The 144179-nt window shown below is 44.3% G+C and overlaps 3 protein-coding genes across 5 annotated transcripts; all 3 read right to left on the bottom strand.

Moving 5' to 3' along the window:
- Positions 1-35860: 35860 nt before the first annotated feature.
- stxbp6 (syntaxin binding protein 6 (amisyn)) lies at positions 35861-77577 on the bottom strand. 2 transcript variants are annotated; one of them, XM_040199905.2, is made up of 7 exons: positions 77206-77542; positions 70225-70440; positions 44451-44581; positions 44136-44301; positions 42413-42511; positions 38473-38630; positions 35861-37098 (listed from the first exon to the last, which is right to left on the bottom strand). In XM_040199905.2, exons 2-7 carry the CDS (start codon positions 70376-70378, stop codon positions 37075-37077), a joined length of 732 nt encoding a protein of 243 aa, XP_040055839.1. In that variant the 5' UTR covers positions 70379-70440; positions 77206-77542; the 3' UTR covers positions 35861-37074. The 2 variants fall into 2 exon arrangements, with proteins under 2 accessions (XP_040055839.1, XP_040055840.1); XM_040199906.2 differs by lacking the exon at positions 42413-42511 and having other exon boundaries at positions 77206-77577.
- Positions 77578-85699: 8122 nt separating this feature from the next.
- On the bottom strand, positions 85700-119438 carry fermt2 (FERM domain containing kindlin 2). The gene is given in 18 exon segments (XM_040199641.2): positions 85700-87897; positions 88453-88594; positions 88708-88832; positions 89900-89920; positions 92013-92231; positions 92323-92429; positions 92542-92666; positions 93204-93253; positions 93825-93959; positions 96072-96179; positions 96592-96694; positions 96847-97072; positions 101071-101199; positions 106382-106493; positions 106495-106544; positions 106547-106615; positions 117584-117741; positions 119093-119438. Coding segments are annotated over 17 exon segments (2052 nt in total). The 5' UTR covers position 117741; positions 119093-119438; the 3' UTR covers positions 85700-87723.
- Positions 119439-121600: 2162 nt separating this feature from the next.
- On the bottom strand, positions 121601-141573 carry ddhd1a (DDHD domain containing 1a). Of its 2 annotated transcripts, XM_040199509.2 has the most exons (14): positions 139363-141573; positions 137960-138136; positions 134367-134468; positions 131222-131350; positions 129972-130119; positions 127621-127730; positions 127247-127353; positions 126886-127148; positions 126572-126647; positions 126128-126277; positions 125779-125843; positions 125508-125680; positions 124830-125027; positions 121601-124736 (listed from the first exon to the last, which is right to left on the bottom strand). In XM_040199509.2, exons 1-14 carry the CDS (start codon positions 140126-140128, stop codon positions 124546-124548), a joined length of 2655 nt encoding a protein of 884 aa, XP_040055443.2. In that variant the 5' UTR covers positions 140129-141573; the 3' UTR covers positions 121601-124545. The 2 variants fall into 2 exon arrangements, with proteins under 2 accessions (XP_040055443.2, XP_040055444.2); XM_040199510.2 differs by lacking the exon at positions 134367-134468.
- Between the last annotated feature and the right edge of the window lie 2606 nt (positions 141574-144179).

Below are 144179 nucleotides of genomic sequence, written 5' to 3'. Positions count from 1 at the left end.
TGTAATTAATTAGTTGCTTCTGGAGATTGTCACAAATATATTATGTGAAATTAATCGTTTGCAGTTTTTTCTCTTTCCTCAAGGAGAAAGCAGAACTCTCTCGGGTATTTCCCCTCCCTCGACCTTTTGTTACAGCGGCTAATACAACTCAAGTTCACTTCCTTAGCCATGGGACAATTTCTGCATCAGCTCTCAGTAACACTCTCCACCACTATCACATATATCTGAAAGCTCAGGAATCTCTATCCTAATGTGGAGAGAAAGGCCTCAGAACGACATCATGCTCTTCACTTCAAAGAAAAAGAGTAAATGGTTTTTCTGAAGGCTTCTAACTTTGCAAAGGGAGGAGAAGAGGCTGATGAAGCCTGGCAGAACTGCATCGCAGGCACTGAGATGGAGATATCGACCTAATAATGTACAAAGCAGCCCTTGATGTTTAATCTCACCCGGTCTACCCTTATCTCGTACGTTTTTGTCCCTCTCTTCAATTCCCACTCCCGCTGTTTTTCTTGTCAATTTTTAAGGGCCTGATTCTGTACCGCCCAGGAGGCCGGCGAAACCTCTGATAGTACATCTCATTTATCCCAATGACTGCTCATTCTTCAGGGACCGACACTGTCCTAGAGTCCAAGGAGGAGAAGGAAAGAGGGAGACAGATAGGTTGTTGATTGGTTGAAAGAAAGAGAGCTAAGAGGGAGTGATGGGAGCCCAAGGTGTGTGACTCCTAGGGCTCAGCAGGAAAGCAGAGGAAGGACAAGTAGGGGATAAGTACAGAACAAGGTCACCCTAGCGCCCATGAAAGCTTTCCTTATGCATTTGACCTCATTTCTGCAGAGCTCCACCCCATGGAGACAATACAATGGCCCAGTGGAGCAAAAGCAAATTCACAACAAACCTCAACTTGACCCATTGTGCAACATTTTATTTAAACATTTTAAAAAGTATTTTACTTGACCCCGAGTGTGTGCCCTATAGGTGTGCATCTCACTACTGTACTCTGAATCAGATTTGTTAGGCAAATCCTTAAACCCTTATTGCGAAGGCCAGAATTGGGGTTCTGAATATGTTAAACGTATTGATGTAATTTTGGCAAACCTTTAAACGATGTTTAATCTCAGCAAAAAACAGTGACAATGACAATGAAGGTGTTATGGGTTATGGGCAATGGTAGCACACCTCTGATTCACAGGTGTTAGCGTCTTTTTATCGATTTTGGTTAAGGCAATTTAAACTTATATAATTAAAACAGTATTTGGCTCAAAAGGTAAGGAGCTAACGTTTAACACTGTTAAATCACCTGGAAACATTACATGTTTTTTTATCAATAATTTACTAGATCATTAGCTAAAAACAACTGACCTTGGACCCAGTGCAGTTAACTACTCATCAAAAGTCATTCCAAGTTTACAGAAAACATGTTTCAACTAACGGTCACGCAAAATCTACCTGTTATTTTGAGTGCGCACAGATATGGAACAATTTAAACAGGTGCACACTACCTTATGGCTCCATACAGTACACCCCGTGACTCACTCACAACCAATCAGAATGCTGTATTTCATCCACCCGTATTATTATAGTTAACAAGGTAAATGAGACAAATAATTGAGATTTGGATTTTAGGTTTGGTCAGTGAACCCTGGGATCACAATGCAGGCTCTATCTTGATTATTCCCATCAACTAGCTCTGTATATATCCAACTTAATTTAACTTAGGAATAGGTTTATGAAAGCATGCAAATCTCACCAACAGAAAAGAAAATGGCAGCCATGTGTGACTTAATTAGGGATTGGTTATTCCCACTGCCTGCTACAGGCAGGCAAGAAGGTACAGCTAATGAGCTTCCCACCAAAGATCAAAGCTGTCTCACGGAGAGACCACGGGACAGATGTGCAGACTTGACAAGAAGCTGTGTGAGAAAACAGGTGGCCATCTGAAAACCCCTGCTCAGAATCAATATTATAATTAAGTAGTAAGTATACTACAACATGAAGCTGGTGTATGCGCTCACGACCAAAGATGGATACATTCCTGGTAGCTTGGGAAAATGACCATAATTCTGAATATCTGTCCGATAAAGCATACGACCAGTGAATAATAGCCAATCAGAGAGCCAATCCAAATAAACCCCAGGATAATAAGTCAAAATCAAAAATGACGTTGAGCGACCATCAACAGCCTAGAGAGACGTGATGTGCAAACAATTAACGAGCACCTCTCCGTTCTGTATTATTTGATTTAATTCACCATGACCATTAGAGCTACAGCCATTAGTCCAATTTCTTGTTTTACATTTCACCACCATTTTTTTCAGTGAATGTTGCCAAATAAACTTGCATTTCTGCCAAGTCCCTTACTCAACAGCCCTTGAAAACACGTTGAATTTGCATGGATTTTGCATATACTGGAGGGATTATGCAAACGCACTCTGAGACAGCACTTTGGGTCACAGAACCCTGTTTTTAAGTTATCAGCACAAAACCTAATCTGGAGGTGGCACAGTTCGGAAGGAAATTAATTATGCATGTTGTTTTCATGGGATAATAAGTCTCTTTTGGTGTCCTGCTGGATTCGGATGCTGGGTTTTGTTGACCGCGTCCCGCTCTAGAATGCTCAGGCCAGGTCGGTGGCTGCCAACGCGGGATGACACGTCGCCCTGCTGATGTCTGCCTTTTTTAGAGGTTACAGCGCGACAGGACTGGAAATATTTTCTGCATCCGCACGTTGACATGAAATATCTGCCGTGACAACCCGTTGAGACGGGGGAGTTTCCATAAAAAATTCCGCTGACACCTACTGTACATCCGTCAACTTCTATAACTCAGCAGACATGAGCAAAGTAAGTTCCCGCTCATCCCGTGTCACCTGTTTAGTCCGCTCAACTTGGCTCCTAACTTTCAACTTCTGTCTTATTGAGTTTAAAAGTGTAACACAATGCACAACATGATCTCACAGCAAAAGGAGGAAAGGCCACTGACTCTTCATACACATGGAAACCTTGCACAAAAAAATATGGGTTGGAATCATGAGAACAACTAAGCCCCACGTATGCAGTGTAACGTGTGTAGACAACATAACTGCACTAGCATGTTTGGTGCAACAAAAAAAAGTAATCAAAATGTCATGAACAAGTCACTACACAAAAACCCTTTTGGACATGAACACTGGTCCCAAGCACACTGAGACCAGTGTTGGTTTTACACATCTATCAGTTTAATTGCGTCTCTTACAACAAAAAGATGAATCTGCACAGTGTGCTTGTGCCCCTCTTTCTCTAACCGATCAGCTTCAAATGAAAAGATGTATTTGCTCTGCTGGCAAAATAACTACTTAAAGTCACCAACGTTAGAATACTGTGTGAGAAGGTTAAAGGGTACAAGGTTTGTTAGGGATGAAAAATGCTGTATTACTGTAACAGACAGCCACAGCTAAAGGTCAGTGGACGCCATTTCATTTGTCTCAAGCGCCATCTGCTTTTCCCCTATAGGCGCTGGTTTACACTTTTTTTTGAATGGGCACAAATGTTTGTGGGAGAATCCATCAGTCTGCCTTGGTAGTCAGCAGCTTGAACCACCCTAAACACACTTTATAGTGCTCATTGGTTTGAATATCACTTTTCTCTTTTGCTCGAAGCTCCATTTTAATCATGCCCTGTCACAAAATATGAGGATTATGAGATTTGCATTGTTTTCCCCATGGAGTCTATTTTTTTTAGACGTGTCGAAGTGATTGCTTTGTTCAAAACAAAATGAGCACGCGTGCGTGTGCATACTCAAATCCAGTTCCGACGTGCGCACACCACATACACATGTTAATGTGGCTGCACAGAATTAGGGGTTTTATGGCCCACACTGGGATTTGAGCGGGGAAGATCCCTGCAGCAGGCTCTTTGCTTTGTCGAGCTCAGCTCTCCACATCGCACATCATTAATAACCTCATAGAAGAGCAGAAAAGAGCAACTGTTAGTCCTTTTGATTTATGAGAGTCTCTGTAGTGGATCAGGAGTTTCAAGACACACGCCCAAACCAGCAGTAAGTAATACCACAGTCTCCGGAGTGCAAGGCCAAGGTTTGTTTTCAGAGAGGTCATCTTGTTTTGGATCAGGAGGTGGAGTGAGACCCCAACAGAGAGAGAGAGAGAGAGCGGCAAAAAGGGGTGTGAGATTTTCTGACTGGCACACCTTTCCACGCTGCTATTCATTCGACTCCGGGAAGGTATTTGTCCCTGCAACGGCTCTCTGTGCCTCTGCTGATGCTATTTCAAGAGCAGCGGGCCTGCGTTTAGAATCAATACGTACCCAGAGCAAACAGCGACTACTGGGCATACGCTCTCCGTGCTGCAATGCAGAGGGGAGGATGAAAGGTGTGCTAACTCCACAGTGTTCTGGGACATGCTGTTCAAAGCTGTTCTACCTGCCAGAAAGGTTTCCAGGTTTGGAAAAGACCGCGGTGGAAAAGTTAGGTGGAAGCTTTCATGTTTGTCCTCTCCCTCCAAACTTTATTCAGTCTCAGAGAATGAAGGTTATAGACAAGTTGTCTGCCACAAGTTGTTCTCAACAACTTGTATTGTCTCCGGGTCAGCATCAACGTGCACACAGAAGTGAGGATGGAGAATGTCAGTCATACTCTCACTGACAGGGTCCGTCAGCTATTTTTCCATATAGGCTTCATGGGCTTAGTTAAGGAAAATTAAAGGGGGGATGAGAGGGTCAGAGAGGGCAAGGGAGAGACAATTAAAACATAGAGTGTAAGTCAAAAACAGTGACTGTAGGCGTATGACCATGAAATAATCCAGAAATCCCTCAGATGTGCGAGAGTGGGCAGACAAATCCAGCAAATGCATAAGCATCAGCACAAGTGGGAAGTTAAGAATTAATAAGCATTATCTCTTTGGGATGCTAGGAGGAAAAGATAAATCCTGATGGTGTCAAGTTTTTGGTGGTTCTGATTTTACAATTCAAGAAAGGATCAGATTGAATATTCTGATTAATCCTTGTTATTCATTCACATATATAGCCAAGGTTTGTCCTTTGTTATCTCAGTGTATTATGAACGTGCATCAAATCTGGCTTGGCCATCCCGCTTTCCATCTCCAGCGGTTACACGTTTCTTCATTGCATCCTGGGAGTAGGAGCTTGTGTTTAATTAGATGGTTCGGTGTTATCCCGGCTCCTTTAGGGGAAACACCTCTGTGCTAGATTCATGTTAATAATGCAGCTTAAGAGATAAACCGATAAAATGGAGAATTAACAAAACGGGCTGAAAATTACGCTACCAAGTTACAGGTAGTCGCTGGTAAACAACACAGGATATATTGGAGCAGCATTCCTACAATGTTACACATATTCACTATTGCTGTTATTTCATATTTGATTGACTGTAATGTTAAAAAATGCTTCTGAAGTTTTAAACTCTGGGTGTATAAATAAATGTATTTGATCTGACTAGTTAATCCATCATGTAAAATTGCACTTGAAAGTTTGCTGCTCGCTTAAAGTAGCTAATTTAAGTGTGTCCTTGGATCTTAATCTGAAAAAGAATATTCCTTACGTTTAAGAAATAGCACGGTTGAGGCCTGATTTAACAATTGTTCCTCCTGATTTTAAAACGTAATCCAATCAGAACCGCAGGAATTGATTTAAAGCTTCCAATAGACCCTTCCCGCACAACCTGTAACAAATTTGACATTAACAAAGATAAAGATGCTACATATTCCGTTTCACTGTGTTAGATTCATGCATTGTACTGTAACGACTGAAACAGCTCAAGGGGATAGAACAGGTCGTCAATCCTCTGCTCCTTTTGCCCTCATTTTAAAGTGTCATGGAGAAACTGAACGCTAAGTTGCTTTTATGCTTCACAGCAGTTCACTTTTTCTAATGGCCTTGAATGGGTTCATTGCACTAGTCAAATGTCATTGATGTACCTGTGTACCGGTGTTTTTTCACCCTTTTTATAGGATTAAGGGTCCCGACTCTAAAGTCATATGTAATTCTAATAACACAAAAAAGCCAAGGAGGATTTGGGATGAAACAACGATGACCTTCTACCAGGTCTTCTCAGAGGCCACGCTGCTAAATGTCTCGCTGGTTCAAGGAAACATCCCAAACCAGAACACGTAATCCTCGTATCCCCCAGCTGTAAACAGACACTTTGTCATCACCTTTATCACATCATGCTCTATTACAAGGTTATCTGAAATGTGGGCAGCTATTGCTGTAGCGGCATTCATTTTTATGGCTACATTTTGGCTTGAACAGAAACCCCCAGAAATTGTACTGAACTCAGTATCTCATCTACATGCATTCAGGAGAAGAGGGATAGCTTCACACAGCAGTACCCTTCCTGCAGATATCATATCAACAACAAAAGGATTACATCTTTTACACCTCATTTATGTCCATCGCAAATAATATAAATCAACTAAAGGGCAAAGATTTCCAGGGTTGGTCTAATGTTATCAAGTTAGACAATTAAAGTGTCACTCTCCCACCCATGAAACATGCCACTAAGTTATTTTCTTAAAAACCTGTTTTCTAATCAAAGCATTGATAAAAAGCAAAGAACTGGAACTTGAGTGAAAATCGAGGTTTTGTTTTACAAACGACATGCTGTCTCAGAAAACCACAACTGCCCTGTAATTGGTGGTTAATATATGAGGCTGTGCAGTGTAGCAGCCTTTAAGCTCCATTAACCGTGTAGATAGATCCCCGGCTCACTTTATGGGTCTTGTTGGCAGAATGCTTTCTATGAGGGGGATATTTCAAGGGCCCTATCAATATCCAATGGCAGCATAAGCTCTGAGGGCATAGCACTGAGTGATGAGTGCAGCACTGTCGTCATGCAGGGAAGGCTAATGGGAAAACAGTTCCTGAATTGCACAAATGATTACCTATGTGCCGTTTAAAGGGAGAAGTCGTGTTAAGTGACTGTTGATAACAAGAATAGGAATTCTCAGACTCAAAAGCATCAGCAACATACTGTAATCTGCAGCCTGGTAGATTTTCATGGAGCTGTAAAAGACGAGATTGAGTTACAGTGACCTCCCTGACGTGGCCTGCAGTGTGCGGGTGGATGTTGTGGTGGGTGAGACAAGTGTGCATGAGGTTGAAGGAGTCAAGGTTCCCCAGATGGGAGGTTGGATGGTAATGTGGAAACAGGCGTAATTAATCTCCAGACGGGTTAGGGGGTGCTGGGCAGCAGAGTGTGCTTTGCTTTTCTATGCTGGGGTGTTCCGCGATGGCCCCCACATCCTCCTCATTCTGGGCCCTAGGGCCATCCTTCATTCTTATTTATGAGCTTCCACACGGCCACTCCGCTCTGTTGTACCACCTCTGCATTGATCTCTCAAGGTCGACAAGGAGCTAAGCTGCTGTCTGTGAGCTGTGTGCAGGAGGCTGGAGTGAGTGTGTGTGTGTGTCCTGTTCAGGAGGGGGTATACCTCTGAGCTGCCATGCAGCAAAACCTCATGGTGCCACACCCATCCTGCTGCAGAAATACATCAAGGCACGGTTTCCTTGTAAACAGAGACACGCCCAAGTAAACAGTCCACAGGATTCTCTGAAGCCTCCTGTAGAGGAACCACTGTTAAATTAAATAAGGAAGTGATTCTTAGCAAAGAAGATAAATAAAAGCAATCCCACATTTGCTTTGGATCACTTGTATTTTGCGATACACTTCACTAAGAATAAAGATCCAAGTGCAACAACACCCCAGTAGGAACGATATATTTGGTATTAAAAGCAATATCTCCGTTGCATAGAACTGACTGAAACATACTTCAGTCAGAGGATGGTACACTGACAGACAATCACTGTCTGAACGGGCCTGTTCACCAGCTCAAGCCTTTCCCTTACAAGTCGTACAAGCTCCTGTAGCCTTGAGCCTGTTATATCCTTCTGTTACTCAAGTGACTAATCTTCTAAAACTCTGCACGCCTTAGCGTGTGCCCCACATGTCCGCCTGGTGACCTAGGCTTCGACTTTTTCAGTCAAGCTGTGAGGAAAAAGTCTGCAGCGTCATCCCTCTTCTAATAGAACTTTGTGGCCTCTGTGCATAAGTGAGCAACTCAAGGCCAGAGGTTTTTCAAGTCGGGGGACAATGTCATCGCTGTATCCAGGCAGGAAATTGCGGGTAAGGAGCTTCCTGTGCGTCCCTCAGGGGCGGACAGGCACGGGGAGAGTGAGTGACGCAGAGCTCATATAAACCCCCTGCGAGCCGAGGCGGTACGTCTCATGACCTTACTCATGTAGCTCTGGAGCATCCCCTGTAATTGTCAAGCTGTGAGTCACACCCAAGTCAGTGGTGTTTCTGCCTACTTGTCTCCCATTTTCACTTTCACGAGGAGAGATGATCATCTGTACTTTCTGAGCAGACCTTGGCGTAAATGGGGGGAGGTCATCACGACAATAACCATATGGGTTGCTCTCAATAAAATGAGCAGCAGTGACGACGTAGGAAAGACATGTGGAGGCAATGAGAAACTATCTCTCATCACACACACACACACATGTAACAAACTGCACACTTTGCACTCAAGTTCTTCATATGTAGCGTTGTGCTTTCTTTATTGCGCAGCACTGTGGCCATTTGCTGTGATTTCATTATGCTGCCCACCCTTTTGATTCATGACACATCTCAACTGATATTGATGTTCGATAGAGAACCCCACATTTGGTGATTAATCTTCTGGCTTATGTGAACATTGCTGTGAGGAACTGAATAATATTGCGTGTTGTAGAGAATCGGTACAGTTTCTAATATTGTAATGCTTTTTGATGCACTTGCCTGCCAGTGGGATCAGTTGTGGAAACATGTATTTCAGGTTAACGCTTAGATGTTGAGAGGTTTATCTAAAAAACAGCATTTGGGATGTTTCAGAATAGGGTTCAGCTTTGTCTCTTGTCTTCCTTTGGAGAGCTAAAAACAGATTGTATCCTCAATCTTGCATTCCATTTCTTTTCTTAGGGTTTTGTAAATGACATTCATCAATACTCATTAACTGGCATGGAATCCAATAACCTACATAAGAAGAGACACAGAAAATGGAAGATGTTTAAAACATTCATCATATCATGTGCATTTTTCTTATCATAAACTGGGTTAGGGTTACGGTTAAAATTGGATAATTGTCAAATCTATTGATGTATTACTCCATAAAGGCAGAAGAAAAATGCATGACGAAAACACATGAGGGAAATCATCAACCTTGATACCGCCTTCATTCTTTTCCTATTCGCTACAGCGCCAATGGGCCTTGAAAATGTTTTACCATCTCTTATTAATTTCAATAGCATACTAATGATGGCCATTGCGTTTGTCCCATTTTCATCAGAAAAAACGATCAAACAGCGAACAAGCACAGAGTCCATTAGGTCCATGAGAAATAAGCATGAGCCGTAATTCACTGTGGAATGAGTTCTGGCAAATGACAGGTATGAGGTGGAAAGAGATACAAATTCTGAATAGAAAACTGCACAGTGTAATGTTTTTGTTCAATGATATTGACATCTCTGCGCCTCATTTTGGCAACAGAACCGTTGTAGAATACATAAAAATGCCACTTAATGAAAGGCGAGATAGTTTGACAGAAAGACTGTAGACCGAATACACTGGATAAAATACATCACCAACATCATTTCATGCAATTGGGGAAACTAATTAACAACAGCAAAACAACTATTAAACATTTTGAATTAGAAATCGTTTTTGTTTAACAATATATTAGAACATAATAGTTGCGTTTTAATATTTTACCACTAAGCTCATAAGGTTAATTATCCTTTTCATTAATTGCCTCCTATATGTTCAAGTGCATCTTGCACCTTGACGGGACACATTGTGAAATACATGACCGTCCGACCACTCATACATAATGAATGACCTCTCTATTCATAAACAATACTGTCCATGTAGGCATGGATTCAGTTACACCAACGTCTCCTCTCAGCACCATTTGACCAGATCAAAATATGCCAGCAACCTAAATTGAACGTGGCCTGTGCTTTGAATAGTGAAGAGGAGCATAGCTTGAAAAGAGCTTTGTGGGGGAAATTGAATAATGCTGAGAATAAATGTTGGCTCCATAGGATGTAGTGGCCAGGGTGTGCTGTGTTGGTGAATAAATGATGAAAAGGAAGAGAGCCCTGTCCTGCTGAGCTTGTCAGCTTTGGACAGCGTTGTGTGTGTGTGTTTGTGTGTGCATGTGTATGCATGTGCGTAAGTGCAGAACGGACAGGATAGCTAACTCAGACTTTCACGCGGGTAAATTTCAATGTCAACAAATAATGTTTAAAAAAATAAATAATTAGTTACTATTCAGTAATAAGATCAAAACAGGGAACCAATTCCCTTTGCCTTGCATTTAGTGTGACAAAATATTGTCAACTAGTCGGTATTTAAATGTGCACCTTCAAAGAAATCAATCATTCAAGGACAGGGGTGGGAGAGGCCTTTTCTGGCTTGGTGTAAATCTGATCATTAAAACAACAACTCAATAACTGTCATTCTCTCTTTTTGGAGGCTGCCATAGACGCTGTCCTGCTGAGCGATTTTGTGTGCACATGTAAGCACAGCATCAAATGAGCCTGAATTGATTGTTAGCTAAGCAGCATCACTACTGCAACACGGAAATAGAAGAACTTCTCAGGAGCCTGTCAGGAGATTTGTCTTCATAGGCGCTTGAGGACGACCGTTTATACGCAGAGTCCCTGGAAGCTCTGTACGTTCCATATTCATACGACAGAAGTACTCTAAGCAACGATGCCTCAGACAGTCACAGCAGACACATGGCGGTATGTCACTAATCCATCAGGGATTTAATCTGTTGCTGGCGAGTCAAGGACAACCTCGCTGGACAAAGAGAGGATGCTGATGTAATTTTCTTATGACATCGGAAAAATGAAGTCACAGATGCAAAGCTGACATGCACCAGCTCACAAATGAGGTTTGAACTCCACGGGAACAAAAACAGGCGGATCTTCAAGGACATGTTATGATGCTGCAAGTCATGTGTGTGATGTAACTTGATTTTTGAAGACGCCTGAGACCTTCAATCAGACTTACAAGCACACAAACTCTGTCCTATGTGTGTGTGTGTGTGTGTGTGTGTGTGTGTGTGTGTGGTTGCATACGTGCAGTACTGTGATGCGCCGTGGAGGTGTCACCTGCTACTGCGTGGGGCTGCTTTCCTCAGTGCGGTGTTGACGGGGGGGGGGGGGTTATAAAATTGGAGCGGCGACAGCGGTCTTTCAGATTACAGCAGGTCCTGTCAACCGAATGTTTACCCATTGTCTAACCCTTCATCTTCCCCCTTGTCTTCCACCAAACTCCCTCTTACGATGTTAGTCTCCATATGTGTCTTCACATGTGTGAAGAGAAACTATGTATATTTCAGATATATATATATATATATAGCAGATTGAAAACTAGACGGACCACATGTAACACGTTTATTTTCATGAGATAGATGAACAAACGTACCTGATTATTGCGCCCTGTCACGCATTGCAGTAAACACAGCATACAGGATGCATTATCAGTAGTACACTGTATAGTAAATTTGCAAAAGTGTTATGGTAAAACAACTGTACAGTACTGCCAGTAAACTGACAGCTGTCAGTTAGTTTTAATAGTCTACAAAGAATTAGTCTCTGCATTGCCAAACACCTAATTACCCTGAACTGCTTTTAATTCAGAATCTATGAATATTTAATGGCTCAGAGGAATGAAATCGTGTAACACTGGCCTGCAACAATGCAGAATAAAACTGTGGTTATTAAACAGAGCTGGCTATTGCAGCATAATGCCTTTTTATGCGAAAGTTATTAAAACTTAGGGGAAAAATTAGGGACGACAACAACAACAACAACAATGCAATAACACTCACACACTGTTGGGGGTTTAATAATGATTTACATGCAGTTATCATAAATGTGTTTCTTAATTGCATATCTAAACCATGGCGTAAACACCAACAAAGACTGAAACAATATTATCATTTATATGCTAAACCATGCGTTAGTCGACGGAGCAGTGTAGCAGGTTAGAAACCTTGGTAACGGAAAATCTTTACATTGAAAACAGTGAAGCTCACGCTGGTCAATGTGCTCCGTGTGAGTTACCAATTAGTACCGTTTATTTTTTTCTGTCGGAAACCCATGAAAAAAAACATATAAGACGACTTGTATCCCGACTTCAGCTGCATGTTCACGTACATTGACCAGGACAGCTATTGATCCACTGAGAAATGAAGAGGAAGAAAATCAATAGCTTTCACATGAATGCACATCAAGCAGTTTTAGTGTGTGTGTGTGTGTGTGTGTGTGTGGGTTCAGGGCCAAAAGGGTAAAACTCACAATATCACTGCAAATATCGACACGCCTAATCACATACTATAAATCTACATGTCCAGACGCTAACTTTACCACAAGATCCACGAGTAGCCAACAGCATTCACGAAACACTTCATGCATAGAAAACAGCAGCAGTAATGGTTGTTAGGGTCAGAACCTGCAACCCACTCGTGCATCCATTACCTCTGTAAAGCAAAAAAAGATGAGCCAAGCTGGCCACAGTCCACTGGAGTGATTGTATAGGTCTTTGGATCAATGCCAGGGATATTATTTCTCTGCAGCATGAAGTCTGACGGTGGCTTTGGCTCATCGTGATGCACACATTAAAACCATCAAAATGCATATCTCAGTTTCTGTCTCACACACTACTCCCCCTTGTCCCTTCCTTCCTTTCTTTCTCATTAGCTTTCTCTCTCTCTCTTTTAGGGAATTGACAGAAAGGCCGAGCATTAATCTGCCTGTGACAAATTAGGTCTAAATTACCTGTCGTTATATTTGACCAATGGCCAATGGGGCTATATAGAGAAACAGACAGACAGGCAGGCGCTTTTGTGGATCTAAATCTAAGAGCCAATGTGCCGCCATGGCAGAAGAAACAGATCATCCCACCCACAGTATCAACATCAGCTGCAGGTCTTAATGGAGTCGTTTAGGTAGCGGTTTTAAGTCTTACAGCAAAGACGACCAGCAACATTTTTTTAAATGAAATTATATTTGTGCTATTTTAATTCATTTCAAAATGGCACAAGTATTGTGAAATTAACGCATTCAAATAGCTGCAATTAGCAAATCTGTTGTCACCTCTTTTTTTACACCTTTATTGGGTCTTTGGTGTACTTTGACTCCCAAATTTGCGGTGCCGACACACAGAAAGCTGTCTTTACAATGCTAACCTTGAACGTAAACTGAGAGATTTCTGTTGCGTTGCATCATCCGCGTTTATCTAAAAGTAACCCTCCTCTTTCAGTGTATAAATCGTTCCACGAAACAGGAAACGTCTTCAACCAGTTATGAGACGGATGGCGAAAATGATTTCTCTTGGATCAACGATGTGAACCCTTTTGCTCTGTTTGTACTCGAGTTTACTAAGCTTGTTAGGCTTGAGAGTTTGTTATCTGTGGTTTCCGCCCTCCAGTAACAGTTTTTTAATGATGTACACTCTCAAAAAAAAAAAAAGGCCAGGAGGAAGTAAACAGCCAGAGTGGAGGAGTGAGTGAGTCAGTCAGTAAGTGTTTACCTCCATGTTGTCCGTGGCAAATCTTGCATTCTGCTACGGAAAACTGCATCATTACCCGAGTGGCCAGTTAAGGCTGCACGCCCAAGGACCTGCTGTAGTTGCGGTGACTCACGGTTTCTCAAAACACATTTGATTAGCTGCTGCCATTGACTGCCTGCTGATTCCTAACTCACCACTCTTAACCCGCCCTTGGTTGGTAGGGGCCTTCAAGTGATAAGTCATAAGTGCATAATCGACCCCCGGCCGCTGCTCTGTGTCCAGTCGCTGCAGAGACACATGGCGGAGATCCGCACTGTGACTGAATCCTTCGAGGTGTCTGGGGCGGCAGAGCACAAACTTGTGGTGCACAGCCAATAAAGTGACACATCAAAAGCTCCTCCGAGTTTCAGTAATCAGGCCAGAGCCTCAGTTCGGCCAGAGTGTGAGCCAGTGAGTAATTAAGCTGTGCTGGCACCGCAAATGGGTGGACGAACGTTTGATTTCACTAATTCCTTCTGTCTTTGTCAGTGCAAAGTCCTCAACATGAACGGTGTGTTATGTGTGCGTCCGCGTGTCTTTTACCTTCTGGCTTCATACTATCTCTAGCAGTACATGTAGCGGTATGAAAGTGTAATCATTCCGTAGTACGTTTTGAGTATATTGGGTTAGTCATTCCAGTCGTATTCAACACACACGCAGCCACGCTCACACACGCAAACGTACACACACAGCTGTCAGTGTAGGGTGTCTTGCAACTGGAGCAGTGGCTGTCATAGGGAGCCAATGTCAAAGCAGAGCTGAAGTCACAGTTGACCCTGAAGGCATAAACCGAAGTCCATATCAATTCTCTTTCGGTTTTCCATCCCCTCATTCTCTCCATTTCTTTTATCGTGAGAAAATAAAGATTTTCTACTTTCCCATAACAGATCACAACGGATTGGTGTAAGTGGCCCTTTCAGATTTTAAGAAGCAATTCATCTGGTGAGGGATGTGACAGGAGGGACCAGCGGTAGATGTTTGTAGGGGGGGTTGGAGTCTTCTCCTTGTATGACACGTGCCTGCAAACCCGTGACCCCCACAGCTCAGTGCTTACAGGCTCATTAGTCACTACGGGCACACAAAGGCTGTCTTGCCTCTGCTTTGTCAGCTTGGGGAGATGGATTACATCACATCTGAATCAGATTATTCTTCTCTGACCTTTTTCAACAAAATGTAAACGAACAAGAGCAGCTTAAATACTGTACGTACGTCTTGAAGAAAAAGCAACTTAGTGATACCTGCATTTCTTTATTTCTTTATAACTGCTTTTGATCCATTTTTTATTACTAAACACAAATATATATATTGTGCATGTACGCGAATGTCATTTGTTATTCTCCCATTGTCACAACAATGCTTGTTCTTTCTATTCACAAATGCTAACTTCCTCTGAGATTTGGCTCAGTTTGCAATTTTGAAGATCCTTTCTTCCCCTTTAACACCAGCACATCAAATGAGAGGAGCATATGGAAAAACAATCCCCCTGACTTTGACCTTGTCAATTCATCGCCTATTACGTGTTGTTTGTAGAAATGAATTGATGAGTAGCTTATTGTGACCCTAAAAACCGGTTTTACATATTGTCATGTAGAGCAGTGGTTTAGGCGTCCCAAGTGGTTTGTGGGATTTAAAGAATTAAAACATGTTTTCTAATTAGCATCCATTAAAAAATCCTTTGAAACAGTTTTTTACTAAACATTCAATAAAATGTGTACATTAATGTATTGCATTATGTATTCAGGAACTTTCCTATTTATCCTCTCTACTCCGGAGTAGAGAGGAGACAGGGTGCGCCGGGAACTGCAAGGTTGGCAGTTCGAACCCCGGCTGCTCCATGTCAAAATGTCCCTTAGCAAGCGCCCAACCCCTAACTGCTCCCCGGGCAGCCCTTATGGCTGCACACTACCCCCACTGTGTGGGATGGGTTATATGGGTTAAAAATGCAATGTAAGTCGCTTTGGATAAAAGCGTCAGCTAAATGACATGTAATGTGATCCTGTCTCCCCAGGATGGTTTGACCCAACCTGGCACAAGCCACCGGTCATCCCCTGTCAATCACTACCACCTTGAAAACTCAAACAATGGAGTTGAGGTTGAAGCATCGCAGCAACGCTGCTGAAAACACAGAGGGACAAGTGCAAAAAGAAGGCAAAACCAGACTCCCCAAAATTTCAGTATTCAGAAGAATGTGTTTGAATGTGATTTACATCCAGTAGCTGCAACCAAGCCAGAGCTTTGTGTTGTTTCAGTGTAAGCAGTTAAATAAATAAGACATTGATGGCGCAGCCCTGTGTATTACATATTTCTTTTCCAACAAAAATGCTATGCGCTGGATTCGGGGTTCCTGAAAAATAATTTGACTGGGTATAAATCATAGAAAATAGGTTGAGAACCACAGATGGAGACGATTGATTTCACATGTTATTCTATGCATTGGTCTCTACTACCCGAAAGCCGTGTAAAGCAATCCTCCGGCAGTGAGAAATGAAACTATATTGGTTTCGCTCTAATAAATAGATGCATTTACCTCCAGCTCTTCAGCACACACGTAGACAAGAAAACAGCTTGCTTTGGTACTGAAATATGAGCGAGGAGTTCAGGCCACATGCATCCATTTCACAGAAAAAAGAACATATGATGTGCACATTGTAATAGACTGTTATGGGGTTAATGATAACACACCCTAAGTACACTGTAAGAAATGCAATACTTTTGTCTCCTCTTTGAAAGGCCCCAACCAGCCCTCTTTGTCTTTGACGGCTCTCTAATAATGATGATTAACTTCTTTCACAAATCCATTCATACACATACATACAACTATAGGACGTGTTGTAGCTGCAGATGTGGAATTATCTCATGAAAATGAGGTAAAAAAATTAACAATTTTAAATTTTAAAACTCAAAACTCTATTTTCTGTGTATTCATTTGAGAGGAAATCATGCAGCAAAATCAGGTAATAAATTGATTTCGCACACAAGCAATGTTTTTATCTCTACTATTTAATTCATAGCCTTTGTACCAGACAGAAGCGTTTTCACTGAATCAGTGTTGGGCTCTGACATCATTCCTGCCACACTCTCCCACTCAAATAGATAAAGAGGTTTAAGAGGGGAAAGGCAGCGAATGTTCAGAGGGGTGAGTGAACCACCAACTGTTTTAGCACTACATTTTTAAGTATACCTCCACTTATTTGGATATACTCCACAGGCAAGCATTCAAGGCCTGGACCAATTGAAAGCAAACAAGCATGCAATTAAAGCAAAAAATTCAAAAGTTATTATCATTTTTTCATAGATAGGGACATTTTGAAACTAGAAAATAACAACCAAAAATGTAATAAGTGGGTACTCTCACTGAAGCTACGATGCCTGTGAGTTTCATACTGGATTGTACTTACATAAACAACACGTCTCAGAACCAGAATCACAATCAGAAGCCGTTTATTGCCACACATGTTTCACACAGAGGAATTTGACTTGATGAATTGGTGCAATATAACAAAAAATAAAATAAGATAAAGTAAAATAAAATGAAAATATGTACAAGCAAAAATGAAAACAATATTAACAAGTAAGATAAGATAAGTACGACAAAACACGTATGTACTGTATGTGTATGTGTTTCCATGGTGAGAGAAACCACAGTGCAAAATGTTTCCGGGACGGAGTATTCGGTCAACGGGGGACTCGGACTTGGTTCTCGAGACCAACTGCTGACGGGGAAAAACTGTTTCCGTGGCGAGAGGTCTTGGTCCTGATGGACAGCAGCCTCCTGCCAGAGGGAAGAGTTTGTGTCCGGGGTGAGAGGGGCGGCTCCAATCTTTCTTTCCCGCCTCAGAGTCCTGGAGGCAAACAAGTCCTGGAGGGACGGCAGATTGCAGCCGATCGCCCTCTCTGCTGCAATCTGCCGGCTCGCGCATTGATAAAAAGAGTTGCTGAATAAAACACAAGATAATGTAACATTTAAGCATGGAGCATAGCAATTGCAAGCCAAGGTAAAAGCCGTGTTGGTGTTGGTAACAGATATAGTGCACGAACGTTGGTGTAGTGACATTTTTCACTCAAAACTAAATGGTACTATGACAAGCTGCATATTTGTTGACCTGCTAGATAGTCTTTTAAATTGTTGGACATCTTACTTCTACATATTTGTTACATATTGTAAGGAGTCCATATTTTTAAAGGACGATTGCAGGATACTCCATTCTTTCAGGACCGCTGCTCTCCAGGAGAGAATGTGGATGCTCCCCAGCAGACAGGAGGGAATGGAGCTGGTTTCAGTGCTTCTCAGCAGAGGACAACCTCCTCTGCATTCTCTGATTACTGTATCCCTTGCAATATGATAACCAGGGTCTTAACCAAAGAAACCTCATTACTATCCTTCCCCTTGGTCCCTTCCCCTCTGCACAACAGTTTGTGCCCCCGGCCACCATCAAATCAATCTTCGACTCCCTAGCAGTGTGAAGTCTCTCATGTCGCTGCACCTGCATTTGTGACTGGACAGACTTGGGACTCTCTTGCTGGACCCGTGCATGTCTCACACTGTAAAGGGTGATGGGTTGACGGCATTAGAGGGCGGTGAGCTGATGTTTGCTTGTTCATTTGCAAATAACATTTGTTGAGGTTTCCTGTTTTCTCCTGAGGCTTTTTGGATGTAAGTCAAAACTGGCGAGTTTTCTTACACATCATTGTTGGCCAGCTTAAAAAAGCTAAGATGTTGGATCAGCTTTCATAATTACAGTACGGGTCGTTGTTCATGGTCTGGATGCTTCATGAGCTTTAAATGAAGATGGTTCTTTCTGCGTTCTCTTTAACAACTAAATAGATTTAGTAATGACACATGTTTTACAAAGCATGAACGTACAAGTAATGAAGAAAGTTTAAAGTTTCATTTAAATGAAATGGGGTTACACTGTGTAAATTGGGAGGCAATAAATATGCAATGTTCCACTTGCCTCCCTGCTGTGTTCACCTCTCTACCTTGTTATATTTCAGAAAGTTTTCTGTCCCCTCTATCTGTCTTGGGTTCTTTCTTTTTTTTTTATCCCTTTGCCTCGTTCACCTTGAAAGATCTCTTTCACCTCACCTGCTCCCCGCACCTCCCTCTGTGTGAGAGACTATCTGTTTCAGAGCCAGGAACTCATAAATGCTGCTGGTGGACAGAACAGAAACGGTACCACCACCACCCAACTCACCCGCTTCTCCCTCCACTCCTCCTCCAGGGCAACACTTTCTCATTATTTGATCCTCAGTAAGTAACACACACCGATGCATGCAAAGCGTTCAAACGGCTTATATGTAAAAACAAGTTAGCAAATAACTGCAGAATGTACTGATCATAGGGGGAAATGAATCTATACAATATCAGAATCAGTGCAGCACAGCGCTTACGTTTGATCCCCTAAACATAATGTACAATGCTTCTATTTATATTTTCTATTCATAAATCTTACGCTTGTGTTCTCTTTCCCCTGTTGGACTCTGCCTTGTCTTGTAAGACATAAAATGAACAGGACAAATTGTCCATAATGACAAACTCTGCTAACGAAGAAAATGAGCCCTCAATCTGTCAACAAGGCAGTTCTCATTTCATCCTCTCCCGCCACAATGCTTAAGTGCTGTATTGTAATAGAGAACCTCTGGGACGACTTTGATACGAGTAGATATATTGCCTCCTGTATGTGTTCATTCCCTTTCATAATCCCTCTCAGATTTGATACAACTCCACGGAGCATCAAATAATGCAAGTATACTGTGTGTAGCACGTACGGTCAATCTTGTCTTCTTCTCCCAAAGGCCGGTACGAGTACAGGTTTTCTATTTTAATATGAACACGGCAACGTGGAAATGGGATATAACAGATATCACAGACACTGTATGTCCTTTTCCTTTCTTGGTTTCTTGGTTCTTAAAAAACATCAAATTATCCTACACGAGCACTTAACCTAAACATAAAGGTTTAGGCATCACAAGGGCTTGATGACTCAAGGGGTCATTAATTACATCACGTGATGATACAAAAGGTTGTGTATTGATGTGCATTTTGGCAACAAGGTCATGTATCGATCTGCCTTTGATTATCATTAGGGTCATTTATTGATGACCTCAAACCGAGATCCATCGCCCTTTAGACGGTTCAATAATACGCTGCTTCTGACTCAACCCGCTGCCCCTCTTCATCTTAGTTGCCGTACCTAACAATAAAAGGTGTATTGGGGGCCTTAATTGGTCTGATTGTACCAAAACTATACGTTTTAAGTATTGACAATCAAAAGAACAAAACTCTATTGGAAAAATTGTTTGATTCTTGACAGTAAAACGCATTTTTGCCAAAGGAGAGTTGTTAACCATTCCGCACAGTTAATGTAAAGAAATGATAGTTCTGCAGAAACCAGAAGACAATAAGTTTGAGGACGTGCGTGCAAGTAATACGTCTGCAATGCAGCCTCAGCAAGGGATGAAGTGTCCCTAATAAGATCCCTGTGGGATTCCTCAGCAGTGCTTCACAGTGAACCTGCGCACTGTCAGCAGTCAGAACTGACAGAGCCGGGGTCCAAAACTAAAGATGGGACATACAACTCTCTCTCTCTCTCTCTCTCTCTCTCTCTCCCCACACACACTCTTACATTCAGAATACACACAACCATCAGTCATCAAAATGCATCTGTCAGCTTCCAGTGGAGTGTTTTGGAGTGTTGAGATGAGTCAGGCAGTCATAATTGTTCGGCAAAATTTACACCCTCTTCAACCTTCCAGAATAATTGGATGTGTCCTCCTTCCCTTGTTCCTCCCCTCGACATGCTCCAGTTGTTGTCTTGTTTTCCCTCTGACACAAACATGGAAACGGACAGGTATTAACAAGCTCTCTAATGCAGAGCGGTTTGTGTGTGATTCATGACAGGTAAGACACGGTCAGAAGAACAAAGCTGCTAATTGAGTAGCCATGACTAAAATGGATCTACTCTGGTGGCTTATTATTCTACTTTTATGTATGTATAATGATACCATTTAATCATGTACTTCCAACCCATTCAAATTTCTAGTCGACCATGAAGAGAAATAAAAATCGGTCCTGACAGAGATGTTTTTTTCTGGGTTCAGAGGATGTGGGAATATATAATAATGATATATTTCTGCAAAGCCCGAAGGATTGGCTGGTGAATATTATGAGAAGTGATTAACCTTTTCTTTTCCTTAGCTAATTGGAGATTGAAAGTGTGATAGTCATTCCCATTTTTTGTTCCCGGCTGCACAGCACCAAATCAAGGGAAAGGGTGAAAGCATATGCAATTCAATTGACCATTTCTGGAAGCTAACAGGACGTGAATATAAAAAGACAAATTAACAACACATAATACTGTATGAATGCCAGTGTCCTATTGAGTTCTAGCCAGAGATTGCTGTCTCTGCCAGCTGGCTTTAATCATTGCTTTATTGCACAAACGGTCTTGTCAAGACATCCTGGATAACAGGAAGTGGAACAGTGGAAAGACAATCTCTCCAAAAGCGGAATACACATCATCACGTCTAACAAAGCAGGAACTATTTAGAAGGCTTTTCAGCCCTCCGGCGAGTATCAGTGTATCAAAACACAAGACAGCACATTGAATCAACATCTCCAAATAGTGCAGATAAAGGACACAAAAAATAACTTTCTGAAATAAGCTAAGCTGCAACCATGCCAACGGTGCTTTCAATACGGTGCAAATGTTCTACTTATGTAAGGCCAGCTAGCGAGTAGAGTTACTCTTCAACACCTTCCATATTCTTTGGGTGACAATCCAAGTCCTTCACTTCTTCTGACTTATGCTGCAACAACTTGTCACATGCCCCGAGTTGACTTAATCATGTCCTCCCAGCATCAGACACATGTTCTCAAGGTCAAAAACCAGAGCAGGTAGCCAGCAGGAAAGGACGCAAAAGAAGAGACACCTTCGATTTCCACTTAATGACAAAAGCCACAACGATCTTTGCAATAATCAATCAGGGATTTCGGCAGAAATTAGAGCGTTTTGAGACTCCTAAACCTTTCTGTGTCACATCCTAAAAGGATGGGGGTGAAGGAGAGGATATTACGAGAAAAGGAGGAAGTTTAAAGGGAGAAGGAGACATTAAACCCCCACTAGCCCACCCTGACAGATGCTAGCTGGGGCGGCATGCCAGGGAGGCGCAGTCTTAAGGTGACAGGTTCTGCCATAGTGAACAAAATTGATAATGCCATATGGCTAGAGGAGAGAGAATGTCCATTCCCGTCACGAAGCCATGAACCAGGAATAATCCTCCTGCCCCTCTTGTGAGACATGGTTTTACTGCCCTGCAAGACTTGAAGCAGGGAAGACAATAAGATGAACAGGGAGAGAGGGAGGAGTTGGTAGGAGGAGGGGAATGCCGCAGGACGCCATGACGACCCCCCTCTCCTCCCTCCTGCTCCTCCTCCCCCTCCACAGACAATGTGCAGAGCAGCGACTGTGCAACGCCACCGGTTACACCGACGCTTTATAGACATGGGAATTGTGTGAAATGCAGCCTCACAGTTATCTTTTCCCCCGGGTACACAGAGGGGCCGGGGAGGGAGTTGGTGGGACTATTCTGTGGTAAGAAGCAATTAATTTGGAATGTGCAGCACCCGGAGCTGTGAGGTTAGACCTAAGTGGCGCACAGCCGGCTACAGCGACCAGGCTTAATTATTTGATTGATTGGCTGCGACTGCAAGGCATATTTCTGAGGGCCCTCGGCGCCGATCAATGAGTCAATAAGCACATCGCCAAACCTCGCAGCTTCCCAGCCTCGCAATTCAATTAACGTGCAGGCCTTGGTGGCCGTTGCCTGCGATCGCGTCGCAGCCCTGGAGACCAGCCATGGCCGCTTCCCCTCTTTCTTTCTCATTGAACTGGGAGCTCATTGCGGGAGATACGGAATAGGGGGGCAGGGTGTGCGGATCAGGGGAGGGGCTGGGAGGCAGAAGCAGAAGGCGGCAGGGAGGTTGGCTTTATTAGATTGGTAACAGACACTACATACTGTATCGGACACAAATCGAGTTACCCGTGTAATCTGTCATTTAAATAAATTATCTCGGGTGGTGATGCATCAGCAGTATCGCTTCTCTCCAGAGGGGTTAAAGTAAGGGGGAGGGACGGAGGGACGGAGGAATGGAGAGGGCGAGAGGGGGAGAGGCAGTGGTGGAGAACGTGGCTAATAGAGACACAGGAGAGCCTGGCACTTTGTCAGGAGAGCAACGGAGGGAGGAAGAGCAGGTCGAAGGATGACTGGGGCATCAGTTTAGTATTCACAATACAAGCTGCAGTCCTTTGGAGACTCCTGTTTACTTTCACTTCAGTTCTGACGACCAAACATCCTAAAGAGTGCGAAACGGTGCAGTATGTACTGTTTGTATGCTGCTCTATATCTGGTAATGCAGAGAATACCCCATTGCTTGTGCTTGGTGAGAGAGAGAAGTGCACAGCAAGCACGATTATGAACAAGAGAGAAGATTCATGAAAATATGTTGTCTGGAAAAGGTGAATATGTTTATTTTATGCTAAGAAGGACAGAGACATCCAAGCTGGCCTGGAGGCAATATGTGCTGGCTTTTAAAATGGAAGATAGCTCTGACATGATGTTTGGTCCAGGTCAGGGTCAATGCAGACGCCACTGTTACTGAAGATTGACAGGTTCATTGATGGGAAGACACATAAATAAAACAGACCAACGGAAGAGCATTGTGTTCAATATGTTGCAGTGCAACACAACTAAATGAGTTTTAGTTGTGGTGCTGTGGTGATTTAGAACACATTGGATACAGCTGTAATGTAAAACGCTAGAAAGAACACTAATGAGATCCTTAAAAACATGCATTTCTACGCTAAATTCCCAGGTCACAACTGAATATCTATTGAATCCCTCATCTAATTAACGCAGCAACTCCTGTTGCTTATGACAATTCCAGACCTAGGAAGCTCAAGGGGGGCAGGGGGTCTGAGTGCTGTGGGAGTAGATGCATGGGGTGTAAATTGAAGGGAGTTGTGCACAGTTACATCATTTCCTACTTGTGGTTAATCATAAATTGCCTAATGACGTTTAAATGGCATTGAAATAACCAATGCAAACTGTGTCTGCCACACTGGTTTATACGTTAGAGAAAAGAACCACGTGGATTATGATCTTGGGAATACACACAAATTTCTTTATGATTAACACTGGTTCAATATACAACTTTTCAAATTCACACAGGGATAATTAATGGAGCTTGCTTCCAGGGCCTTAAGGAACATTTTCTTTAATCCGAAATAATACTTTAGCAGGTACAAGGAATAGGAAGGCTTTCGTTATTGTGCCAGCTCTCGTAATTCGCCCTTCTTATGTTTTTTGGTAACAGTGTTTATAACAGGCTTTACAGGTTGTGGTTAAAATGTAGCAAGTAAAATAACATACTGCAGGGGTGTGTGTGAGATGTACTGACTTGTGCATATCTGTATGCAAAAGGTGAACAGTCATAAACAATTGGAGTCACATGGGATGAGGTGATCATCTGACAAGAATATGATGGGCAAGTTGCCCACTTCATTTTTTTAAATGCTTGTTTTACAATCCTCTCTATTGTCTTTCAAGTGATATATTTGGCATGGCGGTGTTGTGGTGCACAAGCACACGCATCACAAAGTGAGGCGGTGAGAAAGCATTGACCAGGAGATCAAGTCTGATCTCAAAGGCCCACTGCCTCCCTTTGACCCCGATAACCTCTGAAGCTCCACTTCAGAGTACCAACTCCTCCTGCTGTACATCTTCTGCCTCCTCTGCTCCCTCTGTGCCCAGCAGCCGGATGCTGAGTGCACACTATCTAATTCTGCCGACTCAGAGAAGCAAAGGTTCTAGGTGCAAAGGTCAGCTTTAAATCTACGACCCCTGCCATTTACGCATGGCACCCGTGTCCTCTGCAGAGCTTTGCTCCCTGTTGGTGTCGCTAGTTTTAAGTATGCAGTGCTCGTGCTGCAACCTTATCTGCCTCTGCTGTAGTGCCTCCCAGGCTGTGTTTTATTTTTGCATAACATAGACATTCATGCAGTAAATGTATGCTTGCACTGACAGTTGTTTACATAAGTTATAGATTAAAATCAGATATGTAAAGTAAAAACAACATACAAATGTACCATCAGGGTATCTTAAGAATGTCCTCTTCAGGAATTCTACATTAACTATTTATATATTTGAAAAGAATGTGATTCCCATACAAAGAAATTCAATATTGAGAAATGTGCTTTGTCTTAGTGAGATTTTTATGCTTTTTGTTTCAAATGCGTTCACATCCACGCCTGTTTAAAAATGTATATATGAAGCTACACTTCGCAGAGCCATCCTCATCACGGCACACACCTACACGCAACACACATCATTCAACCGCCCACACACTTTCATACGAACAAACACGCAGCAATCGCAATATGTTCACTGGCCATTTTTCAGGTTCCTCTGAATCCCGACAGTGTTGGCGGGCTCCTCTGGAAGTCCACTGTCATCTCCACAAGTTTTGAGCTTGTTCAGCTCCAGGTTGTTCCGACCACACCAGAGGAGCAGCTGTAAAACCTCCCGTCAGGCTGATGACCGCTGTGTCGTCTGCAAACTTGACAGTCAGGTCCTCTGAGGTGCAGTCGTTGATGTAGAGGGTGAAAAGCAGTGGAGGGAGCCAGTGCTGATAGTCCGGGTGATGGAGGGGATTCCCAGGCTCACCTGACAACACAACTATGAATGAATAAAGTTACTGTTATATATGTTATGTATACATGTTTCTATAACAGAGGCTTCCTAGCTACATAGGTTACAATTTCTTCCACTGATAAAGTGTCGATATAAACTGGAGACTACAATGTCAATGCTTTAAATACATGTGGCTTAAATTATTAGCCTGTCTAATATATATTTGATTTAACCTATTACTATTATTTACCTTAGTTTCATTTACACTTAATCACTGATGTTTAAACTATACACACAAATGGTTTATACTAATTATAATGCTGACTTTTGGATATATTAAATAAAAACAAATAAAGAGACAATTTTTGATGAAAGTAAAAGACTGAACATGTTACGTCAATCACAATGATGATAATCCACGCTACATGCTTACTGTGGAAAATTTTAACCAGCAACTCTTTTTAGCCACCAATACATTAACATGACAATAAATGGGGGGAAAGCGATTATTTCGCAGAAGACTTTGGATTCTTGGAAATCAGCATGTTCAAGTATTCCGCTCCACAGACAGAGCGATAAACATCAGCTGTGCACAGGAATGCGGAGATTTAACTTTATGCTAATTGCTTCTGTGCATTGAACAAGAGAGTACTTCAGGCTCAATCACATTTGGCTTCTTTTGTCTCTTTCTTCGTCAACTGGATAGAAAAAACAAAAAATCTCCTCAGCATGACAACATGAAAGCAGAGTGAAGAGTGTGTGTTAAATGCAGCAGGTCCCACTTTCTTAGTGTTACGGTTAGCCTTTAATGTGCATGTGCATGAGAGTGCCCAAGTGGCTGTTGAAATATATATGCATGGTGTAACTTCCCTGCTCTCCCACTTGCAGTGCTTCTACAGTCGCTGTCTTATTGCAACGAGCTGTGACAAGGGAATTCAGGGTGAATGGGTCTGCTTTAAAACCCATTTCTACTGCCACCTAATTGTCTGTCATCCCAAGCTGATGGGCAGCAAGACACTGACAGACAGCACTGATCACTGAGATGGGACACAATTGGATGCTGCAAGAAGGAGCCTAAATGCCCAAATTAAGTGGAAGCTCGAGTTTCACAAAAATATATTTTTGTATGTCTATGGAAGGAAAGTTATTGGCAAGTATTTATACATTTTATTTACGTAAAAGTGCAAGGACAACAACAGAAAACTGGTCTATTGCTGCTTCAAAGCCTTGCTTCAATATAATCACCAAAAGTACTAATGCAGAAAAAGGGCCCCTGCGACTTATTTTTACCTATATAACAAGAATGTTGATACAGATTCACCAATGTGTGCTGTTACTTACACTCAAAAGTGTACCCAAGTACTTGAATAAATGTAGACACGCCTGGTAATCAGACTAACAAATAGCGCTCAGCCTGTTTACTGATTACGGTGTCATTTGATTTATGCACACATTGTCTAACAATTGCTTTTTATACTCAATATTCCATTCAAGGTACGGAGAACAGAACGCTTTCTATGGTATATAAAAGAACTCCCAGGCCCCAGGGTGAACGTTACGTGTGCGTTGCTGACGCATGGTGCGCATCGGGTGACACGGATTCACCCGTTGTGCTGGTGCGGGGCCTGGCTGATGCTAGAGAGCCATTCTAAACAAAAGGTTGACGCAGAAGGGAAAACGCATGCGATGTTGGTGCATGCGCATTGCGCAGTCAATAATTCTCTAAATGAATTTGCAGTCTACCTTTAGAGTGGATAGATTTTCATTTCTTTCATCCGCTGTTTTATCTCGGTCTCTCTGCACCGGTGCTGAGACTAAAGCAACGTGTTTCTCTTCCCCACATCGTTGAGGATTGGACGGTGAGGCACAGACAGCCCAGCCGAGTCCAATACAGATTCAGAAAGCAATGGACGGGGTGTGGGAGGAGGGGGGAATGAGGGAGGGGGGGGGGGGGGGGGGGGGGTGATGGCCCGGCTATCCTCCCTTCCTCTGACCTGGGAGTAAGACAGTCGCTGTTAGTTTCACAGCTGCATTGCAGTCATCCCAAACGCAGGCAAAGAAGATAGATGGATGAAGAAAAGGCAGTTGAGGACAGCGCCGATGCAAGAGATGGAATTACTTTAAAGAGAAAGCAAAAAGTAAGAAGAAAGAGAAAAGTAATTCTCACACCTAATCATTAATTAATAATTCCTCTTTTTATTCATGATTGCAAATGCAGTCCATCAGTTCAGCAGACAACAGGCAGTAACTGACTGTATTTCTGAGAACTGAGCAGCAGGTCACTGATTTTCCTGACACCCGTGGAGGGAATTTTAAAAAGATGGATCTGAAATCGACAGTTGACCTACAAACCCACAATGGGTCAGGGGTGGCGAGGGGAAGGTACAAGGAGAAAAGGCTTAACGATGAGGAGGATGAGAGGGTAGGATCGAAGGACAGGTTAAAAGAAGGGGAGGGAGAAAAAAGAGAGACAATTAAGAATACGATGTGCTTTCCACGTCCACGCGGTGAGATACAGCACACGGGTGTGTCCGACTCAGCCCACTTTCCCCCAGCGTTTCCTGTGAGTGTCTCGATGGCTTGGCCCTAATCTTCTCCACAAGACCATTCCCGACCTTCTCTGCTCAGAGGGGAATTTATTTCCCTCTCTCCTTTTTTACAAAAGGCTCTGAAGAGATGATGATATTCCTTGTAGATGAAATACTATCCTTCTTTTGACAATCACTGCAGAGCTCTGCCGCAGTGAGGAAACGCAGATAGGTGAGGGAAAGAGAGCGAAAGAAGAGGAAAAATTAGAGAGTGGCAACTGTGACGCTTTGAGCCATTGATGCAAATAACACTGAGCTCATCTGTGAATGTGATTAAAAAGCCATTGTTGGGACACAACATGTTGTAGCCCACACACCCCATCTCAAGCGATTTCCACAGAGAAAGTCCCTCTTATCTGCTAATAGACTTCGGTAATCCCTCAAACACACGTGTACTGCACACCAGCGTCTTCTGATGAACACTGATGAAAGACGAGTCAGCTAGAAACCAACAGATAGCTCAAATTACTGTTTGTGCAGCCTGCTGTTTTCCAGGTGTGTTGACGTCAGTCAGGACCCACTAGGGAACCACGTGGTTTATCAACGACTCTTGGCCATTGATAACATTGACAACCCAGAAATAGATCTGAAGGTTGCAGGACTGCTTCGGGCACAATCGTATGCCGCGTGGCTCGATACACTACGAGGCAAAAGCGTGGACACATTTTCTCATTTAATTCAAAGAAGAGAGAGAGAAAGTGTTTTGACTGGTGCTCTAAATGATAATTAAAGCAACTATATTCAACAAACAGAGCAACACTGAGAGGAAAGTCAGGTATTATGCAATGTCGTGAACCTATCCTGCCACAATGTGTTCATTGGGAGGCATGTACAGGCAGGTAAAAGTGAAATTTATGTTCATATTACATTTTCCCTTCAAAATACGCCACCGATATTTGTTGCATTATACTTTGTACACTCACCACATCAAATTAGTGTCAATCAGTTACATCTCTCATGAGTAATGTGGATGAGAAGCGGGAAAGTGGAGGCTCTGGGGGATTTGGCCAGAAAACGAGCGTGTGGAAGGAAAGATTGTGAAGGACCAGGAGTGGAGATCAGCACTGTGACCATATCCAGAAAATTAGATTAACTGAATTAGAGGGATTAGATTGACTACAGCCGGCTTGGACTTGATGCCTCTAAGAAAATAGAGAGTGCGAGCGAGGGGGGATCGCAGAGGCCGAGATGAGGGAAGGAGGATAGCCGGAAGAATAAGATACAAAGAAGTTTCTCGGGGAGTTGGGTGGAAAAGCACCATTGCGGTATAGAGAGGGGAGCGGAAGGAGGAGACAGCTCAGCAGATTTGGGCATCTCGGGTAACTTTTATGGGCTGGCACCGAATCGAGCTGCTGAGCCCGTCCGTCCTCTCCTCCTCAAGCAGCCGGGTTCCTCTGCTCCGCAGGACTACGCTTGAGCTGCAGTGCCCCTCGGTGGTTAAATACGGACGTATACGCTGATCCTCTCAAAATGATGTAGGCATTAGAAAAGACACGAGGGCATGCAAAGGACATGCAATAAACAGCATGACTTGTATTAACTTAAACGTCATGATGTGATTACTCCTTTGTGAATAAGTCCACATTTTTTAAAGTTTCAATTATTATATTATTACATATCATTTTCATGTTTTGGTAGTAAGGCGCTATTCTACTACAACTACTATGTAATAAAGGCTATTTTGACTTTCTCCTAAAATATTCCAGAAAGAGCCAGTGATAGATACCAGGAAAGGCGTGTGTGTGTGTGTGTGTGTGTGTGTGTGTGTGTGTGTGTGTGTGTGTGTGTGTGTGTGTGTGTGTGTGTGTGTGTGTGTGTGTGTGTGTGTGTGTGTGTGTGTGTGTGTGTGTGTCTCATTGGGAAGGAATGTGCAGCAGGGAAAGACAGAGCTCTCACCGGATGACATGAAGCCAGAATCAATGTTATCAATTCATGTTAATTGCTGCCCCCTGGTGTCAGTGCTGCAGTTGTTATTACTTTGCTGAAACACTCGCTTTTTTGGCGCCGCCTCTTCGCCAAGAAGATAAATCTCCCACGTCGATAGGGAGACAGATACAAACTCCTTCTGCTTCACAGCTTCACGCTGTGGTTACCTCCGGCCCACTCGCACCAACAAGGAAATTGCTACAGGTAAAAAAAGAAAGAAGAAAAAACTATCCTTGGTGCCACCCTCCCCCCCAGTCATCTGGTGCAAGCTGGAGAATATTAACACGGCTGCAGTGATGTATCATAGACAAACGGGAAGGGACAGATTGTGTTATGAATTGTCCCGCCTGCATATTCCAACTTCATTTAGAGGCTTCATGCAGCCTGCGCTGCAAAACTGTGGGGCGTCGTCTGCATACTGATGTCGTGCTCCCTGTGAGGACGACAAGCCTCCTTCGATCGTTCTAACAAGACTACACGCCAAGCACAGATGTTGTAGGACAACATTTTGACCAAGTTTGAGCGGATTCTCACCCTGTAAACGACAGACAGCCGTTCGGGTCTGCCTAACACTTAGTTCAACCTAATCCATCCAAAACATGCAAAACCAATGGCCTCATTCATTTCATTAATCAAATAACCTTACATTCATTGAAGCGTGTTTTCAATTTAAAGCACAAATTAAATTGGTGTCTTAGGTAAGTTGTTCACAAATGGAGCCAACTCAAGTTCTATGAAATCGTGTTGTTAAAAATATTTTTCTGTTGTTTCTGTTCTAAATCAGCTTGAAATTTGATGATACAATATTCTTGCTTACTTGGTCCTGGATCATTCTAAGCGACAATAAAGAGGTCCTCCTAAATCCACCAAAAGCTCACAGACCAAAAGCATTGTGTGTCTTGAAAATGGGCGGACTGACCGACCTGATCACTTCACCCATGTGATGGTGCGAGAGCCTTAAGTGGTCCCAGAAGAGGGAAAGATTGCATGTCACTGCTTGTTTGAAGCCAATCTGTTTCTTCAGTCTAGTCAATACTGTAACAGCTGGACACACTGGAGGAGTGGGCTGCTGGATCAATATTGATGCCACTTAAAAACATGAGACTCGTGCAGGTGTAGTACACACTCGCCCACGAGAAACATACAAAGAATGAGCTTTTTTTTCTTTCTATGCTTTATGCTCACAAGGCTTAAAGGTGGTACAGACGCCAAGAAACAGCACGTTCGTCTGATCAAACACTACTATTACAGTAATCCTATGTATTCTCAACATAAATGGTATGAAAGGTCCACAAGGAAGTGGGTCACAGCAGATATTCTTCATCCACTCCTGTTTGTCTCCTGAAACTAGCCTCATTTACAGCAGGAGCTTAAGGTTGTATTTATACTCTGGAAGCAGAATAGATGCCTCTTTGCTTTTCCCTTCAGTTCAAAAATATCCCTTTGGATTTATTAATAAACACAACAAACGTCTTTTTACTAACCAAATGCAGAAAAGCTAAGCAATAAAAAAAAAGGTACATAAAAGTTATTACATCTTTGACCCACTTTCACAAGAAGAGGACGGACACCACAAATGCTAAAGTGAGCAAGGTGTGAATGACGATGATGAAGAAGATGATGATGATTCCTGCAAAGCTGACATTGCACTCCACAGGACCTCAAAGGCAAAGGAGGAAACGGGAGGCCCGATTTAGAGCGAGCAGCTGTTGTGTGCACGTTGCTTCGCTACACATCTGCCAAGTCACGGCGGACGGGTGAAGCTTGGGTGACTCCCCAAGCTTCACCCGTCCGTATCTGCCTCTTACTTACATCAAATTCAAATCTCACTGGCTATAAACTGACGTTTTCAACACACGCTGGACAATATGTGGTCGATGGCATGTTTTGCGGTGAGGTCTGACAGGCCGGCACTGCGGTCCTGAAACAGGACGGCCTCCTCCCGCCCTCCTTCGCTCATCGGTAATCTGCATCACACGTGCTGCTGACTCTGCGCCTGTCGGTGAGCTGTAGCTCCTGCTTGTCGGTGCCGTGTGTCAGAGCAGGCCGAGCTAAACAGTGTCAATAATCTGCCCAGGGTAATGCTTCACTGCATAAAATGAGGCAGGAGTTTTTTCCATGCTGCTGGTTGACATATTGTCTGCCCACAAGGGATAATTTGCTACTGTTTTTTTTTTAATTCTAGTGTTTAGAATTTTCCCTGTATGCTGCAACAGCTGGTACTGCCATTGTCGACCTGTGAAAATTGAACTTTAACAACCATTTGTTTTCATTGCCTAGTTTAGAAGTTGAAAAGATTAAAAAAAGCTTATTTTATTAATGCTTTTGTTTTTTAACACATGTTGATTTTAATATCATTAAAACAAAGTTTTGATGAACTGAAAACAGAATATTCTGAGGTTTTACCCAATAAATGACAATTGATTATCACAATTATTGTTGTTAATCAAATCATCGATTAATCCCCAAAACTAGCAACAGCGTACAGAGGTAATGAGCGGCAGCAGCATAAACACAGAAATTGCCAGCAGACACTTGACATCAATTACAGGCACAGCATTAAATCAGTAGTACCAGCAGCCTCGTGATGTTAGCTTACAGTTATTGACCGCCACCGAAGTTCTACCGAAACCCGAGCAAAGACATCACAAAAACGCTCTACTTCTGGTTTAAAGTAAACATTTATGAACAATAGACACACACTTATTTCACAAATCCAATGTAGGGCAACGCGATCAGACTGAAGCTTATGACATTTTACACGAGCAGCAGCTGCAAGCGTTTGAAGCAGTGTCATAGATGAGTTAGCAATTCAGCAGTGCAGCACCACAGCTGAGCTTAACAGTGAGCAGAGGTTCAACAGTTTAAATGAAGCACTTGATGGAAAAGGATTTTGTCACACTGCACCAGTGGATATACAATTTATGTTATGGTAGAGTAAGTAATAATAGCTTCACATTGCAATGGTTGAGGTAATACATGTAATTTCTATATACACTCATAGGAGATTGTATGGTTGGTATCAACGTATCAAGTCAGAGTGTCGTCAGAGTCAATGTCCTTTCATCAATGAATACGCTCGCAAAAGTTGAGTTGGGTTTTTGGTTTTGTCTTTATTCGTAAAGATACTTCTTTAAAATGCATCACCTATTTCAAATGAACGGTTTAGTTCGGAAGTCTTGTTTGACTAATGGTGATAAATGCATCACATATTAGTATATTAGACAGTGTGAAAACAATTTTGGAGCCTATTCTCCTGTAGCTCAACATCATTCCTCTGGATCCCAATTTCAGGAACACCTGAGGGAGGATGGTAATATCCCGCTGCAGTTATTCATCTTTAACTTTGGGCTGGAATCCAGTCCAGACTAATAGGACGCTCAGGAGACATTGTATTGTGTTAATGAGAAATAGAGGTGCAGTCACAATTCTTTCGCCTACTCACCTCTGGGTGTGACTTGTAATTACTCCTGTGGAGCTTTGGGATGGTTGACAGATTAAAAAAAGAGTTGCCCTGAGGCCAGTTGGAAAGCCGCTAAGGTAGAGGGCAGCCAGCGAGCTCTTGTGGAGTGAGACAGAGTCCCTGGCTGACAGGGACGGCACGGCACATTTAAAGGGGACATCTGCCGGATACATCTTTTGATTTGTTCTAAGATGCATGAAGAAATAACTACCTTGAGTTACCGTAGTTTACTCTGCATGTACAGGCATGAAAGTGTTGAGCTACGTTTTAATGAAAACTATTTTTTAGTTAAACCAGTTTTTTGTTTATTCCATAGTCATTGGTCACTTTGGCAGTTGAAGTTGTTCATTTTTCTTCCAACCACTCAAAGCGCTTTTACACTTCACATCATTATTTACCCCTTCACACCTGTTCACATGTGTCATAAACATTCATACACCTGCAGCCACAGCTACAGAAGCAATTTGGAGATTAACTGGTTTACCCAAGGCCATGCGGCCCAGCTGAGCCGGGGATCGAACTGCCGATCCTCTGATTGAAGGATGACCCTGCTCAGTCGTGCATGATGAATTTATATAATAGTGTTGTCATATCTCAAACTACCAGGCAGTAAATCAGCTTTACTTTAAAAAAACAATAAAACTATGTCAAAGTGTCTGTAATAATGATCCGACAATATGATATTTATTATAATTTATTATAAGTGATAGAGGCCATCCTCCTGTACAAGCAACATTTTATTTTTATTTTAGGATTAAGAAGTAGTACTACATCACAAAGAAGTAGTTTTATATTGTGCCATTGCCACCTTTAGTTAGTACACACACACACACATTCTACTGTATTGTGTGTGTTGTGCTCCGTGTGCTGGTTGGGTGAAGTCTTATCTTCCCACTTGCTGTGTCCTGCTGTAACTCATGTCCTTGTCGGGACATTTACAGTAGCAATTACTGACAATAAACAGCTTTCAATCAGTCCTTAATTCACACCTTTGGTCAACAATCAATGTGTACATTACACGCAAATTACACACTAACGATCAGATCTACTAATCAATAAACCACTCGGCAATAAAGCAAGCGGACGGAGGAGATGGCTCTTTGCACAAGGCTACTGCCCCCTCTGTTGGGGTGAAGATGCAATTTAACTGTGATCAAATAGCTTGCACGTAAAAGGTAAAACAAATATATTTTATTCCTGCAATCCCTATGAACCACTTTCCGAGCTTTAGAGACCATTAATCATTTCCATGTGACAATCGGTCAGCCAGGATGTGTGTGCGCTGAGGTTGAGGACAAAAGTAGACACTTTTAGCACCTCGGTGTTGCCAGAGCTGGGAAAGAAATTGGGAGAAGTGAACGATTAGAGGTGGGTTTTAAGAAGGAGCCAGAGAATGATTCACAGGAGTCGGCCAGAGTGACTAATGGTAGCAGAGACCAGCACTGGGGCTTTTATGAGGTACTTACCCCCTCCCCCACTGCAGCACTAAACGCAATAGATCATGTATTTCAGCACTGCTACTGTGCTTACTGCCTTTCTGCTTGTCAGATCGGCCCGCATCGTTAATTGGACGATTAAAATACTATGAAGACTTGGCATGGAGGGAGAGGATAACATAAAATCTACTTCATATCAAACAAGATTTTCAAAAGATGAAGCCGTTAAGAGAAGTTTTATGGTCGGGAATCCATTGAAAGCACCAAAACAAATGGGTCCGTTAACAACCATGTTAAGCACTACAGTCTGATGTCCTCTGGAGGAGAACATATCAGTGTTATCACAGCTTTGGAATCAAGGCTTTCGCTATGAAAGTCATCATTAAAAAGTTTAGTAGTTTGAACAATGGGCTACAAATGATGTACTGTTGAGCTGCACTATGGGAATGCCAGATTCCATCAGTTTTGGAAATTAAAAAAAAATAGAAGATACCTGAAGAGAAAACAAAACATATTACACTTGCTGGAAAATTTACTTTAAAAACACAAATAAAGAACTATAATCCAATTGTAGTGTTGTACTGAAGTGTATTTCTGAGTTAAAGGGTTCTACACTTTTTGCATTGCTCCACTGATGGGAAAATAAATATACAAACTTTATATTACGATTAGTGGTTTCACATTATCTGAATTGTTAGCAAACAAAGCATACTTTCTCACGAATGCTTCATAATACTATGCTCTCACAAAGACATCCGTGCATTCAATCACACATTCCTGAAGACTTAATATAATAGTAAAGAAATATGCATTATGTTTCAATGCTCACAATTGAAAAGAGGCAACTTTATTGTTAACTGTAATTTACTGATGTAGAAAAACAGTTGTGATGTTCCTCCTGGTGTTAAAAGAACCTTTTAAGAGAGAAAGTTGCAGGTTCATTTGTTGTAGGTTTTGCGTTGATACTTTTGTTGTTGTACAGTGTTTCCTGTGACTCAGGCCAGAATCAATGAGAGGGTTTGCATACTTCGATGCCTTAGATAGCTTGCCCTCTACTGGGGAAACCGGACAATCTCACCTGGCAATGAGATTAGTTGACTGAAAGGTGTTTTATTTTGGTCGATGCAAAAAAGGCACTCACAATAATATCAAATATTTGTATACATTTCTTTATTAAAACAATAAACATCCAAAGTGTTAGAGGAACAGAAGCACACTAAGAGTTAGGCAACTGGAACATTTCAGTATGACCTCATCGGCGTTGTGCTACAGTGCAACGTTATGAATTATAAAATTCAAGACAGGAAAATAATCAAATACATCTCGATTGAGAGAAAGCTCTTTTGCAAGTGAGGAAGCCAAAGTTACAGTCAATGTGAGAACGCTGACACCAAAAATAAACTATAGGACACACTGCTACTAGTATTCAGGATATTTTGTCATTTAATCAGTTTACATATTGCTATAATGACCAACCCAAGTTATACAAATAATTAGTTAATACTTCTGAATACTAAGTTGAAATACAGCTGAGAATCACTTAAAAACATCCCAGATCTGCAGACAGAAGTATGTGTTTTGCTTTTTACAATGCAAAGCACTTTACCGAATTTAACATAAAAATCCAACTTATCAGAGTTCTTCAAGAACACTCCAAAGAAAGTTGGCAACTGTTTTCCATTTGGTTTTGGTTGTTTATGAATTGTAGACAAATCTGACAGAGGAGTAGTATATTTCACGGCTGTTACATATTGTACATTATATCATAAGCAGTTTATGAAATATTATGTTAACATTTGACTAATACTGTTTTTATACATTTTTGAAACGATGGAAGGAAGGAGTGCAACGTCCAAGAGTGACGGAAACAACAAATTGAAAATAAAAAATTTAGGATTTATTGATGTTCAGGCCAAATCCAGTCGGTGAAACCCGTGAGAGGGTCGGCTAATCATAAATTAGACTGCATAATCACTGCAGTGCTCATAAATAACTAACAACAAATATTTACCAATGAAACAAGCCGTTCCTTGTCATGGATTGATTGCTGATACTGACTTCTCAACACGTGTACACGCACATAAATGTTTTTAGAAAAGCACGAAACATTCTGCCGCCTGTCTGCAGTACCGCTGGTTACCTGGTTACCTTCCTCTCCCCAACTCCTCCTCCTCCTATTCAGAGGGAGCACCAGAATTCAACAATCCAAAACATTAAAATGTTAATATTGTAACCGAAAAGAAATCATATTAACTCTTTAAAAAAATAGTCAAATATGGAATCCTTCTCCTGTACAGCAACTTGCGTTTGGCGAACCCCGCCCGCGCCTCCTCCACCGCCTTCAGTTGGACTCGGAGGTGGTCTAACATTTGTGCTTCATGGCAAGCTGGAGAGGGATTGGGAGGGGGGATAATACAAAGAGAATTTTGAGTCACCTCGCCAGCTAACAACACAAAGTACAATACATGCAGTAGCGAGCGCGGTGAGTGAACGGAGGTTCGCCACAGATTGAATTAGATATTTCAGCAATGCTAAAGGAGAAAAAGCTGTTACGGAGAGTTTATTACACAGGTTTTGGAATGCAGCCAGGTGTCATGGTGTTTTTTTTTCTTCCATTCAGGCAATGTCAAGGCAGCTTCCTTTGTCTCATTAACAGGGTTGTTAATGGGCTCAGCTGGAAGCTCGTTAGAGAGACGCCCGGCCCACCAATCTAATACAAAGCCAGGGGGTCTGCAGATGGGAGGATGGGGCACATTGGCAGAAACCTGCAGGCACGCAGACTACGGAGTACGGAGTCTGCTGCTGCAGGAGAGGACAACTGAATTCCAAAGATTGAACAAGTGGGGGCAGCAGAGCGGCACGCAGAAATGACGAGCACGTTTCAAAGCAAAGCAGCCAAACTGCGTGCTGACACCAAGCGAGGCGCAGAGATGGATTTGCAGGAGGGGACTAAGAGAAAAAGAGTCAAAGTTATTGATTTTAAGCTACACATGCAGATGTCTTGATTCGTGTCAACGTTAAAGCAAACCTCAGACAAAAATGTAATCGATCAGATTTGGTGAGGCCACAAGCAGCCTTCAACAGACGTGTAAAATGATGAGAATGTGTAATATTGTGCAAGACGAATGATAATGGTGACGCAGAAAACATCTGAAAGCTAATGACAGCCAATGAAATGAGAAACGCCAGCACGTCTTCACGGGGGTCCTACGGTGGTGAAAACAAAAACCAATAAAAATGTGCATCACTTTGTTGGAACAATGCAAATAAAGTTGTTCAATAAAATAATAACAATTTTTTTAAAGAATAGTTTCTTGTCCCCCAGCCCCTTGCGCCCCACAGTCAAGCTATCAACAAGCAGCAGGGTTAAACTAAACGAATCCTACACTATGTGCTATTCATGTTATATGCTGTGTGCTATTGGATGGACAGATATGATCGCAATCAGGTGAGCTCGTTAAAAAGCAATCCATTTTTTTTTTGTTGAAAAAAAAAATAAACATTATGCTAATGGCCTCATTAAAGAGCATGCAATTAGTTTTGCTGACAAATGACAATATAAGAGGATGGATGTGGGAGGAGGGAACACACTACTGAAGTTAAGACTGAAAAAAGACTATTATCTACACAGAGCAGAGAGCCCCGCTGCTGAGAGGCAGATGTCGTTAAGAAACCCCTGCAAATATCTTCATGTTTCGGTAAGATGCTTAATCTTTGGGCTGAGCCAATAAGGAATACAAGGAGACATATATTGCCTCACCTTCTGTGCAGTAACAGAGAACTGTTCAGCACTGTTCATCATGTCTGCAGTCCTCTCCTCAGCCCGACCCAATCGCTCCCCGCGTTCGTTGAGAGCCTGGCTGGCCTTCTGCACAGCACTCGTCACACTGTCAGCAGCCGAGTGTAGTATGCTGTTACCTGCAGATATGGGTTGGGGGTTGGGGGGGGGGGGGGGGGGAGGAGTAGAGATGGAGCCAGGACACGTTAAGAAGAAAAGACAAAAGTGCGACACGAAGGGGAAAGAAAAGACAAATGGGGAAAGAATTGTGATTCCTTCGACAACGGAGGTTAGGAGACCTGTATGAACGAATGTACCTGTGACGTTAGGACCAGTTAATGGCTTCCACCAGGGGCAACAGGAAGGTGGCTAATGAATTTCCTCTGAAGTTGATCTACTTCAAGTAAAGTTCAAGTGAAATTAACCTTTTGAACATGCCACAGCAGCACCAGATTTAATAAAGCACGTCATCGTATTCCTCTCCCCTCCCTGTGGTGCAATAAAGAGATGCTACGTTCTTGGCTGCAGCCCCTGGGATCCATAGTGGATATACATTAAGATAGAGAACACATCTTCCGATAACTGAGGCAGCAGCCCTGCGGATGTTTCCTTATGAGCTATGCTAGCAAGGGGCCTCAGAACAGTATTGTTCCTGCTGCTTTCGCTTTGTTGGCAATAAGGAGGATTTCAATCTGCGGAGGAAAGGTCCTGATGTGCCATTTTTTACACAGCACTAAAGCGGCGTCACTGAGTTCCCAGCGTTTAAATAGAAACAAAGGAAATCACCAGGGGCACAATATTGTTCCTTTTGTAATATATAATAACATTAGGGTACCATCTGCAGCACAGCCAAATACCAGACTACACTGTCAACTATAACACGGGAACGGGTGAAAAATAATAAAGAAAAACACAACAAACACCCTGTGGAAAATACGCTGGATTTCGGGTCTATAACCTTGAAAATACCGTAAATGAGTTTGTGGAGAAGGAACAGACCGAGCAAAGACTGACAAGTACTGATGCATTAAGACTTGACGCGCCAGATTCAATCTCCTCCCACAGGAAATTGCAATATAGTGAGTGTGTGTGTCCCGTGGCATCAAAGCAGGTGAGCTGAGCGACAGATCATTCGGACTGCTGTCTGCACTGCAGTGGCTGATATGACGGCCCCAAAGCAGCTAGTGTTCATTCCAAAGAAGTTCATGGAGAGACACACCTGTGCCGAGAACACACAAAGGGATGTATACATGTTCTTCCCCACAGCAATGCATGCGAAAGGGAAAACATGTGCATACACGAGGGCTTCCCTTGGGCCAGTTTTGAAAAATGACTAAAAATTAACTATAGATTGCAGAACACATTGCACACGACAAACATTCTGGCATGTGATGAAATAAGCGTCACACGTGTTAGGATCCTTCTATCCTTGTGTAGTAGCACATAGGAACTTTATAGTTTACAACTACTAATGTAATATTTACTTCATGGGAATTCTGTTTTCTGCAAAGGTTAAAAAAAACAAATTCCTGCTCCGCTTCCATTTGAAAAATTAAGTTACTGATATTAAATATTACATACATATTCATGCAGGAGTTAACTTTCTTTTGTGTTATGACACTGATGACTGGTGCTTCTACAAGTGGCTTTTTGAGGTGATTTTGGTCAACTTCCGTTTACTGGTAACGTGTGATCTTTCAACAATGCGCAAGGAATTTAGTTTTTATATCCCATAATATCATATCAGGCCAGGGTTCCTTTAACAATGGAGACTGAATAAAAACAAAATATTTCAGAGCTGCAGTGGGGTGATAATAAGAAGGAACATGTCAGCTCCACTGTACAAGATCACGTATTCGGTACAGATTAGATTGGATAACTTCAAGAACAAACACCTACACAAAACTAAAAAGATGCATTCAAAGGACGCGCGACATGTTTCAGTGATTTTATTGCGCTCACTGGGGAGGAAAACAAGATCCCCGTAGCACTGTTGCTAGATAATGCTTTTGGGTATAATGTGGGGGTGTTTGAAGAGAGGGAGTGTCTTCAAGAGATTTCCTAAGTATTAGCGATCCCTTATCTGCACTTCAAAAAAGTTCCATCAATAATTCTCCTTATTACCCGGATTTAACCAGCAGGATTTTCCTTTTCATCTAAAGAAAGGTATAAAGCATTCTGCTTAGACTCTTCAGTAAGTCATCCCAAATCTTCTCATAGCTGCCCCTACCCTCGAAAGCCTCTCCACCTCTGAAAGTTCCAAAGTTTCTGCACGGACAATGATTCGATTTTACTGTAAAAGCAATACAAAATCAGCTTTAAACAGCAGGGAAAAGAGTGTTTAAAAAATCTGATCGATACAGTCAACTGCTTTAGAGAAAGAGAAATATATATATTATGTAATTATATATTACATATATATATATATATATATATGGTTGTTTTAAAAGTAAATCAACCATATATATATATTAATAAATTAAAAGTGATTGTGTTGAATGTGGCTGTTTTAATCTGTTTGAATATCATGTATCAAAAGTGATACGGTGGCTGCCGCAAAAACTGCTGGCGTTTTCACAAATGGACAAGAGAAGCATAGTGAAACTGTTGGAAAGGTTCAACCAGAAAAGATATCCATATTCTTCCTGCACTTGGTCCACATACAAATAACTGTGGCTTTCAATGGTCACTCCCAAAAAACTGTCCCTGTCACAAATGTTTAGGCAATAGATTTATACAAATAAATACAAAAAGCATAAACAAACAGCGCAGGCCTCAATATATCATCTTATTTTAATGCCCACAATGTTGCTCCTTCCTTCGCTCACTCTTCCCAGCATCCAGGACTTTGATTCGCTTGACATCATCCTTGACCTAGATAACAGCCAATGCTCCATCACTCAATAGTTAATGTGAAACGTGTCATCCAGTGCTGAGGTTTGGGACAAATGATCCCATTATAAATAGTCATTAAGCCATTAATATGCACGTGTAGGGTTTGCTCTGCTCTTCTTGAACTGTATTTGATTAACTTTTAATTTACATATGTATGTGTCCAACGGGCATTGTTTTCCTTTGTCGTGAAGCAGATGTGTGCCCTGAACCTCTCGTTCACCTAAAGAGAGAGAGCCATCACTCAGCCATGACATGTTTTTATGAGGTGAAAGGCTTGACCTCGCTCGCTCAGTTGGCCTTTAGTTTAGTCCCTGTGATATTAGTTCAAAAGCAGAACAAACACGGACCATCCAGCGCTGAACGTACAAGGGAGTCACGCTCACACTGACAGAAAAATAGCTAATAGGTATTCATGAACAGCCTTCTCACCAGCTTTAATCAGCAGATTAATGTCAACAGCACATTTTGCATTAAACGACCATCATTTCCATCATAATCTTGTCTAAGATTAAATGTTAATGTGTGAAATGATATACAGAAGTACGGAATGCTGAGAAAACCATTAGTGAAGAAGCACTCAGTCATTGCACTGCGCTCGGGTGTCAAAATGTGATTTACCCCTGCGAAGCATTACTCATTTCCTCGGCAAAAGCCGGCTGACAGCGAGAGCGAACATAACTCACGCTAACCTTTGGACGCAAACTTAAAACCCCGTTCAGCATGTAGTCGACCCCCACAGTGAAAACACGAGCCAGGGAGCGAGTTGACCTCGAGCTCAGCGGGAGCTTGCGGTGGCGAGCGGAGAACCAAGCGCACAGCCCTCAATTTGTGAGGCTTCCTGTGGAAATGTACTAATTATTGTATTTTAGTGTGGCTTCTATTGGGACACATCACGTGTTAGAAAACTATACACTCATTTAAAAAAAGGAGAAACTACAAGTTTCTTGATTTCTGGAGGAATTTTAAGATGTTAGTAAGTTTGTGAATTTAGTCCACGTAGTTTGCGTACTGTACTCGGCTGGCTTACCTCGTCTTAGCAGATGACCGTGGTGTGCAACAAATTCTTTCCATATTCTGTTCAAATAGACCTTGCAACGGAAAATGACTGAATCTACAGCTCGGTGTTCTGTGATGAGAAAGTATCAAACGTCACAGTCAGCTTTCATGTTGAAAACAGGTTTTGAAATTAGCCAAAGGGGGGGTTATCGTTTTTTGTGGTTATTAAATCATTAAGAGGTTCAGTTGTAAATGCCATGCAAGAAAAGAACAGAGAAACTAGTAACTGTTTGATGAGTCATCCATCAACTGACCGCTGACCTTCTTAAGAATGAAACATAAGCAACTGGCTGAAATGTTTGTCGAAGGCTGAGAGTTTAAAAGCATCCGGTTTGCTATCAGACTTATTTGTTCAGAGTCAGGTAAGTGGGAGGTATGCAATAATACGTCTAAAACTCTAGAATCAGTTCAGTCTACATTTGTGGATGATGCCATCCCAGAGGATCCTGCAGCCGGAGTCTCCCACAGTCATGGTCCCACACCTGAGCAGCGTCATGATCTTTGTTTTGCACTGGTGTGAGACTTAAACTGCGGTGGACAGAGTTGGCATCTTTTTTTCTGTTGCTCCAGTCTCAATGTGCGTCATAGACGACATCCTCTAACCCTGAGCCAGAAGGTCACGGCCGCATCATTAGCTAGTTGGACTGGCAGCATGGCGTCATTACATCTTGATCAAAAGCGGTTTGCGGATGTCTCTCCAAAAAAAAGTGTATTCCAAGACAGGACGGGTTGTTTTTGTGCGAGCCCTTTTATCACAGGCAGCGGTATGTGAATCCTAATCATCCACGAGACCAATGCTTCATCTGTAACTAGATGTACTGGAGGTGTGTGGTCGATTGTCTCCTCCTCTAAAGACCCCTGTCCTCTTCAGTGCTGTCAGGGACTCTTTCCACCTACACATACTGAGACTATAATACGCACCAGGGTTTGGTTTAAGCGTGTTAAACAGAGATACAGTATTCAGAGTAGGAGGGAGGTCGGGGCAACACGTTAGAGAGATCGACAGCTGTGTCATCAATGAGCAGATGGTGGGTTCTCACACACATTGAGCCAGAAAGGTGCAGAGGATCAGAGTTAAAAGTATTGAAAAGTACTTTCTTTGCTTCGTGAATGAAAGTTCTCAAAGGGAAACTTCACCAATTACAAGCAAACCATTTTAACTACAGGAATATGTGTTTTGTAATCGATTCACATATATGTGAGGCAGACCGATCAGCGTGTGTTCACATATGAGCTGGGCTTCACTTGAATACTGACTTCAAAGAGGAAAGTTAGTGTTACGGCTTTTAGTGTCGTATGTTATTTTGAAGGGTGATAAACCAATTGAAAATAAGAGTCTCACGCTTAAGCCACACAATTAAATCAACATCAAATAAATGAAAGGAACATTATAATTTAGTGGTCGTATCGACCTTCTGCGTGCTTTAAACCAGTTGAAGTGCGCCAGCTGCTTTGAGTCACAGCCGACTCATTTTGTTGGCCGTCTCCATCGACCTCACTTCGGCAAAGCACCCAACAGATGCTGTGTACGAGGATTAAGCATGCATTTTCATACACACCAGGTGCTGGTTGTCACCATGCATAATCAGATTCAAACTGGCTTACGGCACAGTATGGCAGCGGCCGCGTGGTGTTTGCCGAGCAGCATCAGCATTAACCAGGACAGTTAGCGGTGTCCATTTGGACCGTCTTACCCCCCAGCAGTTTGGACTGGCAGTTGACAAACTCCGGCTTCCTCGCTGCGCTGTAGCGCTGGCAGGTGTGGTGGAGAATCTGAATGAAGATGCATTTCTCTCCCGCCGAACCAGCAACCCACTGGTCAAAGGCATTCTCGAACATTAGGTCAAACTCTGGGCAGTCCTTGAAACAGCGATAGAGAGAGACGTGAGCGAAGTGAATATGTGAGCTCAGGAAAGAGAAACATCTAAACTAACAAGGAAGGTAGTGGCAACGGGGTTTTAAATAGTTGGATAAAAGAAATGGTTGTAGGGGGTCGGGGAATTACATACTTTGTTCGGGTTAATGCCGTTGACCTGTCTTAGCTCGTCGATTGTCCACTGTGACCGTTTCACAAAGGCAGAAGATCCTTGGAACTGCTTCACCTTGGTGATGGATACATGAGAGGGTTTCTTGTTTGTCACTGTTGGAACAAGAACAATAAAACACACCAGATAAGATTTAACTGAAACGTTGTGTAATGTGCAGCCTTGATGTCTATTGTGTAGTTGGACAAGTCTTGATTAAGGTTAATGGACAGTTCAGGTCACATGAGGAGGAACATTCAAGTCAAGCAAAAGTGCGAAGACCTTCTGTGGGCGGCAGAAACAAAGGCAGGCTTTGAGAGTAGACGTTTCCCTTTTGAAGCCAATAGCAACAAAGACAATGGTAACATTTCCTACGAAGCCTAACCCTTAACAGACTCTCTAAACATGGATCTGGCTCTAACATTTACCCCGTCAAATTGCGCGGAATAATCATTCATACAAAATATTACATGAAGAGTTTCTCTTCTATTGTTACAGCCAAAGCACAACTTGCTGAGTGTGTTTACACTCTGCAGGACACAACCTGTCTCCTCTTCTACTGCTGAGTCACTAACATGCTGCACTGCGACCAAGAATGGACGTATGAACAAGTCACAGGAGACAAATGGACTTAATGATACAGGCTAAACATGTTTTAATAACTAACAGAGGCGCCTGGGACCTTTCTACCTTTAATGAGATAATTGTGTCCCTTGCCGCACTAATCTCAACACTGCAGTACTTTCCGTTTTATTCCCATTGACATCAGTGTTTGACTCTTAACATACAGAGATGTCCATGTTTACAGATCATTGAAGCACATAGTTCTACTGTGTGCTGGATGGGTGTGTGGCTGGATACCGACCCCCTTTTTATTATCTTTTTACAAGCTTTTGTGTTGCTTTTTTAACCCTGGCAGCAAACCCCTGCTTCCGCTTTCCCATTGTGTCATCTCAGAAACATCGATGTGTTTGGAAAATGTTCCCCTTCGGTCAGTCTTTAGTCTGCTTCTCATCTCCGAAAAAAACAAAAGCCTCCTTGCTGGTTTGCGTGTGACATTTTGTCTTTTTTTTAAAGCTCCAACACATCTTATTTTTCGGCAAAACGATTTTGAAAATATAGGTTGGGCTGAATGTTACATCAGCCGATTCATTCACGAAGACACGTCTCTCAGAGGGATGTTTTGATGGGGTTCTTTGTATCCATTTAGACAGCTGCTGTTAACAGCTGGTGTTGCAAGGTGGAACAGGCAGATGGATATAAAAAAGGGTGGCAGTTATTTCTTTCTAATCTTTTCTTGAGAATATATTTTACTCAAGCAGAGTGTCAGAACCATGACAAATAGACAGACTGATCAGATCTCTCTAGTCACACAGAGCGCTAACCAAGGATATGAAAAACACAACACTTCATGAAGGGTAGAGAGATGTAATGAACCGGCGTGTCGAAGAGTAGGAGTCTTGAAACTAACGACCAATTCTCAGCAAGAAAAATACGTCTCTGATCTACATTTGTGGCAAATGATATAGTATATCAGTGAAACACTACTACTTAAAGTCGAGAGAGGTTTTCATTGCAGGCACTTGATAAGTGGAGGACTGGTAGCATATAAATGTACGACTATGAATTCAACTAGAAAAATACCAGAAACTTCAAACACTATAGGGCTGCAAAAAATTATTATTTTCATATCATTTTACAATTTTAATTCCTGAGTTAACACTGTTTTTTTCCATAAAATGTCAAACCGTCCAACGCGAGCACTCAGAGACCAAGTTTATGAGCTCCAATGCCCTTTTTTTGTCTAATAAACAAAACGGATGGGCTGTCCGGATTGGGCAGGATTTACGGATCACTTGGCAGGTGACACAGGTCGTTTTTCCTGTTCTCGTGTAGCGTTAATGTGCTGGTCCATTATATAGTAATGTAATATTGGTTCAGTGCATAGGCAGCCAGAATACTAGTATCAGTAGTAAAACAAACATACAAGTACAGGATATAATTAGATTTTAGAAGCTCCAACCAATGAATGTTGGCCTTTTTTGTCAAATAAATGACTGATGACAAACTGTTTGCCAACAGCAATATGAACTGTGACGTAAAGCAGATCAATCAGCCACTGTAGAGGAATAAAAATATTACGACCTGCATACTAAAAATACAAAGACAGTAGATTTACTGTAGCAGCCACTCAGTCAAAGGTCAACCGAGCTGACATATCACACGCTTTGCGAGCTGTGTCTGCTAGAATAATCACAGTCACTCCAGGATCCGAATAGCAAATAACAAAGGCACTCTTAATTATCCGTTACTCACATGGGGAGGAAAATGTATGTTGCTATCTGGTACTGCCATTTGGTGTGTATGTGTGTGTGTGAGGGGGGGGTTCTTCCACTGAGACCCGACTGCTGAAAGGCATTAATGAAAATGGGAGAGACGAGGCCACAGGTCTCTAAATCTTCAACACATCAACACATAGGACTTAATCGCACTGCAAGACACCTGTGTGCCTCTCAGATCCTGTTAATATTCAGTTGTTGATCCCACCTTGTCGGAGTTGCTCCTCTGCATATTAAACTGAAGCTTGAAAGAGACGGCTTTATTGGAAGAGGAATCAAGGAGACTGTAAGAAACTGACATCAAACCAAAAGTTTCTGACATTATAAATTCAACTAGCTAGTGATACGAGTGTGAAGGAAAATGAATTTAGAAATCTGAGGAAAACTAATGACGGAGGCAAGCAGGAATACAACTACTGATGAGAAAAATTGTTTTATGTAATTAGACATGCTGATATTCTACTATCAGTATTGCAGTAAAGGAGCTTTTGTAATTTTGTTCAGCTAAACTACTGTAAAATCACTCTACTTCCTGACCGCCACTCCTCCATGCGAAATTGGAATATAAGCGGTCATTATGGACTGAGGCTCGCAGCTTTATCTCCTGTACAGTGAAAAAGATCCCATCCCTGTACGTGCACTGAAGTGGAGCAAATATGAAACAAATGCAACACGCCCTCCTGACTCGTTTCATTTTTATAAAGCAGACATAATAATCACAAACAACAATGTGAAAGCATAATAAACTTTATCAGAATGAGTAAAAAAACAACATTATATTTCTAAAAACAATGAAAGCCCAAAGCCATTGAGAGGCTGCCAAAGCCATTGTTCCACTGTGAGCTGTCAGAGAACGGCCCTGGTAGGAGTTCCTGCCCGGTTCCTGCGATCAGCCCCTTGTTGCACTTGGCTGTGCGGCCTCAAAGAGAACTCCTACAGTGTAGTCAAAGACTGCAGATATCACACCGGAAAGCCTTTTTGGATCAGCAGGAAATATTATCATAGTTTACGGTTGATCGGGAAATGGGAGAGCCAGGAGGAGTTCTGCAAAAAGCAGTAATGGCAAATGTGAGTGTGAGAAGTGTGCAGGCTGTGGATTATAAATGCATACAGCATTTATGGAAATGTTTAATATGGTGCAGTACTATGGAAACAAATGTAATCTGGTACAACTATGATGAGTACGCTTGAGCTCTGGGATTAATGCAGAAACATTGGAGCGTGTCAACAATCCCATTAAAAGCCAACGCAATGAAGAAGGACCACCATCTAGTTCATAATATTAATAACTTTCTTTCACTGATATAATATAATTTCCTTCGACAACACTGACGCTTATCAAAAATGTCCATCCACAAGCCAAAAATATGATAAACATCAGCATTTCGGGCCATCCGGGAGCAGAAATGAAAATCCCAAACCAGGGAATAACAAAAGATCACATGAGATCTGGAAGATAACGTGTGACTGTTCAGTGGGAGGCACGGCGCTGCCCACGGAAAGAAATCGTATTTCAACACCCAGCAAGAAAATAACATGCACAAAAAGTGCTCACTACACACGACGCACAGCTTACACGTCGAGCCATCGTTAGCTGACATTTGTAAAATCATGGAATATCTTTATTATTATTCTTGCCAGTAAAGCAGTCATGGCAAAATAAAGCCTTGAAAGCTGCTTCTCAAAACTTTTAATTATTCCTGTGTGTCAGAACAAATAGTGAAATAAATTATGCAAACTTCCTTAACAGATGTGTACGTATATTATTATTTCTGATTGAAGTTGTCCCTGTTATTTAAGCTTAAAAGATGAAGGCACTTCTTTAAAGAAGCATTCATCTCAAGCAGGTGGGCTGAGGACTCCCTGGAAATATAATCCACCCTCAGTTAGCCATCAGTCGGCTCGGCGGTGCTTTGACAGTGAGGTTTCCATGGCGATCTCATTTACATGGCACAAAAGACACCTGAGAAGAGGAGTCTGGCACCTGGCCTAGTTCATACATGAACAGCGAGTTAGGACATTTCATATGCAATTTTGACTCTACACTGAATCCTAATTACAAAGAACTCAAAGTCCTTTGGAAATCATTAAGACAGCAGGAAATGCTAATGGCTAATTAATGCTTTTTTTGGGCTCGGACAAGAGCCAGATATGAATTAAAAGAGATCGATGATATGTGTATGGATCACCCTTATGCAGTACATGACGATTCCAAAAAGTTGAAGAAATATATTAAATGAGTTCAAGATTTAGGAAAAGCCTCAGCAGAATACGTTCATCCTTGAGTAACTAAGGAGGCATTAAATTAGTAAAAATTACATTAAGGTAGAAGCAGATTGGGGGTTTCAACTACACAGGTTTGAACCTCTTTAAACCACATCACATTACTGCCTACTTCATAAACTCATCTCTGAGAAATAAACTAAATCTGAAATGACATCCTGCTATGTGGAATAGAGAATGGTTTTGCAGCGAGGACACTGGAAAATATTCAACCGGTTTGCTTTACTGGTTGAACTTTGCGGCTTGTTGCTGTATTAGAGCTCTTGTAGAGTCTGTTTAGCCATTTTCCCTGTCTGGCTCTATGATTACAGGTCTATTTCAGAGCTGCCTGCACTGTGCTTGAGCTGGAACACATTGTTATCTTCAGAAAGAAGCTGTCGCCGGAGTGAACCATGCACTGGCTAGACGTGCAACAACCTCCCCCGGCACAAAGGCCTCTACAGTCTATTCATGCGTCCGAAAACAGTGACTTCTGTGTACAAGTTTTCCTCAGATAGGATGGAGCCTTTTCAGTGGCAAGGCACTAACAGTGCATGGTGAATAATAGCTGTAGAATAGAGATCAGCGTTGTACTCCAACAGCAGATACAGACACTAGTAGCTCACAACAACACTAAGAATGGAGCCGGGCACACACTTTGTTCAGTCAGATGTGCTGTTAAACAAAGTTTAAATATGATTTATATTTACTTTTAGTTCAAATAAATCCTAACTGGCTAAGATTTACTATTCCATGGAAAGCATTTTTAGTCAGTGAGCAGCGTAAAATCACAATCCAATTTTAACCACGATCAAAATTGCAGTGATCCTTGAAATTATTAAGTTTCAAATATTGTTAATAGTATAATAACTGGAATATTTAGCCAATTCAGCGGTTTCGCACAGCGGGCAGACAGCTCAGCGAGCTGCTGCAAGGAAAGGTTCATACTTTTTGTGTGTTATGCCACAGAGCCACAGCGTTTTTTAATTTAGTGACTAACCACCCCTAGAAATAATAATCATGCCCCGCTGCTAATAGATGTAATCCTTCACAGTCGGAATATCATGAAATACAGCTAATGGCTTTTATAACCAGTAAAAGAACCAGGATACGGCAGGGAATGTCACTTTCATGTTAAATAAAAGAGGATTTGCCTGTTTTTTATATGACTCTGTGTTTTTATAACTTTTAAAACCATGTTCAGAATATAACTTCTTGAAAGTCCTTGCTTTCATCTGACATCTCTTAAACAGTGAGAATTCAAAACTCAAATGAGCTTTTTTAAACATAGTTGCCTTTTGCCTCCAGTCACATCTGTTATCCATCCAATTAAAACACTCACCCCCACGACAACCAGTTAAAAGGATTCTGGAGGCTTGACGAATCAAGTGTGGCAGCCTCCCCAAAGAAAAGCTCACATTTGATGTATCAAAGCTTCTTTAATTGAAGTTGTGTTCAATTAAAAGCAAATCAGAAATGTATTTTATAAGCATGTGACTGGCTAAACATAACATGTCAGTTACCTGAGTGCAACACAACAAGGGTCACTCCAAATGGAATAACCTTTCATGATTGAGCCAAAACACTAGGATAGTCACTAGGATAGTTTCATGCTGACAAAAGTGGTAGCGCACAGTGTAGAAATGACATTTATTGTTCTCTAAACATCTTATACTTCAATGTGATCGCAGCTCTTTAGTTTCTCCTTTTGGATGAGTTTCACTAAACCTGATTAATCTTGATTAAGATATAAAGTGCAGTGTGACATGGGGTCACAGCAGCAGGTCGGGGTGATGTGATGCCGCGTTGACAGCTTATGATACTCAATAAAAGAGAGCTGCAGATTACAAAAAAGGAAAGAAATGAGGCTAATGTGCGAGATAAGACGGGAGGAATGGAAGCCATTAAGGAAACTGGGGCAGAGAATGCTGAGCTGCTGAACTATTTCACATAGACAAATAATGACTAAATCAAATACAATTATATTTGCTGTCTTATAGCAAGTGATAGATGATTTCATACTATCATTTAATCACAAAGGCCCTCAAGCAATACGTCTTAGAACTTTCTTAAAGAGAAACCAAGGAAAACATGCAGGAGGTAAAGAACCCAATCAAACCTCCCACTGTTTGTGCCCCTCCCATCTGGCAGGAGGCCGAGGTCCATCAGGACCAAGACTTCTGGCGAGGAAGATTGATGACCGCCACAAACTTTCTTCCCGTCAGCAGTCAGATCCCGAGTCCCCCAGTGACTGACTGTGTCATCCCAGCGGTCACTCCCTTCACACTCCACATGCACTTATCACTTTTTGTTCGCTGGTGCACTTTATTTTTTAACTTTTATCCCTTTATTTTTAAACTAACAAATCTAATACCTCATATACTAACCCATAGCATTATATTTTCTTTCATTGATCCTGCATGTCATCGGTCTTCTTGTTCATTGTCTGTCTGCTGTTATGCACCAATCGGCAAGTCAAATTCCTTATATGTCTGACATCCTTTGGTAGTAAATGTTTCCTGATTCCTGAGGCAGCTCATTGCGTTTCTCCTTCTCATCTTGCCTTCTGCTCCTGTGCACATCTGAGGGAGAAACACAAGTTCTCTTGTGAGGCCTTTAATCCGCATTGTGACCCTGTGAGCTCGTCCATCGCCCGGTGCTCTGTGGAACGCTTAATAACCCGCCTATTGAAGCCAGGCCTCGTTCCACATAGTAGACATTCCTCTGAAGCCATAGCCCACGGACACTAGGGGGGGGGACCTGAGGCTTCTCCCCTGTTCTGATGCCAAAGAGAGGACTTCCCATCAGCCTTTTCACGGCTCCCCACTGGAACCGGACCCGATTGGGTTTCAGCAGGACTCTGCCAGGCTCAAACTAAAATTGACATAATCTCACAAATATTTGGTCAATTGGCTTGCATGTATTTATCGGTGGAACAAGAAACGAAATACACAAGAAAAGGCACATAAGTACATTTTTGAAAGATAACGTGTGGATTTTTGCGTGAGAGAGACAAAAGAGGCCGTGTCATTCTTCCGTAGTGCATTTTCTCAAACCGGTGAGAAAAGGGACAAAACGCACACAAATCCGGCTGCATGTGCCAAAACTCTGGTGAGTGCTAATACACAAAGACCTCATTGCAACCGTATCTGGATGTAATCATAGTATCCGACGGAATTTGAAACAGTCCAAGCAAAGCCCATTCACTGACCTCTTAAAGATGACCGAAACCTGGAAAAGAAATCCTCAAAAACAAACCTGTGTCACATAGCGTTAGAAAGAAATGGTTAATGATGCCCCCGTTTGTGGTAACAAGACACAGAGTGCTCTTTGATCACTAAGATGAGGTCAAATGTGTTAAAGCAGAAGCCTGTCGTACTTTAATCTTGTAGCATAACTTTACGGAAAATTTGCAAATGTGCATTATGTTATTGTTCCTTTTGAACCCAGGGATCAATGTAGGTTGGTAGGATCAGGTAATCTGTACCACTAAAAGATTCAGGGCTGAGGGGGAAGAGGGGACCAGAGCGGCCTGCCTCAACCCGCATACAACAAGCCGCAACGATCAATCTTGCAACAGGACTAACTTTTTGATAATGACCACGAGGGGTTATGTTTTCAGCCAAGTTTGTCTCGTCTTGTCTTGTTTATGTGCTTGTACATTGTGCATTATGTTTCACTACATTCACGCAGTGTTGAGATCGCAGCTTCTGTATCGTTTAAGCAACACAATACACATTTTCTTTGTGGGGTCCAGGTACTTTTCTACATTTTGACTTAAAGCCATCTGAGGAGTCTGGGAACGCTGTGCTGCTCGACTGCTGCAAAAGTGACTCTCCAAATCAGTTCAGTATGCACAGTGTTTCTTATTCCCTCCTGCACCATACAGGCATTAAAACGGGAATGTCTGTTTAGGAAAACTTGAAGCTGGGGGCAGAGGGAGAACAATACGAAGCGATGAGTTATATAATGCAGACAGTTCACCACCAACTAAAGCCCGGGTTGCTGTAATTGTATCCCCTTAACAAACATCCATTATTAGTCACTCTGGAGAGAGAGATTATTTGTCTGTTTCTTGGGTGGTCTGGCTTTTGTTTTTATGATGTTAGCAAGACATTTTAAACCTCTACTCTACTCCTCTAATGTATCTATTATCCAAATATCCGATAGATATTATTGAAATGTTTGTTGGAGTTGGATTGAACACTGGTGAGTCATCCCTAGCGAATTCTACCTTAACCCCCCAAAAAGTGAAATCAAAGCATTACGGTGTCTGTTTCCATGGTGGATTGTTTCCATACCTCATTTCCTGCCGCATATGTTCTCTTTTAGAGACGGTTTAAGTGAAGAACCGTCTGCATTGGATATGGAGGGAGAGACGTGGAGATTAATATTGTGCAATCCAGCTCCAAAATTCAAGAATATAGTAAATACTGTTGTTAAGGCCTAAAACAACAGAAGAAGTTTCCCTGTTGTGGAAACTCTTCAGAAAGATATTTTTGGCACTACAACAGCAGAACGTGTTTTTCTAACTTGCAAAGAAAACGATTCCCTCATGTAGTACTATGCTGCAGGGCGCTTTGTTCTTTCAACTTTGGGACAGTCTACTTTTTACTAGATAAAGGCTAAAAAAACATGTGTCTCCAGATGTGCGCCAGTGAACGGGGAAATCAAATTATGAACTGAACAACAGGGTTATAGTAGTCTCTACACAGTAGTGTGTTTGGAAGATGGTTGCAGTCAGAGTTCCTACCACATGCTCTACCCGGACCGGATTAGATCTTACCGCCATTATATGGCACGGTCAACAGTTCATGCACAGTAAATACAAGTTCAAAAATTTGTCAACTCTAAATCCATTTAAATTATGTGGACCCGGCTCTGGGAGCAGCTGCGACAACTATATGCAAATAAAAGTGATTTAAACAAAAAAAACACACTTGAAATCTTTTTTTCCAAGCAGAAAACACAAAGCAAGCAAAACCTGCTTGAGCTTCTGACTTTGGCGAAAGTTTTGGGGTACATGATAAACGAGGCGTGTCAGCGCGGAGGGCTGCATGGTAATGAGCATCCATCAATCTTCCTCGCCAGAAATCCTAACTACAGCGGGATTAAGGTCACAAAGCCCATCAGCCATAAGTGACATTTACAGAAACACCGCGCCACAAAAGGCGGCTCCATTATGTATGGAGGTAAGAAAAAAAACAAAAACTTTTTAATTAAAACATTTGGGATTACTTCCATTTACTGTAGCTATAATGCTAAAACTATCACTAGAATAACAGCGCGGGGGATGTTGCAGTGTGGCTCGGTTGGACAGCCCTCCCCCCCCCACATACCAGCCCCATTCTGTATTTCCTGTCCGCAATCACCATGGTGATCTAAAAGATGATACAGATGACATAACCGGATCTCCAAAATGACGCAATGGGGACAGACGTGTGCAGTTGAAGGCTGCGCAGGACACATGTGTTTTGTATTTAACTGGAAATTGATAAGTAACTGAGGCGTGTCCCCAAATTGACTTGTTCAGTAGTATAAAATCCAAGGAATAGTGGAAGGTCACCTAAAGGTGCGTTTAAGATGGTTATAAACACTCTATTGAGCCAGGAAGTCCATCTTCTGTCGCCTTTACTATTGTTTTAAAACACATTAGTCGTGTTCTCGGGAACATTTGGCCAAGGTGAAGAAGCGGATAAATGATTCAGGGCCCATAACAAAGGGTTCCTTGGAAAGAACAAAGAGAAAGTAGTCTGGCTACATTAAATATATAACAGCTCATTAGGAGCACATTTGTGTTGTGATTTATCAAAGAGAGGTTCAGTGTGATAAACTGCTACGTAACACAACCTGGATCTGTCCTGTGGCATTTCTGATCAATTTTACAGCAGACATCGATTAGCGGTTGTCACATAATCTGTCCCTTTTCTACATTTGAATATATATATACAAATAGCATCCCAAATGAATCTGTTCACCAAGAACTGACACTAAAACAGATCTTTGCTTTTCACGTCTGACTCGAAGTCAAAACATAAAAAAAAAAAGGCACAATTCCCGAAAAGTCAGAGATTTACTGGAACAGTACCATTCCTTGAATTTAAACTGATCTCTGAGGCATTAGGACTTACAGTTCTCACACACACACACACACACACACACACACACACACACACACACACACACACACACACACACACAGTGTCATTGAAGATACAGATTGCTACTCTGCCAAGATAGATAACGACCGTGCATGCAGTTTTATGTCTTCCTTCTGTCATTGCGTTTCCATCTGGTCCTTCCATGGGTGGATGATCCATGTAGCAGGAAAACAGCTGGGGGTTGTGAGAATGTTATTAAGCTGTGATATCATTCTTCCTTTCCTTCCGTCTTCAGCATAGTACCGCAAGAGACAGAGGATGGCAAACTCAATTCTTCAGACCACGGTTTAACTTGTAAAACTCAGTAAAAAGTAAGAGGAGAGATTTTCAACAGCTACAATTAAAAAGAAATATGCTCCCATAAACCCTCCGTTATTATGACATCACGAAACAAAACAATGTCCAATAGAAACACATTTTCTTCTTCCTTCTTATATGTGCTTGGCATCTCACAAAAACAGAGCAAGCACCAATCTGCAGGCGTGCTGAGCCGTGCCCTTAATGTGAAATACCAGCGCAAAGCCCACCCAGCGCCTGACAGAGGAGGTCTCAACAGTAGACAACTTGAGTCCCTGCAGCTTGTGCCCACCGGACCGTCCGACCACACAGCTGCCTGCAGAGAGCGAGATGCCAACGTGCCTGTGCACATCACATTTAACCTTTAAATCATGACAGACATTAAAAAAGCGCCTGCCTGCCTGCCTGGTGATGGTGTGGATACCTGCCATAAAAAAGTTCTCTGTGAAAGGATCCTTGTTGCCTTGTTGCCCTGCAGCCCACAGCATCCGCCCGTGTGTGACAACTGGTCTCTATGAATATGCTGGGAGTATTGCATTTTGTTACATATTCATAGTATATCATTACACAGAGTTTCACTATGAATGTACCACTTCGTACAAGGTGAGCCCTTCATTTGACGTCAACACCAGGATTTTACAGCATTACCCAATTCCTGCATTCTCAGACTAGGAGGTGGAGAACATTGTCCAAATTCTTTGGCAAATAAAACCATTTTCAAAAAGGTTTGGCTTGTCTAAAATAAAGATTACTTGGATTCTGCGGCATCAGAGTACGATAAGAATAAGAAAACAAAGAAAAGGTGCTCTTGGTCAGTATTAAATATTTAATCTGCCCTTTGCTCTGATAATAATCCCAGGACATCCAAAGGTCAAAAACACGTTTGAAAAGTTTAAAGGCAATTACCTGTTGAAATCCACAGTAGCCACACCTGCTTGACAAAAACACTTATATTGCCTTTCTCAAGGTGGTGTTTTCTGAGTTTATTTGCAAAAAAACACATAAATCATTGTCATTTCTTAATAGTATCGCCTCATTTCAGATATTGTGCATAGTTCCGGGCTCTGTGATTGAATTTCTCAGTGGCAGCGTGTGAGGCGGTGGCTGTGGAGCATATGGTGTTTCAGTGTCCTGGTGAGGTTCCCACCAGGCAGGAACCTTCCTACAGGGAGTGTTGAAGATACAGAGAAGGACTCCAGCTGGTCCTCTGGGTCACCTTCATTACCACAATTAACATGCATGCCACTCAAAGGCCTGTGTGGATTCTGCACTATAAGCAAAGGCGAGGAGGGGAAGGGCGACGACCACGACACAGCTGCCCAATGAGGAAAAAAAAAAAGGTTACAAAAATTAAGCAAAAATGTAACGTGTGAATCAAACTAATACAATATATTGGATTATTACTTTATTAATATTTACTCGGTCGTGAATTAACTAAAAAAAAAAATGTTCATTGCACATGATCTAATAGTATATACAAGAACAATGAGCCCATAGTTGATCCTAAATCAACACACAAGCTTTATTTCCATCCACGGTGTGATCTGATGTCAATACAATAATGAGTTAACATGAAAATGGACATTATTGTACACCAGGCTCCACTCGCAACAAGCTGCGGGCTGACGACAACACATGCAGATACATTTTCCGTAGACTCACTTTAAGGATGAGTGAGTCATTGTGCACGTCCCCGATCAATGTCTTGTTACATAACGCCCACGAAACGGCAGAATTGTACCACTGTTTGCACTTTCAGCGCAGTAATAAGGCAGAGACTAAAGCGGCTAGTAGCTGGCAGTTCTTATTAAACCTCTATGAATACATATATACAAACACACACACACTGCGCTCGTCTATGACCATCGTACAGCCACAGCGGCATCGCACAAAGAATCACAACTCATTGAGGTCAACTTGCTAGTATCAATGTTTCAGTTGGCTGAAGTAAAACAGTTTTGAGGCATTTTATGGAGCTGCTAAGCCACTTACACATCAGCGTTACTGGCATCAGGAATAGAAAGTACAATGACAAATATGTTATTCACCTTAAACAATCAGACGAAGCCACGCCATTTATGTTAGGTAGAACTGCCCCCCCCATTTCTGTCAAAAACCCTGACTATGAGAGGACAATACAGGCAGACAATCCACCTATTGGACAACGGTTAATAGCGTTTTATTCATTGAGAACCATTGATAAGCGTTCTAATGGAAATTATGATCAATTTTGTATGGGACATATTATTCATATTATTATTATATTATTATTATAAGAGTGACCAAAGGTCACATGACACACTCTTATCACCCACTTTATTGGAACGTGAGCTGAGCAAAAGTAAAACTGCAGTGGTGTTATTCTCTGAATTTTGGCAACAGTATAACTTGACAGTCGAAAGGTTTTTACACCACCGTGGTTTTTATGAAGCGGAAGGTGACACACAAACTAGCTCCTCGGGTCAAAACATCATCAAAGCATTTCATTCTTGAATGACGATCAAATAGGATACTCATAAAACCAAAAGGAAAGAAGACTGCTTATTAAAAATAATTATTTTGAATATGAAAAACGTATCACAAAATTCACAAGCTGGGCCTGTAAGGGCTATTTCTCTTCCTTAGCGTCAAACTCAAAACACGCCATCTCATCATCATGATAATTAAGAAACAAAATGTTGAATATAATACGAATGAGAGGTGGGAGATGAATACTAACAGATGAATACAAGTGGAAGGTCAAAGGTTTGAAAGTCAACATGTCAGAGTGGGCGGGAATAATAAAAAAAAGGGGGAGGAAGAAATACGAACAGATAAAAGACGCATGACAGAAAAAGATGGAGATTAAAGTTATTGGCTGGAATGCTGAAATCTCTTCAGCTTGTCCCTTGAGACTCTGTCCCTTCAGAGTCGAGGGTTGCATGGGAGGGGAGAGCATTGGAAGGTCGAGGGAGTCCAAACTGTCATAAATGTATCTGGAAACATTCATAGAGTCAGCATGGTGTCATCAACTTGTTAATAAAAAGGAGTTCATGCAACGTTACTATTTGGGTGTTTTTTTTCTGGCATCGTCATAAAAAAAAAAAAAACTTTTCACAAGTCTGATAAGTTTATCAAAAAAGGCCAAATTTGATTTTGTTTTCTTTGTTTTGACTGGAGCTGCAGCCTGTTGGTTCATTTCTTGACCATCATGAAACGCCTCGATTAAAGAACATCTGGTTTGAAAACGGCACATCATAATAATTGTGCGAGGCCTGCCGTCTACGAGGAGAGCTTCCAGAAACATCTGCTTCAAAAATGGATTAAAATACACAAACTGAAAACTTGAGTAAACAAATGGATCCTTGTGAAACCTTATGTTCACCCCAATGAGTCAGAAGCTACCAACCACAATCCTTCTGAACAACAGTCTGAACTTCATAAAAAGACCTTCATAAAAACAGATGTATTCTATCCAAATTGTCCATTTGCACGTTGACTTTTACCATAACGGCTTGCAGCTTTCAAATATAAATGTCACATGAAGGTAATAAAAAGCAATTACACGTGGCTTTTGCAGTATTTGGAAGATAAAGTCAGTTGAAAGATTATAGGCCATCTAACATGATTTAGTGAAATGTTCCACTGGGGTTTAAGTCACCGATGGAAACCGCTGGGCAGTTTTCCTCCCTCTGTCCCAATCCAGGGCTCGGTTTGGCTTGACTTTTGACTTGGTTGGACTGAGAAATCTTTTTCTAAGATTTCGTATTGGTCTGACTTTAAGCCTTGTTTAAGATTTGTTACTGCTAAAGTGGAAATGTTTTGTTTGAAAAAGCAATTCATTGTAACCTTACAACAGGCTGGCTTTCATCTAATACCTGTGACTCAAAGAGATATTAGCCGAAGCTGCATGTTTTATTGTTTGTGTCGGGGAGTGCTGACATGAGTGTGTGTGTGTATTCTCCAAATGTTGGTCCAATGTTCCCCATAAGATCCAATTACACAGGCTCACTGGACTTATTGCTGTCTGCTCGCATTAAAGCTCATCTAACGGCCCGATCTGACCAATCACACAAGGCAGCATTTGCAAAAAAAACAACACAATATCCAAACAAAAGCTCAAACGGTAAAAGGAAAAACATGGGCGATCCACACACTGTCTGTAGCTCCACGACGAGACTTTGTCCTTCCTGCCAGACATGAAACAGCAGCAGTTAGAAAAAGGGACCTGTGTATCCACACATCTGTCTCTTGGCACTGCATGGTTGACGACAACTCTACAATTTCACTCAATCTCTCATGAAAATATCTTAAAATAAAAGCTGAATATAACATTGGGTGGTGTGAGTTGTCAAATCAAACTCTGCACCTCAATCATACGGACAGCAGCTGGACTCTGGAGATCTGCTGGGAGGGCAGAATTCTCCTCCTTTCTGGACCGTATATAAAACCACTCTCCCTTTAAAGAGACTGAAAGAGTTAATTCCTATACTGGCTGAGCAAATCCATGAGCCTCGCTTCAAAAATCGATACCAGCTGCTTTAAAATGATACAAGAATCATCGGGCTGAGCCAGCATGTAAGCGTGGAACACGATACGGCACTGAATTCATCACATCTGATGGTATCAGCCCAGCTACGCCTTATTAGAACCCCTAACAGGGGAGCTTTTCTTACTGTACCCATTTCCCTTGTTCTCCATAGACCCCTAAATCCCTAACAGACACCACAGCAAACAGTGGCAGAGAACATTCCTGCCAGTGAATAATGAATGAATGGAGCCTCAGAAAATCATCACTGGCAGGCAGCTTTATAGAAAATCAAGTGCAGTAAGGTGTATTGTCAGAGTTGATGAGAATAAAAATAGGACGTTTTTACACATCCGTCAGTACAGCACGCTTATTTAAAAGCAGTTGGCTTTATTGTGTTGTCAGTATGTATGTGGATATTATGTAGTCACGACACATTAAAAGCTTGCAGGAAAAGAAGATGCATCTCTGAATGATCATGCAGTGAGAGGAGAGATCCGAACCAGCTGAGGCGTCGCGTAAGGCTACGTGTTAGAAGAAATGCATCCTTGCTGTAGCGAATGCCCACTTTGTAAATTTTGCAGATTAAACGTTCAATAATATACAGTAAATCGCCCAGACGCAAGTTGAAATTCATGAGAAGCGAGACGCACCAGCAATTGGATCCTTTGAAACTGCCGTAGTAGCAGTTTGTGACATGACTCATGAATTAAAAGAAGAAGAAAAAAAAAGAAAAAGCAAGATAAAATAGACGTATAGCTATACCACGCCAGACAACCACAATGAATTGCATGGAAGGAATAGATGGATCAGCAGTTCTACTTGGTCTCTATATTTATGAGTAGAGCTAGGGGGCAAGGGGGGGTGGGGGGGGCAAGGGGGTTACCCAATCGACCAATATTTGCTTTGCCAAAGTATATCATTTGGCATATGCATTCTGCATTGTTCTGTAACTTGAGCTGGAGAGAGACATTTACTGTGACAGCAGTAAAATAGCAAACGGGCCAGTTCCCCTCCCTGGGCAATGGGACCACAATGTTACAGCAGAGACTATAGGTCTTAGAAAAGATGATGATGATGCCTTTTTAGTTCCCTATTTTAGACAGTAATGGGGAAGGATATGGGTGAAATTCTGGGCATCATTAACTCTTTGTTGTCAGCTGAAAGATCCCCTCAAAGCATTTCCCATAGGAAACTACTTTAGCAAGCACATACACACAATCTTACACATACGCCAAGTCAAGCTACTCCAATGGGAGAGATGAGTCTGCAAAGTTAATGCAGAGTTTGTCTGTGTGCTGGCTCAGAAACAGTGGGCTTTGAGCTGCTTTAACCCCATAATAATGGTTTACATAAAGCTGAGAGGAGACACAGAGAAAGCTCAGTGGTGGGTGACTAAAGTGCGGATGAATAATGCGGTGTAAAAAAAAAAAAAAACAAGGATTGAGAGAACATCAAGTCCACAATAATATTACACATCTGCTACAACTCTTCTTCACAATCTGGCTCTCGAGAAACTTTGTGGGAGGAAAATGACGGAGATAATGAGCACAGAGAAACATGTATTTATGTATGAATGGACAAAGAAGAAGCTGCCAGTTTAAAAAGAAATGTGTTAGTTGTCACAATTCATGGCTCAAGGCCAGCGGTGAGTGCCAGGAGAAATACACCGTACATTATACATTTTCATTGAGCTGCAAATAAACAAGGAATTTGAAAGCAGGAGATTAAAGTGATACAATACATCAGCTCAGCAACATCGTAACCATTATGAATCTTCAGTCCAGTTCTTAGGAGGACCATTACTGAATTGTAGGTATAATAGAAAAAAAAATTCTGATGTGTTACATTTGAAAAACTGAAGATTGGCAGGTCCTACAGCAATCAGTGCTGTGCAGTCAGGGTAGGAAGGGAAAATTCCAACATGAAAAAGGTTTATCAATTCATTATTTTTACTGTTTATTCTTATAATTATATGTACAATATGTGTGTTATTCCTCTGCGGGGAACCTTCACCTTATCGTGGTGGAGAGGTTTGTGTGTCCCTATGATGCTCCTGGTACGGTAACCTTTGGCAAAGTGGTCTCAGGCGAGACTAAGAATGGTTCAAAAGACACTGAAAAAGCAAAAGAGGGACGGAGCTTCCCGGCGCGGAGGAAGCCCGGGGCCCCCATGTGGAGCCTGGTGGCTGGGAAGCGGCACCCCAGAACTCTTTATTCCCATGGACTCACCATCTGTGGGGGAAGCCGATGGGGCCGGGTGCCACAAGGGTGGCAGTAACAGTGGGGGGTCTTCACGAGAATAAGGCGGCGGGTGGATTTTATGTACAAATAATCTACCGATTGGTGAGTCAGAAACTATTTCAGGCTTAATATGGAATTGATAAGTGTGGTTGAATGAATGCCGACTACGAGCCATTTGCCTTCATATTCAGCAGTGTGTGTTTTTATTGTTGCTGACTGGCAAACATAATTGGCCGCTGTGCAATAATTAAGCAATAATGTAGCGTTTACTGTTTTGACGTGTTAGCCTAAACAACAAATCAGGTAATATGACTTTCATAACTCAGTGCGTACCCTCTTACTGACATCACCACACGTCACTGACACCGATGGCTCGCCAAATTCTTCTTTTCATTTCATACCCTCCTCCTTTCCAGTAAAGACCATCTGAGGTTCAGACCCCTGAGATCTTTCTCCTCCCTTTCTCCACCGAAATGTCCGTCTCCAAACCTGCCAACAGCTCCTCCCCGTCTCCTCCTCTTGTACATTTTACCTTCTTAAACATTAAGCCATGTGCTTTTCCTACATTTTCAAGCCAAAACTCATCAAAACGGTCCACACAATGTGAATAAACTACATAACATTTTCAAATATGGATCTACTATTGGATAAAAAGCTGCAACTGGTAACATAAGAGTTATTAGCAAGCAACTCCATTGTTTCAGAAAGTCGACGTGAAATCCAGTTGTTGAAAAAGGGCCTACAAACAAACAAGGTCTCAAGAGTGTAAGGACACGATCTGTGATTGCTGTGTTCCAGGCCTACAAACAAATGAGTTCCCTTCTTTTGTTCTAAGATATCTACATATAAAAAGATCGGTGGTGAATTGCACTCACGCCAGAGGACTAATGTGCCTTACACCTAGCAGCACTTGATTACTTTCCCATTAATCAGGCCTCTCCTCACCCTAAAGGGAGAGTTATTGCCTCCAAATCTCTGTGACAGAAAAAAAATTGCTTTGCAAAGTGTCAAGCATTAAAAAGCACCGCAATGACATTTTGTGATACTCGAGGAACGTCAATACACTGAGAAATAAGAAGGAACAAGCCTTATTTTCCAACCGGCAGATGAGGTTTAATTTGTATGGGCCATTTGTACTGTGTGGGACACTTCTAATACAGCCAAATAAAATGTGTTGGAAAGCCAGTTGGATTGACTAACTGAAGGTAGTGTTGGTAATGCACTGTATTTCCCTCAGTAGGGTGAGGTTTACTTGCATGCATGGGATTCATATGCGGCATTTGATCTGACTGTAAAGTGGATACAAGTGATGGTTCCCGGCAAGGGGTCCACATTCTGCTTCAGCTGGACATTATAACAAAACAGCTAGGCGTGGTCCCTCTTTACCGGGAGAGTCTTCTTTGATAGAAGCATTGTGAGGCGGTTTAGCTCCTGGCCACCTTTGTCCGCCGTACCATTGTTGTTGCTCTGAATGTTCTGAAAGTGTCGATGACACGCGACCGCAGGCCGTGGCTCAGAGACACGAGGTGACGTGGCCACTTTGGGACCATGGAGGAGGTTAATTGCTCGAGAAGAGCATCACGCCACACATGTTTTTCATACTGTGTACTGTGACCACATGTATTGGCACATGGATAGAGCAAAGACCGGGTCAACACAATTCCCTGCGTAAATGGATGCAGTCATCTGCGTGGTGTTCGTCAGCTTTTCTCTGCTGTGTGCAAACATTTGTACCGCAGAACCTTCCTCTCATCTGTTCGGTGTGAAACGAAGGGAACGAGGGGAGGAGGGAGGGAAAGAACAGGGAGTTGTAATAAAAGAGCAAAAGGGTGCCGGTTTTCTGAAAGTCGGCCATCCATTTAAATAGCTGATGCTCTGCTCTTGTAAAACGCAAACGTCACAACGAAAAATGTGAGGGCCAACTTAATCTAGGGATGTATAGAGATATATAGAAATCTAGGGATATATAGAGATCAGGAAATCCATTTCTACACCACATCTAGAATTAGCTGTAAACTAAATAAATGAAAGGAAGCCCCCGTCCTTTGCTTTATCTCTTCATTTCCATCTCCTGTGTTGCTCCGTGTTTAGAGGCGGAATCCTCCTGTTCTAAACACAATCTTAAAGAAGGAGTGGAGCTGCGAAACAGAAACCAAAGAATGTTTGTCACATCAGGCCTGGTGACGAGGCCAAAGCGGAGGACACCCAGTTCCAAATGAAATGGACGGGCATATTGGATTAATGAAGAATTTATTAGCAAACTAACATCTGCGAGTACTCAAGGCCACCCATGTTATAGCAATACAAAAGACCTCTGTGGAGGCACTGCATCAAACGGGCCAAAAGAGATCCCAATTTGTACTTGTATAGTGTTTGATGAATGAATGATGAAGTCAAGTTGTTTAACGGTTATTTTAAGACTTGTCTTTGCGTGTATGAATTTGTTCAATCAAATTTAAAGTAACACGTAAATTCATTCATTCTTTTTTTTTTTCACGGTTCAATAAGAGAAGGTAACATTTGCTTCGCAGGTTTCTTGGGCCTCCTCGGCTTTACTTGGATGTCAAGCCACAAGTACTGCTCAGATGTAATATCACTGGGTCAGTAAGCCACTGCAGATGCCACAATATTGGCTCCTCAGATTTCCTGATTATCCAGTCAGCACGGTTTGCTGAGGCTGAGTGAGGGAAGACGGTTCATGTTTCAAAAGAGTCTAGCACAGAAAATAAGCGAAGCTTCTCCTGAACAAGCCAAATCAGTGCAGATAAAGCGGCCTGCCGTAGCTTTCTGATAAAAGGAGGTTTTGGTTTGGATGACATAACACCAGGATGAATGCACGTATATGCACACGCATACCTTATGTGGTAGGAATGTGCTGATGCATCTGGCCCCGTGTGAGTGAGCTGTATGTCTCTGCTATCAGTAAATACTGGGAGGCCGGCAGCAGTCAGAACTGCTACACTGGACCGCGCGCACGCGCACGCACACGCACACGCACACACACACACACACACGACTGAATAAACTTTGTTCACTCAGATTTGTCCACACTTCCTGTGATGTTTAAAAAGGCCGTCACTCTGATGAACTATTAACCAGACACCTCCAAGTAGTGACTTGCACTACATATTTATATGGGACTACTGCCACCTCATATTTCTATTGTACATATCAGTAATGCTTAGTTTTTGCGTTCTATTCTGTTGTCCTTAATGTCTTTTTTCACATTTTTTGATATTTCTGTTGTCTATTTGTATATCTATGTATGACAGAGCAACGTTTAACCGGAGACAAATTCCATGTATGTGCAAACACACATGGCCAATAAAGCCGAATCTGATTCTGGGATCTGGGGTTGTTTTTGTAAGTCTAAACTAAATATGTTGGATCCTCTGAATTTGAAAGTAATTGCAGTGATAACTCCTCCTGAATCATTCTATTCATCTGTGGTCAATCATTTCTCTTTCCATCTGGACACATAAATGTGGCCTAACCTTGGCAAAACACACCGCAACCTAAAATATTCCTACATGAATAAATAAATGCAGACTGATGTGTTCTTGCATTGAGTAAACAAGGTCATAACTGATTTGACTTTATAAGCAGCACACATATACCAGAGAGCTGCCCGGCCTGCCCATCCATTTCACCATGTAATCAATAGCTGCTGATTAATGAAGCCAAGAAGAGAGTGAGGTTCAAGAACCGGTGCAGTCTAAACCCTACAATGCCCCGTTACCGAATGGGTTTCGCTGACAGATCTTTGTCCCACGAACAGAAGCCGATAGACGCAAGACGGAAGTGTTGGTTGATTGTATACAGGGGTCATCATTCCCTGGCCAAAGCTTTTCAAAGCAAATAATTCCCAAGGCATCTCATGATTACCTACATACGTGAGTTTGTTCAACCTTCAACCAACTGAATTTATTTTTTCTAAAATAACAAGCACAAAAGATTGAAAATAACGGCATCGAACACCAGAAAATGAGGTGCAAACGAACCAACAACAGCATGACACACCAAGCATACGACACACTGTACAAAAGACACAGCCTACGCATGTAAACCAACCCACAAAATAGCATAACTGCATAGACGCACAGTGCCATGAATATATGGATAAAACATTGATGCCCACACGCTTCCCTCAGAAAGATTCTACTTCTTGCCACGCATGTTATGCAAAATGGTTGATTTAAATCCTCACAAGTATCCTGGTTATGATCGAGTGTCCCGGTTAAGTGTTACACATGATTTTATCCCGGTTTCAGAAACATAGACAACAGCAAACAAATGATCAGAAACCCAGATATTGCTTCTCGGGTTTCATATAAATACATTACAATGAGATTATAACAAGGACGCTTAGAGCCAGCAACCTGTAACACACACACACACACACACACACACACGCACACACGCACGCACGCAGAGATGTAAACAACAAGGGTGAAAAGAGGTGTGGAAAATCATGAGGATCGCCTGAAGGGGAAAAGGGGGGAAACAAGTAGGTTTTCCTTTCGGATTAGAAACAAATGAAATAAACAAATAGGAGGAACAGGCTACAGTGAACTTATCAAGCTTGTCTGTCCTTACATTTCTCCAGGCAAACATTCTGCGGGCCCTGAGGTGCAGCCATAAAAGGCACGGCATGCAGCCGAGTGATCAAAGGGAACGCTCACCAACCGACCTGGTCCATGTTGAGCGTCTGGCTTCGCTCCAGAGCACTCCTATGTCATCAGGACCCCTGTTAGCGCTAACAGAGGTTTCTGTGTGTAGTTGAGCAGCTCCGTGTACAGGGTTGTTATCGCAGAGCAAGAGTAAACAGAGCAAGGAACAGGGAGGTTGGTTTTCTACATTTGGTACAAGTCCAATTTCCTTAAATACCAAAATACGATAAACGACACGCAAATCGTCTAAATGCTTTTAGGCTGTGTGACCAATGAGCAGTTGTTGCAGTTTACCTCGAGTGGGCTTTGGGCTCATAATGGCTTATGACAATTAAGTGACGGTGCACTGCAGATCAGTCCAACATGAGGAACCATACACATGTTGTCTTATACAACGCTTGATAAGAATCCTGCATCCTACGCACAGCAAGTGAAGACCATCTGGATTTTGGATTCTACAGGTTGTACAATGTTATTTCACACGGAACCCTGAGAGGCCGTTACTGGAGGCCGGAGCAAGTCAGGAGAAAAGTCTGACGAAGACATTCAGAAAAATGATTTTAGAACGGATACAACGCACGTCTGTTTGGAAGATGCAGTCGCCTCTCTGTGACACACCTCCACGCGCCCACAGCCGCCAGCAGCGCCTCACACAACGCTGATCACCTGAGGCCTGACGAGATGGATTCTACTGTCGTATGTAATCCTGTGATTAATGCAAGGATAGAGATAAGTGGAATAACACATGACACAATCTGACTGTAACCCACCAGACCACAATAGCAAACTGCTGTTTGAACCACGTCAGATTTAAAAAATAAATGTAGCAGCCGCGCGTTTACTCAGGTACAACCGATTCAGGGATGAAAAGCCTCCTCCAATGCAAATCTGTTTATTGTTAGAAGAAATAGTGTTGTTCTACAACTGAGAGTAACAGTTAGCTGTGCGAGTCACAAAAAGCGACTTGATGACTCACCCACAGGGAAGAGGCAGCGCTACATCGCATTACATCCATACTACATGCTTTAGAAAGCAGTTTATTTGACCTGCAGCAGCAGCAGTGACGGCCCGGTGTCTCACAATGGGCCCCTTGCTTGAGAGAGAAAGGCCCGAAGCCGTCTCTGCCGTACAGCTCCTCGCGCCGCGGACTTCCCCGAGTGACACGCCGCAGGGTTACGTAACTGTGCCACTGTACGACCTGCCATTCCTAAGCGCTCTAGCTACTGTAGCCGTGAGACGCTCAGCGACCCCACCTTCCCCCACCTCTTTACGCGCACACTTAGTTCACGCACATGCGGAGCACTCACAAGTCACGCACGCCATCTTTGTGTCTCCAGTACGCTGGGAGGCGAAACCCTCTGGTTTCACACTCATGGTCGGGCATGTGTTTACACACACACACACACACACACGAGAGAACAATGCTTGGCTGGATTAAAGAAATGCCACGTGAGTGAGCTACACAACAGTGCTTGCTTTCACTACTGAGCTCCCACGTGTGACACACGACAGCAGCTCTTAGTCAGAGGACTGTTACCAAAAGGGTAACGAACGTGAGCTATGGACATCGGGATGATGCTTAATGGCATTTTGTTTTGGAAACATTCATGGAACATCCATTCACAAATGCAACATGTCATTGAAAAAGGAGAATAAGGGAAAAAATGTTCATCCTTTAAAAGTGATTGCGGATCAACAAAGGCTCTTCAGCAGAAGGATGAATAGTCTGATGTCTCCGATAAAGCAAGCATGGCATTGAATGAGTAATGGAGGTTCTTTCTCTTGAAAAGAAAGGTTAGCCTTGACTCCCACTTACATCCTTTATAGGACCAAAACAGAAAATGCACCTATTCAGCTGGGTTTTATAAAAAGTACCAGTGGGTCAGAAATCCACAGCCCACAGTCTCTTTAGTCACGCCGTCCAACATTAGGCCTCTACATCCCGACAGCAAGGTCGGAGTCTTTGGCTGATTTGCATATTCAAATGTATACATTTAAAACATTGAAAAAAGAAACATATGCATAAAATATTGAATGTTTTCATTAAAGCTGTTTTGATGAATAACAGTAATAGAACATTTCATCTTATGAGCAAAACGCCTGTTTAAAATCAGTGAAAAGTCTGAAACAAATAACCATTAACCAACTCAATTGTAAATTATATTTCCGACAAAGTACTGTCCCATTTGTATCTGCACCATTTCAAGTCCTCAGTCAACCATTTACCAGGAGAGCCATTTATGTCCCTGAGGGACCGTTAACGGGACATTGAAGAAGAAAGGAAAGAGTTGGCAACAAACAAAATAAAACATAAACCAAACAATTAGTCATGTCACATTGTGGATTCAGCTTTCTACTCAATATCAATCTCAAAATCAATCCATATAACGTCATGTTCGACCATTCAAAATAAATCAAGGAGACAGGTTGATCAGATAACCGACGCAGACGAGGACATCCGGTGACTTTGATGGATTTCAGAGCAGCAAAGCTCAAATGAGGCACGAAGGTGAGAGCTGCTGGGTGACGTTAGGAAACTGGCAGAGTGACAAGAGAATACCAAGCAACACTCATTTCCACATCAAGGGATGAAATGACTCATTTTAAAAGCCCTTTGGAAAAGGAAAAGTGTGCGCTTTCAGAACCCTGTGGTTAGTGGTGACTTGCGCTTGACATGAACTCCTTTCATTTCAGCCCGAGAGGATGAACACAGAATGTCAATGTTGAGTAGCTGCTAAAAGATGACCTTGAATTTGAGTCTGCACAGAGTTGGTACGGGCCTTTGTGCCGACATACTCCTCCGAGTGACAATCGGGCAACTTGGAACCTTTAAGTGAAAGAATCTGCTGCTGTCAAAGCACAGTTTAACATTAAGATAGTAGGATTAACCGACGATGATTCTCCTCCTTGTGAATCCCATGCACGGCAAATTCAATTAACAAGCAATATCTCAGTTAAAATTCAAATAAGGCGAATAATTAAAAGCTCAATTTGTGTGAAATAATTATTCACTTTAAGCACAAATCTAATCTAAAATGGATTGACCTAAGGCGCAGCAGTACATTGATTGAACGTGTCGTTCTTTTGTCAAAGGAAAAAAGCACGCTCATCAGTATAAACATTAGTGGGAGAATCGAGGGTGACGTGCTGAAATGTGACAACACAAGCCACACACACACACACACACACCCACACATGGAGGAAAACACACATGAAAGCCACTTAAACACAAAATACAATAGAAAAGCAATAAGACGAGATTTTCCCTTTGTCCTCTGACCTGAGACACAGATGAAGGTCATGTAGTCCCCCTGCCCACCGGTGGCCAGGAAGGGGATCTTCTTCTTGGTCCTCCGCTTCACCTGCACAGCAACGAGCATCTTCTCGTCGTGGGGTGTGAACACCTCCTTGTTGATGGCTGACTTGGCACTCATCTCCGAAGTGATCAGGAATCACAACAGCTGGCGAAGAGTAAAGGTGGAGAGGACACGACTTCCTGTAGAGGGGAAGAGAACAGCAAACTAAATTAGTAGAAATGACAGAGCAGGCTAACTACTTGGAGGATTGTACACCAAAGTCTGACTGTCCAGCTTCCAAGGAAACACCGTCTCACTCCTATCTACTGGCCAACCACATATTTGGTTGCGTTTGAGATGCACAGCTCATTTTTTCCCAATCAAATAGCGCCTATGGAAACAGGCTGGTGGTGTGTTCTGTGATTACCTACGATGACAAGTACACAGATGTGTTTGGAGACAGAACTGGGTCTCTTTTTTTGCTATTTTAAACCAAAAAGTTTTTTAATGAAAAATGATTGATGTGTCACATTGATAATCACATAGACTTAGTCTAATAATGGCACTAATTGATGAGCAAAGAGACACAACACTAAAAAAGGTCATGCTGTATACCCCTGAGTTTGGACTTTTGGACTTTTGAACGTTGTTACTGTGCTGCTGTGGAGATGGAATCTCCCCTTGGTGGACGATAAAGTCTAAACTGCAAGCATATCGTAAAGTAGAATACAGCTTTTAACCAACCCTCGTGTAAAGATAACGCAAAGAGCATGAGGCGAGCAGCAACAAATATAAGCGCACGTCTTCAGTCTGTTCCAATCTTCGGGCCTGGGGCGAATCACTGCGCTCGGTCTAAAGAGGTCCTCACCACCGCTCACAGGGTACAGCATGTTTAAAAGTTAAAGGGCTCCCAACGCTCCGTGTCTTCGGGGCAGCAATCGTGTTTCTTTTATTACAGGCCGGTGTCTGTCTGCGTTCCTCGGTGACTGGAAATATACAGGACACACGGCGCCACGTCTCACAGAGTCAGGGAAAACTGTGCTTGAGTGCCGGATGCAGTGAGTTAATTAGGCCCAAATGCTCTCGTGAGGGCCATGAAGTGTAATCATTTTCTCAGCCACACACACACACACACACACACACACACACACACACACACACACACACACACACACACACACACACACACACACACACACACACACACACACACACACACACACACACACACACACACTCGATTGAGACACACAAATAAACACAACCACACACGTACAAATCCGTATCAGCCGTCCGTCTCAACCATTTAATTAATTACTCTGCTGTGCGGCAAAGCCAGCCAGACTTTAAACAGAAAGGCCCTCATCAAACTGGCTCACTAATAAATAACAGACTACAGAGACAAAGTTGTTTTCTAAATGACGCAGCGAGCTTTTAAATGCGCGTTCAGCAGCGGAGGAGAAGTTTCATTCATCGATCCTCATAAAGGCAGAATTGGCGGGGGTACGAGGTTTGCATGGACAGTAAAAAGTGAACAAGCCCCTTCCTCTGCCCCCCAGACTCAGCAGCTGAAGGGCTGCCATCGTCATCATTGTTGAAGCAGGATTACGTCTAGTGATTATGGGGAAGGTGAACAGAGGTCCACAAAAAAGCAGTAAAATCATAATTTCTCAGTCACTCAAAAGGTGAAATGTATCGCAAGGCCAGTGTGTGGTTCATGTGAGGTTTTACATCTCCTTTAATAGGACCCAGGCAGCCGTATGAAAGTGTCACTCCATCAGTTCTACGTGTGAAAAGCTACTCTGTTTTAGGCAGCTCATAGTCTCACTGAATATCTACTCTTCCTCTTGGCTTTTTTAACAAAAACACAGGGCTAGAGTTTGTGGAAAGGTAATTAGAGAAGCAAATAAATATGCCTTTGGAATTTAAAGGATGCCCAACAATCCAGCCAGGAAAAAGCCTTTAACCTTCCAATAAAAAGCATGTTTTTTCCACGCACACATACAGAAGAGCTCTTTCCATTGGGGGCTGTTAAGCAAGCCAAGAGTCATGTAAAGGCCGTGTTTTGCGCCGCGTGTGCACGTCCCACTCAAGTCGTAAAACCTTCGACGACTCAAAGCACTGACCTCAAAAGACACATCTCGCCCTGTGAATATTCACATTATCCACACAGGTATGCGGTGTCGTGACCCCTGTGCCCCTCAGCAAGATCAACTAACGGAGTAAAAGCTTCCAACATTTCAGAGCTTAGCTCAGAACAAAAAGTAGCATGTTGGTCTTTAAGGACAGCAGTTTAAACCCTTGTGTGGAGCAAAGCTTTCAGCGCCTTGTTTTTTTATATTTTATTTGCCGTTCACATCTGCATTCATCCTTAATTAACGCACCCCTTCCCTTCGGTACACATCTGTTAATATCATCTTCCCTTCGCAGCTACTGGAAAGTAGGATCAAGAAAACAAACCAGATGATTTAAGATTAAAAGCGGTTTGTCGTGTTGCTCCCTGCAACAGATCAGCCCCGGCAGAGTTCCACGCTGTGGAAACCCTTTTCCATATCGCCTTCTTCCAGCTGAGAGGGGAGCCTGCCCACATCTCCCTGCCAGCTGTCACCAGGCAAAAGGGAGAGCATATACCCCCCCCCCTCCTCCCCTCTCCCCTCAGGTGGCCTGCTGAAGCATGACAGGAAGGACGGAGGAGGAGACGGGGGATGCGAGGAAGAAAAAAACAACAAGTAGGAAGAGGAGTGAAACGTAGCCAGCTCCGATGCCTCGGCCGATGTACAGGAGGCCCGCGGAAGAGAACCACGCGCATGTATTTCACGGCTGCTTATCACCCCATTTCCAAGCTGAGCACCTGTCAAGGCACCTCATTTACGTCGCGGCAGTTGACAGTGTGAACGGTGTTGAGTCGGTGCACGGGGCCTCTCCCGGGCCCTCGTTGGAGTGGGGCGTTTAGAGTTCTCTGAGCATCAACGCAGCCCTGCTCTGCGGCCTGCTGCGACCCACCACTGGGGCAGAAGCAGGGGAAAGGGCCGGGGTGGACCTCGTCACACTCGATCTGAGGTGTGTCGACAATTTCCCTTTTGGGACGCATAAATTGTCGACGTCCATCTTGTGAGTATAACCGCGTATATTTACTCCTCTGCTCGGGGAACCTGCAAAATTGCTAGCAGCTGGTGCAATAAATATTTTGACAGTGTGAGCCATTACAAATTGATCACATAGATACAAACTATGGCAAGAATGTGCACTTGTGAGCCAAGGCAGTATACAAGAAGAAGGCTTGGTATACCGCCGGTTTGAGTCTGCGTGCGACGTCTCTCTGCAAGGATTCAAGTTCGCCCATGAGGCCGAGGACAGCATTGGCTGCGGTTCAGGTTAAGGTAGGGGCGGGGGTCAGGCAACACATTTTTGCACCTTATGTTGAACTGACGGGATACACTACTCATGCACTTCCTGACAGCTTTTACGACAGGGAAGCTCTTCCATGCGCTCGCTGCTACGGTCTCTTAAATCTTTTGCAACCTGCAAACTGTGGCTTTTTCTGTCAAACACAAACGTTTATTGTTAACATAACTCAAAGTTGAGGCAAACTGTGGCCAGGCAAAAAGTGCAGGTGCGGAGCGGTACGCTACGCGGCGTCGAGAGCTCATTTAGAGTTGATTTTTTGGATAAAAAAAAAAAAAATGGTATTTGTGTAAACCTACTTGGACCAAAAATGTGCACAGTGCATTCCAGCAACAAAGTGTGCGGTGTTTGAGAGGCGTGGGCAATGGCACACGTTCTGCAAACACGTACAAGTCAACTGCACTGGTGTGTCAATAAGTATTTTTCCCTCGGGGGGTCGGGGGGCAGCAACAAGCAACAGATAGACAGCAAGAAGACAAACGCATTACAGAGTATCCACCAACGCAGAGAACTAGAGGGAAGCGATGCGGAGAGTTGCCGTACGGGTGTGATACAAAAGAAGGATTTGGAACAGAATGATTTTTTTTACAAGATAACGAAATCAAACACAAAATAATCCTGCCCAAGCGGCAACTCATCCCCTCAACGCTCATTCAGAATTGACTGATTTGGAAGCTTTCAAAGACAAATGTAGTTTGTTTGATTTCACACAGCACAGAGATGTCTGAAAGAAAGATCCCAGCTTGGGTTTAAAAAACAAAAAATCATTTCTCACCAAGAATTATGTTCTTCACATTTCAGCTCATGCTGAGAAAAAAAAAAAAAAAACTTTCTTTAGTGTTTTATATGAAATTATAGTCAGGGAAAGAGAGCCCATCAGTAGTTTTGAAATGTACAACTCCGAAAACTATCTGGACTTTTTTGTCAGAAATATCCTCGTACAAAGTGTAGAACACAACAGCTGTTACTAACCCAAGAACAAGGACAGCTTACTTAAGCTGGACAGGACTTCAGGCCGGATTTCTCCCTCCAACTATGAGATCTAACACCCAAATCCCTCGATCAGCAACCAACTCAATGTGCATGTCACTCAGCAAAGCTCAAAAACACACTTTTCTTTCTATGCATAATTCATTCTATTCTGCAACACTGTTTTACTATGTAAAGTCTGGCTTTGTCGACACCAAGGTTCCTCCTTAAGCTTCCTTCAAGGACACTCATGTGAAAAACCGGCCTTTGCCCTTCACATTACATTAAATGTCATTTAGCTGACGCAGTAAGTATACGTATAATAACGACAACAAGTGCATGTCAGCCCTTGTTTACTTTTGTGGAGAGCAGAGCATCTGGATCCCTCACAAACAAATCCAAATACAGAATTTCTTTGTGTCACAAATCCAGAGGTTTACTGTGTGCATGACAACGCTACGTGGAACAGGAAATGACAGGAAAGAAGTTCTTTTAAGAGATTCGAAGTATCCCACGGGAGAAAAGCTTGTGCTCAGCAATGGGATAAAACTGGTGTTCAGATAGTGGATCACGCATTACGTAGCCCAATTTATTCTCTAGGGAACATATCTGCAATTTGTCTGCAACGCTCTGAGAGAGCGGAGCGTGAGGAACGAGAGGTTGAGATCCTTCTCAGGGTTTCATTCACTTACATTTTGTCCTGCCCTAGTAATCAGTCTTTGTACTTTGAGCAGCATTTATTTTGCCTTTTACAATACGTAAAGCAAACAATGTACCTTGTATACTGACGTCTGTTACATGTCCTAAAAACGACTGGGAACCATTGATCAGAAGACAGACGAAAGGAAACAAATGTGAAGAACAACCCTTTTTCCCTGCTAGTGGTTGTAGTGGCCAAGGCGCTGTGGGCGAACCGTGAATCAATGAATGACACGCCGAGGCCCTCTAATGAGCTCGTTCTTTATGGCCCAGCAGCGTTTGGCCATAAACACTTGACAGGTAAGTGGCAGACAAGCAAACATAGAGCACTTACCGATGGATGCGTCGAACGCAACGGCCATTCTACTTCACAGCGATGAGTCATTTACGTTCTGGCGAAATGATTCAAGGCATTCACGGCACAAAAGAGGTGAATGTGTAATAAGTTTGCATAAGGGGGAGCTGAAAGCAACAGCACTGCGTTAGTGTAAGTGGCGTGCATATTAGATTTGGATGACATATGAAGACAGAGGTGAAGCAAACAGAGCCTGCAGGGGGAGGAACCACATCCGGAGCATACGGATTCCTCACGGACTCCCAATCTTACCGACATTATCGTTTTCCTCATACGACAAAAAAAGGTCTGTACGTTCGCAACGATAAATCTGTCGAGCAAAAGCAAACAAGCCGAGGTGGCGGACACACAGGGAGGCGGCCGGCCCGAAGGTTTACATTATGCTGACTGTAATGGGACAGTGAAGTATGGGGGGGGTGTAATCTTATCTTTTATGGCATGCCAGAGCAAATTAAGCGCTGAACTCCTGCATGGGGAGAAGCAATGTTTTTCATTTAAGTGGGTTAGTTAACGCCATCGGGAGTCACGAGGGTTGCGATTAGGAGGCTCAGTGATCCCCTGAACCAAACGTCCCCGTCAGAGATACAGCGCCGGAGAGATAATTGGCCTTCAGGAATTTACTTCTATCTTTTGATTACACAAAGCACAAGACCAACCATTTCAGGGAAAAACAACACCAAGCATGTTGGGTAAACATTCATTCAGAATGAAATGGTCATGATGAAGATTCAAGGCTCGCTTCTTCTATTTTGGTGATGCCCAAATGTTTTATCCTTTGGTCATTTCTGCTTTCATCCAGATCTAGATGTTTCCAATGAGAAGGTATTTTGGAAATGTAATGGGTTTAACTGTAAACAAATAGATTACAGTTCAAACTGGGTGTTTGAAATAGTTTAAATTAACTTTTAATGTTGATTAAATATATTGATTCACTTTTCCCCTCCAGGATTATTTTGGTCTGCAACAAGCGTTTCATCACAAACTGCCATTATTATGAGACCATAACGTCACCATGTGGAGACTTTATGATCATTTAGGTGACCACAATTGTGGCCTTGTGAAAAAAGGAACAGACAGAAGCCCACAGCCCATAATCATCCTATTCGAGGTAGACTCCACCCGACACCGAATTTCACTGGACTATTTGTGAATGACCCGAAGTAGTGAGTGAAACTGGTTTCTGAACAAAGACACATAAACAGGACAATTAATGGAAATTGACTCGAATTCTCCAAAAGCTCCGAGTCAACGACGCGTCATCGCCAAGCTCTCCAAAGGCCCCCGCAACGCTCAACAGGAGCAACGCGACTAAACAAAACCCCGCGCGACTAATTGGAGAAAATAAAAACAGCAACTTCAGCCTGGCGCAACACGAGCACGTGCGCGCCAACAGTCACCGCGCACGCACACTTGTCGCAACTGGCAAGGCGACGCGGTGCAAACGTCGTTGAGCAGTGGAGACAAAATAATAGAAACAAACTACACGTATTGTGTCAAACCGGATTGAAAGCAGACGTCGGAGCTCGCGTGGACTTACCGACGTGTCCCGCTTTGAGACGCCTCTCCCCGCTTGCCTCGTCACGCTGAACGGGAGCCACTCGCGTGTAACATCGCGTCCACTTCACTTCCACGGCGGCCGTTCGTCGCTCTGGGAGCGGAGAGAGAGTTTGTTTTCCCCGCCGACGTGTCTGCGGAGGGGCTGTCTGACTGCGGCTGCGTGTGTCCGCGCGTGTGTGTGGGTGGGTTGTGCGACCGTGCGTGCGCACATGAAACCAAACCAGTAGCCGGGTTCCCAGACGCACGAACTGCGTCCTCGCGCACGGTGTCAGAGCAGCACGCAGCGCGCGTCCGCGTGACAGTTTACAACTAGTAGCGCAGGTTTTTCCATCCACAAACCCAAGACTCAACTAGTTAATCCAGTGGATTTACTCAAAGATACAATCCCGAAAAGTTACATTCCAACTCCGCAGCTTAATAATAGGCAGATGATTAGAATGTGACTTGGTAGATACTGATGAGTAATATTGTTTTTGGTGTTTATTATCGAAACATATGTATAAACTTAACAAACAAGCTTAAAAATAAAAGTTACAGTGCAGTTTATGAATTAAACAAATCTAGTATCTGTGTTTGCGACCCTAAAAACCCAATAACGCAATAAACGTGTCCATGACAATTGCACTGAGGAATCCTTATGGGGATGTTATGTAATGAGTATTTTTTTTAAACAGCTTCCCACAGTGTGGCCAACTGAATAATTCATTTCAATGCTCACTATATAAAAATGATTAGCTCTTCACTTTTTGAATGACTTGTTCGCACAGAGGACTATGACGAGGTTATGGCCCCACAATAGTCACTCAAAGTCCTTATCCACTGTAACAGCATTATGGAGGTAATGTCTTTTAGTTTTTTCACCCTGTAACTGAAACACTTTAAACGTGACGCTGCATGTAGCGCATAACGGCTCCCGAGATTATGATCGTCAATGAGAAAAGTATCAGGGTATTTCCCCAGAAAAAGCTGCTTAACTTCTTTTACCTGTTTTACGGCCGCCCACTACAGGAACCTGTGCTCAACCTCTAGTTTACCACCATTATTTGTTTCCAAAGCCACGACAACAGAGACGTATTCCTTGGGAATTCACACACACACACACACACACACAGAGGCAGTGGAACTGCATATGTCTGTCTCTGTTTTGCTCGGCTGAGTTCAAGTCATTCCAGTCTCCCTTCTGTAGTTCCTCCCTTGATTCGACTGCCTTCGAAAGCTCCGTCTACATCGTGGACGCACTCGGACACACTTGGGCAATGCTGCCTCATCTGAGACGCTTCAAGTGTGACGTGCTTCTGTTTCATTTGATTGTCAACGTGCTGCAGAAGGGGAAAGATGAGCAGTGGAGCCACTGTTTACGATGAGCGGAGGACCGGTTCGACCGGGGCAGATGTCTGTCAATTTGATGAGGAGGGATGAACAAATCCACTTCTGGCGCACAAACCGCAGTTCGAGATCAAAAACGAATGCTTCGGATTTCCTTCAATACACTGCAGTTAGTTTGTTTGTCTGTGGTAATCTGCTGCAACACCAAAGTCCTTTGAAAAGGTGTCATTTTAAGAATATAAGGACAACCGTATTCATTTCCTTCAGACGCTATTCTGTTATTTTCCCATATGAATAAAATCCGTTTACCGCCTCCACAAATGATTCTCTCATCCATGCAGTTGAAAAACAAAATAACGCCAATATCACAAATTCCTTCTTCTCCTGGATTGTATTAAAGTCGTCTAGCATTGTAATTCCACACCACATCAAGCTGCTCAACCATCTGGTGCGGCGTGTGGAAATAGTTCATTTCGAGAACATAAGAATTGAAAGATGTTTTGCTGAGTCTTCTGAGACCATCGCCTTGCGCTTTGCTTCAGGCAATTCAGTGTGATTTACGCGCAGGCTCCTCTGGTGAGTGTTAGGCTGTAAATGGAGGGGAGTGTTTTGCCGTTATGGCCGCGGGGCACGTTGGGACAGCGATGAGTCTGGATACCAGACTGACGCTCACACTGTAGGAACACTGAGCTGCACCTCGGCGCTCCCCCACATGAGCAAACGCTCAGGATGAGTCACTCTTTCCAGGTTGAGGGAAAAAGAGGCAGTGAAGAGGGTCTGAGGGGGGGTACAACACACACACAGGAGCATGAAACCACACAGACACACACACACACACACACACACAGGCATTGAGGGGTCATAGGGCATTAGCGGCTTCCTGCTGGTGAGTTTGGGAATTCGGGGCAGCTGAAAGACGTGGCAGGTTATCGAAGTGATGAAAGAGGCGAAACACTAAAACAAGACAAGGTTGTGACCTGCGCTGCACTGCCTGTCTCAAAAACGAGCTGAAAAACATACGCGCCGAACGCTCGACGATGTGAATTGCTCAGTTCCAAGCCGAGGTGAGCGTTTGGACGCCTGACGCCTCAGAGGCCGGATCATCCGTCGGGGTTTTTTGCTCAAGCGGCTGAGATTCCTTTGAGTTATGGGACTGGGAGCTTCGGGCGGAAAATTCACCAGTCACATCTTTTTCCGGTGAATTTGCTTGGGTATCTTGTACTTACCGCTATATGGGGAGTCATTTGTTTGGTTTCGCCTGAGTCATTTTCAGGAGCAGCTGTGCTTTCCTGCCCTGGGTGCAGTTTATCCGCTTCGAAACTCATGTGTGTAATATTCCCCTCAGAGTTCCTCTCAAGTAGCATTAAAGATTGTTTTTGATGTTCTATACCTGCTTGTTACACTGGTTCATCCCTCATGAAGAGCAACTCCACTGCACCGATGCGTAAAGAGGCCACATAAAAGAGAAAAATTACAGATGTCTTCTGCATTACTTTATACATATTTCCTTGTTATTCTGCGTGAAGTATTTTGCATCGTACATAAAGCGAGTGCGCACAACAAGCTTGTAATTGTGGACGGATCCACGGCGTTCCCGCTCCTCGAAGCACAATTTGTTCTTTTCCCCATCAGGAGCTCCACCTTAGCAGCACTTCTGCCTCCAGCCTCCACCCTCAGGGTAAACACGGAGGCCAGGCGATAGAGGGGTGGAAACGGCGTGAAGGACCCTGTGGTCCGACCTCCGGCTGCCTCTCGTCTCTCCACACACCCACACACTCTCCTGTTAGTCCGTATTCATTCATTTTTCGGGGGATTGCACTAAAATCAAACACTGAGTTTGTGCGGTTTGTTACTGGTTCCAAAGCTGTGCGAGAGCTGACTAGAGAGGGAAGCCGAGCCGTCGCACATGTGTTGCTTCCAAAAAGCGCGCGCAGTGTACGAGGTGTGCGTTCGTTTAAGATTCCACGCGTGTTACAGAGCACGTCAATGAGCTCATATCGTTCAGGGAAGGTTCACATTAGACGTACAAGAGCATATACCCTTGTTATGTTGACCTCCGTGTAGCCGTTAAGAGAAATCTACGGGCCACACTTCAAGGCTGTTCCACACTTTACGATAAATCATTCATGTGATGGTTGTGAAGACGCTTCCGATTGGTCCAGAAGGTTGTAGAAATGATCCAAATGACCTTTAAGGCACTACTGGAGGCGAAGGACCTGGAACTGCTCTGAGATTATCCCTCCAAACAACTGCTCACACTGACTTTTTAAGCATGAATTTTGGGAGCAAAGACAGCAACCTTAATTAGATTTCATCATCTGAACGCTCAGCCAGCCGCTCCAAATGACTTTCATGCTCAGATCAATCATGGCTGCTTTACCGCTTTCTAAAACAGAGAAAAAATGTCTTCCAGTCCCTTTTAATAATTAATTATTATCAATAATATGAGAGCAGTTGTTCAATCAACAACACCTTTTATTTTAATACCCAAAAATCAATATCAAATTAGATTTAGACGTGTAGGTTTTACGGGGAAAGCGGAGGTCTTGCTAATCTCATAATAATTGGCATTAAACTGGTGGCACAAGACTCCACTTTTTAAGCACTGTAGATGCTGTTAACATCACATCAAAACTATCCATTGTGAACCCAATTCTCTTCTACACCAGAGAAACACAAAGGAGACACAATACAGCATGCAGAGCTGTAAGAGTAAGTTTCTGTCAGTCTTCTCTTTGCCCTCACCTGCTCACACGCACCGTGCCAACACCGGAGAAACATTTATCTCCCTTTGCCCGAAGGCAGCAGCTTAACGCAGAAATGTTCATAAGGAGAACCTCATCATCAAGGCTTATACTTCGAGGTGTGCAAAAGACTCCGGGCACCATTAAATACCACAAAGTATTTCAATCTTCATCACGGACGCAAGGCCGCTGATTGATAGGTGTGTGTGCAGAGTGTGTTTTGTGTGTGGTCACCTCAGTAATTAACGAGCGATGGTTTTTGGACACTTTTCATGGAAATAATGTGTCGTTTAACAATGTTTTTTTTTTTTACACCTTGCCAAATGTCTCCTGTTGAGAGAACATTAATCTGACATTGAGAGAAACGCCGGGTCCAAAGTTTTATCCGAGTCCGGCATTTCCTTGGCTACATGGCTCCATCACTGGCGCTACCTGGACAACCCTAAACGCATATACAGGCGAGACTTGTCCCCTGGTCCCCCCGACGTGTAGTCCACACGTCCCAAGCCGGGAGCCCGTTAAAGAGAAAGTCCCGGGCCGGTCTGGGCCTCTCCTTATTGTTTCGATTTTGCAGCAGACATCAAAGGGCCTCCAGGTGCCCGTTTTCAGAAACTGGGTTTTTCAAAACATAGGCCTCCAGAGCAGAGGGCTGAACTTCGGCGGGCTCTACCCGCCAAAAGTATGAGCTTATCGGGACACTTTTGAAGCTTGTGCAGGGTGGATGAACCATGATTTTTCCACACACCTCATTTTGAAGCAAATGCGTAAGGAGCTTGGACCCGGGCTTCTGTGTGGTGTTATAGGTTATGAGATAAAGTGAAGTTGCCCGCTGGCCTATTCCTCCGGACCACCGCCAAGACGACCTGTCTGTACCTAGCAGTCCTTCCACGGAGCGCGTTACCTTCTATGCTGGTTGGCAATCCCCACCTTGGGGACACCCTTACCGGGCTTGTCCGATAAACACAATTTCTCAAACCCTACCGCATCGCTCGCCGCCCGCCCCCGCGTTTCCCCTCAGGGGGCCGGAGCGGGCCCCGAGAACCCCGCGGTTGCATGCAGGCGGACGGGCGTCCCCGCTCCACTCGTTCGTGGGCCATGTTACTCCATGAGCTACGGTCCGAGTCCTGGGGAGGGAGGTAGTGTGGAGGTGGAGAGTGTGGTGGTGCATTCAAAGTCCGGTTTAGGTGCTGCTTTTGGGGCCATGGGTTTGTATACATGAGTCACCACAAGTGTAGCCACAAGGGCGCGACTGAGTTTCAAAGTGTCCGACCAGAGGGCATCTTTGGTGCCAACTTTGGTGCTCAAACAGTGACGCCGTCTGGACACTGGCGCCCTCGGACTTTGGCGTTTCACCCACTCTGGTGAAAGCAGCTAATTTGCCCGTTCAATCAGCAAAGCCTTTTGGGATCCAATTTCATTTTGCAAGTTCAATTTGGTCTTTATTTGGTCTCAGTATTGTTTATTGTCTTTACGTGGTGTCATGGCCGTAATGTCACAGTGCGGAGACACATGGAGGCGGAGGGCCCTCGCTGACTTGTTTTTGGATTGGGGCTTGATGTCCGTGAATGATTTATGGTACACGGGTGGTAAAAAAGTGGATGAAATTAAATTGGATAGGACACCGATGAGGTCCAAGAAGGTGTTAGTGTTTGAGGCCTTTTTAATTCTATTGATTGAAAGGGAATGATTTCAAAACAACTGGATTATCTCATTATGTTGAAGCCATATTCATACTAAATAAATGCCCCTATTGAAGATAAATGTGTCTGTAGTGCCCCACTCAGCCTTTACTCCACCTTTATTTGTGTATTTTGTTAACCTTTTTTTTAAAAGCAAGATTTCTATTGAGTCTTGCAGTGTTGAAACAACACCTCCCAGCATTCTTGTTTCCTCCTTTACAAGTCATCAGACTTGCACTCCCATAAAGGCTCAGGTAAAGAAAGGGGGAAAAAGGGACCGGCACGCGTTTGTCGCAAACAAATCCCCGAACAAAGTCAGCCCCGTAAACTGCATTAACTCAAGTGAAAGATAAGATGTACCAAACAGGGTTTTAGTGCGTGAGGCAATGCGAATTAACCAACTTTGTACAACAGTGCTTAAGGCCAGTGGATGATCTTAGTAAAGACTCGCCCGGGAGAAGATTCAACTTTAAATGTTACACAACCTCTGTAGCTCTGGCTGTTATTTATCGCATACAATTTGTGTGTACTTGTGTACAGTACAAACGCATGACTGTGAAATTCTTGCATTGCATGTATTTGATGATGCAAGCGCGTTGGCTCACAACAGGCCTGACTCTTATCTGTAAACACCATGTGACATGACCTCATTAGCTGAGAAGACACCCTGCGGATCACTTCTGAGACTTTGATGATATGCTTGTAATTTCTGCAACTGCATGCGGGACGTCCTGGACTTCAAGGCCAAACTAACAAGGTGGATGACCAAAACTTTCTAGTAATCATCCAACAGATGAGCTGTAGTAGTGTGAAACGCTGATTGTGGTTGAAGCTGCTAAGAACTGTAGATGGATATCTTCTATATGAGAACTCACAACATACAATGACCAACGTGTAAACTTTCTATAAAAGCAGCCTCACAGGGTATTTGAAAGGCTCGTTGTTAACAGTAGGAATAAACTAATACCAATGACAAAGATCTCATGGATTTATTGGTGTGAACAAAAGACAAGAAACAGGACTTAGTGAGTTAAAAAAGATTTGATGTTTTAACCCTGGAACCAAAAAACAGCTTTGACTAGATGATATATATTGTTTTTTTAGAGGAATAGTTTAGTTGCTCCAGAATGAAATTGATGACTTAAAGATAAAAGCCAAGGACTTTTTGGCCTTTTCCATGGAAAACACATCGAGACTGAACAGTCCAAGAGAACGGGAATAACACGTGAGTCCTTTTTAGAGTTGATTATTTTATTCTTTAATATGTGTACATATTTTTGTTGTATTATCCTATTCATTTATCCTATTAAGATCTCCAGCTAAAAGGAAAAATCATATTGTTGTGCTGCATTAGGTTCCACAATGGTTTTGATTGCAAAAATCACATGACGGAAATAATAAGACTACTTATTGATTAAAGATAGACATTAAATACATTAATTAAAGTCAACAGTTGCTGTCTTTAATCACTGAGACTAATAGAATTTACCTTAAAATTACAAAGAAAATTGTTAAATTGTTAGTCTGGACATATACTTTTATATAATTAGCTAGATATTTATTAGTTATTTTCCATCAAATTAGATTTCCTTTATTCTGAGTTGTTGTCAGCAGAGTGGATGTAGTCAGGTTCAACACACTAGTCTAAAGAGAAAAAAATATTCCTAAAAGCTTTATCCGAAACCAGCCAATCACTACATCTGCTGCCATGGCTGACATTATCCCCAGCATCGCGTTCCCCGCAGGCAACATGGTGACTGTCAGAAACACTTTCCTAGAAAGATCCCCATGGCATTAACAATGACTTCAGCCAGCTGGGAAGAACAAGCAGAGCCATTCTTCTTCTTTGGAACTGAACTGTGCACTGGGTTCAACCAGGACGCTGCTGTGATGAATGGAACAGGTGAGACGTTGAGCACACAAGCTCACGGGGCCGATGAAATCTGCACATCTGCAACAGAGACGTCTCATTCGTCAAGTAGTGTTTGATCTCAATAAAACCAGAGAGGAATTAAAAGTGTTTTAATAGATCTAATTTAGGGTCCTTGACTGTGCTCGCAGTCGTCTTTCTAAAACCTTCCTCATTTGGCCCATGCAGCTCTTTCCACATGGTTGTACCGTGGACTTAAGGAGGTGGGAAAAGGCCCCCATGCTGTCATGGCCACTCACACCTGCAGACCTGTGGTGTGTCCCAAAGCGCGCTCACTGACAGACCGTCTGCAGGCGCTCTCTGGTCCAATCTCCTCGGCAATCTGGCGCTTGCTTTTCTGCTGGGACGCCAGGTAGATGCGTCAGACTCGGCCAGAGAAACATTTTTGGGGCCACTTGCAATGCACCAAGATTATGACGGGCGAGAGAGGAAATACAGGCGGCGGGGCAGTGCCCTCAAGTGGAGGAACGCCACCAGTGCTCATGTAGGTAGGCAGGGAGTGTGTGAGGATACGGATGTTACTTCCTTGCCTTTGGGTATCATATTTCTATGCAAACGTTGGTCTCCATCATGTAATTTATAACGAACTCACTTGATTTTACTGTTCACTCTTATAATCATAAAACCTCCACCAGTAGGGCTGTAGTTCGAGCAAATTAAGCCTTTAAAATTCAGGCCCACTTCTGGAGATTTATGTCTAGCAATAACAGATTGTTATTTTCATTATTGAAAAAAAATATCACGTCAGCCTCATACCTAAAGACATTCTGCATTTGGGAAAATGAGACAAGGACGTTTTTAAATAAAAATTACTTTATTTTTTAAAATAAATGCATTTTTTTACAGTCAGAAAACAGAGCAGCTGGACATGCACCGCTGCTTCTGACACTGGAGGCAAACAAAAGCAACATCAGAGAAACAACAGACTAGGCTGGGTTTTCTACTCACTTATGCTGATTCGTCTCAAACAATGTGGGTCTCCTTCATATGGACATTATTAAATGGCACACTTTAGTTGTGACAAAACCAGACAAATGAGTATATTAAAAAAGGCGCTAAGCAAATCAAATTTGCCACAATAAATGCAGTTTTATGCGAACTCAAGATGGGATAAAAACACAACTTAGGGCCACAGGACAGAAGAGAAAGCAGAAAACCAACAAAATAAAGTGGAAATGCAAAAACAAAGAGCACATTTAAAGAAGTATTTGTATCTTTAAAAAACAATTATAATATGTACTTGACAGATATCTTAAACAAACCTGGAGTTTGAGACTGTAGTGTTATCTTCATATATCTTCATACTTATATTCATAGGAATACTCAGTAAGGACACAACATAAGCAGGCACAATTCTGAATAATACACGTGTTGACAGATGGCTTCCCCCCTCTTTTCTGAAAGGAAAAACTTCCTAACACCCCAAAAAGCAGAAAAAAACTGTACATTTCTATAAAACGTTTGTGTTTTTACATTAGTTACAAAAAATAATACTTCATTTACTGATCCTTCACACTGAGGACAGAAGGACAAAAAAACGTTGCATATTCATTCTTCAAACTGTGACCTTTTGCTGGTGTGTAATGATATAATTATAATAATACTATATGGTGTGGGAAACAAGAATAAAGTTAAAAGATTGTACGAGGATTCTTTATGTTGCGTAGTGTACTTAGCAATTATCGTTTTTTTTTGTTTGTATTAAAAAAAAAATCTGTTGCGATTTTAGCAACTTCTCGGCACGTTCAAAACAGCAGCAATGAACAAAGATGTTGAGTAAATCGTCAATGCGTCTCGGCAGGTTATCTAGTCATAGAGTCATAGAGCGAGCTATGTTCAGTCTTCAAACATTTGTGATAACAAGGAACTGAGATAATTTAAATACACATGATCATTAGTTATCCTCCTTCAACATACCAACCCCAAACGTTTTGATTAAAAACTTGTTTTCAAGTAACATCAGATACGCTGAACACTTGAGCTGATGACTTATTAAAGATGACTTTCTTTTTGGTTTGTTACAAATCAGTTGGAACAGATTTTCTCACCCACAAGACACTGTAGTGTTTTTCCAGACATGCTCACAATAAACAGCCTATTAAATACAAAACAAAACTCCTGTCGGCCAATACAACGACCAGACCCGACAATGGCTCTGAAGGAAAGACAACGCACACCCAAAGCAAAAAGACATTTAACGACAGCTTATTTGTTAACAGGACCGTATACTGAAGAAGTGCTTACATGTGATTGAACAGGATGGACACGTAGTGCTCAGTAGCCTCTGCTCCTCACAGATGGCCTCATGATCAGACTCTCCCACCAAGTCCGTCTCTTAGGATAAATAATTAAATATAGCTGTAAGTATCAGTGACACCGAAGAGAAGAAGGAAGGAGGGAAAAGAAGTGAGAGAAAGAGCAAAAAGGAGGGCGGGGGGGATTCTTTGGGATTACGTGTGGTGTTTGATTGGTTTTAAAAAGAGGGTGTCGTGGACGTTAGTTGATGGTCATCAAGTCCAGGAGGAGAGGAAGGCAGATGGACGAAGGAGAACAGAGGAACTTCCCCGGTTCAGGTGCGTGTGAAGATTTGCTGCATTCACCAGAACATCAGCGTTATAAAAAAAAAAAAAAAAAAAGGACCTGGTCAGCGTCAACAATGGAAAGGCTGCGAGCTATTGTGATTACAGCGCTGCTCTGGACTCTTCGGCACAACAATCAAACAAGACGGAGAATAAAATAAAAGGCCACGCGCGCGGTGCCCCAGCCCCTCCCCTCCTGGCGCCTGACCTACAAACGCCCCCCTGGCGGTTCTGGGCAGCTCAGATCCACCCGCTGGTCAGCTTGTAGAACATCTCCTCATCCAGAGACTCGTTCTGGTCCTTGGCCCGCGTGGACAGGAAGATGTAGCCGCCGATGAACTCGTGGACCACCTTGCAGTCCACCTCAGCGCATATGAAAGACAGGCAGGGCTCGTCGGCGAATTCCACCTTCACCTGAGCACAAAAGTACGCAATAAAGAAACCGGCAAAAAGGGATTTGTGTTTCAGTAACTTGTCCCGTTTGTTCCCCTTAACATCATTCCACACATTCTTTTTCTTCCTCAAAACAAAGCACCTGAATTACCCACAATGCAGCTTTGTCCACGCTGCAGCTGTTCCAGTGTACTAACCTCGAGCTGAGATTAGCATCAGGCTACAGTGGTCTGATGTCGCACTTCTTTTTTTTTTTTTTTTTTTTAAATCTACCTTCAGATATTTTTCTTGTTCCAAACTGTAAAGCTCCAATCAGAAATAACGCTGACTCAAATTACATCACATGGGGCACTTTTGTCTGATTTTGTGGAGCTCAGGGTAGACCCCAAAAAAGGTTTTAATCTGTCGGGAAGATTTGATGTGCCAAATCTTTTGTAATTCCCTTTAAATCCACTCGTCAGCTCTAACAACAACATCAACTAAAAACCCTTTGAGGGACAACAGGTCGAAAACCCGTTTGGAATATTGAAAAAAATCCCATTTTATGAAAGTATTCCTGTTCAACGTGCTGCCTACCATCTTGATCTCCCAGTTGACGTTCCACTGTTTCATGTTGCTGAAGCGCCAGGTCTTGATTGCATCTCCAGTGCTCGCGTCCATCCGGATCAGACGGTTGTAAGTGATGCCAATCAGTTCGTCCCGCTTTCCACCCTGAAACCTGAGGAGAAGAAGAAGAAGGGAGGCCACTGTGAAATGAAACTGTGCAGATCGCATGAAACTCTTACGGAGTTGGTGGTTTGTAAAAACAAGTGTAAAGACGCATCGGCTTACTTTGCGAGGAAATGAGTGATTCCGAACTCGGGCAGCGACTGCCACGCCTGGATGAAGCGCATCTTGGCCTCGATGAGGCTCATCTGAGCCACATTTTGGTGGGCTTCAAGGATCCGAGCTGAAATCTGACAGGAGACACAATGGCCGACTTTACGCTTGTGACATTTCGGCGTGCTGCCACTATTTGAGTCCAGACAAACACCAACACGCGTCGGCAAAACGTCAACCACCTGATGCACCCAAATCCACACAAACAGTAAATAAACAAGCCGTGGCTAATTCCATAAAGCCATCAGCGTACACAGAGTCAGCCAATAAGCAGAGGGCTGTCAGACATTAACCTATGAGCCCACCGGGGAGCCACACTAAGGTAAACGTGCGGGTGTGCATGCAGGTGTGTGTTCCCATAATGATTTGATCAATGGATTTGGCTGGAAGAGCAGAGTAACAGAGACCTGCAGAGCCAGTAATAACTAATCCATCGCGGTGAACTTTTGCCAACCTTCCACATGTTGCAGTCAGCTAATGATTAGCATTGCATACTTGCGCTACTTTGGAGGGAAAAACCAAATGCAAACACAGGCGTTGGGAATGAATGGACGAGGCGGATCGTTTCTGTGGTGTTCAGAAGAAACCCTTCTTAGTTCAACTGCGTTAGATTTTTTTTATAAATGACTACAAAATCAATGAGTTTTACTGCGATGGATCACTTAATGTACCCTCAGGATGTTTCTGTTGGGCCGTGTCATACTCCCCAACACATTGGTACTTCTCTTGAATTTCAATGATAAATGTTCCCCATTACTGGTAAATGTAACTGCTGTTAAATGGGCTGAAACATGTAAAACACCACCATCACTGAATATGGTGTTTTTGGGATCATTTATATTTGTCGCTAATGGTAGTGTAAAGGAAAGTAGAAGATACAGATGTCTAAATGTTGTATCAACAGCATTTGGTGTCATCTGCTTGTCTAATGGCACACTGGAAACGGTGACAAGTAAACAACAAACAACAAACAAACCAAGAAGAAGGATTCTATCTGTGCTACTGTGACATGTTACATGATAGGATTCTACGTTTGGTTAGGTGAGGCAAACCGGACACACAACGCGTTCAGTGTTTGGACACACATGCAGATCCATGTGTCTAAGGCTTACGAGTCACCCAGTGGACACACAACTCAACTTACCATGTCCCTGATAGAGCCTGGCTGAAGACGGGAGAAGGGCACAGAGGAATGAAGGAGATGCATACAAGGAGAAAAGAAAGGTTGGACAAAGAACAAGCGAGTAAGATCAATGTCAAGGGAGGAAAGATAAAAAAAACAATAAAGTAGGAGGCCTTGATTGCAATAAAAGATTTAAAAAAAATAGTGGTGAGAGGGGCTGTGGAATCTTTAGAGATCATGCAGTATTCAGCAACAACAGGGAGGAGAGCACAGCAGCAGTCAGAGTGTCATCTATTTTAAGAGAAAGGAGGAAGATCACGGGTTCACACGGGGCAAGAAAGCACTGGAACCCCAGATACTTTACAAAGGCCCTTCAAAAAGAATCCCACAGCGTCTCCTCGCTCCGCTTTCATCCACTAGGTGGCGGCATTGCACCAGAGGAGCACACTTCAGATACTCCAGGAGTTTATTATCGTGTCCTTAAAGGCTTGTTTTCTCTCGTGTAAATGTATCTATTTTGGCCAGAGACCACACCGGTCCAGAATATCTAAAAACATTCCTGCCTGAGCGCTGCAGCGGGGGAAGTCTCCTCGGACCAGTGTTGCGACAGGAAGTCCGGTTTAGGGCAGATGTGGGGGAGGAGGGAGAGGGGAGGAGGGGGAGCCGCGGGTCACAGCTGACTAGGAGAGGGGCTTTTTTCCCCCCCAGTTTTCCCGCGCAGCATTCCCCGGCACGGCTCATTTCCTGATGCCCCCACGCCCACTGCAGGGGTGCGCATGTGTGTGTGTGTGTGTCGCGGGTACATAAACATACTGTAAATATGTCACTGCTCTTTCATGTTGTATATGCCTGAGGACCCCCCCCATCGGACAGGGTTCATTGGGGGGGGAGGGGCTGGAGCTAACCCCGAAAAAAACCCGGCCCCCAGATGGTCGCACCCTGAGCCAATACCCCGTCCTGTGTAGGTCCCGCCCCTTGTTCAAGGCAATGTGTAAAACTTAAGAAGAAATGAAGCTGAGACGAGAGTTTTTCTGATCTAAATGGGTCAGTGGACGTGGATGTTTGAGCAGCTCGTGATTAGAAGAATCTTAACCCTCCCACGAGGTTTTGATTGTGTGCATATGGTTGATGGAAGCTGAAGTTCTAAATTCAAAAGCAAAGACTGTTTTACAGTTTGATTTTATGATATGTTACTGTACGTGAAGATGGTTAGGTCCCTCCCCAGGTTTGGTAAACAAGCTTTAATACTAAAGATGACTTCATTCATTGACTCTAGATATCCAAGCACATTTCAGGTCCAGATTATTTCAGACTCATCACTCGTGGTACCAACACCCTCCCGTCACCCCTCCAATCCGCAGCGACATCTTTTCTACGACAACTTGAACAAAACCAGACTGCGTGAGTCAGCTACGAAGAGCCCCCACCCACCCCCCCTTTCCTACAACAACCATCCCCAACTAACACAGCTTTGGGAGCCGTGTGCTCAGCTGCTCCAATGCACACACACACGACAGCCTGTTGCTTGCATGCAAATCTGCTGAGCACATTGTCACATTTTTTCAAACGTTGTCAAGAAAGTTAATAAGGGATTCTTAAGGGGGATGCTTAATTTACACACCTGGTCGTAAAGATGTTTGTTGGTTGCTTGCTGACAACGCTAAGAAGTGACCACGTTTTATTACCAGATTAAATGAGCGCTTTTAAGTCCGGCGGCTGAGACCTCAGCACTTTTGTCTCTGAGCACAAAAAGTACCCGTTGCAGTCCGACACGGATCTACTGTTAAACATGTTGAGTGGTTTGGACTTCTGCTGTCCTGGTTTCCCCTCGGACGGGTGGGCGGGAGGGAGGGAGGGAAGGAGGGAGGGAGGGGAGGCCAAGGGAAGAGGAGGAGAGTAAGGAGGGGGGGAGGAGGAGGCTACATTCCAGCTGAAGACGAGGCCGATGCCAGGAGGCGCCCATCTGGGAAGTATCAGTATCAATTGCGACATCTAACCCGACAACAGACTCATCAAACAAGTAAACGTCTTCACACAACATGGTTGCCTTTCGTGTGGCTTTTTCCTTTTAAACTACACCCTTTACCTTCCACAGCCCTGCCCCGCATGCAAAGCTTGTCTTCCTGAAACATACCTGCTTGTTTTTGTACTTCTTCAGATAGCGCGGGGACACCAGGCATTCTGGGTTGATATCGGTGGTGATTGGCTCAATGAACTGAGGGTCAGGGTTCATGTGCTGCATCTTGAGGAAGGACAGAATGTTCTGGACCTCCAGGTTGTACGAGCTGTCGGCCATGGTCTTCCCTTTGGAGGCCAGGCGACACGCGGCCATCCAGTGGGCGTACTGCTTCTCCTGGAGAGGGAGGATGAACGCTGATGATGCAAAAAAACGGCTAAAAAAAAACGACAAGAACAACACGATGCGCTAACTTCTGATGTCTCACCATGTCACACCGAAGCCAGATCTCATTCATGCCATCGGCCACTGGGATTAGCAACTTGATGTTGAATTTCTGCCCAGAGATGTTGACATCTGGAGTTACCTCACAACCTATAAATGGAAGCCAAAATGAGGAGGGGAGGATTAGGTCAAAGTTCACACAAATTAAGCATTGCATTGTTGCGACATTTCGGCATGCAATGACATTTATTTTAGTTTGCACCTCTAAGATTCATTTGGTGCGCTGGTGTCCCATGTGCCTCTTCTTTACTCTTGTAACAGGAAATTGTGATATCCTTGAATGTGCACCAGTACTGCTTATAGCCCTTCAGTGTCAGTTTCTTGGGTCTGGAAAAGATGTAGAAAACAGAGGGAGATCATAAGAGAGAGTACAAAAGAGAGCGCCTCAAGTCCTAAGTCAGCATTGGACGCGAACATTAATGGGAAACAGCTTAAGAGGAAATGCCTCTTGATATCCCCCCCCCCCCCCCCCCCCCCCGTCCTACCCCCTCGTGGTTGATACATTTAATGAGACAACCACACCAGGGACCACCTGCCAGTCAGCGAAGGCTTAAAGCCAAAATAATAATATGGGAAAAAATATGCTCGGTCCAACTGTAATCATTTTGAAAAGCTAAAGTGAAAGCTCAGCCTATAAATGCCTTTGGCGAGCAATGCAGCATCTTACACTGCGGAAAGCAGGCAGCAACTCTTATTTAGCCGGAGAAATATCGATTCCTAATTCGCTGAGAGACTCAACATCTTTTGGACAAATGCAGTCGTCCTACACATTGATTCACTGTTGTTCAAGTTTGTTTTAGTCATGTTTTTATAACTGAACACGCATGTGACCTGATGGGACCAGCTTGCTCTGTTCGGACTTACTTAAAGACTTTGACATAATCCGCTAGCTCGGGAATAGAAGTGATGTCACCCTAAGAGGAAGGGAAAACACATTGTTAGTATAAAACTACGATTTTAATACGAAGCACCACAAGAAACAATGACCTCATGCGCAGTCGTTTACTAAACCAACACTTCTTATGTAGTATATCACAAAGAGCAGTTTCCTCTGACAAGCTGCGTAAACCTGAAACGTTGTTGAGCAGGAGCAGCTGTAATAATGGATCTGTGAACATGTAACGTATCCGTGTCACATGCAGCCTTTGTTGGGTTCACTTCGGTGTAAAACACCTCACGCCCCCCGGGTTCACATCAGATGACGGCCGCATTAAGAACTGTGAAATTTAGCACTTCCATCAAAATCCATTGTAATTTCCACTTCCCAGGGTCAGTGCACTATGTCTATGGAGGTTCAACTTCCTGTTTCATGCAGCTGACAAAAGGTTCATAAAACAGTGGCGCAATGAAGCAACAAACACACTGCAAAGCTGCTGCAGTAAAATAATTCACAAAATGAGTTTTGGGTTCCAACCCAAAACATGTAATGCACAACCGAAAGGTCTCCGCTGCGGTGAATCTGCAGGAGCAGCGGCGTTGTCATACCAGTGAGTTAGACGTCTTTCCTCCCTCCAAAGTAATTTCCAGGTCTGACAGGGCGGCGTCCACCTCATCCACCTCTTTCTCACTGTTGTTCATGTGGTTGTCTGAAGACATGATGGAGAGCTTGTTGATGTGGTACTGAGGAAAGGAAAGAGGCAACCTCAGTTAGGCTCATTTTTAAGTTATATTTGTTGTATTGTATTGGTTTTGTCCAACCAGGTTATTCAATCTTATTTCATTTTTAACATTTTTAATATGATCATTTCAGACCAGCGATTTGGGTCAAACTCCAAACACTTTCATGATAGAAAGAAAGAAATCCTCAAAAGAAGTGTCCTTATATTTTCAGCAGTGCCTATTAAGTTACATCCAGAGAAATTTAAGAATAATTTATAAAACGTCATGATTTTGAGTTAAAACCTTCAATAAGGGGGGGGGGGGGGGGGGGGGGGAATTATAATCACACACATCAACTTCAAGTAATGGAAGAGGGAACAGCTGACAAACACCTTTGTCAACACTTTTGCTGATTTCTATAAAGTTTACTGCCGGTGCACAAACCCTCCAACTTCATCTTATAAAAGTTACTTGGTCTGTGCTAATAGCCACATTAATTATTTAACATGTGTTGGCATTTATGTTAAGAGAGTGCTGCCAGTGTGCAACAACGAGTTTATCAGCGAGGAAGGGATTACTATCTTGAAGAACGAAGATGATACGTTTCAGGATGACGAGAAGATAAAGATGGTGACGACTCCCTGAGAGAAAAGAGGGCAGTGGTTTGAACATTGTGTTCTCAGTAGGTCTCTGAATAGCAACAGGCTATGCAATGTAAATGTACTGGGAACACGTGTGAGATTGAGCCAATAAGGATCAGAGAACACTGGAACCGCCGATTCATCAGGACGAACTGAAAAGCCAACCGCGTTTACCGCTTAGTGTGAGTCAGACACTAAATACAACTTGTTGACAAATGGCATTTATAATGTCAACCCATCGCCAACCCCCCACCAACATATGAATGAACAGCTGTCGAGAGAGTGAGAGATACAAAGGGAGAGTTTGAGAGGGATATGCGAGGTCGCAGCCTGCTAAGGTTTCAGAATGTGGGACAAAGGGCTCGCTTATGACATTCTATTCATCTGCCTCTTCCACTTTAACAGTCTTTAAAGGAAAGGAAAAAAAAAAAGATGGCAACACCGGCTCATTTCATGTTTGTTTGCACGCGTGTCTGAATGTACGCGGCTGAGGCTCAAAGCACAAGCTGTCACCCAGGTTTCAGACTCTGAGGTCAGTTCTTGTTCTTCAGAACAAGAACTGCTGTTTGACTCCCGATTAGCTCATTTCTCCGTGCTGCCAGAGTCAAACGTCCAGGCGACAGCTTGCCAACACCAGCCAGCAACATGCGGATGTGGACAATCACTGCTGTTTATTTGGACTGTGTATCATCTCTCATAAGTGAATCATTATCAAAAAAAACAACCCTGAGCTCATACTACTCCGCTGAAACATAGCGTTAGCTGGCAAACGTGCTGGCTGATAGGTAGCAACAGAGGAGCGGCCAGTCTAAACACCCAACTCGGATTAGCATCTCTCGCTTCAAGAGTAACAAGAAACCAGTTAGGTGTAATTACAGCTGGTCTGAGGAAACACACCTCACACCTTAGAGTGTGAGAGGGCTCTGAGAGGAATGACAGCAGATCTCTACGATGGTGTACCGCTTGGGGGGGGTTGGGTGGGTGGTCTGGACCAAAGCATTGGGTCCCATGGCCGGGATGCTCTATAATTACCCTGGGGGTGAGGACAGAGTGGCGTCCTCGGGTCTTGGAGCCCAAGGTTTACGAGGGTCAGAAATAGCAGGGCAACAACCCTAGACTATGGGGGGTTAAAGGGACTCACATCTGTATATGACTGTGTGTGAGGGGCTGCAGCAGGTTGTCTCAAGGTTTGCAGAAATTACTCGATGACATCACCCTAACAGCTTCGGCCCAGTGCACCATATTGCAACGCTGAATGGGAATAATGTGGGATAATGCACCCATTAGCTCCTTCTGTATGAATGTGAAATCGCAAAGTCTAAGTATCCGTGCAGGGCAGCTGGCAGCCCACCTAATTCGTTGGCTTACGGTTGAGAAGGCAACGTGCCCACTTCCCCAGAAAAAGAGGACTGCAGGTCTTCATACCGTGACAATTGAACGCTGGAACAGGAAAATCTGGATTAGGCACAGACACACATGCAAGCTCTTTTACCTGCAGGGCGGCAAACATCATCATTTCCTCCTCCGTGCACTCAATTTCTTCCAGCAGGATGGCCCACTTGGACTGTTCGTAGAGCTGGTTGACTCGGATGGCATCATACTGTGGAGAGGTTTGACACAGAGGTTAACATCCATACAAACACAGAGCAAATTAAAAAAACAGAGTCCCTTTCATTCACAACGGGACAACTAGATGTGTGTGAAGCGCTAGTTAGGAGCTGTACGCGGTTACTGGTGTCATTTACTTTCGAATACTCTACTGCATTGCAACTGATTTAACATAACAATAGCAGTGAAAATACGGCCGTATTACGGCAGTTGCTCCCGTAGCTGTGACTACGGTGTGTGAATGTTACTGAATAGTTACTGATGGGCAGTTGGCACTGTATATGGTCATCAGTGTGAGAATGGGTGAATAGTCCAGTGACCAATGTTCTGAACTGATAAAACGCCATCAAACAAATGATCTCAATAACTCAAGGTTAGTGCACTGAATTGGCTGTGGGACGTACCTTAGGGTTGAGGTCAAAGAAACTGTGGTATTTAAACCTCAGCAGCAGCACCTCATTCTCCTTTACATCCTGCTCCATCAGAGACCTGGATGAGTCCAACCACCTGCACGGAAAGTGAATACAGCATCTTCAGAAACAAACTCTCCGCCGCATCAATTATTTTGATCACATCACACATGAATGACATTGCAATCCACCACAACATCTCCGACTGCAAGCAGTTTATCTCCCGACCGTTAAGCAAAGTCATCTCACCCCTGGTTGATCTTGGCTTTGTCCAGCAGGGACTGGGGCTTGTAGAGTTTGACCAAGATGTCCGGAGAGGAAATTGGCTGGCTGACAGCGAGGATGCTGGGGTTGCCCTCGGAGAGTGGGCTGTCCCCAAACCAGGCAGTGGTGGGTGACAGGGGGCTTCCATCTCTGGAGTCATAGGTGGGGGTCATCGTCTTACTGTACAAGCCGGGACTGGAGTAAATGCTCCCTAAAAAAACGCAGTCATTTGTTAGTCCCCAATTGTGCAGTGACGTCCAAATAAGAAAGATAAATGTCATAAATGTCAAGAAACAGTGACAAAAAAAAATGTAATACTCTCACTTCAAACGCACCAGAGTGCATATTCACAATTACTGATTGTCAATGAAAACAGCATCGGGGGAATGGGGAGTGTACACTTTTTAAAAGGCACGCACACAAAATAAACACACACACACACACGCAGCCTAGCCAGGCCAGCTAGCAGTCAACAGCACCATGTGACTACCAGCACACACACTTTGCAAATAAGTGGCTTCAACCACGTCCTCCTGCTGATGGCGGGATCGATGTGGATCAGCATGCAAACGGCACAGAACATGATCAGGGACACTCACTTACTCAGTATAAAAAAAAAAAACTGAAGCAAACTACTGCTACACAACTCGCCACACACAAAGGAGAGGGGAAACGCAAAGATATATAGGCGGATGCATGGATGATTAAAAAATAAATACATTTCAGATTAAATAATAATCAGCAACAAAATCTTCCACAAATAAGGGCTAGAAATTATTTAATTGATTGTATCCGTTTACGTCTAAATTAGTCTTAGTCTAAATTAAAACCACCAAAAGGAAGCTTTGTGCATTTCCTGTTGGCTGGCCTTATGGTAGTATTTGAGGCTCCATATCCTCCATTCCCTCCTCCCTCTGTGGGGCCTAGGTCACAAAGCAACACTGGCTAAAGCACTAAATCCCTTCCGAAATCAGGAAGTGGGCTCGGCTTGTGCATGCGAGTGTGCACGTGTGTGCTTGTGAGCGGAGGTCATGAGAACGGGGTGCAGGCTAAGGCCACACATCCCTTGTGGGGGAGGGTGTTTGGTGGTTCCTTCAAGGTTTTTCCCAAATGTTGAGTGCATCAGGTCACAGAGTACTTCCCTTTTCCCAAAGGGTCTCTTGCAGAATACCAGATATCCAGAGAGACCGTGAACAAGGTGAAAGTTTGCAGCCCATAGAAAAACACAACCGGGCCTCCTCCATCCTGTTTACCGACTCCAATGCAGGCGAAAAAGGCACAAAGAATGTTAACATGACTCGACTCCCTAATGCTCCCACACACTGGGGATTCATAAAGGACTTAGATGGATGGAGCTGGACCACCATGGGCTGTTAAGACCAGCAGTAAATCATGTGAGCGTTGTCAATAAATGAAAGTGTCTCTTGTGGATTGGATCCTTAAACACATTTCTGTGTGGGCTTTCGGCTCTGGTATGCATGTAGGGTTACGGATCAATGAAAACCATTCCAGATCTGATCCTGACCTCTTAAGGTATTGAACAATTATAATTTACTCATGACCATCTCACTAATCGCCACTTTCACAAGTAAAATAGTGCTCAACAGTCAGCAGGCACAGTGAGCAGGCCGGGGGCCGCGGTAAGAAAAAGTGCACTTTCACGCTAATTTCTAATGAGAGCTGAAGCCTTAATCATGTGACCACCCAAATCAGCTGACTTCCTCTCAGCAGTCAGGTGACTCGGCGGTTAGTCCTGAAGAGTTACGGGTCTCATGTGACCTCAAGACTCCAGCTGTGGCGGCTAGAGGCTAGGGAGGAAAGGAAAGGCAGAGGAAGCAGTGCTGAAGGGAAAAGGACAGAGGAAAGCTTACCTTTGACTGGACCGATGTAAATTACCTCAGAGGCTAGGATGAAAAGAGAAAGAGTAAGAGTAGAAAAGACAGGAGATAGGTTGATGAAAGAAGCGGAAGAGGGAACAAAAATTATCAAGTGGACAGAAGATAGTGAAAACTCTACAAGAACAGGAAGAAACAAGCGAGCGAGACAATCGTAGAGAGAAACGAGAACGGGGAGACGTGTAGCGTTTCCATGGTTACTGCCAACTTCCTCAGAGTGGTGACTCCGTTTACCCCTTTTCAGAGGGAGATCCCCTTGGGATGACTAGCGCGGTTCTGTCGTTCCCATCCACCCATTCATAGCCACCCAGCACAGAATGACGGATTGGAAACCCAGGCGTGGCGTTGGTCAACCTGAACCAGCCGTGCATGCAGAAACTGCAGCACAAATAGAAAAAGCTCCGGGATTTTCTGAGTGATGTTGTCCAAGATGACGCAAAAGACGCTCTGAAATAGCAGGAACATCAGAAGGTGGCGGACCCAGAGGGCGCTCGGTGGACTGGTATTTCTGTGAGTCACCCCTACAGCTGAGGATAGGAAACATGTTGTTTCTTTTTTTAACTAAAATGACACGTGTGCACAGACAGACGCGGGACCTTGGGTTTCCTCAACAGCACATTTAAGGATAGAGCTTGAGGCAAAGGGTTGTCACTCTTAAATAGAAATAATTAGTCATATTCTTATAACCTTACACATATATCCATGTGATTTGACTCTGAGGTCAGTGTGGACCTCACTGTGCAGCATGTGCACACTGTCTGAGCCACAGGGAGGAATCTACTGCTTATCATGAATGCATTAAAATAATTACAACTAGTTTAGTGCTGCAGACAATTATTTTCATTATTGGTTAAGTTAACAATTCTTTTGTCAACTAACACCGTGGTCCATGGAAAGTCAGAAAAGTGGGGAATTCAGGCCATTTCTTACTTGAAATCTTTATAATTATAAACATAAACATTATAATATCAAATAAAATTGGAGAAATTATGAAAAAAAGAAAACTACACAGTAAAGACCATGGAACCCTCCTCTCTTCCCACCCAGAGGGGATTCAGTGAGCAGAAGCTGTTGGCTGCACATGCAGGTGATTGCATCGCCTCTCTGCAAAGCCTTGTGATTCCTATCAGGAGATCATGAGTTCGGAGACCAGCCCTTCCCCACAAGGGACCCAATAACGCCTTACATCTTTTACATGAAACATTCGTCCGATATGAAGGACGCAGGAAATGTGACTGACATTAAACAGAGTCTGCACATTCCTGTTTCCCTGCACCACTTAATGGCGTGTAAAAAACTGCCAGAAGCATCGACGTAGCTGCCCATGTGATGTAATGATGCACCTTTAGGTGACCCCAGCTTGTGGAGTCTATAAAAAAATAAATAATAACTGGTGTTTTCTAACTCACTTAAAAGTAAAAAAATAGATGATCTGCTGCTAGCTTCACAGTGAAGCAAAATCTGTATCCTTTGTTTTTCTTGACTGAAGCGCTGTGACGGTTCCCCGAGCTCACAGCAATCGCAGCATCTTGGGACTCGCGCCAGAGTGCATCTCTGCATGGTGAGCCAAGCCTAAGGAGCCAGCGGACAGACCAGAGGCCTGCAGCGAGGAAACTGGACCCGCACAAAGAGTCCCATTCAGCCTCCCTCATAGTGTTAGCGGTTTTGATTAATGCCAACTCTGTGACAGCAGCACAGACTGTTTTGTTCTGCTCCCCTCGGCTCACATGGTTTTAACTCTCACTGGCGCGAGGAGGGGAGGAGGGCAGGAGGCCCAGGATAGCTGTGCAGCCTGGTTTGGGTTTAAAATGGCAGCGTGACCAACTATGTGCGGAATCTCAACCATTCTCCCTCCTCCCTGCCAAGGAATCGAGAGCCGTGTCTGTAGACATCACGCAGGCCTGAAACTCGCACATTCATATTTGGTCACTGGCGGCGGGATGCAGCACCCTGGAGTTATCTCGGTGGTTTTTCGAACCACAAGAGCAATCTAACGCTAAAATAAGTCTGAGTAGCTCTGTAGCAGCCATGGGAACCTGTTATTCGAAACAAGATCATCACTTTTCACAATGAAGTACAAAAATAAAACCCAGATGCTCAATAACACAACCTTAAACCTAAACATTTCAATCAGACTTCAGACTGTTTTGAGCCAAATCTCTTTCAACTCATCAATTACGCATGTAAAGTGCCAAACGTACCTCTTTCTATTGATCATCCCTTTCTACTAACCCTTTTGCATTCAGTTGTAATATTTTGGAGCAAACACTGCAGCGAGTGCATTCCATTTAGGAGTAACTATCCATCCGCTCACCTGATCCAGGGGTCAACAGCGGACCCTGCAGCTCCAGATCGTCCTCCTCCGCCTCCTCCAACTTTTTCTTCTTCTTCTTGGGATCACGGGGCTTACGCAGCAGAGACAGCTCCTCTGGGTGGCGGATATCTGGAGGGGAAGCGGAGTGAGAGAGAGTTTGACATTGTCTTCATGTTCAAGTCAACATAATCTTGCCTCTCGACAACATCAAGCCAAAGCAGACCACGATAAATCACTAAAAGCATACAGTGATTTGTGTTTGTACAGGCTAATAAAACACATGGACTCTTGCAGGGCACACGAACAATGTGCATGAGCCTGTAATGGAGATGCAAACAGAGACATTGAAGAAACTTAAATGGAAAAAGGTTTGGGGTAAAAAAAAAAAAAAAAACATTTAAAAAAGGGGGGAGAAGAAGGAGAAAGCAACGGGGCTGAGGAGATGTGATCGGAATGTAGACAGCTGTGGAAAATTGCAAATCCCTTTTCTCAGGGCCCTGACAAATCTTGCTTTAACTGTAATCCCCAACTGAGGCAGAGCAGACACGACCACTATCTCCTTCTTACCCTCCTCCTTCCCCTGATTTTGCCTCAAAAACAACAAAAAAAAACATTCAATTGCTTTTGGCGAGTAGAAGATTAATTTATGGAATCTCTGCATCTTCAAGGATGATTTTTTGGTGTTTTTGAGAAGGCTTCTCTTAGTATGCGACCCGTGTTGAAGGTCCCAATCCGACAGCAACACATCAAACTGGATACGACGACTAAAACAGAGCAGCTTCTCTGCCCTCTCTTTTCCCTCCCTCGGACTCGGAGGCCACGGAGCACATCCCTCGCTAGCAGTAATGGTGATTTAAAATGGGCTCGAGACGGTTCTGATGTTTGAGTGTGTCAGGAACATAATCGATGGCGCTCGTCTGGATGCAAGCACGTCTGGATCCTCAGCTGGATGTGGTTTCCCCGCACGAATCAATCACACAAGCTGATACTCGAGTCTTATTTTGTGCAGGACTGCAGCATTTTTTTTTTTTCATCCCCTCATTTTCTCATATCCATGATGGATTGGAAAGGTGTTGCCGGCCAATTGAAGACGCTGCTGATGGCGTTGGCGTGCGCAAAGGGAGAGAGAGACAGAGAGAGAAAACGGCTGGGCTTAGTGAGAAAAGCTTGTTTGGTTTGTGTAACTAAAGCAAAAGCATTCCAGGAGTTTTAAGAACTACCAGATGGGAGCTCAGGCCCGCTCTCCTCCTCTTTTATTCTCGCTCTGCCGCAGCGATGAAGCGCAATCCCTGTGCCCTTATACAGCCATGCGAGGTGCAGGCGTGCCGCCGAGCTTCAGCCCCCCCCCGTGCAAGGCGGGCAATACACACATGGTGTCAAACTGTGCGTACGTGGGCCTGGACAGTGTCTCTCTGTGAGATATTGCAGAGGCGTGTGACATTTTACTACAAAGTCCCTTTTAAATGTTCATTCTTATGACCGCACTGTCACCGGGCCTGAATATCTACAACGAAGAATCTGATACGCGATCGTCACACATGAGCCACGATCATCTATCCGTTTTCTATGGAACCGTCGGTTCGTGACATTTGATAATGCTTTATAGATCAAATGTGTGGCTAGAGAGTGAGTACTTTGGCCACAAAAGCAAACCATGAGTCAAAACGTTCCTGTAGAAGCGATTGGGTGTCTCTGCTGAATCGCCTGGAGACAAGAGAAGTGGATGAAAGGGCGACTGGGGAAGAATGAGCTTAAAAGTGAGGATATGCGTTTCTCATCATTCCCATGAAGAGATATAGCCAACACAGTGAAGACTCCCATGGAAGAGGGGAAAAACAAGCAAAAATCTTCAATTTCCGCTGACATTCTCATTTAAGTGTTGAATTGTATGTTTATGGTGATCGTTTAAGAATAAGGACTTGGAGGGAAAGACCGCTACTCGGCTCACCGCACACTTGTGGCCGGAGGAAGGCCGGGGCGCCGGTTGAGAGCGCTCACAGAAGCTCGGTGGGTTTCCATTAGCAGAAACGACACCTCAAGTCGATGAGACCCACATCATCCATCCCGCTGACACGCGGCAGTAACCAAGACCGGGGAGCCCGAGCAGGAGGGGTTGACTGAGAGCCAGCGAGGCCGACTCCTCGGAACACATGATTCACTGCAGTGAGTAAGGCCAACCGCGGAAGAATCACAAACACCGTCACGCCGTCTAATTTTACAGCACCGACGTTCACCGTACAACAAGTTTGAGACCCTACATGGACAAAAAAAAAAAAAATGAAGTGATTTCACTTTCTGTTTCTCCATCTGCATACTCCTTCATGTTATGAAGAGGCACTCATTGGGCCATAAGGCGGACTGATCAATACTCAAAAGGGCTATGAAAAGCATTTGTTTCTCATACAGCCGCAGTCCGGCAGGACGAAGCTAATGATAACAACAACAATCTAAAAAGGTGGAGATATATTTCATAGCTGTTAATAATTTAGCTGATGGCAAGTACAGTGATGTCAGGTTTTTGGCATTTAGGGAGAACTTCTAAGACTCCGAAATATCTCACAGGCTCAAAATATAAGAAGAAAATAAGAAGACATAAATAGACCTGCTTGGTGTCTGAGATACTAGATATAATCCAAAAGGCCCCTCAAAAAGGGTGTGATTGCCCTTTAATTGAGGGGTTGGAGCCGAGGAGAAACTTCACTCCTTCTGTGTTATGACAACAGAGGTCGGCTCACTCGGGCCAGTCCAGCAGACCACAGCCCCCCTCCCCCCCAACACACACACACACTCACAAACACACACAATCTTAACGGTAAATAATAAACTCCTCCTGTGGTGTTCTTCTTGTCTCACTGTAGTGACACGCAACCCATTTACCCGTTTCCTTCCTCATCAACATCTAGTTAGACAAGTTTTCGTGTGAACTAATGGGAAAAAGTTACCGCATAGTTATATTCCAGGTAGCAAACGAGCGCTAGCTAAGAAAAAAAACCCACGCAGCTGAAGTGGCGCAGCAGGACTCGCTGAGGGAAACGGCCTAATTTCGGTCTCGGTCCGCTAATTGTTGTTGTGTGCGAGTCAATAGCGAAGAGTACATTTTGTGTATCGCAGGGGGAACGTAACAGGGTCTTGTTAGGGGCGGAGGTGTATCAGTGTGTTGGAAGTGACAAGCTCATGTCGTCACTGTGAGTCTTCACTACACTTACAACAGCATATTTACACCGTTTCAGAATGGAAAATCCCCAAAGGCCTTTTCTTCGCTATCGAATGAGCAGCGCCGCACAGGATGTAAGAGCAGCCAAATGTAATCAGAGGGCCAAACAGGAGTGAACCGGAGTGATCTCCACGTGTGTCGGTGCATGTGGTCCTCTGGGTTCCCAGCCTGCCCAGATTGGCTGCGTCCGTGTCGGGACACAGCTGTCATGGACATGGGAGAAGTACAGCGCTGATAATTGGTTTCATACTTTTATCTTGGAGGGGTAGGTTGGTTTTCTATGCTTTTTCCGCTCTATGGAACCCTCGCTGACAGAGTTTGAGCTGTGCTAAAAAGCTGACTGTTGGTATTAAGAAGTAACAGACAGAATGCTGTCAGCACAACGTCAGAATCAAGTAAAATAACAAAAACTAAAACCAAGGAGAGGGTGGGAATGAAAACAGGACATGACCAGGCTCATGTGTGACCAACTGAATGTACACACTGCAGCAAATCTTTTTGGGGAATTTCAGTAAATCAGTATGTGAAAAACAAACAATCCAACTACTTTTCCTTGTTTCTGTCGTCCAGTATATCCGTCCCTCCCTCCCGGCTGTCTGGAGGGAAGGGCAGTTTGGACGGGGCTCGTCTCTTCCTGTCCCGTCCGATTCTCTACACTGTTCCGTTCACATGGAGTCAGCAAAAAAATATTCTCAGGAAATTATGAAACTCAAAGTTGCCCAGATAACCAAAACCAAAAAATGGCTTCCAGGCCCGTGCAGCTGAGGGTCAGCCGGGTCTGCTGCCACACCCAGCTGGAGAAGAACCTCCCCAGCGTCCCCCAGTGCAGGTTCTGCTTCTCGCACGCATTCATGCAACACAACAGCCACTGACAACATCTTGTGACATCCTGGCACGCGCCATGTCAGCCAAAAGCAATTCGTCCTGAATTTCTTGGAAGCTGAAATAGATTTACAGAAGCAGCAGACACATTCCTTACTGGGCCTGAAAGGCTACAGGCCTGCTTCTCCCCCGCCTCGCAGCTTCTGCTTTCAAAAACAGTCTTTTTGTATATTTACACTAAAAGAAACTTTGTTTGACCCCCAAGAAATCAAAGCTTCATTCCTGCCGAATTAAAAAAAGCAAGGTGGAGTGCTACCTGTAGAGGCCAATAGAAGCCTTTTGCGTGTTTTGTGCGATTTTGTAGGTAAATTTATATTTTACAAAAGGCTGTTTAATCAAAATTTATCAAAATAGCAACATCCTATTAAAATGAAACAGTCCCAAACAGTCTGAACCAAGACGACCTTGACATTCTTACCTTTCACAATAAAATCCCTAAGCATACAATAGGTTTCGGGAGGGCGGTTTGCATTTCCGCGCGTGCTCACCAGGTCTTAAAGGAGGCCTAGGGAGCGGGGAGCGAGCTGAGGAAAAGGTCACTGGGGCCCAGTGTGTGACCTATGACACGACATGGTGGTGCCAGTGATGGGAAATACCGATGGAGTGCGTGTGGCCCTTGGGTAACGGCATACACCACAGGGCTAGGAGGGCGCGGGAGGGGGGGGGGGGGGGGGGGGGGGGGGGGTTAAATTTGGAGTTGATATGAGTGGAAGAGACAGCAGGTAAGCAAGACGTCGAGCAATGTGCGCCTGTGTTATAAGCCTGAGGCGGAGTAATAATCTCTGTTTACTAAACACTGCTGTGAGACCGATGGAGCCCAGGTTCCAAGGACGTGACTCCACAGAGTACAGTGGACTGCCGGTGAGCGGAGACGTGGCTCCAGCTCGCAGAGCTCAGAACGTGTTTAATAAACACAACAAATTGCAAGGGACCAAAACAAAAGGAGGGAAGGACATGATTGACTATGTTTGATGTAGAGCCCTTGAGCCTTTTTCAAAAGTAGTCTTACAGGGAGACGTTGCCGGCGTGGGCAGCTTCTGTGGGGCCTCCCGAGGAAAATTCCCCACTGTCCTATTCCCCCCGCTCCCATAACCCCGAGCCGACCCGCCGCACCTCGTCTCGCATCTGCTTGATGACCCTTTTCCACATGTCGGCCTGGCGTTACCGACGTTTCTCCGCCAGCTGCCTTCTACACGAGTCAGCCGCTCCACTTACTGAAGGTCTTGCAGATGTCGGAGACGGCCTTGAAGACGCGGTCCGAGAAGTTGACCTTGACCTTCATGTGCTTCATGTTGGGCAGCTGCAGGCGCAGCAGCTTGTGCTGCGGCCGTGAAAAGCAGCCTGGCGTCGGCTTGGATGCCGTACTTGTCCAACGTCAGTGGGTCTTCAACAGCCACGTCTTCTTCTTCTCCCACCACAGCGCGTGGTCGGACCAGTCCTTCTTCACGTCTGCGGAGGGCAAAGAAACGTAGGGTGAGTCTCGTGAGAACTGCTGAGGTACACGTGAAAACAGAGCGAAAAGAGCGAAGCCACGAGCACCCTTTGCTGAAGTGCACCGCCATCTTGGTTGGGACGGTTTCATCTATCGAGGCGCGATGTGGAAAGTGTAAATCAAATCAGTCTTCAACCATCACACTGTACTGACCCGAGCTCAAAATATGTCCCTCCGGGGCAGAGGGTCACATTTGGGATGAAAGGGAGATAGGAAGAGGGGGTGGGGGGCGGAAAAGCTGAGAGAGAGGAGACAACAGACTGTGTGAAAGACGTGGCCGTTTGTGTGACACCGCGGGGATATTGGGTTCCTACCTCCCTCTTTGTTCAAAAGTCACACTGGGATTCCCCCCCCCCCCCCCCCCCCCCCCACCCCCCACCCCCCACCCCCCCCCACAGGAGACACAAGCCACCCAAAACCACACATAGCTCCAGGCTCGCTCTCTGCAGGGTCTCAGAAACAATGGGTACCGACCTGTGGTCTCATGGTGTGTGTTGTGTGTGTGTGTGTGTGTGTCTGACTTCAAGGGGAAGGTGAACACTGCAGGGATCTGTAAGGGGGGGGGGGACTCAAAGCAGCCGTTTCTGCGACTCACCTCGCTCCGGTTTCTACACGAGAAGTGCCTAACTACAGGTTTGAGCTGCCAATCACCAAAAAAGTAAGAAAAAGTAAAAGTGGAAAAGGCTGCATCACTATTGTAAGGCCAAAAGCTGGTATTCACTTTCTAAATAAACTACATAACATGCACGTCAGAATAAGCAGTCTACGATTGTCGAGTGAATACACCTTTAGTTTTAGGCCTATTATTCTTTCAGACTCCCCCCACCCCCACTACACCACTACCAGAGTTCATTCAGTGATGTCATTACTTCAGCAATAATCCAGGAAGGCACTTCCCAAGGCGGTGTCTCATTTCCTCCACCCACATACTCCTTCATTGCTTCTCCAGCTTGTCCTCCGTCTCACTCCCTCCTTTCAGAGGCAGGTTTGCTCATAGATGTGAACTGATTCAACAGGCATACTGCACTGCTAGCAAGAGTTTAAAAAGGCGTATACCCAGATTATGGATTAATAAAATTTAGACAAAAGAAATGCAGAAGAAAGGAACAAAATGTCATTGATTTGATCATGAACAGCAACGTGTTAACCATCTTTCCATTGAAAAACTTGTTAATTCATTGTTGGAGCAGTATATACATTTCTGGGGGATAAAGAATTAACAAAGCATACATCCTTTAGGCCCACAAATCATTGTATATAGTGGAAATGAACGGTGAACATGGTGGGGAAAAAAAGACAGGCAAGCGCCTCATTAAGAAACACATCTACTTTATATTCTAGGCTGGAAGCACATTGTCTAAATGTGGCATCAATACATTACATCAACGTATAACAGGGGGAAGGACACAGCTATGAATGGAATAAATTACTCTGGATAATGGCGAGCAAGCAGCAGTTAGGAGACACGACAGCTTGGATTATTTCCATCACAGTCAGACGCTGACCGACTAACACTCATCGGGAGAGGAATACAGTGACAACGTCGAGGGGAAGTTGAATGTTGGCCTTTGTTGACATCTTCTAAACAGCCTGCTGTCATGGTAACCAAAACCTTGAGTGGCCCTCTTTTTGTGCTGCAGTTTTCATCATCACCCAGCAAACTGGGATGAGGAATAAAATACACTGTAGATTAAAAATGGGGAAGAACATTTTGAAAGAAGAGCGGCCACCCAGCATCTCCACGCAGACGTCATTGTGAAGCCCCCCCGGGGGCCCGTGTGGATTGATTTGGGGAGGACTTTGTTTGTCAAGCTGTTGGGTGCTCTACCTTTTACTGCGTGGACAAACACTTGGCACCTATGAGAAAACATTCCAAGCTTTCTTTCGGAGACCCTGTGTGAGTTACTTCAGCAGCTTGGGGGAGGGAAGGAGGGAGGGAGGGAGGGAGGGAGGGGAGAGGGGGTTCTGGCTGTCATCGCTCTATTCTGATGCGTCAGCTGCACAGAACAACTTCATCGCTAACAAACTGCTCCCTTAGGTACACTGCGACTATTAAAGCCTGAAATAATGAGAGGGAGTAAGGAGAGGGAAATAGAAAATAGATCTGTATTTTCATAACTCTGCTCACAGTTTTCCCCCCCTCTGACAACCTTGTAATTTCTGGTGTCTGGAAGCGATGCGGGACGGCCAGTATTAACGTCTGGGCCCTCCGGTCCTCACCACAGGCCCCGTCCTACAGGAACGTCCTCAGTCCGTGGAAAGGCCTGAGTGGCCGCCTCAGCTGGTCCACGTTTCCCTCAACGTGCACCGTCCTTAATGGTCATATCCGCCCCCCCTCCCCCCCGTGCTCGCTTGTGTCATTGCGCGGTGGTTCGATGTGCTGTGATTGGACGAGGGCAGCCTGCGTGGCGCCCATTGGGTTCTTTCAGCAACAAGCTGGTAACTCAATCCACGGAGAGGGAGGGGCCAACGGCTCCTCCGAGCTAAAAATACAGCCTGCCAAGCCTGACGTAATGCGGCAGCCAGAGGCCTAAGTAATTGGGTACATGAAATGTGGACCCACAGACCCACAATAGAGTGATGTGCGTGTGTGTGCGCACAAGGAGAGCTTGAAAGACGAGGAGAGAGGGTGTGGGGGGGGGGAATGTTTTATGACCTCTGCAGGATGTGAAAGATGATACCAAGTGTGTGTGTGTGTGTGTGTGTTGGGGAATGGTGGAGGGAGGATGTTCTTATCCATCCATTGACTACATTAGTTCAGTGTGTTTTTGTGTGTGTGTGTGTGTTAACAAGCCAAATTAATCCATCAATTCTGTCAAAACGAGGTCTTTTCATTCACCACCATCACAGATCCCTAACAAGACCCCCTTTGCGTCGAGCACCAGACACCACACGGAGAAATCCTGAATATTTATTCCGAACAAAGCAGTTAAAAGAAAACGCAAAGAGCACTTAAGATATCGTATTGAGGGCTTTAATTGGAATAAATTAGATTGCTCCTCCTTCCCTCTCCATCACTCCTCTTTGCTGTCTTTGCTATCTGCGGTGTTTACATTATGAGGCAGCTATGTTTATGGAGGCCCGGCGGCGGGGGGGGGGGGGGGGGGGGGGAGGGGACGGACGACAGAAGAAACGATGAAAAGGACGGAACAAGAGGATGAGCAGAGGACAAGGGAGCAGCGGGGACAAAATTATATGAGACTTAGCAGCGAGCGCGAGGAGGACGAGGGACAAAATTAAAGTTTGCATGCAGCCTCAAATTTAATAGCATGAAATGTAAACGCTGCCTTCTTTAAGCTGAAGATGGACAGAATGCATCTGCTGACTCTCAGCTGTCTGCCGTATAGTTTTATGCTTCTGGAAACATTGCTTGGTTTTCGATTTGTTGCCCGAACAATATTATATAATTCTGTGTGACATTTCAATAAAATCAGAATACGCAGCGTCTCTTCCTAGAGGAGGCTTCCGCGTAGTACATTGTGTACGCTGTAAGTGCAACATTTCCATCCGGGTGGTTCAGTCCCACATCTATTACCGCTGTTGTGCACTTACAGGAAAACATGATCTACGACCGTTTCTTCTTTGAATTAAGGGTGAACAGCAACATCACGGAGCTCCGCCACTACATTACATTGAAAATGATCGTCCCTTTGCTTGTATGTTCGCTTTAAAATCTAAAATATCCCTACGCACTCTAAAATAGCAAGCGCGGATCGGAAGGAAGTTGAGACGCAGCATCGGTTAATTACAATCAAGGAAATACGATACACGTCGTCTTTTGAGTTGATTTTATGATCAGTTTAAGTGCTAATGATAAATTCTGAATGAGAAGACGATTCTAAATGAAGGCTTGGCGCTGCCCTTTGGCCTAAAACGCAATTAATTTGCACGAGCACTCAATGACTCATATCTACTAATTATTTAGCTTCATACGGCAAAGCACCAACGGTCAGTTATTTCTGGCGTCATTGGTGGAGGCGGTTTGAGAGCGAAACCGCTCTCCATTGTGTTTCAGAAACAGCACGAGCATGTTTTGTCATCTTCATCAGCTGATGAAAACACAACAGCTGGGTGAGGCCGGTCGTGCCGTTTCCTTGGTGACTCCTGGCTGACGCCGCGGGGGAAGTGGTGTGAGGCAACAACTTGTTTTCATACACAAGCAAAAGGACGAGCTGCAGATTCTCACACACACACACACACACACACACACACACACACACACACACACACACACACACACACACACACACACACACACACACACACACACACACACACACACACACACACACACACACACACACACACACACACACACACATGCATTCCACGTCTGAGGTGAGAGTCGATATCGAAAAGGAAACCCAAGGGAAGCAACTGTTAAGCGCTTTCCTTATATAAGATCCACTGTAAATGATCTTGAGGTACTCAACTCGCTTGCACAGGCGAACAAGTTAGTATCAACATCAGATCCCCCCGTGTATGAAAGAAGTTTGATAGAGACAGGTGATGACGATAGCGGTGTTGCAGACATGTAATAAAAGTAACACAGGATTGCAAACTCGCCTCTGGACCTCTGACGCACGTTAAACCGACGCAGCGGTTCTGTTTTGTACACAACCCGGAGTGCGTGGCACTGGCCACTGGGGCTGCGTATAACAATACCAATACCAGTTTGCCTTGAACTGATAAAGGAAACCACGTGATGCGAGTGGAGACTCCCATTCGGTGAGCTCATCGGCGCCAAACTGCACCGAGCTCATTCATTAGACGCATTCCCCTCCGCCGCAGAGCCAATTTCTGTCAGATATTATGCGCCGACTCAGCTTCCTGCCAATAGCAAATCAAAACAGGCCCCATTTGCCTGGGTCATTAAATATGCAAAACACACACTGCAACCCTTTCAAGCTGTCAAACTTTACCTGATAGGAGCTTTTAGACAAGGAGACACTTAAAAGCTTTTTGGGCTGCGGAAATAAAACAGGTTTGTCGAAGTCGTTGGTGATACACAGCTCATGTAAGTAAGAGATCAATTAAGGTCATCGCTGGCCTAAAAAAGAAAAGGGATGTCTGGGGATGTTGTGGCAGACGGATATTGATTGCATTTAAAATAATTATACTGACCACATGCAGACAAACGCAGTCTAAATTTAGCCCACTTCGGTTTGTCGGAGAGTGAGATGCCAGTTGATTCGACATCAAATAAACAACACACACAAATCCAAGTGTTCTCATCTTCCAGGGCCGAGGATGATGCCGGACGATGCTCCAGGAGAAGCTTCTTAAATTGGACGGTACCCGACCTTTGTCGCATCGTGGTTTAACTGCTCGGAAAAGGATGAGATCAGCCCGATTTGGCCAATGGAGGCCCAATCATGACTTTTACTCTAATAAAATAGTCTTTTTAGGCTTGAAGAAAAATCCCGTTAGAGCAAGAAGAGAGTGCAACAGGCTCCGAAGCATTAGGAGAGGCCGTGAGGGATAGTAGACAAACCTCCTTAGAGACAGTTTGTTTCCATTTGTGTCATAATACAAAACACAGCCCAACAGTGGGGGTGAGCCCCTCCCGTCGTGAAACAGCTTTATGCAATTACGTGTTCAGAGAACCGGTGAAATAATGACGTTAAAGAAACTCTGGGACTAAGATCAATGGAGCAGATAGAAAATATTCATCAGTCCTTCTGCCCGTGAGTACATCCTGCCAGACGTCCCCTCAGGACCGGGACGGGCCGCCCCACTGACAGCTAGTGGCTTCTAGCTGAATATGTCTAGGAACTCTTTGGACAGCTTTCTTTAGTGCAATGTTTGGACAATCAAATGCAGCACTGACACAATTAGCTGATTTATTCATATTTGATGTAAAACATTTTCACGGTAGACCTACGTTCTCAAAGCAATATGAAATAGATTTGAGAATACGTTATGAGACGTATCTTTCTAAAGCAATAAGGTACGAGAGGCTGTACTTTATCGTCCAATAATATTATAAAACATTATTGAAGATAAAGTACTGCCTCAAGTACCTTATTGCTTTTATAATACGGTTACCGGCAAAACAAACGTTATGTATCGCATTTCAGTAGTCCAGAATAGAATAGTCCCCGTACGTGCACGTAAACCGCATTGGGTCTCTCATTTATTCACATCGCTCAGGACGACCACCTTAATTGTCCGGTTGCGAAAGCTCGCACTGCCGAAACCGATCATTTGTGGGATTTCTGGGGGATTTTCAGCGATCGCCACAGAGCTAAAAGACTGAAATGTCAACTAACGGTCACGCAAAAAGCGAACCGGTTACTTTGACCACGCAGTGATATGAAACGCCAGTCAATGTGAACAGCAACTGTTAGTTATCGCTCAATAATTTACCCCCCGTGACTCACTCTCAACCAATCAGAACGCTGGATTTCATTTACCCGTATAAGAATTTTCAGTAATACTGCCTATATACAATTATTCATAGATCAAAGGAAGTATATAAAACAATAGAATTATGTATTTCCTTATCTGAAATGTGTGCTTTATACAAATAACCATAGATGAGAATACCAGCAAAGTAAAAGGAGAACATGTCGAATTTTCAAAATTTGATTTGTGCGATTTTTTTTGCCAAATGCACCTGAAAATAGCGTAGCACAGCTCTACCTACACAGCTGCATTCTTTCATTGAGACGTCCACTTGCGCAGAGCAGCACAATCACTGCAGCATCTCGCTGGTGAAACAGGAAAGCTCCGGCCTGGGCAGGGCCGCTACTTAGGCTAACTACTTCCTGTCCGCAGAGATTAGAGGGTGGGCTGCAAGGCCTTTTCTCACTTCGAAATGCCAGACATTTAGTGTGGCTCCACGGCCCCAATCAATGAGTCTCATTACACACGGCGACAGATCTGTGCCCCGACAACCGCCGTCTCCCACTGTGCCGGTGAGCGACGTTGGATGTGCGGAGATGTTCACAGCTCTCCGGTCATCGAGACAGATGCGACTACAGCGACTCAGCGCCACATCCGGCGCTCTGTAGGGAGTGAAATACAGTCTTTCCCCTTCAGCCCAACGCGGCCATTACCTTAATAAAAAAGAGAAAGAAACACAAGAGGGGCAGGAAGGCGGGAACGCAAGGAAGGCACAAGGGAGAAGGGGCATTAAAAAAAAGCCCAGAGGAAGTTTGGCATCCGGTGTTAAAACGCGCCTGTTTCCTAGTGAATCCTGCGCTCCATTGTCCCATCCCGAGCGATCTGCCCGCGCTCACCACCAGCAGACATCACCGCTGCGCCGCAAAAAAAAGGACGCACAGTTCAAATATCTGACAGCCTTTCTTGGAAAATCAAAGCCGCTCAGAGGAAACATTAAAATAACTTGTAGGTCAAGTCTTATTGAACATTATGATTTTAACTTCCCGTTTTGCCAGATGTGCCTCGGGTAGAAACGAAAAAAAGTTATTCTCCCTTTAAGATACATTCCCTCAATGATTTGCGTTAACAAAATTGAAGCGAAGGTGGGAGGAGGACTTTCGACGCATATATGCAGGTCATCGCAAATTCAAATTGCAAATTCTCCGACACGCAGGGAAAGTTCTCCGTGGAACGGCAGCCGAAAAAAAAAACGGCAGGCCGCTCACTGGAAACAACCCCATGAACCGTCGACAGTCACACTGGACCAATTAGTTTGCTCCAGGTCTATTTATGGAACACTGAACAGTCGGCAAGCACGGCCCTGGTTCAGAAGTCATGAGAAAGGGAACAATGTGTACCTCCAGGCTTCCCGCCCGTTATCGAGTCGTTGCCACGTGGCTGGACGTGGCGTCGAACCTTAAGAAACGGCTGCCACGCAAAAAATAAGAATAAAAATAAGAATAAAAAAACTAAATGGGATATTCCGCATACACAAATGGAAGCGGGCGGGAGAGGGAAGGAAGGAAGGTGGGAGTTGACAAAGGCGGGGGTGGGGGGGGGCATAGAGGTGGATGAAGCAGAGACTCCAGCAATGACGGCAGCCACCAGAAAACAACATGCCAAACGCTGGGAGTCATTTCCTGTCTCATCCAAGACTTTTTATGGAATTTTAGCAGCGTGGCTCACGTCATTACGGGAGGAGGGATACGGAGTGAATCATTATCTAAATTTTTTTTTTAAATAAATCATAAACTGCGCTTTCCCCCTAAAGGGAGTGCAAAATAACAAAGCATTAGTGTGAAACATTGACAGCTAACTGTAAACAACAGCAGGTTTAAAAGCAATGCAACTTTGATTTGATTTCCCTTAGAAATCAAATAAATGCTGCGCAATATTTGCTTTCCCGACCAAACGGCACTGTTAGCTTTTGGAGAGGGAAGCAGGAGTGATGGTAAGCAATGACGGCTGAAAGGATCACAGGGGGGGAGGGGGGGGGGCAGCGGGCGGTCAATCAGCTGGCCTTAAATACTGCTCTTTTGGAGGGCTGCACGGGAAATGGAAGCGGCGTTCGCTGCCGTGATCAATAGCAGAGTGCCTTCCTGGCATTTGTCTATTTAATCCATTATCGAAAAAGGCCACGCGAGGCTGCAATGTGGACGAAAGGCCGGCGGCGCGCAGGAAGAGAGGAACAGCCTCTCGCAAACCCACACCGCTCCTGCAAGGAGCCACAAATGTTTGCCAAGCGAGGGACAAACGGAGCACCATCGTGGAACGCTGTTACTGAATCACAAGAAGGACAGAGAGGGGGGCGGGACCTCTCAATATTAGACTGACACGTAGGCTCGCCCTGCCAAAAACTCTGTGGTATCCGCGTGCGCCTTCTCACGGCGCCATGCACGCGTACAGTGTTTATGTATAGCGGGTGTGCGTCGCGGCCCGTCGGAGGCGCTCGGGGTTTCCATCCAGGTTTCCATCCCTCTTAATCTCATTCACTTGCAAAGACTGTACGCAACGTGAGGATAGAGGAGGACTGCTACCCGCGAACAAAAGTCGCTGATAAAAATCAGGTTTAAGGTTTACGTCTGCGGACAAATTTGAAAAAACGAGCGCCGTCCCAAATGATGGTTTAGCTTTCGGAAAGCACATCGCCGCCTTTTCCTAAGTGTGCGTCACGTGAATAGTGTACAGCTCCCTGCTGTGTGTGGCCATGTGGAAAACCCCACGTTGCTGTCGGGTTAATGATTACGACGGATAGCAACGTGTTGACTGAGGGTAGGAGGGAGATGGCGGGCGCAATTACTTTGTGAAAACACTCACACAGAGCAGTTTGACACACGAGGGCCGATTACCTTCAAGGCGCGCTTACACTCACGAGCTCACGTGACTGCAGTAAGATGCAGATGTAGTGGTGCTATCGCCTGGAGGGAAGGGGAGTACGTGCGAGAGAGGAGTTACAGTAACTACTCTTTATATGTCCTGTTTTTGTTTCTTTACTTTGGTGCAACAACAACAGCCAAACATCTTCGGCAAATCAAAACTTTTCTCAACTGCAACTGTCAAGATTAAAAAAAAGGTCATCGCAAATGGCGACATCCTTAAGAAAAGGAAACAGAAATCAGGACAGAGGAAAACAGCAGAAAAAACTTCCTTCACTCGGCGTCGTTGGTGAACAGCTTGTTGATACGAGCCGATTCCTCGAACAAAATAAATACAAAATATCCACCGCTAGACTTTTCTCCACATCCACAAAGGTCACACCCTTCGACAAGGACGCAAACAAAAAGCGCAAACACAACTCAGACAACGGATAAGGCCCAGGGGGCCGGTGGCGTTGGCGTCCTCCAACGAATCCCGCCGTCCCACACGCCGACCAAATCGGCATCGGACGGGCCGGCGGGGGGGGGGGGGGGGGGGGGGACAAAGACCTAAATCATGTGGCGCTCCGCCAAGGGGAGCTAAAAACGGGACCACGGGCGGGGACTCAAAACCTCGGAGCCCTGCAGGAATGCAGAGCGTCCGAGCCCCGTGGACACACAACACCGTCACTCCCAAATGGTCGCAGCCCCACCAGCGTCCCCAACCCCACCAGCCCCACCAGCAACACCAGCCCCACTAGCGTCACCAGGGAACTTTCTCCAGGCTTTCATGAAGCAGGGCAGTGTTCAAGGGACTGGAACAGAGGATCCCCTGTGCTTACTTTAAGCCAAACATGTCAAGTAGCGTGACTGCAGCTGAGAACAGTGAATGATACAGTTGGGGGTGAGAGAGGGGGTAGCGGGGCTGTGTGTGGTGTCTTTATACCTTGGGTTACTGACCCATATACCCTGCAGGGTAACAAAGAGGAACATTAACCCCCGAAAGGAAAAGTCCACAAACTCCTATGAGGCGTCACGCAACAAAAGGTCAAAGACAGATAGCTGCTCATTGTGTCGTGTGTACGATATGAAAATCCAACAATGTCTATGAATAAATGAATGAATGAACACTAACAGCCAGCTTCCCCATTGATGTATTGAAAATGGAATATTATCTTATTCTCATATCTTATTTTAGCAAACAGGTTTCCTTGTGTGCATGAAAGATAATAATTCAGCTTGTCTATGACCTCAGATTTCATGCTTTCTCTCAGTTTCCATGGCACAAAACATGCTCCTAAGTTCCAAGGCTTGACAGTTGGAGAGAGTCTGTTCTTAACTTGGGTCAGTAGTGACAAACCGTTTCTATGCTTGCATAGATGTGTGGCACTCAGAAGAATCGCTCTCCCTCTCACAAAAAAAGAGGTATTTATTGCTCAACAAATACGAACAGATAACACCAGTCTGCCATTGACACAAGCTACAGGGACATGAGGTCAAATGAAAAGCCATTCATTACTGCCAACCACGTCCACTCTATTGAATACATCATAAATCTCATGCTGTCACTTCCATTGTGTCCAAATGAGTCAATTAAGACCAGGATCTGAAGCCCCCGCTCCAGCCCCTGGACGGCAGCAGCGTGAGTGCAAACATACATACATACATACATACATTACATACCTAGTTTCTCCACGAGCTTGAGCATGACTCCGCCGATGTGGATTTCCCCAGTCACCCTCAGCGACACGTCCCTGTGGAGGTCGGTGACGTGCATCTTCAGCTCCCACGTCCCGTCGGCGTAGCAACCATCGGGCATCCGGATCCCGTCCAGCGCCATCCTGCCAAACAGAACCACACGGTCAAGAGAGGGGGAGACGGGCTGAGGTTCGGTCACGTTGGGAGTAAAAAAGAAAAGAAGAAGAAAGCCTTTTGACCCTCTGGAAGGGAATAAACGTGGCTGCGATGGCAGTGCACGCAGCTCGCTCGAAGGGGGAACCGTAAGTGGGCGCAGATATCGATGGCATGGGCACTCACGAGGTGTGTAGAAACAGATTGTTGTTCTCCATCGCAGCGCATTACTCATTTCCAAACATCACACCGAAGCGTTAATGCTCGGTTCTCATTTACAGCAACTCGCAGTTTGAAGATTAATGGTTTACATTGAAAATAGTGGATTAGCTCAACAGACGGAAGCAATGGTATGAAATGGAATTGCACCTAGGAGGGGTTGGGTTGTGTTGGGGGGGCAATATGACAATAGACCAGTCATCATGCAGTCGGGACTACTTGTGTAATACACGGAGGAGTTTTGAGAAGCCTTAAAAATAGTGACGTCATCCGGGTTACTGTATGTGGAAGACGGATTCATGATGAGCAGTTCTGTACACCGGCTCGGTACTAAACATAAATCACAGTTATGTTTGGGTTCAGTCGCGTTTCTCCACATTACACTGGATTTAACTCAAACCCGAGCAGGTTTCCTGCACGCTTGACAGCAGAAACTTTCCTGCGATTTCTTCCCTTCGCTCCATCCAAGTGTGACGTACTTCCTCCGGCATTTGAATACAATTATGAAATAAATCACCACGGCGTCGGCTGATGCGATGTTTCAGCCCGCCTAAGCACATTTGAGCTACATGGACGACGACGAAAAAAAAGAGGAGTAAAAACCGTGAAAAACAAGACGATAAGAAGATACAAATAACATGTTTTTAAAGTTACATGACAGCCCGACTGTCGTTAATCTTTGACCCGGCAGAAAGTGTCCGGACCCAAAGAGCAGTCGAATCGATACACAACAAACAAAAAGGCTTCGACACAAGTTCGATAAAGACCTTTGGCAGCTGTTATCAGTTATCATCTGTTCACCTGTTAAAGACGACATAACGGTAAAGGAAGAAAAAAAAGGCACGGTTCCAAATCGGCGTGTGATGGAGGGAGAGCAGCTCTCCTCACATGCTCCCTCGCTCACTAGCGCCTAAGCTGAGGCAGAAAGAGGCTTTCAAAGTGGAAAAGAAAACGCGCTGAAAACGAGCGAACGAGTCGTGAACGTGAAGTGCGGGTTGAGTGCAGCAGAAGCGGAACCACAAACAACCAACAACCCCCCCAGCAAAGAGCCGACGTGTTCAGAAGTCACAGCGGCCGAACTAGCAGCGCGGAGGACGGACGGTTTGAATCTGTGAAACTCACCTTCACAAAAGACGGAAAAGAAAACAGTAAAAAAAAAAAAAAGAGTCGACTACACGGTACAAAACAAGTCGCCCCCCGCGTCCACTCCTTCTTCAAACCATGTAGACCGTCTTCCGTGGACGATGGAAACGCAAAGAAATTCCACCCCGAAGAAGTCGCCCGGGAGAAGTGAAGTATCTTCCCCCCCTTCCACGAAAAAAAAAGCTTTCCCCCCGCAGGCTGTGAGCTTAATGGAGTCCGGCCGCCTCTCGTCCTCCCTCCTTCTCTCCAGCAGCGTGTAACGTCACTGCTCCAGTCCCACTTTTCCTTTCATACTGGGAGCTGCTGCTGCTGCTGCTGGTCCCCTACTGGCCCCCGCTGCCACACGCATCCGCACACACACGCGCACACACACACACACACGCACACACACACACACACACACAGGTCTTTTAGGAGGGGGGGGGCTGAGAGTGGAAATTTGTAGCTTAGCCCTTTTTCTCCCTCCTTATCGATGCATGAGTCATTAAATAATTGTTTTACTAGTTAATTGACCTGATGATAATAATAATTATTATTTTAAAACCAACAGTCAAAAGTAATCTTAACATGTTTTCCACTTTCACCAAGACAGGTAAAATAATCAGGTATCCATGTGTTTTTTTTTTGCATTCAGTCATCATAGCATCATTTAATTTAATTCAGAATATGTCATCTTTGGGCCATAAGTAGTTATCACACTAAGATATATGAACAATATTTACCTTGGCATATAATAATAACATACCATTAAGAACTATCTTCCAAAAACAGTTGTTCTTTTGAGTGTTAATATCCTTTTGGGCTTTGTGGAAATGATAAATAAAATAACTCGGACAAAAGTGAACAGAAAAGGGCGGACTTGCGTCTATATTTGTAAAGATTTTGTCAAACTGCAGCTGTTCTCCGGCTCAGCATTCGAGGCGATGTGGTTGATGGACATGGAGATCTCAAGCTGCCTTTTATGGCAATAATGCTGCTGAGCGTTGCAGCAGCACCGGGGACCTCTGGGTCTTCAGCCCCGGGAGTAAACAGCCGGGCTCTTTTGTCCATCTTACAGTTCAGATAACTGAGAAGCTTCTCCAAAAATCTCCCCTTCATCTGTTTCTCCTGTTTTCACCCCTTTCAAGGTGTAGACTATAGTTCATTAGAACTATAGAAGCCCCAGTGGAAGGTCTTTGAGGGGCAGAATTCCTGACACAGCACAGCATGCCGGTGAGCCGGTGCAGGTGAGGGTTCGTCAAACGACTTCCAAATCTCTATGGGGTTTTAAAAGTTAAGAAGTACAATATTTCATTACCTTTTTTTTACATAAAATTTAAATATTCAACATTGGAATGTGTGAAAGCGAGTACGGTAGCATGTGATCAGTGTGTGAGGATCATGGCTCTGTTGCATCCATGAAATGAACTGAAAGTTAAATTTTGTCCGCAGGTTGCCGCTCAAGTGTCCACTGCATGGAGGCGAGGGGTGGAGGGGTGGAAGGGTGGAGGGGGGGGGGTTTAGAAAGACTGCTGTCTCCTCTCAGCTGCACAACACACACTCCATCACACACTCTCAGAGTGGTCCTCAGCACGGGGCCATGAATCATCCACGTTTCTGGCTCTGAGTCTCCAATTCTTCCGCCCAGGAATCTTCGTATAGTTCCTCAGACTACAGGGATAGCGATTTATAACCCCCCGCTCCCCCCCTCACCCGGTCAGTGTCTGGCAGCCGAGCCGTTGCCTTTTATAGGCTGTGTTTTAATTGCGGAGTAAACATTTGAGTCAGCCTGATGCCGAGCAGGAGAGTCAGATGGAGAAGAGCGCTGGCTTGGCTGATGATGATGATGAGGATAAGGTGAAGAGGATGTGAGCGCACTTCTACACTATTGGTTAAAACAATATCAGTGATGTATTTATTCCAAATTTAAAGTTTTATTTTACAAACCGAAAAAGAAAAAAAAATTGATCATAAGTCATAAACAAAAGCTTTTACAATTGTCAAAATAGCTCAATAATTTAAGGGCATGAGATGGACACATGTCCATAAAGGCCACTGGACAGCTGGGGGGGTCGATAGGGGTCTTTGTTGCAGCATTACCTAAAGATGACTGACCTCTTCTGGACAAACGCAGAACCGCAGGGACAAATGCATTATTCAGGAGAACCAGCTTGCTTCTAAACGGTCTCATCTGTGAGCCTCGCCTTTGCAGATGTTGCTAAAACTGCGTTAAAGATAGCAACTCATGTGGAAGACTAGACCGCTTGTGGAACACAATGCGGCCTATTCACGATCCATAAGTCAGCTTTGTTATTCACAACAGGGGGGCGCCTTGGAAAGAATCTGATCTGAGCTTCGGATGGACAAGTAGTTCAATTGTTCCGCCTACATCAGTCTGGAAAAGAGCAATGAGGCCGTCGATTTCCACCTCCTACAGCTGTAACAAGAGTGCATATTCAATCATTTTCTCCCCATTATCATCCGTGGAATATGACAGATTAAGAAGTATTGTATCCAAAAAGGAAATGCTTTAATAAAAGGAAATAAATACAGTCCTTTGGATGGCAGTTAGAATCCATAACAGGCATGGGTTATTGCACAGGACAGACAAAAACAGTGTTACCTCACAAACTGTAACACATTTCATTCAATAAACCCACAGCAAATGTGTTTGTTTCCTCTTTCTCACCCAGTGACTGATTACATATGGCTGCGGGCCCTTATTTATTTACCACTGAACATTAAAAAGACGGACAACACATCTGTGACCTAATTATCCGACTCCGTAATGGCTGCAAACTGATGTCAACCGCGGGGACGGACGGATCGACAAGACACGTCACGGCAGACGTCTCCCTGACGCTTGTGGTGCCTTTAACAGAAAAAAAAAAATACACTGGTATCATTCAGAATGCTGTGCATTAAATGCTCACGTGGTAGAATGTGTCAACGCTCTCCAGTTTAGTGACTTTTCTCACACGCAGAGAGAACAGAGTTAAAAAGTCTGTGCTGCTGTCTAGAATTGAGAGAGTGAAAAATGTGCAAAGTCGAGATTTGGAAACACGAAAACACTCGCTGTCATTGCGACGATGGTCCGCCCCTTTGCTTATTAAGCGGCGTCCGAAAACCCAATACAGAGGCAACAAGAGGAATTGTCCTTGTATTTTGCATTACATGTCTAAAGGTCTCCAAGGCCCACCGTCAAAGCTGCGTGTCGGGTTCTGCATCGGCTGCTGCAATATAAAACATGATCAGGAAACCCCCCCCCCCCAAAAAAAACATCAATAATGGGCTTTCTACGTCAATTCTGTGCAAACCATAGCTGATGAGTGAGCACAAGCCACCAGGTTAAATACAGAAACACTTTCATAGCACTCCGCCTTATTGTCACCCATCCGGCCATCGGAGAGAGGCACCCCGGCTTCCTTTGCATAAAATACACAGACATTAAACACCATCAAATGGATTCCATTCAGTGGTGAAACCGGTCAACAGCCCTTGATTATGTGGGAAAAGAAAAGCAGCAGCTGGCCCCCAAAAGCAGATTTACAATAAGCTCAGAGAATGTCAAACGAGTAGGACTTTTGAAATTTGACACTGAGAACAAACAAGTGTGTTACATGTGACTAATTCTAATCGGAGGGTAAATTCCCTTCCTTTATAAATGATCGCGTTAGAAGTCCATTAACAATCATGAGTGCTTTTCTACAACACAACGCGGTTTCTTGGATGCGCGTTGGCACGCTCTGCAATGTCGTCCTGTTCCAGCATCCGTTTACTATTAATATGACGCAATGCAGAGGGAGCAAGACGTCCGGATTCAGCATAATCTTTGCTGGCCATCTTTCGTTAAAAAGGGACCACATTCGACAGATGTTCGGTCTATTATTACATTTTTTATAAGGGCTCTGACAAACCCAAGGCAAGTGTCACAATAAGCAGCGGTCAAACTGATTTGCTGTCTCCAGTTGTCAACGTTTTTGTTTTCTTTTATTTCCCACAGTCTGATGTCTAGCTCTTTTTTTTTTTTATAGGACTAAAAAAACCCGTCTTTCACAGGAATAAAGAGACAAGCAGACACGTCCATCGTTCAAATGAGGAAAGGGAAAATTGGTCACAAGAAAAGGCAAAAGATAATAATCAATAAAGAAGCTATTTTAACGCTAGGTCAATAACTTTTTCATGATGTATGCCTTTGAATTACTAATGCCACGTGGCTAATAAGCTGGACACAAATATTATTTGGCCGCAGGTTTGAATCCCATTTTCCCAGAGATGACTCTCGGTTCTATTCACAAGAGCCTCAAAATCACTAGGAAAAAAAAAAATATATATTTTTAAGAAAAAATACATCATCTAGTACCCTTGATTTCTTTTGGGTATCAATATAAAGATATAGCAGAGAAAAGCCTCTCCATAACGTATGCCTAACATAGAAGCAGTAGTTTAAATGACAGTGATTATTTTGTGTGAGACCTCTACTCTTGTGAATCAATGTAAAAATAAAATAATGAGTGTAGGAAAATAATTTCTGACTAATGCAATTCATGATAAAGGACTCGTGCGGTTGTAAACATCTGTATACAAATCAATATTTCATGGGAACTAAAGCTGTCCTGTAGACTGTTTGGCTGAAACATTTTTTTTTTTGACCTGTTGCTTTAAAAAGAAATCTACCGTTTGACCGTGTATGAAATTAGCGTCTTTTCAAAGATGCAATGTTAAATAGAGGCAGACAACAATATAATAGTTCTGTCTTTCTTCATACCTCATGATTATTAAAGGGTTAATGCCCTCAGTCTTTGTTAGTAAAATATAACAGACTTTTTGCAAGATTGAAAGTATTTGGATAGTTTTGAAAGGCATTGCATTTACTTGTTAGCATTAGCTTTTTTTTTTTTTAGAGATCTAGTAACTTAAAAAGGTTTATTTTAAAGATAAAATGACAAAACTTCAATTTCTCAAAGTAAAAAACAAAAAAAAGAACAGAACTTAAAGCCTCAGTGACCAGGCATGTGTGTCACAAGGCGGGAGAGAGAGGGGTGGGGGAGGGAGGGGGAGGAGGGGCTTTAAGCACTGTTTAACAGGCTCCAGCTGTTTTAAGGTCAAAGACTCTTCTCCTGGATTAAACTTATTAGAGTCTTATTCCTGTTCCATGTCTACGTCTTGCTTGTGGCCATACTGGCAAAGGGTGAACCTCCTTAGGGGTTCCTAGTCCAACATTGTCACCCTTAGGGTGCGCAACTGTGTATGAACCACACAAAAACAAAGACTAAAAATGCACATCTCGGATTTAAGTCAGTTCGTCAGTAATGATTCCCACGAGTGCAAAGCTGGTGGTCACAGAGAGATATCCCAAAAGGAAGATTGTTACTGTGGTCGAGCAGTCTGTGTGCATGAAAATAAACAAATTAGGTTTATTTTTGTGTCTCGGGTGCGACGAATGCTCCGCCTCAGTCCGGCGTCTCCGGAGTATCTCCTGACGGGCTAGAGGGTGTCGTCTTCTGCTTGTATATGAAGGTCAACAGGAAGAGGGCGATGTCATGCGAGCACCAGTAACCCGTGTGGGAAGTCACCGCCGACCAATAGCGATTCTCCACAAGACCCTCCCGGAGCTCAAAGTCGACGCGCCGCTCCAGCTCCACTGCGAGGACAGAAATAGAGACATCGTCACTGATTTGTACCACTGACCGACGTAAGATGTGGTTTCGCGCCGGAACCGGTGAAGTGAACTAACGTGATGTGTCGGTGACCGGTGATGTGGGCCGAATCAGGGTGGAGAGGCCGTATGCTGACTGGCTTTCCGTCCGCTTCTGCTCCTCTTCCTCAGCGTTGGCCCCTCCCTCCAGCCCTAAGGAGACCGATGGCTGGCTGTTGGAGCGAGAGAAACGAGAGAAGAGGATGCCTCCGATGCCCTTCCCTATGCTTGCCGCTCCTATATTGGTTTTGGTAGCAGGAGACACAAAAAGAGATATGCTGGGTGGGATGACACGTCACGGAAGGACTAAAAGAGTGGTAGACAGGACAACTTTCTCTTTGTTTATATTCGGTTTCTTGATTCAATATATTTCAACGTAGAGGAGAAACAAAGTGCATAAGCCAATTCTCTATTCCCCCACATGATGGCACTGTTGATGCAAGTGGGCATCTCAAATGTTGAACCACACAGGAGAACCTTTTGATTATTATTTTAACAGTGGAACTCTTTGTCTTGGCCTCCCATTGCTGTTGGAATTCCTCACACATTTTTCAATAGTAAAATATGTTTACATGTTTAACCTTGTTACAGGTCTTCTGGGCTGATGTATAGTAATCAATCATCCTATTGTTTAAACAACACTTTTGAAGTCCAGACTCTCTGGTAATGTATTCCTGTTCCTGAGGTAGCTTGAACAGAATGATGTCTGTGTCTTACCCATTATGCTGGCCTTGCCCAGGTTGGTGATGGACTCTCCATAGTGCCGGCGGGCGAGTACCGGAGAAGTGCTCGGGCTGGGGATGCTCTCGGTGTCGGATGGCGGGTCTTTGACCGGGCTCAGATAAGTAGGCCGGAGCTCATCGTAATGTGTGGGGTTAATGGCGCTACACCTGACAATTAAAATAAACAATTAAAAAATACATTATCTGAAAACATTCCAGGTCCGTAGAAGGACTGGCGTCAAGGGTTAAAAGACGGAAGCTCTTACCAGTGTATCTGAACAGGTGCAACATTGCTGTAATGTTTGAGGATGAGGGGCTCCAGTCTGTAGGCCTGAACAGACCAATACAACTTCGGTTAGCTTAGTGCAGACACACGTCTTCACCTTTTCCAGCTTGTCAAATGTGAACAGTGCTCATTCTCAATTTTGATATTCGGCTGAGTGAGGGAGAAATGGAGTGGAGTTAAAAAAATGCCAACTCCTACTTCAAAAAGGACACCCTAAATCTGTGTGTGGCACATAACTAGGTGAAGTAAATGTTGACGTCTTTGTGTTGCAGGCCTGAGTGCGGGAGAGATAGCGTCTGTATGGTTTGGGGCATTCAAGGGAGACTGACCACGGGGTCTGTGGGATGGAAGACGTTGAAGAACCGCCCGCAGATGGAGGTGGGCAGGATGTGGTCCTGGTGGCAGCTGATACCAGGCCGGATCCCTCTCAGAGCCAAGAACACGGCCAGAGGAGAACCCATGCAGAAGAAGTTCTCAATCTGAGACAAAAGATGCCATAAATGTCTTTTACTACTGACATTGATAGCATTTAAGAAATGCTGTTACTGCTTATATTTTGTTTTCCCACCACTCACCATAGTTGTACCATTCAATGGTACCACTGTTACAATAGATGAAAGAGCCCACATTTAAGTTGTGGCATTAGGTGGACTGCTGTTAATAATTTCAATGGAAATATCCAAGCAACGAAAACCACCATGACATACTGATTTAGGGTAACTGTAAGTTGTAATAGCACGCATACAATATGATGAAATTATTGGGCATCTTACTTTAAATTTTAGGGCTGGGCGTGCCGGAGGTTTTGAGGCTTCCAGTGTGAGGAGTTGGCTTTCCAACTCTTGTAACCTGTTAGAAGCGAGAAGAAGTTAGAACGGGAAACGGTGCTTATGAGGCGTGTATATATATATATATATATATCTATGTCTAAAAAAAAAGACAATCTCAGCAAAGATCAACCAAACTTATTTTCCGCCAGCTTCCTTTTTAACTAAAGGATTGTTGAGCACAAAGGAAATGTATTAAAATCAGTATCAGAATACCCTGCCGCCTCACAAAAACCAGCAGAAACATCACCAAGCTCTACCTTTTCCTCGTGAGCTGGAGCTGCTCTAAAATGTGCTTCTCCTCGTAGGACATCCAGCGCAGGTCCAGCTCCTCCTCCACAGCGTGATGCTCCTGCTGGCAAAAGCGCACGGGGTCCCATCCCGTCATGATGTCGTAGGTGATGACGCAGCCCAGGGAGTGGGACACGATTGAGACTTTGCCCCCCCTCTCTTCAAACTCGGGGTTCCGGTAGCAGAACAGTGTGTACAATCTGTTTAGCTCCTGTGTTAGACCCTTGGTTATCTGGGGGGGGGGGGAGACAAGGAGGGGGGAACTTCAAGTCGGAATAGTGGGTCGCATAGAAGTGAAACTGTTTTTGTGTGAAGGTGTGCGACTCCCACCTCGTCCCGGTAAAGGGGGCTGTTGTAGTACATGATGTCCATGGCACTGCTGTTGAGTAGATCTCGCAGTCCTCTCACTTTGTCTGGAGTTATGGAGTCAACCGTATCTATGGAAACAGATCCACACAACGACGCTCTCAGTTTATACACCCAGTGGCCACTTTATCAGCTATACCTGTGTGATCTTGGAATTAAATGGATTTTTTTATTATTTTCAGTTGGGTTATAATTCATGAACTCATTTCTTAAAGTGGGGAAGACCAAAGAGTTCACAATTTCAAGAGTTAAAAACAACAAAAAAAACACACTGCTTACAGTTGAAGTACAAACCAATCAAAGTAAATAAACACACACATTCACGTAAAGTGACTGACCTCCATCCAGTGCCAGTTTGGAGCGCCACTCGACGGGCAAGAACTCAACATGCTCGCCGTTGTGCTCCGAAAAGTGCTTCTCCTCCATCTTCCTCACGCCCTCCCTCAGCCTGAAAAGACACATCATAAAAAGATGTGAGGATAACATTGCACATAAAAGGGAAATATATCTACTTGTGTGTGGATTCCGGTACACGTTTGGTGCTCTTGAAACATCTTCGATACAAAACGCAGCTACGGGCTTGATTTATCAAATCAACGAATGTCATCATCACGTTGTCTGGGCTGCAGTGCGTCATAATGTGCACCAGTCGCCCTGCTACTGACTGACTAGGGAGTCTGTGTTTGCACTCAGTCTCACACAGAAATGAATCACGGCCATTTGGCTACTCCTTGATGCAAACACACACACACACACACACAGAAAAGCCGCGGTGCTACTAGTCGTATAAGGGCAGCGATAGCTCATGGCGAATCCGAAATACACAAAGAGAGAGGTGAGGGAGGGTGTGGGTTGGAAATGGAAGCTTTTAGGGGGCTGGTCTGTGTATAGAGCACCTAATGCAACTTTTGACAGGACTATCTGTAGACATGTTTTAAAATACTCAAGAGGGTTGAGCGCTGCATCGCAGAGCTTTCTGCATATCGATTATTGACTTTTAGTTATACACAAGTTTGGCTGAATTGAGTTAAAAAAAACAACTATAATGTTCTGTCAATGCTGCTGATGACATTCAGGAAAACACAGAAGAGAAATTAATTTAGATTTTCTAGTATGAACAAAATAATAAGCTACTGGCCGGACGTGTCCATTTGATCTTTCTTCTTGGCCAATGAAAGCCTGCATGCTGTAATCCACAGGGAGCTGGGAGTGAAGCTTAAAGTGTTCTGCAGCTTGACGCGGTCTACTTTACCTCCTTAGCTGGCCTAAGCTGCGACCAGTGGCCCGACGCTAACTTAGTGACACAGAGACACACATGGCTTTGGTCAACTGGTTCTTTACCACTGCTTCGAATGCTAGTGGCCCAGGGCCAGCGGTGCCCGTCGCGGGCCGGGTCATGCCCTCACAGTACATCTCTCCAAGACACGAATGACGGGGCTTAGCTTAAATGACAAATCAAATACGATCAACAACCTTGAGGCTGATGATGATGCAGCGAGACTTCCCTCCTAAAATGGAGAACAATAGGCATAGTTTGCTAAGTCAGGTCTCTTAAGGCAGAAGTCATTACTGTGGCCCGTTCTCGTAACTTCCCCACTGCGGCCTTCACACAGATATCTCCCATTGAGTCCCCTATTAAAATGTGATGCCTTTGAAAAATAAAAAAAAGAACTCAGCAGGCAGTTCAATTATAAACTGGCAGTATCCGGCTATGCTGATAATCGTATTATTAGTATGGATGTGCCAATGAGATAGCACTCTCTGGTTGTGCCAGAAATTCACTTTAGTTTGTGCTGCTCCGAAGCGTTCAGGGCTGTGCCAGCGAGGTGGGGGGTGCGTGGATGGGCATTTAGATCAGAGCCTGTTGGGCAGGTGGCTCTTTGCATGGCAGCCTCTGCCATCCGTGTACGGACGTGCGTGTGGATGTTGTGGTGTAAAAGGTTAGGGTTATATAAAAATGCAAGACTGTTTACGTAGCAGCCAAGCTTGGAATATGGATTCGTGCTGTTGGTGTGACCTGTTTATTACATATGTTGCTACACTGAGCAAGATTTAGTCCCAGTTGTTTGGTACATATTAGTTAGATTAGATTTCTGCCCAATATTATGATGTAAAAGGGGATTGTAATATTTCACTGTTGTGTTGCATGCATTTATTTTCTCACTCGTCTCACTAAATGCGTCAGGAAAATATATGTAAAAAAAGATCAGCAGGAGAAGAAAATGAGAGTGAGACGGATGCAGAGGGAGGGGTTGGGGGGGTTGGGGAATTAAATGTACCTCAACAATAAATAAATGAGTATACCGGTGTTTGTGGTATGTTTACTAAATTACGTATTAAGCCACTTGTATTCAAATATATGAATGTATAGCAAGTAGTGCTTAAGTTGTTCTGTGACAACTGTAATACACATTCCATAAATACACAAGTCTCATACTAGGCAATAGTGCTGAACAGTAATAATACAAGTAATTATCTGCAATCACCAGAACCTGCCCGACAGATACCTGATACTAATCGGTCAATGAAAACACAACATGTAACACGGCAGGCCGGAGAACAAAAGTTAGCAAATAAACTTAAACTTCTCTTAGCCCTAATTTAATGGAGCAAAATTGAAAAACTGAAATGATTTTGACTGACAAAAAACCGGTAACTTCTAAATCCAATTGTGTTTTTTTTAACTCACATTCCAGTGTTTTTGATAATGCGTCCTATGTCCATCTTCTGTCCGATCCCATGAACGACGAAGACAATGTGTGTGGTCTGAGGGGGTCTGTCCTCAGGCGAGGCCTCCTCGACGTAACCCCGATGGAGCCGCGTTCCACTGCTGGAGGCTGGAAGAGGAAAGCCAACATTTAGCTATTGGCCTGAGGTACCGTAAGAAAAGGAAAACATTTCAACATTTTGTATTGCGTTGCTGACAATAATGTAACACACATCCTCAGTGTGTTCAATCAGCAGAAGGCTTCAAGTAAAATTCTGCTCTTCGTCCCAAGAGGCCAGTAGGTGAGATTTGTAACGTGCCTTGAGGGTTGAATGTGACACCGTATTTAGAATCTATAGTCTGGTCCAGTCATGTGCTCGAGCATACTCAGCAGTAAGGAGATTTCCCTCCCTGTGTGGTAGAGGAGGCTGACATAACCAGTGGTTAGTCGCACTCGCTGCGTCTGCGCAGTGGAGCTGGGGTCGAGGGATCAGATTAGAGTCGTCCACACAAATCAAACATCCAACATGAGGCCAAACTACAGCTGCCGGCTGCCTGAGAATAACAGATGGACCGTGGCTGATTTTCTGGGTTAATCCAGTTAAGAAACTGCATCATGCACAGCTTTTTTAGAACAACTGTTGAATAATCGAAAATGGCGACACTCTGAACCCGTCATGTCTGCTTTAGACGGGAGGAAAAGGAGGAAGGAATTCGAGGAAGCAGTAAAGGTTCTAGCCGAAGGAGCTTTATGGATGTTTGTCTGTTGTCAGACCGCCGGCACATCAAGATTATGGTTCATGAACAAATACCTACTGAGCTGACGACATTCCCACCTCTAATCAGCGACTGGTATTATTTGCACAAAAGAAACTAAGATGGTGAATCTTGTAATCTTTATCCACCAAACAGCCGCGTGGTACCATTCTTGTCTTGAGCATGTCGGCATGCTGGTATTTGCACTATCAACAGGTACGGCCTCAATGCCTGCATGACTTCTGATCCTTAATAATCCATGTTTTTGTTTGGATTATGTTTTATAATTAAAGTATAGTTTATAGTAATATAGACAGAAAACCAGCTGCTTGGATTAAGAGTAAAACAGTTTGAATGACTGATTGAAGACATTCATCGTTCGATACGGTACGAACGTACACAGACACAGTATGATGAGATAACGCTCTCCACACCTTAGCGTCGCCAAATACAATAACACGGTGTAGGTTACAGACCTTTGGAGAAGCCCAGTTTCTGGGTGACGGTGCGAGCAATTTTGGAAGTGGTGGCATCGCTGTAGAGATACACCTCATCCACGCTGTGCCAATCCACATGGGTCCGACTCAGCTTCAGATGGTGGATGGCTGTGTGGGGGGAGGGAGGCAGTGAGAGACGAGTGAATAAATAATTGAATGAGCAGAGCAAAGAGTGGGGGGCATTGGTAGATGGCGAGGGAAAATGGGGCGAAGGATCACCGGCACCGAGGGGATGCAATTAGGAGTTTCAAGAGAACAGAGGGAGACAGGGTGGAGACACTGTTAAGAATTACACCAAGTTGTGATCATCATGAACGCAATACGAAAACCCCCAAAGTCCAGAAACACTAATTGATCTGCGGTTGGAAAGGAAAAAAAAAAAAAAAAAACACACCAAACCACCGCACACGATGCTTTGCATATTTCAGCTCTTGCTTGTCTACCCTGATCGAGTGTCATCAGAGGGAATATATTTTATCTTCAGTTCACCTCCAGTTCAATCGCTCCAAGCTGAGACGCAGTGGCTGAGGCAAGTAAGAGCGGAGGTATGGCTCGGGAGGAGACGACGTTTGCTACAGAGGAGCGAGAGGATGAAACTGGTTGACTTGAGAGGCTTATTTGTGTCCCTGCAGCAGTGGGCCCAGAGCACGGCCGGGGCTCTTTGTGCGCCTCTGAACAAATCTGGGGATTGAAGCCTCAAAAGAAGTACTTGGCGGAGTAAGAAAAAACAAAGAATGTCCCAGATCACTTTTCTGACAAATTTGTAACATAGTCCCTCAAACAATGTTAGATGATGTCCTACCAGAAGATTATAGCATTGTATTGCTATTGGGCTTCAATAAGTACACTAAAAGCCTCTTTAGGGCTTACTGAACATCTTTTATCATAAAGGAGGGGAAATAAGGATCACTTGTCAAACCTTTCCTTAGGTGTTCCATATGGACCAACAATTGCTTAATGAAATAGAACGTAAGAGGAAGGACTAAAAACATTAATTTGTGAAGACTACATGTTGCGGTCTCTATGTAAATCGATAAAACACAACATTCAACCAGAGCCATGGGTTTATGTGTCACATGGAAGAGATAAACTGGGCAGGCTCATTTCTTCATTGGACAAGGACAACTGGGGGTTAATGTGAGGCTGAGCAGTTATTGGGGCCTTAGACGTTCACTCTGAGGGCAACCAGTGTGAAAAAGGAATGGATACCTCTACATGAGAAGAACAAGCAGAATCTGCTAAAAGGAACAGACGTGTCGGATTAAGGGGCACATTGTTCAATTTGGAATAACAAAAAGCACATAAAACAATTAAGCTCATTTCCTGAGGCGCCCGAGCTGAGATATAAAGTTTCCTAAGTGACACGTTTCCATTTCTCTTTGCAGATCCTCCAATGAAGCCCCCTTGACAGTGAAGCAAACATAAGCATAACCTCTACCACCACACAGGATATCACTTAACAAATCTAGGGCAGAAGCAGCGAAGAGGACCCTTCACCACCTGGTTTGGCTTCATCTCAAACAGTTTAGAGTGGCCTCCTTTCCTCATCTACCTTGTGGTATCACAGGTTGAGGGGCAAAGGAAAAAGGGATGCAGTTGAAACACATTTTAATTGTACATAAGGGAGAGGGTAGGTGGGGGGGGGGGGGGGGGGGGGTTAAGCCACGACAGACTGTTGAGTTTTATCTATAGCCGAGTCCACTGTAAAACAGGAGGTATTAGTCAAGCTAGTATATGAACTGTTAGCCTAACCCATACACATGAAGGGGTTAGCAGGTGTCAATGAAGCCAGCCGGGTGGAGTGGTGCGTGTGGGCTGTTTAAGGACACTTCCTGTTTTACAGTGAAAGGCAATGCCTTGCGGAAGTACGGAGAATGTACAGGGAAGTTTGGAAAGTTTACCGAGAGCGCTCTCTTACACTGCTGGCGAATGACAATGGGACACACGGGACGAGGAACAGGGTTAAACGGTTAGGGGTAAAGGCAAGAGAATGTGACAGAGCGTGGAGGAACAATGCGCTACAGATAAAGAGAAACAAGGAAATTGCGTGTGAGCGTGGGGAAATCGACAGGAAGCACAGAGCTGGGAGGGCTGGAATTAAAAGGAAGGGCCTCTTTAATAACATCTAGAATTTGCTTTGAGAACACTTGTCCAATGATGAGTGGCAAGATACCAGATACGACTTTTGCCTGGCAATAGAATAAAAAAACAAACATATCAGCGACGTTCCTCTCATGAAGGTGATTTATTAGTTTAATCTGAATGTAATGTCTTGCCAGAGTGTACGACTAGCAGTACTGCAGTAATCTCAACCCAGGCGGTGCGTAATGCAAGGAAATCACAAGTCTCTGCTGCGGTCAACGTTTTTTTACCGTTAACCATGAAATGAGGACACAGACCCCGAGAATTCTCCACTCGGTGAGTCTGTGATAAGGGTCAATACACCCAGAACTAGGACAGCAGTGGACCTCTAAAAGGGCGAGTCTATGCATCCTGTTAGGGGGGCTATAGTAAAGCACCACAATGGCTCCACTGTCCAGCTCATCACTGGTGTTTGGCTTTCAACAGGGAGCTTTGTCCACTGCTCTTAGAGCGAGGGCCGGCGGAAGTACATTAATGTCGGTCAAAATGCCCGCAGGGATGAGGAGAGGGAAGTGATGAGAAAGTGGGAGACTGTGGAGGTACAAAGGGGTAAAGAAGGGTGGCTTTTTGAGGAGCAGCTACCCGTCTAAAAAAGATCTTTCCCTCGCAATTGAGTCAACCGTGCTGCCTACTCAATATCCCGGCAAGCAGAGGAGACGGCTAGAAAGGTTTCCTCAAAAAGCAGCAGTGGTACCAAACTTTGGGTCACAGCACAAAAGGGAGACGCTCTAGCAACTAGGCCCAGTTAAGGCTGCAATGGAGAACTGAGGGAGCAGCCTAAATCCATTTTTTTTTTTGTACAACCATGTCTAACTGAGCCTAGGTCTAGGTCAAAATATTAAGATTGAGCAGGTCTGGACCAAAACAGAAAGGAAAATCTAGCCCCACACGTATCTAGGTTCAACTAGGAGAGAGCGAGCACACAGGGTAGCATATCTAACACAGCAGAAGTATAAATAAAAAACGTGGTATTTTACAGTACCTTGGCAGCGTTTGCGCTTGTGACATGTAGTTTTAGCACCCGTCTGATATCCACTCCATTTGAACAGAAAAGGGAGGTAGAAAGGGGGCAGGTGGGAGAGAACTAACAACCAAGAAAGAGAGTGAGTAATCAACCTTGTGTCAGTCACACACACACACACAGGCTAACCACTGTCATCACCCAAACGATCAGGACAGTCTATCAAGTAGCGCTGCGATCCGGTTACTGCCGCTTCGAGGCCCTCGGGGACACCGGTAACAGACGGGGCCCGAGCCTCAGGCAATGACTACGTAGTACGCACGGGGTGAGCCCGACATGCAGCGCTGCTTGACATGGTGACCGGGGGAGCGTCTGCTTTACACTCATGACAGGAATCTACCGTCTTTACGGTGCAGGTCAGCATGTCAGGACGTTTGTCAAATGTGTAACGCACCGAAACTACTCTGGAAAAAAGAAGGCATAATCATTGGAAAACATTTTGTTTGTCGTTAGGAAATGATGTTGAACTAATATAAGAAGGAACATACTGACAAGAAGCATACAAACAGCAGGGTATAATATAACTTGAGCTTGACTGGTGAGGAAAAAGGACCTGTCAAATGACATAAATGAATCTTTGAATTGGCTGTAAATGGATGTCCTGACATTTAAAAAGACCTTCCCTGCATTTGCTAATCAAATCAGCAAAGTCTAAAAGACTCAACTAAATTCCTCCTTCCTTCATTCCTCGACAACGCAGACGTCTGACTTGCAAATGTGGAGGAGGAGGAGGAGGAGGAGGAGGGGGAGAAGGTGGGAGAGACATGGCGAGTGCACAGGAAGTCTGTTTGCTTTAAAAGCTATCAGCAAAGTCCATTTGAGCAGTACAGCGCTGATGGATCCATCAATATCAATAGGCGTTCCCTAATGACTGGAATATCTACTACACACAGAACAATTGTTGGCAGCGCACGCTCAGCCTCGGGGCTGGGATCATACTGCGTTGCTTTTCGGGTCCCCTAAAGGCAGGTTTCAGACCAGCAGAGCCCGTTTGTAAACAATCAGCTGATCTTTTAAGCACGCGTCTGTTATCAATCATGCCGCGTGTGCCCTGCCTTGTGTGACGGTTGAAAAAAATAAATAAAAATGTGTGGCGCCCACAAACAAAACGTGTGGGCCTTGCCTACCTCAAACATACCAAAAGCATTGAGCCTTCAGATAACCCTGACGCAGCCCGCTGGCTTCATTTGTCCCTCTGACGTCCGAGAGGCGGACAGACTGGGCCACACCCGAAGGTTTCCAGCATGGGCTCACTGTTATGTACTCAAATACACCCACACACACACACACACACACACACAGTGGAGACGCTTGTGGAGAAGTAAATAGAAGGGATTATATTCTTATTTGTCATTTCGATTTGATTTTCAGTTCTCTGTAAATGACAAACCTAATTTTCCTCAGTCAGGGTTGGAAAACAACATTGGGACCATCAGGCTTGAAAAATAATTCTGCTGTACAAAGTTGGCCAAAGAAAATCAAATCATTAAAAGAAGTTTCTAAACCCCATTGTCAAACTGCAATGCCCTCGTGGGCACTTTCAATCAACGGTCGACCTTCCTCTGCGCTCCCACGCATAGGGGATCATGAGTTTGAGCGGACAAAGACCATTACTGTATGTGTACAAGAAAATAGTAAAACTTGATACGACATTGAAGCTGTTGAAGCTGATCAATTCATCATTTGGAGTTCAAACTCCACCCAATCAATGGTTATTGATGTATGACTGCAGCACTGGAACGGACTACTGAGCTTCGCCACACGGCATACACTACATCACGCCTACGCCCTAGTACTTCTGGTCCGCCTCCTTCCTTTCCTCAGACAGACGGGACCTTCACGCACATTGTGGACCTTGTGGTCCCGGCCACATTGTGATGCTACGCTGGTACACCGTCTGTACCGGCTGCTGCTTTAGTCTCAGACACAGAGAGCAGGAATGGAAAAGAGAGTAGAGGGGGGGGGGGGGGGGTAGCAGGGTAATGCAAGTGCAGCAGTACTGCCAGAGCGCAGCTCACTGGCTTTATGGTACATTTATCAATTGTGGAGCAGTTCAAGGTGGGATGCTTATGGCTCCGAGTCATTACCTCTGAGATGAAATACTCTGCTGTAAAGGCTCCAGGTAATAAAGACCGAAACAAGGTGAATTAGCAGGATATTTCACTTACTTTCCCTTCACCCTCTGCTAAATATAGAAGTGGAAAACAATCTGCCAACAAAGGCAGCAGGAGGGCTTCAAACAGATGCTCACTTCCATGCATAAAGGAGATCACAAGAGCGGGTACAAATACAGTTTCACAGACAGATATATTTTGTTCGGCTAGGTACTTATTTCTCACTTTGCGGGGATTAGAATTATGGAGGTCCAAGTCAACCTTGTGGTAGCTCAGCCGTGGAGAAGCTAAATTCTTATCATCTCTTTGTTGCGCCAGTAGACGCTATAAAATCAATTTGTGTTCTTTTCCAATATACATTTCACACTCCCTGCTTGCAGAGAATCAGACTCTGAGCCCTGCTTTCCCTGTTCCATGCGTACATGTACATGGATACCTGTGGAACAGGGGTGAGCCTCCTGTCCTGGATTCAAAACCTGATTTGATTCAGGAAAAGCTCTGGCAGCTGCGAGCTACGTCCCAAATGCGGTGAGGCCGCGAGGCGGGCTGACCGCCCTGCAGCGGAGACGGTCTTCTGATCCGTATTTATAGGACTTCATTTCTTCAGAGTAAGGGGTAGTGACTGTATCCCGACGTGTCAGTTACAGTGCAGCAGGCCAGAAACGAGGCAAGCCGTATGAATGCACGAGTAATGTGATGAGTAAATGCTAACAATCGATTAAGACTGATGGTTTATACATTTTGAATGGATGTATTTGTGAAGGCTGGATGTCTCACCCATATTTGCTCAGTTTTAATGATGCACGCTAAACATTTGTGTCACTCTCTTTAGCGGGTTGCTTTTCTGCTATACTCCGTTTATCTGCCACACTCACACATTCATCCCCAGTGAAGGTCCTGTAGATCTGGCAGCCTTAAGGAGACTGCTGAATCAAAGAGCCTCTTTCTTTATTGCCTCTCACGGGCAAAGCCCGAGCCAGAGAGAAGCCTATAAGTGCGCAGGCTGCACCTGCTTTGCCTGGGGAGGATGACATGACAAAAAACCTGCCCTGCCGTGAATGGAGGCACGTGCTCCATTAACTTCTACCGGGTTTGAATCGATCCTACCGCGCGGCGCCGTCGCAGAGTTCACTGTGCAAGACCCACAATGCTTTTTAGTTTATTGTAACAACGAGGACTTTGCTTGTAATGGCGTTTATTAGGAATAATGCCGACAACAGTATTTCATCTACTCTACACTACTGCCCTAACAGAGCACTATACTGGCGTTCTAGCAGCAGTAAATACTGGTGAGTGAGCAATAATGTGTTTTGGCCTAACGCTTTCGCCACAAACCACCCCGGACTCTCTAGCTGTAACAAAGTTATACAGACTTGTGTGACCAGAATGGACGCTTCAGTAACGTGTTGTTCCACTCTTCCCCCTTCCTGTTTCTCTCACCGTCTTTGCTGTCAACGGTCCCGACCAGCATGTCCGTCTCGAAGGTGTCCTGCATTTGTTGCCCGCGGAAACGGTTCAGGTGCTCCTGCTCGATGAGGTCACTTTCCTCTTCCTCCAACAGGACCCAGGTGCCATCAATAAACCACTGGCCCCTAATCACTGGAATATTGTCTTGTTCTGTAAAACAGTCAAAAACAAAAAACAAACACGGATTCGGCTACATAATAATGTCAAGGGATGGACACAGAATGTGATGGAAAAATCATCACTGTTAGGATGAATTCATTGATATGACATTTTATTAGCTTTTCCCATTGCATTGTTTTCCTACGAGTGAATGCGGGTGATTCGCACTATAGCGCTCATCCAAAGGGGACGGTAACAGGCCAAGACATCCAGCAATGGGCCAGCAAAGGGAGGGAGGAGGAAGACCGCGAGCGAGAAACATTTTAAATGCGCTTCACTCTCTATAGTAACTGAGCGCATTACTTTACCTTTCAGAAGGACGACACTTAACTCAACAAGTCTGGTGAATCCAGCTGGTCGCAGGGGGGGGGGGGGGGCAAGTCTCCGTGGCTTATGGAGCGAGGACAGTTTTGATTACAGTGAGCAACATTATTAAAAGATTCTCTGGTGGTGAAGGAGAATCGTGCAGGCAGTTCAGAATTTAGAATTGCGAGCAAAGGAGCACGCTCTTATCTCACGGCCACAGAGGCCCACTCAACTACGATAGGCACGCCAACAAGACACACTGATAAGAGGCCCACAGTAGCTACTGTTCGCTCTTTTGTTAAGGTGGTTAATAACAACCCCCCTCCCCTAAGTGTTAACACAACATTGTGTTTTCAGTGGCATAGGCCGGGCTGAAAAGGCACAGGAATGTGCAAGCAGTCTACGAAAGGACTTACATCCATAGCAGGAACATTGAGGATAATAACTGCTGCACTGACAGTCACTTGGCAAGAACGTTCAAAATAACCCTTTCTTTGAAAGTGACCGCCTTCATTTGTTCCCCGGCCCTTTTCCTGGAAACACAAAGTGGTCAGCACAGATCAGCTGACTCTAATAGACAGACTTCCTGTGTATTTTTGGATGTCTCCGAAAGACAAGAAGACTTGATTACTTAGCCGGTGGGAAAACAAATGCAGGAGTCAATCAGTAACGGGACTTAATTAGTCATCAAATGCTAGTTAGTGTCTTTTTGAGCCTCTTTGTGGCCCGTGAGTGGCTGTGGGCCCCTACACAGCAGAATATGAAGTGCGTGTACACATGTGGAATGAGCACACAGCTGGGATCAGTGCCTGTTGGAGCTGCATCCCCTGTGACGGACGCAAAACAAAAACAAACAAAAACCAACATGGATCCACACGCTTTGTTTACGGTTTGTCCCCCGTGACACTCACGTTTCCAGTAGACGGGTTTGCACTCTCTCTCCTTGACGTCCACCTCGTACAGGCCCCCCCGGACGCACACGGGCTCGATGTTGATCTCGATCCCGTCGGGGTCCCGCACCTCGGAGGAGGACACGGCGGACCCGTCCGCGCTGCCGGTCCGCGCCTCCGGCGACACCGCGCCGTTAAGCCCCCGGCCCTCCTCGCCGTTATTCCCGCGGTCCTCCTCGCCGCCGTCGACGACCCGGTCGGCGGTCGCGCCGGGGTTCCGCTCACAGTACCTCCGAAACATGTGCTCGATGTTAAGCGAGTCGTGGCCGAGAAACGCCTTCCACGTCTTCTTGTCCTCCTTGTAGAACCAGCGCACCTCCTCCGGACCGAGCTCCGTGACCACCTCGTTGAAGCGCTGCCTGGAGCTGTTGGACCGCGACCTCTTCCTCCTCTCGAACAGCGGACCCGCGCTGTAGTCCGGAGAGCCGCCGCCGCCGCCGCCGCCGCAGTCGAGGAAGGCCGCCGGGGAGTTCAGGTCCAACATCAAGCCGTCCTGCGTGCCGCAGTTTCCGGCGTATAGCAGCGGCAGGTGTCCGTCCAGTCCCGACTGGACCGAGGACATCCCCGCCTGCATCGTGTCGTCCATGGGACTCATCTCGTAACAGCACGAGAACGCATCGCCCCCCAGAGCCCAGTCCCGGTTGATGTTGTTGTTGACCGGCGAGCCGTCGGCGTTCAGAGGAGAGCTTACCGCGGAGGTTTTGGTTGTAGTGTTGAAACCGCTCATAACTATCGTTCCCTGCGAGACCGAACCTCACGACCACCTCGTCCGCCGCTTCGCATTCACGCTCTCAGTATCACTACGCGGAGCCCGTCGCGTGACGCCATAGTGGTTAGTGTTCAAAATGAATCAAGTTTTAACAAAAACAAAAGACCTCCGGAGCGGCTCCCGCCGCATTCCCTCAGCTGCCCCACAGCCGTTGCTACATCAGTTTGTTAGCATGCTAGCTAGCTGAGCTAACGGTTGTGGAACTCCGTGGCTAGCTTATTAGCAAGTCTGCAACGTTGCGACCCGGAAAACCGGTCCTCTCATTTTCTCCTCCCCGCCACTAACATCACGTTGAGCCTTTATCAAACCACTTTCTTGTCACCGAGTCGCTTCAGTCCAGCTCGAGGGTCGTGATACTGCAGTCACCATACTTTGTTTGTGCTCCGGTCTCTCTGGAATTTCAGATTCATTCTGTGTCCAAACAAATCTCGCATAGAGATAGTACAGTAATGTGCGTGTGCACGGCTTGACAGCTGACGCATAGAGCGCAGGATTCAACCGTGAACGCGCACGTAGAAACTGCGCGAACATGACGGAATCCGTTCCACTAATAGACAGCGTTCTCCTCATGGTTCACCAGATGGAGACAAACACCCATTAATGGGTTTCAGCTCTTAATTTGATGGTTTGTGGTCATCGTGCAATGACTCGAGCTGCCTCTAGAGGGCAGCACATACTTACACATAACGACTCAAATTAAAACGCTGTCCCTGCTGACCTGCTGTTTTTGGAGGGATCAGAATGAAAGTACTGTTTAAAACACTATAAGGAACTCCTCCAACTCTTCTAGTCAGAGGGTCGACCACAGTATCAAGAACAGACCAATAAAGCATGACTGTAAACGTTGCTACAGCCAAAGCATTTAAACAGAGCACAATAAACACCTTTCTGACACGGTCACATATTTGTTCTTATTGACTATTTTGAGATACAATCTAGATGGGTACACACTTCCCCTTACAACATAAGGCAAGTGGCCACAAAGGAATTACGTCTCAGTTTAACTTTTCCACAAGCCGCGTGTGTCATTGAACTCCTCTTTTTGAAAATCTTTTTGTAATGTATCTGTTCTTGCGCACAACTATTGTGTTTATGTCTCTGTGTGTGCTTACATGAGTACAGTGTGATTCTGTGTGTGTAACACTGTGTATATGCATGCATGTATGTATGCATGCACTGTTTAATTTGTATATGCAAGTGCGTGTGTTTGCATAATGTGTGTTTTGTGTAGTTCCATTTGTGTGTGTACTGCTGGGCCAGGTGATCCGGGGGCCACGGTGTGGACGGTTGGGGGGAAGAGAGGGATAGGAGAGAGAGACCCAGGCAGCTGTATTTGGGATAAACAGACATTACCCTGCTGTGTTCTAATTTACTGCAGAGTGGGAATTAAACTTTAAACTTGTCCCGCCCCTCTGCAGTCCAGTCCTCCATGCTTCTGGCCATATATAACCACTTGCACAATGTTCATTTTAACTGTTTCTCTACACCAAGACCAGTCTTTTTTGTCAGAAATTCACACCCCTAACCATCCACTCAATAGCAACAAAAACACTTCTCACAGAGACATTTTAAGCCTTTTTGAGGTTCAGCTATTCTTATGTAAAAGTAGATTTTGAGTCACCACAACAAGTATTCCAAATATCCCACACAATCTTATAATTGCATTTGATAGTTTTGACTCTGGAACTGAAATGTCTGATTCCACAACCCCCGGAAGAACATATTTTCTTAATCAGTAATACATTTCTCAGCATAGAATGTCCTTCAATCCCAGTCAATTCAACATGAGTGTTCTAATATTGGCATTTTCCAGATGATACCCATTAGAAAAATACCCCCCTCCGTGCAAGACTAATCAGTAGTATTATTTAATCGGCACAGCCTGCACAATGAAATGCATAATGGGTCTTGCCAAGAGCTTTCTCTCACTACAGGTACACACTTGAGAATGACATGTGGCTTTCATATACAAATTAGTCAAATTCCACATCTCTGGCAGTCAAACTAAAACAGGTTGGCCTCGCTCTCTCTCTCTCCCTCTCTCTCTCTCTCTCTCTGTGCTCTGATGTTTTGCAACCACCAGGCCCACCACCTGGATGAGTGGATGACAAACAAAGTGCAAATTTTCCTTCCAGTAACTGACCAAATAGATATTTATAACCAGCTGGCCACCCTCCTCCTCCCCCCCCTCTCCCTCCCAACGGGCCCCCCTCTCTTCAGCCACGGCTGTGAGAGCTCCCTTTAAAGACCAGTTGTGTCACTTCTGGCTTTGTTCTTAAACAAAGAGAACTGCCCCTCATCTTCCCGTAATTGGGCCGACTCTTGGAATGTGCTTGATGTCTCTGCGCGGACCATTGCCGCTCCATCAGAGAGGCCGGGGTTGCTGGGACATGAGAGATAAATGAGTGGAAGTCCATCCACCCTTCTTATGTTTTCTTTTGCTTTCTCCCTTACCTCCTCTATTTTTATTTTTCACCTCTCTTTCATCCCCTCTGCGTTGCCCACGATCTCGAGGTTGAGGACCGCTCGACTTTCAAACCAAGTGATCTCGCCCCTGGCGGTAAACGGAACCGTCTGCCGATCGGTTTCACCGGGTCTGTTTGGTCCCCCTGAGTCGCACCACCTCTCTAAGGTCGGGTGGCCGGGCGCACTACAAGGCTGATCCGCGGCACATGTCACTAGCAGTTACCGGGGTGATGTTGACCATGGGCAGATGTTCGGGAGGGGATTGGAGGGTGTTTACGGCATTGTTACCAAAGGGAAGCAATTTAGGGGGTTCAAATTCCACTTGCAAGGGAGGAAAAATGTTGAAACGGTAGTTGGCAGGCTCCCAAAAGCCCGAGCCCCTAATTGTTTTCATTAAGAGCAAATAATCTTAAAGTGCTTACTCTGTATTCTGGGAAACATTATGGCGTTATGTTCAAGACGTGTACATCTGTGAAGCCTCCAAGGATTAGCTTAGAAATGTGTCTGTTGCAATCACAGTTTGTGTGAGAGTTTTAGGACTTTTAAGCTCCGACCCCAAAAAGCTGGTGTCTTAATGGATGCGTTGTGAACCTTTGTGTGTTTAAGCAACCTTGTGCCCAGCACACAAGCCTTTGGTTTTGGTCATGACTCATTTACTCCTGAATCCTTCACCTTTCACCCCCAACTCCACTCTCCATGTCACTCGCTAGCAACCCTGGATAAGTAAATACGTGATGTAATGTGTGGTTTTCGCCTCCACTCCCTCAAAGCCCCCACCCGCCTCCACCCACATCCAGAGGTGATTAAAACTGGAGCACAACAGATTTAGGTGGGGATAGCTGGGTGTGGTCAAACGGTTCCTGAGGAGGAGGAGGAGGAGGAGGAGCTTGTGGTAGATGGGGGGGCAAATGAAGTGGAATTTAACAAGGCTGGTTTCGGCAACTATAATGGAAGGGAGGGGCACACGCAGGTCACCAGCAGGGCGGAGAGACAACGCGGTCCCGGGTGATCTGTCTGGGCCGGGGGCTCCTCTGTCCCCGCAGCCTGTAGCCGTTGTCGTCTGGGCGGCGGCTCCACCCCCACCCCCCCGGCTGTCTGGGCTCCAGGTTCCAGGTGGGTGATTGGGGCTGTTGACTCCTGCACACGGCAGCCGCTGCCTGGTCCTGTTGCCCATAACAAACTACAACGGGGATCCCGGACCCATTGTCATTCAGACTCCCCGCCACCATTCACAAGTGTGATTTCCCTTTGACGCTGGAGCTGCCTGTCTGCTGTCAGCCATGTTTGTTTGTTTGAGATAATGTGACAGCGTTAATAATAATAATACGCCTTTAAATGTGGTGGTATTTTAATGAAAAATTAATTCTTATAATTATTCTAAAATAATTCTTATAAACCTCTTAATAAGTCTACTGTTTTTTTCTTGCGTCTGTGTGCGTCTTTTTTTAAAAGTTTGACTTAAAAACTGCAACAAAACAACAAAAAAAGCTCAACTACAAACTTAGGTAGACGAGAGTTGCATTACAATGAATAGACATTTTTG

This window comes from Gasterosteus aculeatus, chromosome 15 (assembly GCF_964276395.1).
Source record: "Gasterosteus aculeatus chromosome 15, fGasAcu3.hap1.1, whole genome shotgun sequence".
NCBI lineage: Eukaryota > Metazoa > Chordata > Actinopteri > Perciformes > Gasterosteidae > Gasterosteus > Gasterosteus aculeatus.
Note: the sequence above shows the minus strand (reverse complement) of the source record. Positions and strands in the feature narration are given on the sequence as shown.

Bases quoted from the DNA above. Each gene is read 5' to 3' on its own strand.
- stxbp6 (XM_040199905.2), bottom strand. From the start codon at position 70,378: ATGAGTGCCAAGTCAGCCATCAACAAGGAGGTGTTCACACCCCACGAC. The intron at 44,302-44,450 runs GTATGTAATTCC...CGCTGTTTCAAG, and splicing joins ACGGCATTAACCCGAACAAA to GACTGCCCAGAGTTTGACCT. The intron at 37,099-38,472 runs GTGAGGCAATAT...ATCCCTCTCCAG, and splicing joins TCTCTGTTACTGCACAGAAG to CTTGCCATGAAGCACAAATG.
- ddhd1a (XM_040199509.2), bottom strand. From the start codon at position 140,128: ATGAGCGGTTTCAACACTACAACCAAAACCTCCGCGGTAAGCTCTCCT. The intron at 125,844-126,127 runs GTCAGTCTCCCT...TGGTCTGTTCAG, and splicing joins TCCATCCCACAGACCCCGTG to GCCTACAGACTGGAGCCCCT. The intron at 125,028-125,507 runs GTAAGACACAGA...AAACCAATATAG, and splicing joins GGGCAAGGCCAGCATAATGG to GAGCGGCAAGCATAGGGAAG.